We start from the raw sequence: 144179 nt of genomic DNA, 5'->3' as shown, positions 1-144179 counted from the left end.
AGAGAAATTCCGGTGACGATATTCTGCTCGATTATCAGAAAAAGACTTTAGTTATTTAGTATTATTATTAGTATTATAATCTGGTGTAATTGAGAGAGAAAAATCTCTAATTGCGTGTTCGATAGTGAGAAACTGAGTTTCCTTACTTTTTCGTGAGAGAGAGAGAGAGAGAAAGAAAGTTTAAGAGGTGAGTAATGTGATGGACGAGTCGGTCTGTTGCGAAATGCCTATTTATAAGCAAAAATTAGTATACCGCGAAAATGTTGAAACTCCGGTTTTGACCCTGGCTTCTTTATAGCAGCGTGGGGTTTTCTGGTAATTATTAGAAGAGAGTGACGAGTGCAGGGATAAGATTATGGATTAATTGGAATTAGAGTTGTATTTATTTTTTTTTTTTTATAAAAGGAAGTATTGTTTTATACTCCAAATAATTAGGATCAATCCATAAAGGAGTTTATGAACCCGTGAGTACATGTATTACTAGACTATATGCGAACCCGTGCACATAATATATTTATTAGTTTACTTCATTTGTCTTTGAAATCCATCAAATTAACTCTTCGTTGTACTAGGAACCCACCATCTACTTTGCATATACTATCTCCTTTTCATACTCGAAATAGTGTATGATAAATATTAATAATTTAAATTTGTTTAGTAATACACAAAGGGCTTAGCATGGGTGGTAAGACATCCTATTTGTGAGGTGACCGCTGCGAGAAGAAGAAGGTTCAATCCCTAGAAAACGTAATATTGACGTTTGAAGCTTAGATCTTATAATTTGTACTTAAACGTTCAGTGTAATTGATTATATGATTTATGATGTAAAATTAAATTTATTCATAAAAAAATACATTGTTTAATAAAAAGACCGAAATTTTGTCACAAATTAAATTAATTGAAACTGTATATGATAGCGTATTTTTTTAAAAGTTATCGCAAAAATATTGTGTTAAAAAGTTTTTTCGCGAAAAATAAAGTTTTTTCAATTGTAAAAAAAAATTATTTTTCTCGATGACTACATATTTTTTTAAATATTAGTTACTTTTAGTTTATATTTAACTTTATTTATTATTTACAGCTTCATGTATAAATAATATAATTATAAATAGTTGTTTACATATGGAAAAACCACCATTTTTAAACATTCGCTATTTTAATAATGTTATATTTTAAAGGAAAATTGTACAAAATAGTCATTTGAAATTTATCGATTAGCAAAATAGCCAAAGTTTCAACTTTTCAGCAAAGTAGTCAAATTTACGTTTTCAATTTTTTTTTTTTACAGTCAAGATTAAAATTTTTTACGATCATTATAAGCAATTTATCACTTTAAAAAAAATATTCTTGGCATAAAAAAAAAGGAAAATGACACAAATATGCCATGTGTGTTAGTAAAATGTCGAGTTTAACCTTTGGTTTTCAAAAAATGTCGAGTTCATACCCTCTGTTTAACTAACACGGAATGAAATAATCAAGGATTTAGAGTTGCAATTCGAACACGAATTTTATTGGGAGAAAGAGAGTTAAATGTCTTTAAAGGGTATTTTTGTCTGTTTTTTTGTCAAAATTCCATTCTTGGATATTTTACAAATAAGATATCCAGTATTGTTATTCCCTAACTTAGGAGGTCTAGATTAAGAAATTTTCCTTTTTTATTTTCACTTCTCTCACATGTTTCCACCAAGTTTGCCGACAAGAAGAGAGTCCTCGTCTTCTCTATCATTGAGAACTAGTCTTTGTCGTTTGAAACAGTATCGATCGACGGCATTTCCAATGAAGAATTCTCTATTTCTCTTTCTTTTACTCTTCTCTTTATTATATAGTCTTTTTTGTTTGAAACAATTTGATCGATCGCATCTCCAGCGGAGAATTCTCCATTCCTCTTTCTTTTGCTCTTCTCTTTATTATATTTAAGTAATCTTGATTTATATATAGTATTCTTACCACTGGATTTTTGAATAGTGTTGTTTTCAGTTCCATGTTTGAGACATTAACCTCGAATTTGAGATATGATTTATTTTTTTCGTGTGGATTGCATCTTAATAAAGTTCACATTAAGGCAATCTGCAACAAGTGAAAATATGCTAGTAAATCAAAGTTCTTGTTCTAATACGTTAATTTGTTCGTAATCAGCTTTTCGTCTTTTTTGAGTCATTTTTTATTTTTTGTTAAGTTTAATAAATTGAAATTTTTTTATTTAAGTTATCCTTTCATAAATGAAAATATATGTAATATGAATTTACCAATAAGTTGGAAAAATATTTAAATCCTTTTATATTGACTAAAATTTCTATATTTATAATTAAGTCAGTAGTTCAATAACCTACTATCTTTAAAAAAAAATAGCCAAAGTTTCATTTTGTTAAGAAAATAGCTCACCAGACCAAAGTAAATTAAATTAACAGTTTTACTAAGAAAACAGTTCACCAGACCGAGGTAATAAAATAAAAATTTGGCTAAAATCTTAAAAGAAGTTAAGGGATTGGTTAGTTTCATTTATTTAATTTAATTTATTTCGATCTGATGGACTATTTTCTTATTAAAAGGAAACTTTGACTAGACTATTAAAAGAAATTAGAGAATTATCTAGTTGCAACAAATTTAAAAGTAACTTAAATTTGTTTATAAATAGCTTAATAGTTTATATAATATAATTATGTAATCCAATTTGCATTTGAAAAGCGATGAAACTTTTAAATTTTGTAGAGTTGATGGTCATAAATGGTTAATATTTTATATTATGAGAATAGTCAAGCCGTTATAAAACAGAATCGTGTAAAAAAAAAGTCGTGTAAATTGAGTCTTTGAAGACTATTTGATCACTAATTTCTTAACCAAAGCCAATTTGTTCATGCCATGTAATATATATACGTTATTTGGATATCTATCCGCAGTTTTTCCGAATAAAATAAAGGTCGTCTAACTTTATCCCTAAAAAACATATATAAGTGAAGCCTCCAACAAGGAAATTAAACTTCTAAAAAATAAAAAATAAAAAAAGGAAATTAAGAGCAAACATTGGTTTTTTTTTTTTCTTTCTTTCTTTCATATATGCAGGCATCAATTTACATGAGGCTCGGGAGGATCACGTGACTCATTCAATTTTTTATTTATTTATAATTTGGGGCAATTGTAAGTTATTTTTACAAAAATTTACACTAACTGAGATTTTTTTTTTCACCTCTTGAATTTTGTTTTTCAAATTTACCCCCTTTGATTAACTTTTTTTTGGCTCCGTCGCTGCATACATGTCTTACATACTTAAAAAAATATTATATAATAATAGTTTGAGATCTTCTATTAAAAATTGGAATACAAATATCAAAGTCCTGAACACAAATAAAGAGGCGTTTATCCAAAATTATTATCGAATCATAGAGCATCGTGTGTACTCTTGGCACGTGTAACACAATAAAACACACTAAGTCTTAATAATTTTAAAGTTAAACCAGCAATCAATGGGATGAAAAAATTCTATAGGGTTCTGCTGTCTAAGATCCAAAGACCAAAGCCGTCTATTGAAAAGATAACTATTATGAACATGAGTCAATCATTTGAAAGAACGTTGTAACTATTAGAGTGATTACCGTGTGAGGTGTGTGAGGTAGATAGGTGAGATTCTAGTTCTGAGGGTGGTAGAATAACTTGGTAAAAGTAAAAGAGCTTAATTTACAAGAAAAACAATTAATATGGATCACAAACACAATTAGTTAAAACAAAAATTTATATATATCAATCTTTTAAAGTAACACGTATCACCAACGAAAACCTCTCAATTCAAATATTATATATTTCATCCTCAATGCACTTCTCCGACCGAGATTTACACTCATAGAGAAGAAAACATCACTTAGATATAAGATTCTTATATAAATAATGAAACTTAAAACCGCACATATCAAATACTGAGTCGTACAAAAACTCTGAATCCGGATTCTTGAAAATTATAAGAAAAAACGAAAAATGAGAAAAAAAAAATAAAAAAAACTTTTCTACGTCACTTAAGAGATTCCACACGAGGACTTGCCGGAAGAGTAAATCCACATTAACTTCCCTCGGGTCGAGGAACACCGCTAGTTGATGACTTGTGCGTCTTGAATAGGCGGCGAAAAAAAAAACAAAAGAAACAAAATAATCCTAAGAGTGAAGAGGGATTTTTATTTATTTATAGAGATTATGAAATATGCACAGTTCGGTCTGGTCTTCGTATTGTAGTAAACCGGTTTTAATGATTTGAAAAAAATTGAGACCAAACAACATAAAATAAGATTAAAAATCAATTAATTGAGTAACTAAACTACCAAAATTTGAAGATTTGTTAAATAGTCCGTCTTTTGTAAATTTTAAATAAATAGTCATTATGGTGATGTGGCATTGTTTGAACATTTTTTGCATTCCATTTATGCCTTTTGAGTTTGATGGTTGTTTACAATTATTACAGAATATTTACAATTATTAATGTTTTTTTGATTTTGCTAATAAAATCTCGTGGCTATTTACATAAAATTTACAAAAAGTTGGCTATATATTAAAACTTGAGTTTTCATATAACTATATATCTAGAGAGCCCTAAAAAATAAATCGGACTTTACAGGTTTAGACCATATCCGACTTGGTCTAGGTGAAATAAATTTTATTAAAAAAGTATATCTAAAATAAATGAATTGTTAATAAGTATTAATACAAGCATATTAAAAATTCATATACTACTCAAACAATGTATTACTCTCAAACTTTGTAAAAAATAAATGATAAATAAAAGAGTTAATAGCAGAAAAAATACTTAATATTTTCCAAAAATGATACTTATATACATAATATTACGTTTTAGTTGCACCATAGGTACCTATACCATTAAGTTGGATGGAAAATCAAAACAGTCTCAGATTTAATGAAAAATTAATATTTATTTTAAAACTAATTAAATATTAATTATATAATTTTATAATTCAAAAAAATTCAAACGAAAAAATATCTCGCATCATTAATATACAAAATTTATTAATTTTTTTATTGAAAATAATTAAAAATTAATTATATCATTTTAGAATACAATATTTTTAATATTTTTTCTTAAAACTAATGAAACGTTTAACTATATCATTTTATAATAAAAAATTAATAATAATTTTTCTTAAAAAAATCAAACATTAATCATAATTATTTTTACCGCTATTAACTATAAATAAAATCTCAATCTATTAATCTCAAATACCTTAAGGCTTAAGTTACATAAAAAGTAGAAATAAAAATATTTTAGAACTGGTGCAGTCTTGTCTAAATCAAAGTCCAGTGTTTGAAACCAAAGCAAACTATTTATAATGAGCTAAAAACCATACTCAATTGGAAAAATTGTTTTTTTTTTATTTGACCAATGGTTTAATAAATTTGATGGCCATGTCCTATTTAAGATTCTTTGATTTTTTTTACAAAAAATTAGGAAAATATCAAACTTTAACGTTTGATATTGCTAAATAGTCAACGTTTCGTAAATCTGAGATAAATAGCCATAAATGATAACGTGACTTAATATATAACAGTGACTATTTACATAAATTTACGTTTGTAAATATATGAAAATATTTATTTATCTAAGATTTACCAAACGTTGACTATTTAGCAATATCAAACGTTTAAGTTGACTATTTTCCTAATGAACTATTTTTATTATACCCTTAGCTTAAATATACCTCCGAGGAAAAAAAATTATAATGTATGAAAACGAAATTAATTTTTATATACTTCATTATCAGCCATTTTGATGTAATATATTTTAGGACGAAGATTTAAATCACCCTCAAATGATTATAAAAACAATTTTATTTGGAAGCGAACATGTGATTCTCTCTCTCCTAAATTCTAACTGCCACGCTCTCTTAAAAAAATTAAGATTTGGGCTTTCTTTACGCTATTTTTATAATTTAATCATTTGACTTTTATTAATATATTTTCATTCTTCGAGGAGTCTTTTATAGTAAAAAAAAATGATTATAAAAACGAAAGAAGTTTGAAAACAAAAAACAAAAACAAAATTGCTGAAGATACGAAAGCAATCAAAGCAAATTTAGATATTGGACCATGAAATCCAACCAGATGATAAAACAGTGGAATTGAGGTGATTAATCAAAATCATATGTGCCCATTGAATCTCAACTAAAATAAATGTGGACTAGCTTTTTCACTGTTTTTTTTTTTTTTTTTTTCTGTTTTTTGGTTTGGTTCTTTGAAGCTCACGAAGAGCTAGTATTTTGTAAGTGATTGCTATTTTTTCATTATCATCACTATTATTGAAGTGTGACCTAGCTACCTTATCATTGCTTTGATATCCAAATGTCAACATATAGCTTTTTGAAGTCCCATCATGGTATTGGGAATTCGTCATTAATTAAGCGACCTTGCTTAATATATATATATATATATATATATATATATATATATATATATATGTGTGTGTGTGTGTGAATGGGGTAATCTGAATCTATTTTTGTCAATTTTATAATATATATATATATATAAATAAAAGCAAAAACAAAAACTTTTGTCTATACATAATATATATGTATGTGTGTGTGGCGGGTAATCTGAATCTATTTTTGTCCATTTAAAATATATAAAATAAAATAAAAACTTTCGTCTCATACGTGTCGCTCCAAGTGTAGGGCTTGAAACTTGAATCTCAAACTAAGGGACTCGTGTCATTCTTGGAAGACTTAAGGGTAGTTTTGGTATATATATGCCTAAGATTCAATGGAGCGGAATATTCATAGAGTTTACTTTTACATAGTCAAAGATCAAATTGGCATTTATTTCCCTATATTAATATTAGTGGGAAAATAAAAAGAATTGCAAGAAATCCGTGCTGTGCTGTCTTCAAAAGCTGGATTTTATCATATATCCAGCTGTTAAAATAAACATAAGAAATTACTTTATGTCTATGTATTTATGTTGTATCTTTTGATTTATTAAAGTTAGAAATATCGTAATCAACGGATATATTGTATTTTTCAGCTACGGATAAACTGCTTATGACGTAAGCATACCGACTAATGATTAAGTAATTCAATGATACGTAATTATTAATTTATGAGAAATTACCTCAATTATCATTATTTGATAAATTTTTTCCAATTTCTCACCAAAAATTTAATTTGGCCAAAATTATTACTACGACACTTGTACAAATACAATTTTACCATCAACATGTCAATAATATATATCGATTGTAAACAGTTATATCAACAAACAGATAATCAAAAACTCACAGATATCAACAATGAGTGTCAATAGTTGACACCATGTTGAGAGTAAAACTATATTTGTATAAGTGGTTTACTAGTATTTTTGGTCAAATTAAATTTTTAGTGAAAAATTAGAAAAAACTGATCAAATTGTGGCAGTTGAGACAATCTCTTTATTGCTGAAAAGATAATTATTAATTTATTACCGAGAATGAGAATAAGGAAAAAAAATTATGGAGAGATAAATCATGACACGTATACATTTTAAAACATATATATATATATATATATATATATATATATACTATATGGTAGTTCTGTATTTCTAAATATGTGTTTCGATAAGTGATCTACCTCTCGATAAACCATCATTCAACTAGGTATCTATTTTAGAAGATACTTTTGAAAGATACTTTTTTTTATATAAAAAATAATCCGTGCCAGAAATTAATTGATTCAAATTAACTAAACATGTACATCTTCCTGCTCAAAATAATAATAATAATAATAATAATAATAATAATAATAATGCAAGAAATCCGTGCTGTCTCCACAAAGTTGGCTTTACTTACCCTTATTTAGATGATAAATTATTCGTTCTTCTCTTTGAAAAGTATAAATAATGTACTCATGAATCAGAATCACCCAATTGTACAATGTACATAAAATGGTATAATTTTACATTGGATTCGGATTCAAATTATTTGAATACATCAAATAAGAATCTTTCGTAGGCTCTCAATGAGATGAGAGGATATATATATTATATTTAAAGGGATAAATAAATATAATGTGTGTCACTGGCACGTCTTCCTTTCGTATTTTTAATGTCAAACTTACGTGGGTGTATTATGTATAACATTATCTAGAGGAAAAATAAATGAATTTCTGGACGTACAATTAAGACAAATATTCCCTTCAAATCTAGCAGAAATTACAATAGATACAGAAAATTTACATAAATAATGGAAAAGACCTGATACACTGTATTTATTAGTGACATCCTCATTTTTTTTTTCCTCTTTGGCAGATTTGTCTCTTTTTCTCAAACCTTAGGCACTGAGACTTTTCCTTCCTATGGGTGAGTATTATATAAGTATTGATAATATATATATATATATATATATATATATATATATGCACGGTTCACATACTCTAATTGTACACGTTAAAGTGTAAAATATAAAAAATGTTGACATATTGAAAATTAATAACAGCTTAACGGCCGGGTATATTATATAAATTCCCTGATAATGTCTATTTTCAAATTAAGATAAACATGCTGATTTTATATGACTAATATTAACACCTAATATTAAGAACCTAATTTTATATGACTAATAATTAATTGACATTTCTATATTGATATAATAAAACAATGGGCACAGTATTAAATTTAGAAAATTTGATGACCACTGCTGCAAATAATATTATTTGCATAGAAAAAAAAGAGTCAATTATGCATATACTCATATTTACAGTTCTACATTGTTATATAGCCGACGTGTCATAAACGTTGGGTAAATAGTCATATACATGTATCTACGCGTGTAAATTAACGTAAATATCTTACTCTTATATTTCAATGAAATAGCAAACCAAGAATATTACGTCATTTTTATAGTTATTTATCTAAGATTTACGAAACGTTTGTCATATAACAATTCCAAATGTTTTAATTTGCTAATTACTTAATTTTTTTTTTTTTGTAGTAAAAAAAAGGAATATCTTGTTATTTTCATAAAACTTGAAAGAGAATCTTTTCGCCAAAAGAAAAACAGGTGATTAATAATTTGTCATGTCGATAAACTCCACATAATTTATTATCAAAATAATGTAGAAAACATAAGGAGAATGGAGTAATTTTTGTATTTACTTTTTTAGGATACCCGTCAGAAATATATATTCTTCAAAAACTATTCATAGTACATGCATATTTGGAAAATGGACGCGGATGTCCATTTTTTTTTTCAGCGGTAGGATATTCATAGTACATGCTTATTCGGTTTATATACTATAAAACTTGCGTGCCAAGTCAGTTTTTAAAAGAAAAAAATTAATAGAATCAGGAGGATCACTGATCCAAGTATTAGAAATAGAAGAAGAGAAAAGCCATTAGTTCTTGCTAACAAAACTCTTGCACATTAGATCTTGAGTCTTTAAACAATATTAGTATATGTTTTTTAAAAAAATCAAATAAATATCCCAATTGATTTGTTTTATCAACCTCTAATTTCCTAAAAAAGAAAACCCTCTAATGGTTCTCGGCATTGACCGTAGGGAAAGAAAATAAAAATAATGGACCACAATCCATATCTCTTACCCTACATTTTCTTCTCTTAAATTCTATCTTATCTCTCTTGCCAAACTATTTGATTTCAAATTTATATATATATATATATAGAGAGAATTAATGACGGCATAAATACTTAATATTTTTATAAACATACACTTAAATACATATTTGTTTTTTTTTTCAGAAAAAAATACCTAATAGTAAATTTATGTTACACCATTAAATAAAATCAATTAAGTTTGACAAAAATACAAAGTGTGAGAATCGAGTTTTTCTCTGTCTTACATATATAGAATTTCTTGTATGTTTTACAATTTTGGAAGCTTCGAGTTCATTTTAAATTAATTTAATTTTTTCGAACGAGTATTTCAGTGAAGTCTCGAGAATATTGAAGAGTCTCGACCATGATTATAATTTTCGACATGCCTTACAAAAACACTTGTAATAAATTAAATAGAGTGAGGAAATTTCTCGATTAATATTCGATGTCACTCTCCATTTATTGGGATATGAAATATTGAGGTTTGAAAAGAAATTACCTATTTGCAACAAGGGAAAAGTAGTTGTGGGGGAAATAAAAAAAAAAAAAGAAAAAAAAAAGAAAAGAGAAATGAGGGACTCTTGGTGAAATATATTCAAGCTTATCCATAGGGTAGCATAATCATTCCTCATCTCCTTCATTCGGTTCATATCACCGATTGTGTAAGAAAAAGAAAACGCTAGAGAGAGAGAGAGAGAGAGAGAGAGAGAGAGAGAGAGAGAGAGAACGAGAAGTAGAGAAACAAGGAAGAGAAAATCCGAGAGAGAGAGAGAGTGACAGAGGTTCTATACCTCGCCGGATTTGTATATGTTGTTGGCTCGGCGTGATTTCATGGAGAAGAGGATTGAGAACGCCGGAATTCGTTTTCTTCACGAGGTGAACTAAGTGACTTCCTTCAGTTTAATATCGATCGGAAGGAGAAAATGTTACATTAGCTAGAATAAAAATTGACCTCTCAAGGCACGAGCTTATTTGGAGTGAGCCTAAATGAATTAGAATCTAATTTTAAGATTCTCTAAAAAAATAAGTATATATTTATTTGCAATACAATTTAAATTTCTATAGTACAATGTGGTGTGCACAAGCCACAACGTAAGATCTGATTATTGTTACATGTCACTTGTGGAATGCATGTTTATGTCCTGAGGACATTAGTATAAATTGTACAGATGTGTTACGTACTAACATTGACTTCGTGGCTAACTTAGTTATGACGTGAAATAGTTATTGACACTCTGAATATCGAGTTAGACAACGTGACATGATCGAGACACGAAAATGTTAATTCAGTTGGGCAGATGGGACAGTGAGATTGTGGATTCAGTTAGACCGAAATCGTGAACGTATGGATTCAATTGTGCATATTGAGAGTATGTGGTGGACTACAAAAATGAAGGGACTGCGGATCCCATTGTTGATTGTTGTGAAGGGACTGCGGATCTCGTTACTATTGATTGGTGGGATTACTGTGGATTCCACAGTTGCCAACTGATACGAAGGGATTGCGGACCTCGATGCTTTTTATTGATGGGAATGGAATGAGGATCTCAATGTTGTATATTGATGGGAAGGGAATGAGGATCCCATTGTTATTGATAGTTGTGAGAAGCGACCGCGAATATCTTATTGTTGATGGATATGACGAGATTGATGATCTCACTCGAGTGCTCGATATGGACCATAGGATGAGACTGCGGATCTCATTCCTATTGAAGCTATGCCGATAGTTATATACAATATAGATCCAAATCTATGTGGATAGTAGACACTCACCGAAAAAATACAAATCAGAGTTGAGAATTATATCATGTAATGTCGACTATAAGTCGTAATGATTGAATATGTATCTATTAAATATACTCTATTTTGAATAATGACGTAATGCCATATCCCATGACGTACTCGATCTATGCCTCCGTGAGAGTGAGATTTTCTGTCGTCGACGATCTCCGATATGGTCGCCACAGCTTGGAATCGTCGACGTCGACGATGAATCGAGGTCGGAGAGAGGGATTCCTAGGGCTAGGGCTAGGCGGTCTCTAAATCGCCGTCGTAGATCGGAGGTTGGCTGTGACGACCCGACTTTTCGGACCGTCTTACTTATCTTACGTTTTAAAAACTTAAGAAAATTTGAGGTAAATTTTTTTTTAAAACATAACTTAAAATATAAAATTTGAAAACTCATGACCTAAAAATAAATTTTCATTTAAAACTTGATGAACGAAAACAACCAAAAATTCGAAGTTGCATAATCGAAAATTAAAACCCAAAGATATCATTGTAAATAAATACCATAAATAACGTCGTAACCTTTAACAGAATTGAAACATAACTTAAACCATGAAAAATAAAACCTTGGGTTTGGATTATTGAAAAACTGAAAGTAAAGCGGAAGTCTTTTATTTTCGAAAATGGCAACCATAACCCAACCCTCTCGCTATCGCCGCCGCTGATCCACCCTCCTCACTTGCTCATAGGTTGTTTACCTACAACACGGACGGATATACATAGGTGAGCTAACGCTCAGCGAGAATAAATATACTCACAAAACAAAAGCAATAAATATGCATAGTCAGTTATTAGTATTTCACTTGCTAAATAGTGACACATGATATCAAAAAGTAAAGTCTGACATATTTTTATTCGGGGTCCCCTAAAGTAGTCGTACCAATTTCAGTGTACACTTTGGTAACGAACTATAGGGCTGCAACCTCCCATAGAACGTCTCATCTATCTGATAAACTTGTGAGGAAATTCTCTAGGCGAGCCCTTGATTCGGCTCGAGAAGATCCTCTTGTTACCTCATTGGATCGAGGCGGTACGACCCTCTTATTTACTTGTTAAACTTATTACTTGATTACGTCAAATGCAAGAACAACATAATTTATTGACATACTTGATAACATGCTTAGAATAAGAACATATTGTAGATAACATGCATAATTGAATCATAACACACCACAAACACATGAAACATAACATATCACACATATCAACAAAAACAACATATAAAGTCGCATAACATAACTAAAACAGATTGCATAGTCACAAATTTTTATTTTCGAACAAATCCGTGTTATAGTGAGATTATTCTCACCTTCGCTTCGAAAATCACGACCGTTGGTCGAGGACGGCTCGGGAAAACTAAACGGGTCGGAAAAACTATGCGGCTCGGAACCTAATCGATGGGAAAAAAATTATTAAGTTACTGTTGAAAAGTTCTAAACACAACTCAGGTTCTGGAAATTGTCAAAAACGACTTTCAAAGTGAAATTACCAAAATACCCTTGGCTATTAGGGTTTCGGTGAAAAATTAAAACTCTGAGTAAACTTCTGTAAAAATTCCAGTACGTATAAAACATAATTTGGATCGCTTTTTGTAAAGGCATCACGGCCAAAATAATTTTTTAACTATTTATTAAAAATAAAAGAAGTGCAAAAATCTAACTTTAAAATTTTTGTCAAAAACTGTATGCGCACCGTTTTGAAAATAATCAGAAAATATTATGTATTTAATAAAACTATTTTTCGATTAAATGTTTAGATAGAAGACATTTAAACCTAACTTTTCCAAAAAGAATCAATGCAAAACCAAATTTGTTGTATCCACTGTAAGCGTTTAAAGTATGAAAATCGGGAATAGGTCTCAGGTCTGTGCGCTGATTTGAAAATAATCAGAAAATATTCTGTATTTCATAAAAATATTTTTCGATTAAAGATTTAGATAGAAGAGACAAAAACCTAACTTTTCCAAAAAGAATAAACGCAGAAATATACTTTTTGAACGTTTTAAAAAACCGTTTTCAAAGAATCCGAACCAGAGAGAAAGAAAGCATACCTAATTAGATATACGAATTTTCAAACCAAGAGAGGGATGGGAAAGGGAGAGCAGAGAAGAAACGTTAAAAAAAGAGGAGGGGATGTTTAAATATGGCTTAACTAAACCCTAAAAGCCCAAACCTAATCCTACTTATTTTCTTAATATATTAATTATTATTATTATTATTATTATTATATATATATATATATCTATATTTATATGCACGTGTATAACCTAATAAATATCTAATCCTAATACTATATATACTTTGTATTACGTGTATAACCTAATATGTATTAGGTTACTATATATATATATATATATATATATATATATATATATAAAATATATATATATATATATATATTAATTATAGGTACAAACTTTAACTTTACTTCATAAACATAATATATATATATATATATATATATATATATATAAAATATATGTTAAGTATGTATATTTATACCCACATAATTTATTTATAATATATAACTTTTATATATAAATATATATATCCATATTTTATAATCTAAAGAATATAGTAAAAATTCAAAAACACTCTAAAGCACACATAAAAAAAAAAAAAAAAAAAAAAAAAAAAAAAAACCCTTCAAAAACTACCACATAAATAAATCATTCACTACTACTTTATAAAATAAATAAAAAATAAAAAATAAAAAACTAACGTAACTCGAACACAAAAATTTTAGCTTTATAATTAATCTAAAAAAAATTGGGATTTCACATTGGCGTTGTTTGTCATCACCACCGCCATCACTGTCTTCTTCTTCTTCTTCTTCTGTTTTCGTTTTTTAGTGTTTTTGTTATAGAATACCGGATTAAAATATTTGAAAGTAAGATTAAATATTTTGACACATTGTTGTCTTCTCGTTGCAGATGACTAGACTTCATTTGTTGTTTGTTTTAGAGAGAGATTCAAACTTAATTTTTAGTTAAGTTTTTTTTTTTCTGCTAAATGGATTAAATTTTTTAATGGCACGATTAAAATTTTTAAAATCATGTATATTGACCGAAATTATGTAACTTGTTTGTGCGTTTTGAAACTGGATGAGCAAAATTGAAGGCATGATTAAACTTTTGAAAATTTGTTGACTAGTTTTGACGATGGAATTAGTTTTGAAACTATTTGGTAAAGAAGAGTGGATTAAAATTTTGGACACCTAGATTAAATGTTTTGAAATCTTGGAAAAACGGGTTCATCACACAAACATTAATGATATATTAGTATTTTTACACTATATAAGCTGCTAGAATATCTACCTTATGAAACTTTGGCTATTTTGCGAAACACTTGCTTTGAATTAGCTATTTCGCACAAAAAATCCAATTTTTATAATTAAAACTCTTTTGGCTTTTATCAATTTATATGTATATATATATATATATATATGTGTGTGTGTGTGTGTGTGTGTGTGTGTGTGTGTGTGTGTGTGTGTGTGTGTGTGTGTGTGTGTGTGTGTGTGTGTGTGTGTGTGTGTGTGTGTGTGTGTGTGTGTGTGAAGAGTCCTTTTATATATATAAAAAAACGGCAGTAGCCACTGTTATGCCGTCTTTTTCTTATGGTAAAAACGACGCCTCAATTGCAAAAACGACGTTACAATATAAAAGGACAATTTAATCAAATGCTAAAAATATGCATGACTAAAAACAAGCGACAAGCGAATTTTCAACAAGCAACAAGCGACAAGCGAATTTTCAACAAGCGACAAGCGACAAGCGAATTTTCAACAAGCGGCATGTTTTCCCTATAAATAGCTCACTCACACAAGTCAAAATTCAATTCACAACTGAGAATCCTCTGAACTTTCAGTTTTTCTCTTAACCCCAGAATTCTCTCAGCCAAATACTCTCCCAACTTCAAAATTATCCCGGATCATAAACAAAGACCGAGAGCCACCTCTTAACGGGAGGAAGAAAAACAAAAATCCAAGAATCCACTCACATAGCAAACACACTCGCCCTGAACTACGTCATGACCTGATCCCGCAAAGCGAGTACGTAGGCAGCTCACGAAGAGCACGGTCACGCCCCCTGCTCGACCTCCAGCCAGGTTCGACCTCCGGGCGAGCTCGACCTCCAAGCAGGCTCGACCTCAGGCGAGCTCGACCTCCAAGCAGGCTCGATCTCCAGGCCAGGCTCGACCTCCAGCCGGGGTCGACCTCCGGACCAGGCTCGACCTCCAGGCGAGCTCGATCCCCCAGGCGAGCTCGACCTCCAGGCAGGCTCGACCTCCAGCCAGGCTCGACCTCCAGGCCAGGCTCGACCTCCAGGTGAGCTCGACCCCCAGGCGAGCTCGACCCCCAGGCGAGCTCGACCTCCAGGCAGGCTCGACCTTCAGCTGGGGTCGACCTCCAGACCAGGTTCGACCACCAGGCGAGCTCGACCCCCCAGGCGAGCTCGACCTCCAGGCAGGCTCGACCTCCAGCCAGGGTCGACCTCCAGGCCAGGCTCGACCTCCAGGCGAGCTCGACCCCCCATGCGAGCTCGACCTCCAGGCAGGCTCGACCTCCAGCCAGGGTCGACCTCCAGGCGAGCTCGACCTCCAGGCGAGCTCGACCTCCAGCCAGGGTCGACCTCCAGGCCAGGTTCAACCCCCGGGCGAGCTCGACCTCCAGGCGAGCTCGACATCCAGGCAGACTCGACCTCCAGGCCAAGTTCGACCTCCAGGAGGAAGTCCAATCCAAAAAGATTTCAAGAGAACAAAAACATCTCAAAACTCTCAAACCTCCCAAAATTCCCAAAAGCTCTCAAAACACCAAAATAAACCGTAAAGAACGTGAAGAACACGAAGAACGTGAAGAACACGAAGGCCGACTATTGGCGAAGTGACGAGGAACCGGAAACCACTTTCTGGTGAGACAAAGACGACGATAATAGAAGAACGTCACCACTCCTAACCTACGTGCGGTCACAGGGTCCGACCCTAGATCGAACCACAGACGGTTCTGAATGTTAATCCAAAAAACGCGATTAACAGCCACTAGTAAACATTGATTTTATAAAATCAGTCAATGTTTGATTAATTTTGTAATCTAACTATTAATGAAAATAAACAATTCAATAAGTACTACCATATGGTTACTAGCCCATATTTTCAAAGTACTTTAGTACGAAAACGAATTAAAATGGAGTTTAGTTAATAGAACCAATCAATTAATTACCAATGATAAATCAACACTAAACGATATCCCATATTTCGTGCCATGAATTTTAATTTCTTTATTTTAGCAAACAAGTTCTCTCTCTCACATATTTTTTTTCAAATCAACATATTAAAAAAAAACTTAAATCTCCTACCCTATTTTGCCTATTTATCACGATTCATAATCGTTAATTTTGTAACATTGGTCAATTAAATAAAGAACAAACATGAATATATGTACAACACAAATATATATACAGCAGACTGTAAAAAATGATTAATTTGAGTATATCTGAGAAACGAACTGATAACAAAATTAACTACATTATTATAAATATATGCTCAAATATACATGATTTGGTTAAATAGAATGATGATTTTGGCATTGCTAGAACGCATGTGAATCTAAAATAATCAACATAAAAGATCAAATTCTGACATATTAACCGGAATAAATTAGAGAAAAACCAACTTATGAAATGGGAAATAAAACTGAACTAGATAAAAGGAAGTAGAAAAGACAAATCAAATAAAAGGAAGAAAAAAAGTGGAATCACAATTAGTTGTGGATACGCACAAAAATTATTTTTGGTACTCTAATAAATTAGCCATTTTGAAATATTGTAATTGCAATATAGCCAACGTTTCAAATGCTTTAATAAACTAGCCATTGCCTTTTATTAACTTACCAAAACACCATTTGCCACCTATTTCTTTTTGTTTCTTTAAAAAAAGGGAAAATATCAAGAGTATCACTCGTGTTTAATCGAAATGCGATATATGTCCCTTCGATTTCTAGAAATATCATACGTATCCCTTCAGTTTAATATAAATGACATATACCTCCCCTAAAAAAATATTATATTACAAATATCACCTTTTTCGTTTATTTTTTTACAAATAAATAATTTGAACTCCCCAAAATACCCTTAATAGAATAAATATTTATTTACTATTTTATAAAAAAAAAATCAAAATCTCTCTTCATAAAAAAAATCCTTAAATTTTTATAAAGAAATTTTTTAATTTAATTTTTTTGTATATAGAATAGAAAATAAAAAAAAAATATTTCATTAAGGGTATTTTGGGGAGTTCAAATTTTTTTTTATGTATAAAATAAACGAAAATGGTGATATTGTTGGAATCGATCTAGGGTTTAAGAAAAAGTTTAACGCTTCGTTAAGCGGCGGAATTTTAAAAATTTTCTTTTTAAGTAAAACTAGTTTTTACTAACCTAGACAAGAGCATGTACATGTAAATAAAAACTAATATGAGCTATTAAAGTTACTAACCTTTCTTGAAGCTTGAACCTTGTAGAAGCTTTTGGAAAGTTGCAACGCTCGTCTCCCCTCGCAGCACGTCTCTCTTTTCTTTCCTCGGCACCTCGAGCAACCACGAAAGTTTCTATCACTAAATCACTCGAAAAGAAGGAATCAGTGAGTGGGCACTTTTAAACACTACGACTTAAGAACGAGTCTCGAAGTCGCAGAGCTAAACACTAGGTCGAGTGAGGACCTAGGTGCCAAGACAAGAAAAAATCGAAAATAAACTAGAGAGAGAGAGAGAGGATTTCGGCCACAAGTTCTAGAGAGAGAGTCTCTCAAATCTCTTAAACTTGGATGAATGAATTGTGAGGAAATGAGGCTCCTATTTATAGGAGAGGTCTCACCTTCAATAAGGTAGTTTCCTCTTCTATAGAATATCACATATTCATGAGCAATTTCCTCTTTTTTTTCCCTTTGAGATACTCGGCCAAGCTAGGGCTTCTAGAAGCCTTGATTTGTTTCCTATTTTGTTCAAGGCTTGCCTTGTCTCTCAATGTGGCCGATTCCCTTGTGCATCCTTATGCAAATTTGTTTCCTCTTTTTCTTTTGGCAAGTATCTAAATACATTTATGCACAAAATAAACTCTCCTATTTCTCTATTAGGGTAGGCGCCCAAGTCTCTCTAGAAGGAGCTTCTAGAAGCTTCTTCATTTGTTCATGACAACATGAGAAAGACCCATTAAGAATTTTCAATAAAATTCTCATGAAACGAAATTAATTCACAAGGCCCAATGATCAAGTCATGGCCGAGTGAAACATGTCACAAAATGACCTTGTCAAAAAATTTATTGACATTCATTTCATCCTTTGTCTCAAAAGACAAAAATACCCTTTTAACTATTTTCGTTCTTGTTTTGGCTTAGCTTCCAGTTTAACTATTCATATCGATGTGATTCGTGACAGTGACCTCATGGACCCAAATGAACAAAGCTTTAGCTAAACACTTGGACTCAAAAGTTCACAAACCTTTTCCAAGTTTAGCTTAATGCCAACTGACTCCACTAAAGAGCTGACACTGAAAATCTCTCGGTTCAAATGAATTTATTTTCTACTCAAGAATTCGACCTAATTATGATGAGCGGATCCACTGAATGTTATCTATGTTTACCCTTCATGAATGTCATCAGCTAGTCGGGATTTACTAAATTACCATTTTACCCTTCTAGCTGTTATTTCCTCAACTCCTTTGTCGCTTGTGAATAAGTTAGAAACAATGTATTGACGAGGAGCTAACAAGTCACATTGTTTCATCCAAAAGAGTCAGGACTCAATTTGGACACTGGCCAGTTCATTTATTCACACTCCAAGGAACAAAGCATGAGGTGACATACATTGCATTTCAGCAATCTTGTACATGAATTCCATATCTATGAGAACTTCACAAAGTTACTCATGACAGACTCACAACTTAGTACTTCACCAATAGGCCTTGTTCGGAATCACATAGTGAGTCCGAACTTTGACTTTCTCAAATGAGAATACTAAGGTGTGAAATGGCATGTCTCATTTCAGGATTAAGGTAAGCATGATGCAATTCATACATAGTGACTTCGAGACATAAGAGATTAAATGGTTTGTTCTTATCTTGTCTCTAGAAGTGCACTGGTCAATTCAGTACCTTCGGAAGATACCTAGAAGAACTATAGAGTTCCTAACTCTCAATGCCTCATAACCAGACATCATAGATTCTTCTAACAATCATACTGAGGTCAATAGTCCTTTGACCCTAAGATTGCGAATATATCGTTTTAAGCAAACTACGAAGAGTTTGTTCATGCAAATCTACATTTGTCTCTTCGTAAGTTGTTAAGTTTGTTTATGGACTAAAAGACTATGGTTTTATCATAAAGCTTCAGACAAGGAAGATTGAATGAACGTTTCAACTTTATTAATGAATGAATAGGCAATTACAAGCAAGAGTCTTCATGAGACTTTATTACATCAAATGTTCAAAATAAAGACTACAACTCTTCTTGTGGGCACCATTGACAACAGATATTTGTAATACAACATTTTTAGGGGAAGTATATGTCATTTATATTAAACAGTGATGTGTATGATATTTCTAGAAATCGAATAGATAAATCTCGCATTTCGATTAAACACATGGGATACTGTTGATATTTTCCCTTAAAAAAACAAAAAACGGTAATTTTGAAAAAAAAAATCCTTCAAATCAGGTAATGGCTTACCTAAAAAAAGGAAATAAATTAATTAAATTGAGGAAAAAAAATTAAAAAATAACTGCGAAGAAAATCCAATTATGAAATATAGACCATTAATTAACGAAAATTTAAAGCAATTTACGACAATTAACGAAAATTTACACCATAGAAACTAGCAAACCATAAACGTTAACCATGAGAAATCATTAACCAAATTATGCATCATAGAAACTGACAGACCATTAACGTTAATTAATGAAAATTTGCAAGAATTAACTGTACAAGCTTCAACAATATGGGAAATCATGAAAAAAACGTTGATTTTTTAAAATAATTACAACACGTCGCCGCCGTCTCGACTTCACCGCCTGGAGACCCGTAGATCTATGCCCCCTAGAGCGCCGCTCTCCAGAACGGTGTTCGTCGGCGCCAAACGAGCACCGTCCTCCAAAAGTCATGGCGAGAGTTCGCGCAGATCTGGCCGCGTCCGAGATAGAGATAGCGAGAAAGGTGTTGGCGGCGGCGAGGCTACGATGCTGCCATAGCCGATATTTGGTCGTGCGGCGTTGTCCTCTTCGTTCTCATGCCCCCAACGTGATGGCCATCCCATTGTATGCGCTAGAACTGTGTTTTTTTACGACTTTAGAGAGAGAGAGAGAGAGAGTGCATACAGATATGGGTTAATAACTAACTGCTACAATAAAGGAATGAAATAAAGTAATTTTTAATAAATAATTAACATTTTAAATCTCAAACGCTGATTTTATTGCAACTGTATATAATTTTAGAAATGGTATATATGAAATTTTAACCCATTATTTTAATTGCCACTTCATCTGTTTGGCTAATTTTCTAAAACTCTCCAAACGTGGGCTAAATCTCAAATTTTGAGTTTAAAGTGGCCTAATTAGTTACAAAATTCATTTGTTTATTGAATCATCTGATGATTTTGTGTTAAAGGAAGACGATGAGATACCGTTAACAAAAAAAAAAAAACGTATGCAACAAGAGAAGTGGGAGGGTGTGGGACCGCTATTTTAGTAAACACTAAACCAGAACTATGGAGGAATGAAAAAACGGTTCAATGATCTATGGTAAAAGTAAGTGATTGTTGAAAATTAGGATGAATCATTATGTTTTTTTTTTTAAATTGCATGAGATTTTCATTAGAAATTGGACAAAACACCTATAAATACAAAAGAATAGCATCTTAGTATAAGGAGCACCACAAATCTGAGTCGCAGTGAATTGAACAGTAAGTTTCGATAATCGCACATTTTGTACATGCTTCTGACAAAACAAAGAACAACAAACACAATAAAAATGGAGCATACACATGGGTCTTTCCCAATACCCATGATGGTTTATGGATAGATCCAATCAATCTCGGTCCGATGACCACGAAAAAGATTATTCTTCAGCCTTCATAGATCAAAATGTAATAGAAAGTCCACAACGGGATAGTGATCGATGCCTAATCCGTCTCCAATACAAGAAAAACATATCAATAAAATAAAAAAGTTCACAAACATTCTAAAGCTAAAAATAACTAAAATAAATTCTAAACTCCCCACCACTCTGCATTGCCGTTGCCAAGGAGACACGCCTCACCCTTGTCGCCGAGGAGACACCCCAACCACTTGCTCATAAATCTGTGTCCACAAGCCTCCAACAATACTAAACCACGCAAACCAAACCCGCCAGATCACTTCCCGAAGGGGCTCCGACTTCTTGCAATAAGAGTTCAGGTGAACCGGAGCAAGGCGGAACGAGAAAAGACCTAGGGGTATCGGAGAAGTCAAGGTCGGTGAAAACGATGAAGCTCTTGGCTGCGATTTAGATCTGAGCAGCGAGGCTAAAACTGTCGGAGATTGTCCACAGTGGTCGTCACCAAACGACGTCATAGGCTAAAAAATTTGAGACACCTTTGTCTCTGTGGGACTGTGGTTTCCTGAAATGCCAAAATGATTCGCAGAAGACTTTCTTTCTACATTGGCTCTTTTCGCGTATATGGGTAAAGAAACCCTAGATCGACTTCCAGAGGTGTTGACTTCTATAAAAGTTAAACGCGTTACACTTAGTAGTCTCGACGCATTCATCATTCTTTTAGGTTCGTAGACGTGCGCGATCGGCAGACTGAGAAACTTATTGTTTGATGTGTGTGATGTAATTCTATAAAATTCAAATATTTGACTGTTAGAGAGTTGATTGAGTTTTGTGATTTCGTAATTGAGTTTTTCACGAGCGTTGGCATCTTAGATTCAGGGGGAGCTTCATTTGAAATTCACGAGTAGTAATAAAAAAAAGGCATTGAGATGTGGTTTGTTCATATAAGTCCATTGATGTACTATTGACTACTTATTGATATAATGAATTTTCTTTCCACTGGGCACACTGTCTTCCAGAGTAGCTGTCATTGCATCGAGCTGGGTTATCATTTTTTGTGTCTTTTATATTGACGATTTGTATTTTATTTTATTCATCTATTACATCGGAACAGATTGTCGCATACATTGACTCTATATTGTGTCCATCGTCTTGTGTCTTATTGAACATAATTTCAATACGAAAGTTTAATCAAATTTGTCTCGTAAACATATTTGGCTAATATAAATAATTAAAACGTTAGTTGTTATTTTATAATTTTAAAGTTTCAAGTGGCTTAATTCTTTTAATTTTTCTATTAAAAAACTATACTTTTGTAAAAATATATAATTATTTTCTCGAAATATATATATATATATATATATATATATATATATTATAAATGTATATATTAACTTGTAGCATTTACAATGGTGAAAGTTGCAATTACTTGGGGTTTTTTTATATTTTTTTTTTCTCGCATTACAGAAGCCTAAACATTAAATTCGTCTTAACTCACAATATGTAGTTGTGGATTTTTTTAATTTTATTTAATCTTTATAATTGAATCATGTTACTGGACCTACAAACAATGCTTTTTTAATTGTCTTATTGTATGCAATAAACTGGAACATCAATAAGAGATGCTAGATAGGATTTTTAAGAACTTTCGCTTGACTAATAAGCATATAAAATAGGATTTCGCCGACCAATAGTACATTAACTAATATTTTAATAACTTCTTACAACCCTAATATTGTATTAAGAGGAGACCGTATCCGGGGGAATGAATCTAGACGAGGTTTAGTAGCTAGATACTTAAATTTGGTTTATGACTGAGCAATTGTTTACATTTTAAAAATAATTATGGCTTGATCATGTGATATATATATTGCCAAGTTACTATAACACGTATATGCTTGCGTTCGAGTGTCATAACTCACAAACATACGACTAATTATTGTTTTTTATTCTATTATTAGTGCTGTGCTGAGCTGTTTCTTTTTCTTCTCCAAAAAATCAAGTACAAGAATAATGTATAGAATTGCAAGGCTTTCAAATATTTTATCGCTATCTTTTTAGTCATAATTATGAACAAATAATATATTATGAAATCGTTACATTTTAATCATAAATATGAAGAATTAATAAATGATACAATATTACCTATGTATTGTTGTGGAAGTAATTGTTTAAATAGTTGCGCTGAAAATATAAAAACTGAAAGTTTTCATTAATTTTTATAAAATAACTACCTAGATTATATATTGAATCTAAAAATACTCAAGGAATGTTTAATAATTTTAAATTTATAGATTATTATTTTACTTCAATGATACTTTTTACCGTTAGAAATATTTTTTTTATAATTGTAAATATGTATCGAATTTCATTCAATAACTATTTTTGTTTTGAAAAGACCAAAGTGTTGTTACAAAATCAATAAATTAGGGACTATATACTCGGATTTTTTTTTTGGAAGAATATATATAAAAAACACAAAGCTTCAAAGATTATTTGTGTAAAGAAAAACCGTTTGCAAATTATCGTTGCATGCATTAGCGAAGGCAGGGCTAGGAATTGCGGTCAAGGGAACAAATTTGAAAAAAAAAAAATCTGTGGTCATTTATGAAAAATCATATACTATTGGGGGGAAATATTAATACAGATTTAGAATAAAAGTTATAATTTTCAAAAACTAAATGACACATATACCCTTTGATCCTTAACTTCGCCGGCGGTGAGCACTAATCCTCCATTTTATGAAAAGTGTATATATGCATCACTCTCAAATTTCAATAGTACTGTTCTCTTTAACTAAAACTTCAATAAAATATTAGTTAAGATTTTTAGAATTCTCACATTACAAGTTAGTTATCCACATTCCACACCAAACTTCTATAAACTAGGACGCTTTCCAATTACTATATATAACACTTTATGAATAACAAGTTATCAGTTTGAATTTTGATTTCTTGAATTATGTTTCTCTACACTGAGTAAAATCTCTGCGTACAACGTCTTTTGTTTAGACTATATGGCCAATAAACCAAAATGATACTTTATATATAGAATTTTTTTTTTTTTTTTTTTTTCAATAGTCGGTGAAACTTCTCATGAAGTAGACGTTATAATGCATGTGAGCAATCCGAGATACATTACATAAAGTTATTTTGCTAAAGATTTCTTCAAATCCAAGTAAATAAATACAACTTAAAAAAACTAGATTCTTTCATCCAATAAGCAAAGGTGTCCCTCTCGCAAATTATAATAAAGTTAAGAGAATTGTTCTGTAGATTCGTAAGGATTATTCTCATATTGACTCATGCATAATAATTTCATGTAGTATTTTTCTATATAATTAAAATAAATAAACTACTCCTGAATTTACTCAGCGTATTAGTAACTAGCTAGGATCAGGCTGCCTATATATATATATATATATATATATATATATATATATATATATATATATAAAATAGTAATTTCAAAACATTTTCATATGTGAGGTCTAAGATTTCGATCCTTGTAATCCTCATTTTCACATACATAATGATAATTTATAAGTTGAATGTCATGAAACATAGGTTAGTTTAATGTTTTACTCAGCTTTATTTTTATTGATATAAACTATAATGAATAAACCAATTACTAACATAAGGAGATTTTTGGTGGTGCACAGATGGAGAAAATGATTGAGATGTCGGATATGCCACATCTCTGATTTATGAGTAAATCGATTGCAGCACGAAAATATCGGTAGGTGAAATTAAAGACATGCAACTAATATCGATGGATGAAATACTTACTGCCCGATTGTCATAGATCGACGAGTATTAAAAAAAAAAAAAATAAACACGTAAGAATTATGAAAATTTTCCATTGTAAATCTAAAAAAAAATAAATAATAATAATAATAATAATAAATAAATCAAAGAATAATGAAATTGTTCATTTGTACATCTAAGCTTTGGTTTTTGGTTGCATTATTATTAGACCACACGAGAAGCAAAACAAAGGAACAATTCCATAATTCTTTCAGACCGTTTATAATAGTTTTAGACCATCAAACCATTTTAAATCGAATTGCTTATGATCATACCATTTTAAACCTATATTATATTTTTCATAAATATTAATCGGTTTGGTATGATTTTTTACAGTTTTAGTATTAACTGGTCTGTTCACAATTACAAACTAGATCGGACTGGGGAACTTAAATTATAAACCGTCTAAAATCGGACTATTAATCTAAAAACCAATAATGATTTACAGTTTTATTAATACCAAAACGGTCCTTCATGTGATCTTAACAAATAAAAACATAATATATCAGACTTTACAGCTAGTTCGTCGGGTAAAGAATTCTGCTAACAAAGTAATAAGATTTTAGTTTAAAAAAAAAAAAAAAGTAATAAGATTTTATTTATTTATTTATCAAACTCCTCCATGTCATTAAACTCGTAAATACCGTGGTTCATTACGTGTTCACTATTTATAAAGTAATATAGGTATACCGTATCATATCCAAACATAATATAGATTGATGCTAAGATAACTCTTTAGCTAAAAATATTCGTCGCTGTACTAAAAGTCTTAAAATTCTAGTTAGGATGGATAAGGGTGTGTCATATCCAATATAAAAAATTATCTTGGTTGAAGTAGATATGTGGTTGATAAGAGACTGAGTGTTATAATCCTTTCGTAATTAAGCTAAAAAAAATTATTTTTATTGTTAATCATGTGATGATTTAATTTAAAAGATTAGTTGTTTGATCGATCAATCAAGAATGATCATATGACGCGCGTGTGCGTATGATAACATGCCATGTAAATTTTTTAATACACGATTGTTAGTTTGTTACTATTTAGTATTTTTACATGAATTGTATATAAAAAATAAAAAAAAAATAATAAAAAAAGTCAAGTGCTTCAATCATTTGTGTATACTGTATTCTACAGACTATAATGCACAAATCATCAATCAGGATTCCTATGACGTTAACAGAGTATCTTTTATTTATTATTTTTTTTTTTGTTGAAATTGAAATATGAAATGTAATGGGAAGAATATGCGAGTATCTTTGAGTGCTTCAACGAATAAATACACAAAATCTAATTATTTCTGTACCAAATTAAAACGTGACACATCATTGTACCACCTCGAAAAAATTATCATGAAATCATTACTTAACGGAAATTATTTTGGGCGGTAGAGTAGTCTTTTGCAAGGTTCGACTTTCCGGGGAAACCGGCCGGAATCCGGCCGGAATTCGCCGAACCGGAGGTCCCCGGGAGGGAATTCGAAGAAACCGGTGCCGTTCGGGAATTCCGGCCAGATTTCGGGAATTCCGGCCAAATTCCGGGAATTCCGTTGTTTTAGGTGTGCGTCCCGCCGGATTCTTCTTAGCTCAAGCCAATTTTTCTCAGATTTCGGGGAAACCGAGAGGTATCATCCGAGGGTTTCGTTTTTTAGGGTTTTTTCAATTTTTTCATAATTTTGTGTCTTAAACTTAGAATATGATGATGGATTGATATGACTTGATGATTATTATGATGATATTGTTGAATTTGAATTAATTTCGAGATTATTTGATTATTGTGATGGTGATGGTGTTGAAATGTTGAATTAATCTTCATTAGATTATGAATTGGTGATGAGAGGTTGGCTAGAGCCGTCGACCGGTTCTTCATTCACGAGTGACGAGACACTCAAGACACTCCACGTATAATTAATTACTAAGTAGTGTGTTTTATATTTTGTCGTACATGTGTTTATTTAAACTATGAGAAGTGTGTTTATTTAATAACTCAATTTTTGTTTGGTTTGGTATGTTAGAAGTTTGAACTATATGTGAAATGTGTTTGTTTAAGAACTCATTTATGTTTGATATGTTTGAAGATTGAACCTATGAAAATAATGTTTGTAATTTCAAAATATTTTCCTGGATACCCCTCGGTTTCCCCCATTTTTGCCGGTTTCCTCTCCGGTAAACGGTTTTCTGCCGGTATCGGTTTTCTTTTTCTTTCCTGAATTCCCCCCGGTTTTCCCGACGGTAAGCGGTTTCCCCTCAAAACTGAAGTCCCGGTACGAAAACGGTAACGGTAAGTCGATCCTTGGTCTTTTGGGACGGAACCGCGAGCAGAGCTAATGTATATATATACATATTTTAGAGAAGTTATAAATAAATATATAATAATGCAGATTTATTAATTATCTTAATTGTAAAAAAAAAAAAAACCATTTAAAAAACAAAAGAAAAATATGATAATTAGTTTGGTCTAATGATAATCTCACACATATCTCATCTAAGAAGTCTTGAGTTCAAGCCACATGAAATACAGAAATGCATGTCTCTTAAGAATTTATCTTAAATTATATAAGTTTGACCTATAGTGTTACCTATATTTACACTGCTAAGATATCATGTAATTTTGGTCACTAATGCCACTTCTCAATAAAAAAAAGCCTTATTAAAAAAATATAAATAAAATTAAAACCTAGAGCAATATTCAGGATAATAATAAAAAAAAAACTTTTTAGAAGAAGATGTAATTATCATATACCAAAAAAAAAAAAAAAAATCCTACCCGCTCTCTTTTCTCCCGAAAAAATTTCCACGGTTCAAAATTTTTAGCCGTCACTTTTGGAGCACGAGACTTTGGTGGTATTCACTACGACAAAATACGTTTTCCGGTGCGACGAATGCCGCACCCAATGCTCACAATGTCGCACCTAAAAGTTTATTAGGTGCGACATTAGGTGCGACAGCGTCGCACCGGATAACCCGTCGCAGAAGGTATTGAGTGCGACATGTCGCACCTAATAAGTACCCCTTTAGGTGCGACTTACCGCACCTAATGCCCAAGTTATTTTCCTGCCAAATTTTATAAAATTGGCGGGTAAATTCATATCGGGTGCGACAGTGTCGCACCTAATGCCGTTACCGCCATGATATTCGGTGCGACATTGTCACACCGAATATGTTTTTTAAATAAAAAAAATACAAAATTCAAAAAGTAAATTAAAATTCATTTAAAATTAAATAAAAATTAATTAACAAAATTCTAAATGAATTAGAAATAATATTCTGAAAATAGAATTCTTAATTAAAAATACAAATTCTTTCCAAAAAAAGAGAAAAAAATGAATTCCTAATTTTTTTTCCTACAAAACTTATCGATAGTAGAATTTCCTCTACCGAATAAGTTGCCAGAACTTCGAGAACCGCTTCCGCGTCCTCGTCCACCGCTGCCTGACGCGCTGCCGCTCGTTCCGCCGCTTCCGTAAGGACGGTCTCGCAAGTAATCCATAGAACCAGGCGTAGAACCCGGCGTGGAACCTGGCGTCTGCTGATCCGTCCCACCTGGTTGCGATGCAGGCGGAGGTTGAGGAGTCGTGGGAGGCTGGTTGTGCTGCTGGCTGAGGAAGGCGATCTGTTGCCGCATCACTTGCAGCTCGACTTGTTGGGCATCCATCTGAGCTCGCATCTCGGCAACCAATGGATCGGTCTGAGATGACGAACTTGACGAGCCTCCATCTAGCGTTTGGGCAACACCCAACGATGACCTTGGGATCGAAGGCCCTAAACCGACTTCCCAGTCTCTTGGGAGATCACGACGTTTTGCTCCTCCGCTTGCCGCAAAATATCTATCGTCTGGGCGGTGACTTGATCCTTCAAAATAAAACCACAAAAACTTATTAGATAAGAAGAAATAAAGTAATTAAATATAGTAAATAAAAAAATTAACTTACGTATTGCGTCTTCGCGAAGTCCGTCGTCCACGATCCCTTAGCGTCATGGTGTTTTTGTGACCATATCGCTAAAGCCGAGCCTATACTCCCATCTTCCCTTCGCTGTAATTTTTCAACATTAAAATATGAATCACATGTATATTGCATATTAATATTAAGAGACTTACGTTCCTCGAGCGATGACCAAAAAAACTAAGCGACCCTTGTCTCGCCTTCGTCTTCTTCATCTTCGAATTTTCCCGGTTGCGGAGAGATTTCGCCTGCAAGACATAAATTCGTTAAGTTTAATTTTAAGAAATTCGAATAACCATCGGAAGTTCAACTCATACCTTATGCTCCGGCGAGTCGAACGTCTCTATTGCTTTCAACCAGGCTTCCTTGTTGTAGCCTTCGGGAGTTTCATTTTTAGCGAGATCCTTACTCCCGCAAAATGTCTTGAAGAAGAGCTGCGACAACCTCGACTTCTGGCCACGGCGCATCCTCTTCGCATCGCGAATGATAGCCATATCAATCTCGTTGCGAATAGGATCTGCAGGCACAAGCTCGCCACTCTCGGGATGTTCATAAACGAAGTTATACTCGTTATGAATCGAGTTCATAAGAGCCGCCACACTCTGCGCAGGCACATGATTCCAGTCTGGGAGGTCGACTGGAATGGTACTCTTGATCAGGTTTCCTAATCGGTTTTGGAACGTTCCGATCAACGGATTTTGCTCCCTGACGTCTTGGTAGAACGCATGCGCAGTTTGATCGTAGCGAACTGTGTTCGCTCCAGGCGTCTCAATGTTGCACGTAAGGCAAGCAAGATACCCTTGGCCACTCCATCCCGACAAATACGATCGAGCCGGAAAGTCGTTTATCGTCCATAGAAGCGCGGCACGCAACTGAAACACTTCATCGTTCGCCCCGTCTCGCACTTGGAATCCATTATCCCACAATTCTTTCAGCTCTTCAACTAGTGGTTCTAAAAACACGTCCATGTCTTTTCCAGGTGAGCTCGGTCCAGGTATCAAAAGCGTTAGCAGCAAATACTCTTTTTTCATGCACAACCAAGGTGGCAAGTTGTACGCAGTTAGTACCACGGGCCACATACTATACGCTAGACTCATTTCCCCAAACGGGTTGAACCCATCAGAAGCTAGTCCCAGACGTACGTTACCAGACTCTGCAGCGAAATTTGGGTATCTCTCATCTAGATTCTTCCACGTCGAACCATCTGCAGGATGTCGCAAAACGCCTTCCTCTTTGACGCGATCTCGTTCATGCCACTGCATCTCAAGCGACGTGTATCGAGAAGCGTACAATCGCTTCAATCGATCTTTCAAGGGAAAGTATCGTAGTATCTTTTGTGATACATTCTTCCCGGTTGGCTTCCATCTGCTCTCATTGCAAATTGGGCACACTTCAGCTTTCTCGAGATCTTTTCGAAATAACACACAATTGTTGATGCACGCGTCGATCATATCGTATCCCATGCCGAAACGCTTCAGCTTCGCCTTTGCCTCGTAGTGTTTTTTCGGAATTCGGTTACCAATTGGGTGAGACTTCCTCAAGAGCTGCAACAATTCTATAAACGACTTGTTCGTCCAATGGTTCGTGACTTTGATGTGCATCAACGAAACCAAGAACGACAAAGACGAAAACTCTTTGCACCCAGGGTACAATCCTGCTTCCAACTCAGCGAACAAATCTTCCACTTGCTCATCTGCACGCACTTCACTCTGAGTCGGATCCGTAAAATCGTCGAAGTCCTCGTGATCCATTATATCATGGAGAGCATCGTGCAATCCACCGACTCCTCTTTGGTTAGTCTCACTGGCATCTTCTACCATTCGACGTTCGCCGTGATGATACCATTCGGTGTATCCCGGGGTAAACCCCTTGTTCAAAAGGTGATTCTTTACGACCCCGATGTCCAGACATCTCACGTTATTGCAAGACTTACAAGGACAACGATAATGACCGTTTTCGTTCAGGAGTTTGCTTGCAACGCGGATAAACTCGTTAACCCCTGTTTTATATTGCAAACTCAACCGATTGTTCTCGGTAATCCAGTCCCTACTTGGATTTGACATTCTTCTGAATGAGACGGGAAATTGGGAGATAAAAATGAATCGTTAGAATTCATTTTGTAAGAGTGAATTATTGACATTGAGAGGTAAAACTGAGAGGTAAAATTGAGAGTGAATATTTGAAATTTAAAGTGAATTGTTATGAAATTGAGAGTGATAAATTGTTAGGAAATTGAGAGTGACTCGATAACATTTGAAAGATTCGAGATCGAATTAGTGAGAGTGAAAGAGAAATTGTGAAAAATATATATTAATTTGAAAAAATGGTTAGAATTCGTTATATTACATATAGTTATTATTCTACCGAAAAATCGGCAGAGTTTCCCCTAAAATATTGACTAACCAAAATCTGCAATTAAAAAAAAAACACATATATATGTTGTCAATGGTGCCCACAAGAAGAGTTGTAATCTTTATATTGTACATTCGATGTAATAAAGTCTCATGAAGACTCTTGCTTGTAATTGCTTATTCGTTAATAAAAAGTTGAAACGTTCATTCAATATTCCTTGTCTGAAGCTTTATGATAAAACCTTAGTCTTTTAGTCCATAAACAAACTTAACAACTTACGAAGAGACAAATGTAGATTTGCATGAACAAACTCTTCATAGTTTGCTTAAAACGATATATTCGCAATCTTAGGGTCAAAGGACTATTGCCCTCAGTACGATTGTTAGAAGAATCTATGATGTCTAGTTATGAGGCATTGAGAGTTGGAGACTCTATAGTTCTTCTAGGTATCTTCCGAAGGTACTGAATTGACCAGTGCACTTCTAGAGACAAAATAAGAACAAACCATTTAACCTCTTATGTCTCGAAGTCACTATGTATGAATTGCATCATGCTTACCTTAATCCTGAAATGAGACATGTCATTTCACACCTTAGTATTCTCATTTGAGAAAGTCAGAGTTCGGACTCACTATGTGATTCCGAACAGGGCCTATTGGTGAAGTACTAAGTTGTGAGTATGTCATGAGTAACTTTGTGAAGTTCTCATAGATATGGAATTCATGTACAAGATTGCTGAAATGCAATGTATGTCACCTCATGCTTTGTTCCTTGGAGTGTGAATAAATGAACTGGCCAGTGTCCAAATTGAGTCCCGACTCTTTTGGATGAAACAATGTGACTTGTTAGCTCCTCGTCAATACATTGTTTCTAACTTATTCACAAGCAACAAAGGAGTTGAGGAAATAACAGCTAGAAGGGTAAAATGGTAATTTAGTAAATCCCGACTAGCTGATGACATTCATGAAGGGTAAACATATATAATATTCAGTGGATCCGCTCATCATAATTAGGTCGAATTCTTGAGTAGAAAATTAATTCATTTGAACCGAGAGATTTTCAGTGTCAACTCTTTAGTGGAGTCAGTTGGCATTAAGCTAAACTTGGAAAAGGTTTGTGAACTTTTGAGTCCAAGTGTTTAGCTCAAGCTTTGTTCATTTGGGTCCATGAGGTCACTGTCACGAATCACATAGATAGGAATAGTTAAACTGGAAGCTAAGTCAAAACAAGAACGAAAATTATCAAAAGGGTATTTTTGTCTTTTGAGACATATGATGAAATGAATGTCAATAAATTTTTTGACAAGTTCATTTGATGACTTAATGTCACTCGGCCATAACTTGATTATTGGGCCTCGTGAATTAATTTCATTTCATAAGAATTTTATTGAAAATTCTTAATGGGCTTTTCTCATGTTGTCATGAACAAATGAAGAAGCTTCTAGAAGCTCCTTCTAGATGAGGATATGCGCCCAAATACCCAAGGAAAAGAGAGTTTATTTTGTGCATAAATGTATTTAGATACTTGCCAAAAGAAAAAGAGGAAACAAATTTGCATATGCATGCATAAGGGAATCGGCCATGTTGAGAGAAAAGGCAAGCCATGAACAAAATTGGAAACAAATCAAGGCTTCTAGAAGCCTTGTGTTGGCCGAGTGTCTCAAAGGGAAAAAGAGGAAATTGGCTCATGAATATGTGATATTCTATAGAAGAGGAAACTACCTTATTGAATGTGAGACCTCTCCTATAAATAGGAGCCTCATTTCCTCACAATTCATTCATCCAAGTTTAAGAGATTTGAGAGACTCTCTCTCTAGAACTTGTGGCCGAAAATCCTCTCTCTCTCTCTAGTTTATTTTCGATTTTTCTTATTTTGGCACCTAGGTCCTCACTCGACCTAGTGTTTAGCTCTGCGACTTCAAGACTCGTTCTTAAGTCGTAGTGTTTAAAAGTGCCCACTCACTAATTCCTTTATTTCGAGTGATTTAGTGATAGAAACTTTCATGGTTGCTCGAGGTGCCGAGGAAAGAAAGAGAGACGTGCTGCGATGGGAGACGAGCGTTGCAAACTTTCCAAAAGCTTCTTCAAGGTTCAAGCTTCAAGAAAGGTTAGTAAACTTCTAGCTCATATTAGTTTTTAATTACATGTACTTGCTCTTTGTCTAGGTTAGTAAAAACTGTTTTTACTTGAAAAGAAATTTTTTAAATTTCCGCCGCTTCCCGAAGCGTTTAATCTTTTTCTTAAACCCTAGATCAATTCCAACAATATAACCAACCAGGTCTATCCTATTAACATACTAATTACTAAACCGAGCCTTTGTGGCTCGGTCGCAATAAATTTTCAATAATTACATTAAATGTAACATGTTACTAATCATTTTAAAATATATTAGTAATTAATCTAACTACATATGATACTAATTAACTAATTAACAGACGAATATCCATTTCAATATTCCAATTCAACTTTCTAATTTCAACATATAACAATTTAACTCAACATTCCACTTTCAACATTTATTCATTTTAATTTCAACCATTTAACTCAATATTCTAATTTAAACATATATCCATTTTAAATTCAATTTCAATACTAATTAATTAATTAACTAAACATATTACTATTTTCATATATATTACTAATTAATTTCAATCCATTTCAAAATTACTAATTAACTAAACATTTATCCACTTCAAACACATAATTTCAATCCATTTCTAATCTAACATATTACTATTTTTCATATATATTACTAATTAATTTCAATCCATTTCAAAATTACTAATTAACTAAACATTTATCCATTTCAAACACATAATTTCAATCCATTTCTAATCTAACCTTTTCCGAGGCAACGACGAGGCGACGAGCTAAACGCGAGGCCGGGGCTGAGCCAAGAGAGGGTCGGGGGCTATTTGGGCGGCAGCGGGTGGGCCGAGGGCTGTTAGGGTGGCAGCGGGTACGGAGGGAGGACCGGGCTGAGTCGAGGGATGGTCACGGGCGGCGGGGGACGACCGGGCTGAGCCGAGGTGGTCACGGGCGGTGGGGGACGACCTGCAGGTCGGAGAAAGACAGAAATAAGAGAGAGAGAGAGAGAGAGAGAGAGAGAGACGTACGTCACGGTGCCGGGGAGGTCACGGGTGGGGCGGGGAGGTCACGGGCGGCGGGGGACACCGGGCTGAGCCGAGGTGGTCACGGTGCCGGGGAGGTCACGGGCGGCGCGGGGAGGTCACGGGCGGCACGGGGAGGTCACGGCCGGCGGGGAGATCACGGGCGGCGCGGGGAGGTCACGGGCGGCGGGGGACACCGGGCTGAGCCGAGGTGGTCACGGGCGGTGCGGGGGACGACCTGCAAGCCGGAGAGACAGAGAATAAGAGAGAGAGAGAGATAGATAGAGAGAGAGAGAGAGACGTACCTTGGAGGAGGACGACGAAGGGGTCACGGTGGCGGGGAGGTCACGGCGGAGGAAGAAGAATGCGCGTCGGAGAGAGAGAGAGAGGCGGTTTGGGCGAAGAAGAAGACGCTCGGGTATTTAACATACCCTAAAACTATTAGGTGCGACACTGTCGCACCTAATATGACTATCAGGTGCGACATTGTCGCACCTAATGTGAAATTCCAGAACCAAAAATATTCGGGGGGAATTTCTGACCGTTTTAAATTTTTAAACACATTAGGTGCGACATTGTCGCATCTAATGGTATTAGGTGCGACATTTGTCGCACCCAATAGTATCAGGTGCGGCATTATCATATTGGGTGCGACAGAGTCGCACCGGATAGCACTAATCATCAGCGAAATTTTTAGTCGCTTGGAGGATTATCTGGTGCGACATGTCGCACCTAATATGTGCTTAGGTGCGACATGTCGCACCTAATACCTTTCCGCACCTAATATGTTAATTTGTAGTAGTAATTAACTATCAAAGGTTCTCGTAATGGGAGAAAGATTTGTTTTTCCCCCTTCTATGTGTCTTCATCTATTTTGTCAAATTTTTTGTCATATGGATTATTAACTCTTTGCGGCCATTGTTCGGAGCTTAGAGTCTTCGTCATCCCATCTACTATGAGCCCGCCTCCATCATGCATATCAATATCGATCGGGCGTCTCCATCAAGGATTTGGTTTTTATTGGTTTCAATTTTCTCTAGTTTTTATGTTTCAATAATCTATACATGAATATGATTTTTGTACCACTGCATGTTTGATCATAGTGATTATAAATTTCATTCTTTAGATGTTAAACTTAAATTTGAGATATTATTATTATTATTTTTTTGGCGGGGATCTCTGTCAGACAAAGTCTCCTAAAACGCAATCGACAATAGGTGGTAATTTTTGTTACTTAAAAAGACTAGTAAATCACTATTATTGTTGTATTTTGAATGTGTTTGTTTGTGATTCATCTTTCATCTTCATTTTAAAGAGTTTTGAACTGAACTTAATTTTTGTAATTTAATGTTTTTTTTTCCGTTAACAATACATTTTCTTGTGAGGAGCCTCTTAAAAAAATTAGAGGGCGATTATTCTTAGAGAGCACACCTTTGACGTATATGTTATACCACCTCACTCATTTAAAGATTATGGAAGTTTCTAGGCTAATTGAGGTGGGGTTCTATTGAAGTTTTTGTTGGTTTTTAGCATATTAAAGTCAATGGGAGCTAGCAAATCAATGGAGGTCGTCATGCTTAGGTGAACATCAACTTAAGTTGCTCACTATATAGTGGGTAATTTAAAGTTTCATAATCATAAGGCAATGCTGCTTATAGATGAAACAGATGTTCAACAAATAACCTAAAATATTTCAAAGTTAAAATAAAAAGATTAAAATAATGTTATTGTGGACAACTTTATAATAAAATTTTAAGTATTATATTAATATAATTGTCTATGAGAAGATATGTAGTAAAAAAAAAAATTGTGATATGTTTTAGTTGAGCAACTAGTTGCTCTAAAGGCTCACCATGCCGCAAAACTTTGCGCTGTGCACTCAAACCTACTGCGAACCTATGATATTGTGGCCTTTTCGCGCAAGTCCACACTCGAACCTAGCGCCGTGCACAGGGCTCCGGAGCTAGAGTCTAAACTTACGTGGGGTTAAAGTGATTTTTTTAGGATGGGAGGATTAATTTGTAAATTTTCGAAGTAAAAATATGAGAAAAATTAAATTTTGGTAAAAAAATGTAAAAAGTTAAATTTGATTGCCTTCGTCCCTGGCTTACACATGCTGCACCATGATGTAGCCATGGACTCAAGGTCTGCACCATGTTGCAAGACATTTTGCCGAATAGATTTACCATAAAAAACAAGCCAACAAACAACATTTTTCTTATTCCATAAAAACATATAGTTATTTTGTGATTGTTATCATTTCAATTAATCTATTTATGTATATCCGCTCTTTTTTTTTTTTTTTTTTTGAAAGGCTATCCGCTGTCAATATAATCTGTATCTTCCATTACTTATTGAACAAACCGGACACTCCGATTTAAAAAATAAAAATAAAAATAAAAACCCTGAACGAACCGGACACAAACAAAAGTTTGATCCCCGTGACTAAAAATTTGAAAGCTTATCACTATTCGTAGTGATTCTCACGTAAGCCACTGTTATAGCTTTGTCATATTTATGTATGACAAAAAATGATTACTATTTCTTGACTTTTTGACAGAAGTAGAGATCAAAATATGTTCATATGAAGCAATATCAGTTTTTTTTTTTATCATTATATTCTAGATTATTTTGCTAAAATAGGAGGACCTCCATTATGGCTAATGAAGCAGTGTTATGTTTAATGAGTCTAAAATATAATATCTATCGCCTAATAATTCAGTAAGTTTTTGTAATAAAAAAAACTTTTAGTATCTAGTTGAAATGAAAATGTATATGATTATCTTGATGGAATTTCTGTAAAATGTTTAGGTAGTATAATATAGTATTTATGTGCATCATATGATATCTCTCTAAGTACTTTTTCCCCCTTTTAATTTTGTTGATCATTATATAGAGATTTTTAATTTGTTTAGAAACAAAAAAAATACCAAAACAAAAGAATTATTTAATCATTTATTTAAGCATTTTATTTGTCTGTAATATTTTATTTGAGATCTAGGTTGATGTAAATATATTCTGAATCCCGTTTGGAATACTTGTTACTGTAGTATATTTGAACAAAATAAATAAATAAATTGGCATTTAGATTGATTACACCATACATTTTTCACTATATTTTTCCAATGAAAATTTTGAAACCGTCGTGAGAAACTGAGTATTGCAAGGCAGTTACATAACCTTCATGCACTACGTACTATAATAAATAACCAAAAACATTAACTCCTTTCTATATATAAAAAAAAGTTTCCATAGTACTATTAATTTATATCTTCTTTTTTAAATGCTTGGTTCAGAATATAATAATAAACGTAACTCATTGTGATCAATATAAATCTAAAAACGTGTGAATATTTTACAATGCAATTTGCATGGGGACTATATTTTTATATAATCTATTGAATTATAAAGTTTGGTATGTGCAAACAAATACATGGGGTTTTGTGAAATGATTTCTTAACGAGCTGTATGTTATTTACTGTAATTTATTTTTAGTAATATACTTGTTACCTGTTTCTTTCTTGCGATTCGTTTTAATAAATACCCACGTAGTGTATGATTAAATAATAATAATATATGTTTGCATGGTCTTTATAATATTAGTCAACAACAGTATATATATGTTTGGTGAGAATTAAATTAGATATCGTCCTTTCAAAACATACTTCATTTTTTTTAAAATGAACTTGCCCTTTCGAATCACGACTCTATATTTTTAACTAGAGTATTATACAACCAGATACTAGGAACGTGCGAGCTGGTAAAGTAAAGCCGTAAAGAAAAACGATAACCATGCAGTTGATAATTTAATTACCTAATTTAACTAACTAGCTACATTTAACATCATGTATTAGAGAAATGTTACTGCTCTCAACTCTTGAAATTACATATATAGATCACAAATTGTTGTTCATAAGATACTATATAAGTGCCTATCTATTTAGATAGCCTTTCAGTGTTCGTGGCTCATTTGCATTCAAAGGTCATCAACTTATATATATATATGAGAGAGAGAAATTGTATATCTATTTGTATTTATCGTCGGATATGGATTCTTCTTTATGACTTTATTAAGACTATATACATATTTCAACAAGTTTATGATGTTCAGTCAAATAGTTTTTATTTTATTTTATGTGCTTCCTGGTCTGTTTGTTTTAGTTTAAAATAATATATTTTTTTACGTTAAAGTTTTTTTTTAGAATATTTTTTATGTTAAAGTTAAACGAGTATAGACAAGGGTGAAATACGTATTCCAAACTTCCTAGAAAAATACACTGATTTAGACGTATATATTTGAGATATATAAATATAAATAAGATTAGAATTTTCATTAAGAATATGGTGTCCGGACACCAATATATTTGTAAGATAAATCATATAGATATAAATATACAAGATCTATCCTCAAAAAAAAAAAAAAATACAAGATCTAAGTGTTGTGTGTCACTGAAAGTAGGGTCTAATTCCCGTTACTGTTTCTTTCTTTAATGCCCGACAAAATCATATATACTTGGGAGCAATATTAAAAAGGCAACGTCTATTTCCTTGAACCCCTCTTCGCACCAACACAATTGACTTCACTCGCAAATACTCATCCACACATATTTTGATCGTCACTCCCGTTATTCTTTGTTATTATTAATAATAATCATTAGTCCTTTTATTTTCTGGCTCTCTCCGAGTAAGAACACATCAGAATATGAGGCCAGAATCTGAAGCACGTATTCATGGTACTCAGATATTCATATAGTACCATTACTGTATATCCCTGCTGTGTTTTGATTTTGTCTGTCTACAAAATAATTGTCAACTATAGGACTGTGTGTACATCCCGATTTAGAAAATATATAATAATTCAGTGAACCTTGCTAGTTCCGAGTTTGCAATGATATATGTTTATTTCGATTTTTGAATTCTTTGTAGTAATGATATATGTATGTGACTATATATCTTTTTACAGTACTGTTCCATTTGTTTGCCTTGTCATCATGACCGACATATACACAGTGGATTGCGTTATTAGCAATATTATTAAACCCTAATAAGACACAAACATTAGATCTTTTGTGCCGAATATTGCTTTACGTGTGATTTTTTAATTCCAAATGTAGGTTCCCACATATTAAAGTCGGTAATATTATAGTTCTTTTTCTCTAGTTTTATTAATTTCTTGGCAGGGTTCGCATATACATACACATATATACCTATACATATTACACGCTGGAACGAGATAGAGAGAGAGAGAGAGAGAGAGAGAGAGAGAGACCAGGCGCAATCTCGCGTTCACAATATGTCTGGTAAAAGTCGATAATAATTTTGAAACTGTGCAGATATGTCTACACACACATTTGACGATAGTTGATTAAACAGTTTAACTTATAGTGATAGCTCAGAATTTCAATATACAAATTAAATTCAATAAAGAAAAAACTTTTGTAATTAGTTAAATGAGTATTATCTTCAACTAAAATTATAGTTTAATTATTTAAATATTAAAGAAAGAGTTCCCGCTCATGCATCTGTAATAAAACGCATGCGTCTTGTTTGACTTTGAGCTATTTTCTTAATTTTAAAAATTTTGACTAAAATTTTAACGTAAGAGACTTAAATTAATGAACTATATGTCTAACTCTCTCTTTCAATGAATTACCTCAAATTATATCATTAGAATAAAGAATGTCTTGACTCAATATATACATAATAATCTATTATTAATAAATCCGGAAAAAAAAAATTCCGAAAATGTTGTTAGTGATAAGATTTATACAAGTAGAATGCATAATCTGGGGAAAAAACAACTTTGATCAAATAAGAAGAGGGATTTTAAGTCCGCTTAAAAAAATTTAAAATTTTTAGGTGCAACATGTCACACCGATACCACTTAAAATGAGCGAAATTTTTGGTTTTCTGGAAGGTTATCCGGTGCGACATGTCGCACCCAATATCTATTTGCACCGGATAATGAAATTTGTAGTAGTGTGATTACATGCAGGATTATCAATTATTGGACATGGAGGTAGAATAAATAAAGAGTGATGGATTTGTATTTATATAATCTTGAATCTAAACTAATTCCAAAAGGAACCGAAAAAAGTATTAAAAAAAAGTAAAAAGTAGTAATGAGAAAATAAGAAACTCGAAAGACTCACAAGTTGTGGTAACAATAATATCTTAGAAAAAAAAGAATTATAGCAGGAAAAAGTGACAAACCACATTCATGTGTTATTTCAGTAGAGAGAAGCTAAAAAGAAATTCTACTAAAGGCTAAAGTAAAAATGGGTTATTCTAATTTATTATTGCAGTGCTGAGTTCACTCTATATTTTATTATAATATTATAATTGTTCATAAATATTGTAGAAATTTAGAGAGGAAAAATTGACTAATGACTTTCTATTTATATATAGAATGCATAAAAATTACACCTATGCATGAGATACAAAGTCATAAATGTGACACATTCTCACCTGCTTACATAGGACATACAAAATTAACGAATACATATATATATATATATATATATATATATATATATTCTTACGTTGAAGATATTCTCATAACAGATGCTGGTTTCAAGGTAGTGAGGGGATGAGATAGGAATTTTTGTGATGAGCTCGCTGCTGAGATATGTTACGAGCTGACCACAGCGAGCTCGAGCTCAATGTTGACTTTCTACATGATTGATTAGTAGATTTTGAACAGATCAAGTTTGTTATATAGTTCGTAGAAGCTCGTTCATTGGAGAGGTACGATGAAGATGTCGGCCACTTGCTGTCAAGTTTGGACTTGTTGCATTTCGATTTTCATCGACACAATCTTCTCGTTGATAAAATGGAGATCGACCTAAATGTGTTTAGATTGATCACGATGAACAAGATGTTTGAACATACTTAATGCTACTTGATTGTCACACTGTATTTTGATGGGACTATTGAGCTCGATGGGTAGGTCGTCTAGCAATCTCTTCAGTCACATTCCTTCACAAATTATGTTAGAAGGGGACCTTGATTTGTCCTCAGCACTGTTATGTGCTACCATGGTCTGATTTTTGCTTGCCAAGTCACTAGATTTTCCCATGTTGGATATTATCGTGATTCACTTGGGCGAAAAATAGAAGTCTAAACAATTTAGATTCTACGAAATTACAAACACATCTAGTTTTAAAATATTGATTACGATGAGCATCTAATAAAAAAAACAACCATAGATCAATCATCAAGCAGTTTAGACTATTTTGAGGTTCCACGTCGTCCGACATTTCTTCAGACGAGTTATTCACGTTCTTCACGTTTTTCGTGTTCCTCGTGTTCTTCATAAGGGATTACCACCAAGTCTTTCAAGCCGTACTTCGGATGCACGAGGAGAAAGATACGGGCCAACTCTATTGCCTCATAATAATTCCAATGATGTGCCAAAATAATTTTCTCTCTTTTTTGTGAAGGACACGAAATTTCTTAATAGATAAGAGATATAATTCGTCAACCCTTGCTTCCAATATTAATTGGTCAAATTTCTATATAAAACCTTACCCTTATTTATAGTTTTTCAGCTAACTATAGGATACCAAATATTCACTTTCTGGTTTTATTTGATATAATTGTATTGATAGATTATATATAGGATATGTTATTCCAACTATAGAATAATATAGAACTGCTCGTAAATATTCGAATAGATAATATAATATCATATAATCTTTTAGTCAAAGAATATCCAAGATATTATTTATTTCATTTATAATAATCCATGATCTTAAATGGTTTTATTTCATTTACCACTAAGAGAATATCCAAGATATTATTTATTTCACTTATAATAAATCATGATCATAAATGGTTTTATTTCATTTACCACTTCATAGTGTAAACGTGCACGCAGTCTAATAATTTTGAAGCCAACTATCAGGTGAGCGAACATTAACTCTTTTTTTACGAGAGCCGGATTTCACTTTTGATATCTCATTTCCTTCGCTTACTACACCCTAGTCTCAAAAAACATAAGTATTTAAGCATATTTGTTATTGTAAACGAATGAATAAAAAACCGAGTATAACCTGAAATTCAAGAACACCTCGGGATTAAGGTTGATCCACACTGTGCCCATCATTCTGATTGCAATAGATGTCGTCATAACGGTTACTTAAACATCGCAATTAATCGCAGTATGTTCAAGTCATTTACACACCCATTTACTAGCAAACTGCATGTTTGATTTCGGATCTAGTTATCAAGGCATAGATTAATCGCAGACTAGTTTAAACGCTCCAACAGTGACTTACACTTCCATATGTAGTGTAGATATAATCTTCGTTAATGCAGGGAGTCAAGGGTTTGATGAATGTTTATAAATTATACATAAAATAATACTTATAATCATATAGTAAAAATAAATATTTATTTTTAAATCAGAAAATAAGCATTAATGTTTAATACACACACTTTTATTATGAAACAATCATATAACTCAAGAGATATGAGCACATACTTTGATGTTGGTACAGATTGCACCCAATCTGCCGTTAGGATTTATTTCGTCACTTCGCCCAAACGTTGTTGGGTTTAGTTCGTCAGTTCGCCCAAGCAAATGTTCGGTTTACTTCGTCAAACCCTTCTCTCCAGGAAAACAAAATAAAATAGCGAAAAAAGGACACAAAGATTTATAGTGGTTCACTTTCAATGAGAAAGCTACATCCACTTTGCCGCTGCAAAACTATAAACCCAAATTGGGAAAGTTTACAAGTACAAGTGTTTCTTGTTATAGGTACAAAGGAATACAACACATAGCATCCTTTATATATACTAAGGAATTGAGCAAAGTTACTATCCCTAACCGATGTGGGACTTTTTCCAATTCCTCAATAGGCTCCACTACTAACAATCTCTCACTTGGAGACTATCCTCATCACGCGTCTCCATCTTGCAGCGGCGACTCAACTCATCAGACGAGGAGTCCAACTGAGGTCGAGCACAACCTCAGTTTGTCATACGGCACAGACTTAGTAAACATGTCGGCAGGATTCTGACTCCCTGCCATCTTCTCAAGCACCAATATATCGTCTTCCAATGGCGACCTGATGAAGTTGTATCTCAGCTGTATATGCTTTGTTCTCGCATGATACATTGGATTCTTTGCCAAATGAATGGCGCTCTGGCTGTCAATGTACACCACAGTCCCTTCATGGTCTTGATCCAGCTCGCCCAGAAAAGTCTGTAGCCATATCATCTCCTTTGTGGCCTCGGTGATGGCCACATACTCCGCCTCGCAGCTCGACAAGGCAACGATCTTCTGCAACCTCGACACCCAACTGATAGCCATCCCTCCGAATGTGTAGACATAACCAGTCGTGCTCTTTCTGCTGTCGACGTCACCCCCATTGTCAGCATCGACGTAACCTTGGAGTCCCAGTTCGGACTTCCTGAATACTAGCACCGAGGTCGAGCTGCCTCTCAGATATCGGAGGATCTACTTCACAGCCTCCTAATGCTCTCTCCCCGGGTTACTCATAAACCTGCTCACAACTCCCACTGCATGAGCAATGTCCGGCCTCGTGCATACCATTGCGTACATCAAACTTCCGATGGCCGAAGCATAGGGGATTTTGTCCATGTACACCAGTTCGTCCTCTGTTACTGGCGATTGTTGTTTGGACAATTTGAAGTGGCTGGCCAGCGGCGAGCTGACCGACCTCGCGTCCTCCATGTTGAAGCGTTGGAGCACCTTCTTCACGTACTCCTCCTGTGAGAGCTCGATGCTCTCTCTCGTCCTCTTGATCCTCATCCCGAGAATCTGCTTCGCGGCTCCTAGATCCTTCATCGCGAACTCTTCGGACAATCTCTTCTTCAGCTCGTCGATCTCGTGTAGGTTGGCACCTACGATCAGCATGTCATCGACGTAGAGCAGAAGAATCACATAGGAGTCTTCAAGTCTCTTGAAGTAGCAGCAGTGGTCGACTTCACATCTGCCGAATTCAGCTCGCTTCATGAAGTTGTCAAACTTCTTGTACCACTACCGTGGGGCTTGTTTCAGCCCGTAGAGACTCTTCTGGAGCTTGCACACGAGCTCCTCTCTTCCTTTCACTTTGAAGCCTTCGGGCTGCCTCATATAGATATCTTCGTCGAGATCACCGTGAAGAAATGTCGTCTTCACATCCATCTATTTCAGATGTAGATTTTCCTTGGCAACCAATCCCAGCACGGTTCTGATCATCACGAGCTTGACGACCGGAGAGAAGATTTCTGTGAAATCAATTCCCTCTTTCTGCTGGAAACCTTTCACCACCAGCCTCGCCTTGAACCGTTGGCTTCCATTGCTCTCCTTCTTTATCCGGTACACCCACTTGTTGTGCAGTGCTTTCTTCCCAGCTGGTAACTTCGCCAGCTCCCAAGTATGATTCGTGATCAATGAATCCATCTCGTCCTTCATGGCGAGCTCCCACTTGATCGAGGTGTCGACCTCTATAGCCTCTACATAGCACTCCGGCTCTCCTTTGTCGGTAAGGAGGATGTAGTTGAGAGACGGGGAAAACGTGTGTACTGGTTTTCTGACTCTTGACGATCTCCGCAGCTCGGTGATCGAAGTCCGCTGATTCACCTCGAGCTCAGTGTTATCAGCTTCTTCTTCGATCTCGTGACCGTTATCAGCTCGGCCCGATCTCACCTCGGTTGTCGAAGTGTCTTCTTCTTCGATCTCGTGACCGCCATCAGCTCGGCCCGATCTCACCTCGGTCATCGAAGTGTCTTCTTCTTTCAGCTCGGTCCTCGAGAAGTCTTTCAGGTCGATCATTGACTTCTCGCCCTCAGGAGCTTTCTTCGTCGAGCTCCCATTCAGCTCGTCCTGGTACATCATCTGCTTGTTGAAGACAACATTCCTGCTTCGGACTATCTTTCTCCGTGGGCATCCCAGAAACGATAGCCGAGCTTAGTGTCACCATAACCAATGAAATAACACTTTTTAGATTTCGGATCGAGCTTACTTCGAACGGATTCATCAATATGAACATATGATAAACAACCAAACACTTTCAGATAAGAAATGTTTACTTTCTTCCCATTCCACGCTTCTTCTGGAATTCTGAAATTCAAAGGAACGCTCGGTCCTCGGTTTATCAAGAAGGCTGCCGTGTTGATTACATCGGCCCAAAATGTCTTGGGCAGGCCGGAGTGAATCCGCATACTCCGAGCTCGTTCATTCAGCGTGCGATTCATTCGCTCTGCTACTCCGTTCTGTTGGGGAGTTCCTGGGATCGTTCTCATCATCTTGATCCCATTATCAGCACAATACTGCTTAAAATCTGAGTCAACGTACTCCCCTCCATTCTCGGACTTCAAGCACTTCAATTTTGAGCTCGTCTCCAGCTCGATCATTTCCTTCCACCTTTTGAAGGTAGCGAACACGTCAGATTTATTCTTCAGAAAATAAACCCATAAATTCCTCGTGGAATCGTCTATGAATGTCACATAGTAGCGAGATCCTCCAAGTGAAGGCCTTCACTGGAGCTGGTCCCCATACGTCGGTATGTACCAGCTCGAGTTTCTCTGCCTTCAGCTCTCTGCTCGTATTCGAGAAGCTAACTCGCTTCTGCTTCCCGAGAATGCAACTCTCGCACTGGTGATGTTCCACCGTCTTCAGCTCCGGGATCATGCCGTCTTTCACCAGCATCTTCATCCCTTTCTCGCTCATGTGTCCGAGCCTGCGGTGCCACAGCTCGGTCCTCGCGGTGTTGTCGACCACGGCCACCATGTCTCTGCAGCTCGACGTCATGTAGAGCGTGCCTGTCTTCTGTCCACGAGCTACCATCATAGCTCCCTTCGAGACTTTCCACGAGTTATTCCCGAACGTCGTGGTGTAACCTTCATCATCGAGCTGACCCATCAAGATTAGGTTCCTCATCAACTTCGGCACGTGTCTGAATTTGTTGATCTTCCATACTTGCCCGTTTCCCATCTTCAGCCTGACATCGCCGACACCAGCAATGTCTAGAGGCTCGCCATCAGCCACGTAGACCTTCCCGTGATTTCCAGCGACATACTTCTCCAAAATGTCACTATTGGGCGTAGTGTGGAAAGACGATCCTGAGTCGAGCACCCAAGAGTCAATCGAACTGTCCACCGTTAGCAGTAACGCATCTGCTAAATCTTCAGTGACAGCATGAGCACCGCCTTTCTCCTTGGCTGGCTTCTTGCAATACTTCCTGATGTGGCCGGACTCGCCACAATTCCAGCACGCAAAGGATCACCCCGACCTAGACTGACCTCGCTCACTCCGTGATTTCGACCTGTCATTCCCTCGGTTCTGATTCCAGTTGTGGCTTCTTCCCATGTTCTCCACATTCAAGGCCGAACTCGTCGAGACCTCGGCAGAATCAATCCTTCGCACCTCTTCGGCAAGGATGCGATCTCGAACGTCGTTAAACTTTAACTTCGCACTTCCAACCGAGTTGCTGACCGCGGCCCTCATCGGCTCCCAGCTGTTTGGTAAGGAAGCGAACAGGATTAAAGCTCACACTTCGTCGTTGAACTCGATCTCAACCAATGACAGTTGGTTGACGATGGTGTTGAACTCGTTCACGTGAGTGGCTACCCCGGCTCCTTCATCCATCTTCAAGTGGAAGAGCCTCTTCATCAGAAACACTTTGTTGTTTGCCGAGGATTTCTCGTACATGTCTGTCAGGACCTTCATCATTCCTACCATGGTCTTCTCCTTCGCCACGTTGTGAGCTACGTTCTTCGACAGCGTCAGTCGAATAACTCCCAAAACCTGCCTGTCGAGGAGATTCCACCCTGCCTCGCCCATCTTCTCTAGTTTCTCGCTCAGCGGTTGATGAAGCTTTCTTCCGTACAGATAATCCTCGATCTGCATTCTCTAGAATGCATAGTCCGACCCGTCGAACTTCCCGATCCCGTGCACCGTGCCTTCTTCGCCTCCTATTGTTTTCTACGTCGCTTCTTCTCCACAAGCCGCACTCCGTTTCAATAAGAAACTTTAAACCTAGAAGCTCTGATACCAGTTGTTAGGATTTATTTCGTCACTTCGCCCAAACGTTGTTGGGTTTAGTTCGTCAGTTCGCCCAAGAAAATGTTGGGTTTACTTCGTCAAACCCTTCTCTCCAGGAAAACAAAATAAAATAACGAAAAAAGGACACAAAGATTTATATTGGTTCACTTTCAATGAGAAAGCTACATCCAATTTGCCGCTGCAAAACTATAAACCCAAATTGGGAAAGTTTACAAGTACAAGTGTTTCTTGTTATAGGTACAAAGGAATACAACACATAGCATCCTTTATATATACTAAGAAATTGAGCAAAGTTACTATCCCTAACCGATGTGGGACTTTTTCCAATTCCTCAATAGGCTCCACTACTAACATCTGCACCAGTGAACCTTTGATTAATTTCTCGGATTTGTCATTTATGAAATAGAAAATATTAACTCGGAGCTACTTTGAGGTAGGTATTTAAGAATCCTATTGACTTCATCCATAAGCATCTCTAATGGATTTTTCATGAACCGGCTAATCAAGCTCATTGAAAACCTATATTCAGATGAGTGTGAGCGAGGTAATAAGTTTTCCAACCAGTTGCCGATATCTTGAGAGTTTGATGTTTGGATCTATTTTTTAGATCAAGCAACTTACATTCCAAAGAAGTATCTCAATTTTCTAAGGTCTTTGACTTCAAATTCTAAGGATAGGATCTTCATTAACTTTCTATTTTTTCGAGGCCATCTCTAGTGATGACAATATCATCTATGTAAACATTCAAATTGGTGTATCTTTCATTAGTTAAGAGTTTGAAAAATAGAATATGATCTGCTTAGCTTTGTGTATACTGCCAAAGCTTAAGTACTGTATACTTCTAAAATTAGGGTCAATATGATTGTTTGAGTCCATAAAGTGACTTATTAAGCTTGTATATTTTATTGGAGGACCTCTTCATTGTGGAAGCGTAAGGAAATTTGCATGTAAACTTCTTCTTTGAATTTACCATTAAGGAATGTGTTCGTCACATCAAGTTGAAAAATTTGCAACTCGAGTTTAGCAGCTAAAGAGAATAAAACACGTAAGGTGTTGACCTCTGACATGGGGAGAAAATTTCTTGATTTTAAACTCCATAAGGCTGAGTGTATCCTTTGGTTATGAGCTAAGTTTTCAATCTCTCTAATATTTCATCAAGGTTGTGTTTGATAGTAAACATCCATCAGCATCCAAAAATTTGTTTTCCTTAAGGTAGTTTGGTGAGTTCTCATGTGTCGTTCTTCTCGAGTGCTCAAATTTCTTCATGTTTAACAACTTGCCATTTTGGCATCCAAAGAGCTTCATGTACAAAATTAGTGACTTCATTTGATCTAGTTTGGACACCTGAGAAAGATGCATACGGTGCCTTTGGGTTCAATTTTTTCTTGATTGTAGAAATGAACTAAGACAAAACAATCAAACACTTTAGGAAGCAGTGTCGAGATGATGTGTAAAAAATACTAGAGCTGATGTTTGGAACTTTAGGACCCAAGATGGAATCAAGTTAATAATGTAATTTTCAATGAGAACGACCTCATGCCAGTAGTAAGGTGACACATGTAAGGTGAACATAAGTGCTCGGGAAATTTCAAGGAGATTTTATTTGTTTCTCTTGGCTATTCCAGTTTGTTGAAGTGTGTTTACACATGAGCTTGTATGACTGATGCCTCGAGATCTAAAGTAAGTACTGGGCTCTGAGTTTAAATGAACTATATCATTTTGGGCGTAAATAGCTTGAATTAAGGTTGAGAATTGGGTTTCAATCATAATATGAAATTTCTTTACGAGGTCATCTGTTTTGGACTTTTGTTTCATGAGATAGATTCAGTTAAGTCTTTTGTAGTTATCCTCAAATAGGAGAAACCAATAAGCTTTGGTTATATTTGCTACCTTGGATTGCCCCCAAATATCACTATGAATCATAGTAAATGGTTTATGATGGTGTGGTTTAGGTGTATGAGCTACGAGTATGTTTAGCAAGTTACCACATCTTGCACTGAATAGATTTGACATCTTCATTAGTGTGATGGGAGATGTGTTTAAGATACACAAAATATAGTTGTCCTAAACGACAATGACGAAACATGATTTCTTTAGGTGAGGTGAAAGATGGACTAGTAAGAGTAAGGAGTCTAAGCCAATTAATAGGTGGAGGATGAATATATTTAAGGATATATAGCCTGACATTACCAATCGATTTTCTTGAATCCTAGTCCTGTGTTACACAAGCATGAGCATCAAATATAGTAAGAGAACGTAAATCTTTATCAATCTTGTGTACAAATTATAAAGTACAATGAAGATGTGGGATGCATAGCACATAATCAAGCTTTAAGTTCTCAGTTACTATTGTAGTTCCTATGCAAATGACTTTGGATCGTAATCCTGAAATTATATTGATAATGATTATTTAGAAATTATAAACCATGTGTAGGATCTATAATTTTGTGTAAAAATAAATAATTACTTTGAAATAACAAATTCCTATAGTTTTGTTATAATTATATGACTCCTTTGCCGATCTTTGACCATCCTATAATTTTTAATTTATGCCTTTTTAAATAGAAGAATAAATCTCGTTTTTACCCCTTGGACTCGTACCTTCGTTACATTTTGCCCTCTCTACTCGAACATTTTGCAAAACTCAACTCAAAACTCAAACACGTGTTACGAGGCCCCACTTCCGTCATTATTTGAACGTTAAGTTTCACGTTTTGATGACGTGGCAAAAAGTATAAGAGTATTTTATATTATTCTAAATACTTTTAAATATTTCTATTATTCTCTCTCTCTCTCTCTCTCTCTCTCTCTCTCTCTCTCTCTCTCTCTCTCTCTCCTTTCTTCTTCTTCTTTTCTTCTCTGCATTTTTTCTTTCCTGGTTCACAGCTCATCTTTGGAACCACCACTTGCACTCTCAGTATACAACGAGTAAGCTTTGATTATCAATTTGTCCACCTCGAGGCTGAACGGAATTTTCCGGTCAATCAGTTTCCGCTCAGGGAAAGCCCCTGAAGGAAAGGCAATTCGCCCAATCCTAATGGGATCGTCCCCGAAGCGAATTGTCTTCGAGAGCGAGCTGCGTGAGCCGTTTCAAGGCCGAGAGAGACCCGGGGATCGTCCCCGAGATTCGCTTCATTCCGGTGATCATCAAGACTTCCAAGTAAGGCAAGTTTCCGATGGAAGAGGAAATAGTACCTCTCATGTAGAGCTCTCGGCTCTTCTCGAGCCTCTGGAGCTGAAAAACCGTGACTCGACCGGCCTCGTTGCATTGGATTCCTTCCCAGCCTCCGTCGCAACAGTCTGTTCCGATCCACGTGGAGAGACTCTCCGTCGTGTCCTCGGAAATCTTGGCCTTTAATCCCAGAAGAGCAGACCTGTCTGAGTCCGAGCAGATCATCGGGGTTTGAGCCAACGAAGCGGCTGAGAGTGAGAGAAGCAGAGAAAGAACCGTTGCCCGTTTCACTGCTTTCATTTTTCGGATGTGGGTTTTTGGTCGGAGCTTGGGATCTGAGAGCTCGGGATCCGTGGGAAGCTCGCCGAGGCACTCGTTTGGGAACTCTCCGACGCACCATCGCCGCCACGCTCCGGCGAGGAATTTCAATTCTCCGACCGCCAATGTCATGATCACCACCAATTGGGAGACTTTCGATGCCGCTCCAGCCGCCAATAATCATAACCTGTTCAGGTCCAACCCAGATTTAGTTGGGACCTCCTTCGAGCTTTTTCTTTGGGTTGATTCTTATTTTTATTTTTTTAGGTATAAATACTAGTCTTTGTGTTTTACACTGCACTATGAATGTGTGTGTTTGTGGGTATGTGTTTTGGGTTTGTCTCCTGTTGGTTTGCTTCGTTTTTTTATTTTGAATATGATGATTCTTTTCTGTATTTAGCACCAAACAAGAAGAAGAAAAAAAAATAATGTTATTAGTCCCTTTGTTTTTTTTTTGTTCGGCGGGATTGGATTTTGCAGAGAAGAAAAGAAGAAGAAAGGAGAGAGAGAAAGAGAGAGAGATAAAATAATAGAAATATTTAATTATTTAAATATCTGATAACTATATTTAAATATTAAAAGTATTTAGAATAATAGAAAATACTTTTATATCCTTTAAAATTTTGCCACGTCATCAAAACGTGAAAATTAACGTCCAAATACTGACGGAAGTGGGGCCTTGTAACACGTGTTTGAGTTGTAAGTTGAGTTTTGCAAAATTTTCGAGTACATGGGGTGAAATGTAACTTAGGTACGAGTCCAGGGGTAAAAATGAGATTTATTCTAAATAGAAAAAATTATACAGAAATACTGTTTGAAACTATTTTTTCTTTTTAAAACTTGGGGCCTTGTTAAAATCTTCCCGATCCTTTAATAGTTACCCCGGGTACACGCAGATATGCTGGGCCATTAAACATTGTTCATACAAGAGCTAATACCAAAACATAGCAAGATTGCTTGCAGCCTCGTTTATATTACGGGGACAAAACACAAACTTGTTTGAGTCAAGCTGAATACAACAATTAAAAATGTCACTGAAAATGAAACCAATGGAAGTTTAAGAGCTGTGACAGAGGAAAAAGTCGATGGCGCGTTTAAGTTTTAAGTCAACGTTGAAGAAAATGAAACCATTTGAACTAATTGATTAGCAAAACAGTCGGAAGTCTTAAGTTTTTAGCTAAAAAGTTATGTTGTATATAAGCAATTTATCACTCTAAAAAAAATTAATGACAAGGTAAAAAAAAATACACATTTTTATGATTTGTTGACATCTCAGTAATGTTAGACAAATTTAAGCTATTTTTAAAAATAAATTATTTATAAGCTTCAACAGATTAAAATCGAAAATTTATAATGCTTAACAATTGTCTGATAAAATTCCAAACTTTATAAACTCCTCCTGGCTGGAGATTTTATTAATTTCAATCACTAAAACTGAGATATTCCACATTTTCATCATGTTGTTTCTTCTTGCCAAACAAATAAATAATGCTATTGGTCAATTTCTTCTGATTTTCTCCACTCCCGGGGATAATGTGATGGAACATATGTCATGTGATTTATTTCTAATTTTCAAGCTGGCTATATGAAGCACCCACGTGAAATCCCATAACTAGCAAATATCATTTTTTTTTTTTCTTTTCTTCTCTTTGAAAGAAACGTTTGTATCTCCTATTATCAACATGATTAAGAAAATAAGGCATATAGATGATAGGACAGAGCGTGATTAAAGCTGTGGTGTTACAATGCACACACGATGTGAAAGAAGTGGTAGCGCATATCCTAAGCACATAACATGCTCGTATAAATGGTTTGATCTTTTTTTTTTTTTTTTTTTTATGGCCTTAATGATCTGATCATTAGGCACCACATAAGTTGGGCTAATATTGTTTGACCCCTTTTTTTTAGATATTTCCCTATATAAGTTTATTAAGGATTATATTTGTTTTGGCGTTATTATATTTTCCTGTCTTAATTTTTAGGGTAATTTAGCAAAATAGTCAAATCAAACCTTTAACATTGCTAAATAGTCAAGGTTTTGTAAATACTAAGTAAATAGCCAGATATCATTTAAGACACTTCTACATTTACTAAAAAGCTCAGGCATTTCCCGCCCATAAGCACACGGTTTACATAATAAAAAAAAAAGAAAAAAAAAAGAGGTAACGTGTAAACGAGAATCAAGGAAGTAATAAATGCAAATTAATTACCGATTATCTCTCCACCAATATTCAATCTGCCATTAAGAAAAAAATCTCTGTTAATGTATCTTGATGCGTAGTAAAATGTAATCATGTTTCAATGTTAATGTATGGGAAAAACCATTGTGAATGCGTTTAGAATTTTGGGTGTTTGGATGTTAGAATGAAAAAATAGGTGTTGACATATTTTGCAGTAAATCTGAGTAAATATTGAGCAGTTTAAATTTTTGTCGTGTGTAAATCTTTATTTACACATATTTACACCGAGTATGTCAATCCTTGGATTTTACAACAATGTATGGTTGTTAATATCTGTAGTAAATGTGTGTAAATATTAAGTACTATTATATTTGGTTATTTGGAAGTGTTTATTTACGCATATTTACTGCATAAGTTGTCATAACCTTAACTTATTTACATATATTTAAATAATAAACGATACAATATATTTCTGGCCGAAAATATCATAAATAATCTATAAAAAGAAACAAATACATTACAACTTCCACGTCCATTTAGTTCCTAAAATAAAGGGAATCATAAATTGACTAAATCATGTTCACACTTATATCAGGAAAACAATTCAAAAAATTTCGGGGAAAAATTTAAACCGAAAATTCAAATATGTAATTCAAAATTCAAACGCACATGGGCAATTTTCGGAAATAAAAAAACATATTATTGGGCCACGTCATCGGCATGACTATTTACTTAGTATTTACAAAACATTGGCTAAATAGCAAATCATAAGGTTTGATTTGGCTATTTTGCTAATTTTTTGTAATTTTTATGTTATTTTTTCTTATTGAAAGATAAGTTTGCTTGTTAATGGAAGATGGCGTGTAAATAATAATTATAATAATAATAATAATAATAATAACAAAAAATTAGGAAAATAGTCAATTTAAACGTTTGATATTGTTAAATAACCAACGTTTAGTAAATCTTAAGTAAATAACCACTTTCAAACGTAAATATTAAGTAAATAGTCAAATTTTGGTATATGAAAGTGGTTATTTACCTAAAATTTACGCCTAAAAATAGATATTTATCTAAGATTTAACAAGCGTTGACTATGTAGCAACGTCGAACGTTTAAATTACCTATTTTTCTAATGGACCAAAATAATAATAATGTGTAAAATCAACATATTCAAACAAAATATCTACTGCATAGTGAGGGAAATGGCCAGAATCTCATGTTTTTTCCTACCAAAATTAACCTAACTCATGAGTCATGACTAGGACATTTTTATTAGTAAAAACATAAAATTTCTTTTTGACCCTTGTGTTTTATTATTTTTATCTTTTCCTCCTCACACCTCTCTTCCCAGTATCTTTCTCTCTCTCTCTCTAATTTCTCTTCATCCATTCGAGATCATTGTCGCCGCTTGCCGTACATTTCCCGCTTCACCCAGTATCTTTATATTAATCGCTGTTTATGAGATCGATGCAATTTTTTTTCCCTTATCATGTGTTTAGATTTTGAATCTTCTTGCAAAGAGTACACTCAATAGATACTTAAATTGTGAAAGCAGGCTCTTTTAATCAAAGATTTGAATCTCAAACCCGTTAGTAGTGTCTTAGTCATTTGTCCACATCAGTGAAAGTTAGCTATTACATGACTCATTAATGATTAAGGGGCTAGACACGGGCTTTAGGACTTGCAGCCTCATACTGGATTGGCCCATCAAGTGTTTTTTAGTTGGTTGCGAAAAATATTGGGAAATTACACAAACCTAAATATATTTAATATCTCAAAGTTTTAAGCCTTCCGTAAATACCTTGTTGCTTTTAGTTTTTAAACAATATTTCACTTTTTTTTAAGCGAAGTTCTAAACAATAAAAGCTAAAACTAGAAAATAAGTTCAATAAAACGGTAAACAAGAAAATGAATTAAAAAAAAATGTTAGTATTTGAGGTTTTAATTTTGAGAACAAAAGGTACCAGAGATTATTTCCACGCAATATATATAAAGAAATTATAGTTATTAAACATAATACCTCTTTAATTTTACTAGTTAGAAAACTATTCACAAGATTATAAATTTACTTGTTCATAAATTTCATAAAATAAGTGTAATACTGCATGAAATTTTGTTTTTGAGTTAATAACCAGTTCGATTTTTATGGCTTTATTTTTAACATGAATTTGTAGCAACTAGTCATTCCACTGACTCATTTTAATATTCTAAAGAGTTAACGGAGGTCTCTATTTATAGAGCTCATGGGGAGTTGGAGTGCTCCGCTGATTTTGGGGGCACGTCATTGTTGAATGAGTCCTCTCTTCTCAGCTCGTGACACGTATGTGGCACGATCCAAAATTGACGAAGCAGTTGAGAGTAGATGGAGCTCGTTTAAACATTTTTTGGTGACGAGCTGAACTAGAGATTCTAGGTGGAGCTCGTTGAAACAATTTTTTGGTGACGAGCTGAACTGGAGAACTAAGCTGGTGACCGAAGCAGGAGAACTATGCTGACGAGCTAAGAGAGATGAGCTGAAGGGCTCAACTCATCGTATTCTTCATGATAAGCTAAACCAAAAATGGCTTAGCTACATGTCGTAGATTGTATCTCATTATCATTTTTTTGGGCCTGAATTCGTACTTTAAAAAACGTATACCTTGATGGAGAATGAAGTCCAACATCAACAATATCCGGCGGTGCCGAGTCACCCTAAAGAGCTCGTCGGAGAAAACTGCCAGGTGGCGGGAAAAATGGTGTTCGGTGTTGAGGGATTGACTTGCAAGGCTTGTGCCGGATCGGTGCATAAAGATGTTAAGGGGCTTCCTGGAATAAAAGAAGCCGCCGTGGATATCTTGAATAACAAGACACTTATTCTTTATTTCCCCAACTATGTCAATGTAAGTCTTCTTTGTTTATTTTAGCATAAATAATTGATGCATATGTTAAGACTAACTCATTTTTTTTAACTATATGCTTATCATGTGAGATTAGTAATCGACCGAGTTCATACTTTTTTTTGGTAGACACCAAAAAAATGAACTAAAAGAAATCATTAAAAATTGTATTATAATAAGTTTAAAGATATATCCTTTTCTTTTTTTTTAGTAGGGGCACTATCGACCAAGATTATATGATATATTAGCAGTGCAAAGCGCAGGTAGCACTATCGGTCAAGATTACATAGTAGGTGGCACTATTGGCCAAGATTACATACTTATTAGAATAAATTCTAAGGGGGCATGCATTTCTGCATCCCATGAGAGCATGAACCCATGACCTCTCCGTCGAGGTGAGTGTGGGATTACCGCTAGACCAAGCTAGCTACCACTTAAAGATATATCATTATAATAACTAAAGAAAGCATTATCCATTTTTCGAAGGGGCGTCTGAATAACAGTTATGAGTCCATTAAGATTTCGAATATACCCACCAAGATCAATACCGTCGAGACGCCGCCGAAGACCTCGAGCATACATGATCTATCTATAGCCTCTCAAAACCGTGTGAATGCACATTTGAGATCCACCATACGTGGAGTCAAAGACCAACACCTCATCATGGCTGAATCAATCTCTCTCACACAATGTCACACGGCCAAGTCTTCATTCCTTGAAACAAGGAAATGAACCAATGAGATTAAAGCACACATTATATCACTTAAGTACTGTTGAAGATTCTTTTTGTGGTTGGTCTTCAACATCAAGAAGCAAGCACACGGGAAGAAGTTCACCAAGAGTTGAAGATCACTTGTTGATGGTCCAAAATGGTTAGTCTCGGATTTAATGTTTACATATGCAACATGTTTAGGTTTCATGAAAATGGTTTTATAAAATAAAGAAAGATTTTTTTTTCCCACTTTATTTTATAAGTTAACAGCTTTCCAAAACCATAAATCTAGTTTCCAACAGATGCCTTCTTCTTCTTCTTGTTCTTGTTCTTCTCTCCCTCTCTCTCGAACATGTCTTCTGATACCTCCAACCTCATTGCTATCATCAGCCGAGGCTAGTGTTCTGTCGTCGAAGCCCTAATCGGTGACGACATAAGTGGGAATGGATTTTGGGCTTTAAGGATTTGTAGGTAAGAATGGATTTTGGGTTTTAAGGATTTGAATGTGAGAATTGATTTTGGCTTTATGGGGTTAGAAATGAAAACAAAACCATAGAGCGCTGGCCATGGTGTCGATGATAGCGGAGACGCATCAGAGAAAATCAGACTGGAGCTTAACGGGAATTGTGGGAGACGGAGAAGTGGAGGTGGCGATGGAGCTTTGTCTAAGGAGAGATGATTAAGAGAAGAAAAGATAAATGACAATATGGCAATAAAGAAGTAAAAACAAATTATAAATATATTCATGTTTATTTTCCTTGTATCTTTTCCTTTTGTGTTGTGATATTGGATTGGTACGATATTGTCATCCGAAAGAGCTTGATCTATGTTCTTTTCTTTATGTGCATTTTGTGCACAAATTGAGTTATTATCTGTATTTGGTGTTAATGTTAGCGTTATTGATAGATTTTTTTCAATCCAAGTCTTTATTGCTCCGTTGATCTTTACGGTCTAATATTATATTTGCGGGATTTATACTCATGATCTAGTAGATGGCTCCGAGCCCTTTTCCTAAAAAAAAAAAAAAAAAAATACACAAAACAAAAGAAACACTCACCGATGACGGAATGAGAAAGCTAAGTACAAAAATGGACCGAAAGAACTAATATAGCTTGAAAAACAACCCGAGAAAACGCTTCAACAAACTAAATAACAATATTTACTAAATGAACACAAATAAAATTTAATTAAAAATAACAAAAATACAATAACCTAGAGCATCATGGGGAGCAAATGATACCTTTGACCAGCGATGACCGATGAAAAACGCCATTAATAAACGGTGTAAACGACACGATCTCACGAATGCAATTTCTTTTTACTTTTTCTTCATATTTTTCATCCACTTTTTTATTCTTTGTTGGTTGGTGTTGTTGAGCTGCTAAGCATATATCAAACAAAATTCAATGTTTTCATACACTTTTTCTCGATCAGCCGAAAGTTAAATTTTCATTTAAAAAAAAAATCACTTAAATAAGAACGCCAAGAAATCTCGAATAAAAAAAAAAAGTTTAGCTTAGCCATGCCATGATTATCGAAGGCAACAAATCTCGTGCCAGCCGACCAAAACTCATTCCTTATTCCCTATACGAATTAATTAAAGAACAGTCCAAAAATAATTAAACTTCATTAATATTAACAAAAAAAGTCATTACACGACACATGTGTAGCAAATGTACAGTCCAAAAGACTTTTTTCTAAACGTGACCAAAAAAGACGGGCAATGATTTTCACCAGTGAGTTTAGTAAAAAAAAAAAAAACACGTCACGTCACAGAAAGTAAAACTAAGTAAGAAAAAGTTCATTTAACTTCCTTCGAGACCGTAATAATACTAATTTTATACCGTGTGTAAGATCAGTGACAAAATGTTCATTACCATACGAGTAATTTAAAAATTTGTTTTCTTTTGACGAGTGTAGAGAAAGAAAGAGAATATGGAGAGAAAAGAAGAAGAAGGAGAAGAAAGAAGAGGAGCTGAAAAACTGGGAGAAAAGTTGAGGAGAGGGATTTTAGTGGGGAAAAGATGTGGGCCCACAACTCCAGTGAGGCAATCACTTTTCTCTCTCTCCTCTCACTCTCGTCACTCCATAATTACTGAAGAAGACCCTGCTTTTATAGCTCTCGCTCTCAACGGCGATTTTCACTCCGTCGTTTCCGTTAGAAAGCTCGGAGCGTCTCTCTGGGAGCTCTTCAGCTACTTTCCGATGCACCGTCAAGTTAACGGCGATCCTCCTCCGCCGAGGCCGAGACACGTCATCGTCGGCGATGCTCAGAACCACCGACATCAGAGAGATAAAGGCGTTGTTGACCTTTCTCGTCACTTTCTCGCTGATAATACCTCTCTCACTTCTGATCCTGATCAGGTTTTTTTTTTTTTTTTTTTTTTGCTGCTTTCTGAGGTGCTTTAGGTCTGCTAGGCTAAGCGATTTATGGCCTCTCTGTTGCTTAACCTTGTTCGAGCTTATTGTCTAGCTGTGGAATTGATCCCCATGGTTAGGGTTTTGTGTTGGCTAGTTCTTGTTCATGACATTATGATATAGAGTTTTAGACGCTAGTCTCTCTCTCTCTCTCTCAATGTGATTCTGATTAGGTAATTTTGAGTGTGTTGTTCGTTGATTTAGTTTTGCAGAGATTAGGCTATTAGGTTAAGCGATTTTGTATCTTTCTCGTTAGGTGTGAAAACATTGCTGCTTTACCTTGTTTGAGCTCAGTGGCTAGTTGCGGAATCCGTGTAGCTTCAGAAATATACAGGATCACCTTGGTTAGGGATTTGCTTTTGGTTTTTCTTGTTCATGACCGTATGATATCGAGTTAGAAATGCTAATTGAGTCTCTCTGTCGGTGTGAACGTGATCTAGTAATTTTGAGTTGTCTTCCTTGTTGATTTACAGAGCTTAGCCTATTAGGTTAAGCGAAATAGTCTCACTATGTGTGTAAAATACACTGTCCCTTTACCTTGGAACTCAGTGGCTAGTTGTGGATTTGGTGTAAGCTTTATGAAATGTACAAGATCACCATGGTTAGGGATTTGTGTTTGCTTGGGCTTGTGCTTGTTTCATGACGTATACCGAATTCTAATCACTAGTCAAGTCGATTAGGAAAGTTAAATTTCAAACGGAATCGGTATCAAAACTAGGAGATCAGCCCATGGGTTAACACAAACCAAATCAAGTATATTGTTTCTTCATTGACTTATTAGAAAGTAACAAGAGAAAAAGATGTTACAATCGTATATTTTTTTCTTCGATCATAATACCAGCCGGCCAGTGCCAGCAGTCTGAGGAGACATCTTGTGGCATCGCTGATGCAACGCCATCGGACGGCTGAGAGGAGAGATCAGACTCACCAGCCTGTTTCCCCTGCAAGCTGTGGAAGCTCGATGGAGGTAAAAAAAAAAATTACTAACTATCCGTATTGCCGTCCGATCATCATCGTCTAATTCGATCGATGGTCTCAATATTTCAGATGACTCCGACGAGCTCTTTCGACTTCCGGGGAAGGGTCGGCGAGTCTCAGTATAACTTGAAGACCTCGACGGAGCTGATAAAGGTGCTGAACAGGATCTGGAGCCTCGAGGAACAGCACGCCTCGAACATGTCGCTTATCAAGGCGATGAAGAACGAGCTCGACCACTCCCGGGCCAAGGTGAAGGAGCTTCTCCGCGAACGGCAATCGGACCGGCGAGAGATCGACGGCTTGGCGAAGCGGGTCGCGGAGGAAAAGGCGGCGAGGAAGAGCAAAGAACAGTCGGTCCGGGACGAGCTCGAGGACGAGAGGAGGCTGAGGAAGCGGTCCGAGAGCCTCCACCGGAAGCTCGCCCGGGAGCTTTCCGAGGCCAAGTCGAGCCTCTCCGGCGCCGTGAACGAGCTCGAGAGAGAGAGGGAGTCGAGGAAGTTGCTAGAGGGACTCTGCGACGAGTTCGCCACCGGGATCAAGGACTACGAGCAAGAGGTTCATTTCTTGAGGCAAAAGTCCGGCGACGGGGTCGCCGGCGGCGGCGGCGACCGCTCCCGGCTGATCCTCCACGTGTCGGAGTCGTGGCTCGACGAGCGAATCCAGTCCGAGAACGGCTCGGTCGTCGACAGACTGAGGGTCGAGATCGAGACGTTCCTTCAGGCGAAAGCGAAACAAGCCCGGAAACTACCGGCGAGGGAACGGAGAAACTCGATGGAGTCCGTTCCTCTGAACGAAACCCTGAGCGCTCCGCGCGACCCGGATCACAACATCGACGGTGAAGAGGACGAGGACGCGGACTCGTTGGGAAGCGGGTCCCACTGCTTCGAGCTCGAGCAGCCCGGGAAGGACCGAACCCCGTCGAGCAGCTTGCAGGTCAAGTTCGAGGAGAAGATGGCCCGAGCCGCCTCGGCCGAGCCGGTCGAAGAAGAGACGACGATCGAGAGCCTCGTGAGAGGCGGGTCCCACGCGGTCGTCGAGAACAAGAACGGCGAGGCTTCGTGCAGCAACGACGGGTTCGGGTGGAGGAACCGGCCGAGCCCAGTCCGGCAGTGGATGGTGTCGAAGCCCGAGCCCGAGTCTTCGGGCCCGAAAGTGGGTTCGGCTGTGAGGGACAACACTTTGAAGGCCAAGCTCATGGAAGCGAGGTCGAAAGGCGGTCGGAGATCGCGGCTGAGAGGGTCCAGAGCGATTTGACGGGTCTTTACACGGCGCAGCATTTCGGGTTTTTCTTCTTTCTTCTTGTGAATATTGTCATTTATTTATATATATATATATATATATCTGTTGCTGTTTCTGGTGTAACTTTCCATATACAATATTCCATAGTTCACAGCCCCTTCATGCTCTGTAATGTTTTGGAGTCTCAAGTTTGTATATCTATGTAACGCTGTTTTATAGTCGCATATAATAGGGATTCTTTAAGAATTTTGTAGATGTCATGTTGAATGGAACTTTTGTCTTTCCAGCGCGTCACCGAATGAAACGCCGCGGCATTCCGATGAGGAGTTGTTGGGATACGTTTTCCGTCCTTTGGTTGTGTAAAAAAAAAATTTTATTACTAAAGGATGTCAGCTAAAAAAAATCATCTGAAATCCAAAATTCTGGTAGAATTCCAGCATATATATATAATTTTGTAATCGGTGTTATATTTATGTTGGCATTTTCGTTGACGTCCGACATTTTTGGTACAATAGAATTATCGACTAATAATCAGCCATCAAGATTTTAATATTTGCCTGGTATAAGTGAATGATATAATACATGTATTTTAGCTCATGAACAACGCTTGGTTTAGCGGGTTATATATTCATTCTAAGAGAGGTGAATAAACATGTTGTTCGTTTAATATTAACAAATAATCCATATTAATATGGAGATGTACCTGAAGTTATTACCTGTGGTCCTAATAGGAGATTCAGTGCTTCAAAATTTGAAAATGGTTCTTTTCAGTGGTCCGAAGTCCGAATTCGACCACGAGAAAGAAAGAACTAATAGATGTGAACGTGACATGACATGAGATTGCGTGAGGGTCCTTTTTTATTTTATTTGAGATTGATTTTTTTTTAAGTCAAGCAAAAAAAAAAAAAATAGTCTGAAGTCTGAACGACACAAAAACATTGACCAACAGTTTAAACATTGACCAACATTGACTTAAGTCTCTCCTAAAATATTTATATGCTGTGAAGTTTTGTGTTTCAGAATTTCAGTGTCCAATAGTATAAGTATTCTTAAAGAATGATATACAAAACAAATAAATAAAAACTAACCTTTTTTAAGGTACAAAAGTCTTTTAACTCAGATATTTCTAGTAATGAACATTTATCCCTTGTAGATTTTTGTAATGGGATTGTTTTTTTCGAAATATAAGGTTGTGTTTGGTAGTTAACTCAAAAAGTTTTTGTTTTCTGTTTTCTAATTTTTGTAATTGTACTGAAAAACTGTTTTGTAGTTGTTTTCAAAAAGCTGTTTGGTACAGTTTTCATTTTTGTTTTTGAGAAAGTGAAAAAACTGAAAAAAGTGTTTGGTATAGTTTTCATTTTTGTTTTTGAAAGAATGAAAAGGGAAGATGAGGAGAAAGATGAGAGAAGAGAAGAATTTTTTTTTCAAAAACACATTCTATTTTTTTTCAGTTTTCTTTATTTTTTTCCAAAACAACTTCAAAATTTTTTGAAATTTTTTTCCAAAAACTTAAACCAAACATGTTTTCAATTTTTTCAACTCAAAAACAATTTCAATTTTTTCAACTCAAAAACTAAAAAATTGTTTTTGAGAGGAATACCAAACATGACAAGTTTTTTAAGAGCAGATACAGATGTAAACTGAAAGTAAAAAAAATGGGAGGTGGCTTAAAAGGAGAACTTAAATTAAAGATCATGAACGAATTTGTTATGTGCAATATATCAAAACTAAAAACTTGATATGTTTTTTTTGGACAAAATTATCCATCCAAACACTTTTTCTAATTTCTCTATCTCTCTAATTATCTCATTTCTCCTCCACGCGGAAAACAAGCAAGATTTTGTTCTCTTCTACATAATTTAAGATTTTTAATGGAATAATTTTAATCTTATATTTTCCTGCATCATATATATTATCTTTCTAATGCCTCTTTATCTTTAAACATGAAGTATCAGAGCAAGCAAGAAGTTATGACTATATTACAAAATCCTCTATCGACTGTAATGAAAGCTCGGATGACTGTAGTCACTTCCAAAATGACTGCATTAAGAGTTATTCTGATGACCTCTAACAATCTCTTATGATTTACGATGATCTTTGGTGATTGTTAAGCCGTTTTTTGGATTAACACTTACGGACACGTGACGTGAGCGGACTTGGCCACGTGTCTTCGAATCTGTGAGATTAGTAATGGAATATTCCTCTTATCAAGTGAAGAACATGACAATTGATTTATCAAATTCTTGGACACTCTTGTAGAGGGAATATAATTTGGCTTGGAACCTTGGGTTTAGAGAGAGAATACGTTTTTCTTCTCCCACGCTAGAGAGAATGGAAGTAGATTGTTACTCTTTTTTGTGTGAAATTGTGTGTGTGAAGTGGCTTTGATTCTCTTTGTTCTTGATTTCGGTCTCAAATGTGTTTTTAGAGAGAGAAACAGCTGAGTAGAGAATTCGGTGTATTCTAGTTAGAGAGAGAAAAAGTCAGCCCTTGATAAGTGTTAGTCTCGGGTATTTATAGTGAGGTGGTGAGAGTTAGGGCATGAGTACGACAGGAGTAAAGGGGTACGGGCGAGGCCCACTTTTACGAAATGGAAATAGAGGTTCGGGCGAGGCCTCTTTTACGAGATGGGATCGGGCGATGCCTCTTTTACGAGATGGGATCGGGCGAGGCCTCTTTTACGAGATGGGATCGGGGGGTCGGGCGAGGCCTCTTTTACGAAATAGAAATAGAGGTTCGGGCGAGTCCTCTTTTACGAAATGGAAATAGAGGTTCGGGCGAGTCCTCTTTTACGAAATGGAAATAGAGGTTCGGGCGAGTCCTCTTTTACGAAATGGAAATAGAGGTTCGGGCGAGTCCTCTTTTACGAAATGGAAATAGAGGTTCGGGCGAGTCCTCTTTTACGAAATGGAAAAAGAGGTTCGGGCGAGGCCTCTTTTACGAAATGAAAACGAGGTGTTCGGGCGAGGCCTCTTTTACGAAATGGGATCGGGCGAGGCCTCTTTTACGAAATGGGATCGGGCGAGGCCTCTTTTATCGAAATGGGATCGAGCGAGGCCTCTTTTATCGAAATGGGATCGAGCGAGGCCTCTTTTACGAGATGGGATCGGGGGGTCGGGCGAGGCCTCTTTTACGAAATGGAAATAGAGGTTCGGGCGAGTCCTCTTTTACTAAATGGAAATAGAGGTTCGGGCGAGTCCTCTTTTACGAAATGGAAATATAGGTTCGGGCGAGTCCTCTTTTACGAAATGAAAATAGAGGTTCGGGCGAGTCCTCTTTTACGAAATGGAAATGGGGGGTCGGACGAGGCCCCCTTTGCGAAATGAGAATGGGGGGTCGGGCGAGGCCCCCTTTGCGAAATGGGAAGGGGGGTCGGGCGAGGCCCCCTTTGCGAAATGAGAATGGGGGGTCGGGAGGCCCAATTTACGAAATGAGAATGGAGGGTCGATCCAGCCTGGATACTTCGGGGTCGGTCCGGCCTGGGTGTTTCGAGATCGATCCAGCGTGGACGCTTCGGGGACGATCCGGCTTGGATGTTTCGAGATCGACCCAACCTGGGTACTTCGAGATTGGCCCAGCCTGGGTACTTCGACATCGATCCCGCCTGGTAGCTTCGGGATCGACCCAGCCTGGTTACTTCGAGATCGACCCAGCCTGGTACTTCGAGATTGACCCAGCCTGAATGCTTCGGGCGAGCCCCACTTGTCGAGACGGGAGCGGGTTGCTTCGAGCGGGCCGTTTGTCGAGGCGGAAGTGGTTTGCTTCGAGCGAGCCACTTGTCGAGGCGGAAGCGGGGTGCTTCGAGCGAGCCGTTTGTCGAGACGGGAACGGGGTGCTTCGAGCGAGCCGTTTGTCGAGGCGGAAGCGGGTTGCTTCGAGCGAGCCGTTTGTCGAGGCGGAAGCGGGTTGCTTCGAGCGAGCCGCTTGTCGAGACGGGAGCGGGGTGGTATGAGCGAGCCGCTTGTCGGGATGGAAGCGGATTGCTTCAAGCGAGCCCCGCTTGTTGAGATGAGAGGGGGTTGCTTCATGCCCTTCTGTCAAGTCTTCGAGTTTTCCGCTTTGTTTCTTGGACTGGGCTCGATGTGCTTCTTGTTTTTGGGTTGGGCTTTCATGTTTTTTTGGACATGGAAAAATCTCGCATAACAGTGATCTCCGACGAACAAATACATAATTATTATTTTGTTCATTTTTAATTCTATCGTTGAAGAAAATATTAAATTTCATTGGAGCTAATCGGGAATAATCAAAAGTCACTAGAATTAATCAAAATTATAGGCGATAACGACTCGTTTGGGAAACAACGACTACAAACGGAGTTGCTATTACTAATTCTGATGAAATCCAAAAACTCATTGGAAGGTATCGGACTTAATCAGATTTAATCAAATTTAAGGGCAACAACGACTTTTTTTTGCAGTCGATGTAGTTTAGTGGAGTCGTTGCCTTTAATTGTCATTAATTTTAATAAATTTAAATAATTTTGATTAATTCCGATTAATTAGGTCAATAGCCCAATAGCTCAATATTTTTTCAAAAAATATTTCAAGTTTCATTTTATTAGGGAAATAGTTCATCAAGACGAAGTTAATTAAATTAACGATCAATTCATTAATTAATTGAACAGTTAATAAAACTAACTTCGGTCTGATGGGTTATTTTCATAATAAAATGAAACTCGACAGAATAATTACTTTAATTAACTTCGGTCTGATGAACTATTTCCTTAACAAAATGAAACTTTAGGCAGATCCTTAAAAAGATATAAATAATTGACTAATTGCAATAAATACTTGTTTTCGATAATAAAGTTAAAAATGATTAAAAAAAAAAAAAAAAAATTATTAAGTATTCGGCGGAGATCATTATCGGAAATCATAGGAGATCGTGATAGAGAAGTGAGAAAAAGTAATTAGAGGGTGCATTTTTCGTCTATAAACGTGACAAAAGTCGAGTTTTGATACACTATACATGACAATTTAATTCATCATTATTAACAGGTAAAAATAAAGTTTCTGTTTAGATTTTAGTAGTAGTAACTAGCAAGTAACTATCTGAGTTTTAATTGTGATATAATTAGCGTTATACATGTATTTCCTGATTCAATTAAATGAAAAAACTAATTGTGATATAACTAGCAAGTAACTATCTGAGTTTCATTAATAAATGAAAGATTAGGTTCTCTCTCTCTGAATTTTATCTTTTTCTTGCGCTCCATCTCTTCACTAATTTGTGTCAGATAAAAAGAAGGCCTATTTTTGTACGATTCGTCATATCATAGCTGTACATAAGCGCTATTTTCACTTGTTTGTTTGTCTCTGTGTTATTGGGTTATAGATACATGCTTACTAATGAGAAACGGTCTTTTCAAAAAAAAAAAAAAAAAAAGAGAAACGGACAAAAAGTAATAAACACTGTTTTTTGCTCTGTTTTTTTTTTTTTTTTTTAATACATAGTGTTGTTACGTAATTTGTTGGCTGTATTTTTTAGAGCAAGGTGTTTGGAAAGATGTCGGTCATCATGTTTCTATTTCCGTCAAGCATCCTTTTTGTGTGATATTCGTGTGAGGATGGGTAAGAAAACCCAAGATACACTTCCAGGCCTGCACAACTGCTATAAAAGCCATGCGCTTCCCCCTTAGCAGCCTCGACGCTTTTGATAAAAACACTTAGAACTCTTAGACGTGCAAGACCGGCGGATTGAGAGGCTTTGTGTTTTGTTAAGAGCGGTGTATTCTCTCCAGCACTATTCCCAAAAGATTGAGTGTTTGAGCGATTTGGGTTTTGTGTCTACGTGATTGAAGACTCACGTGCGTTTGAAAATTGAAGATTTCCGAGCATAGGCGGTTGCTCGAAAAGTGGAATTGAGGAGGATCTCAAATTCAGGAGAGTCCCTAGTCTAGGTATTCACTTGTGGTAATAGTTACTAGGGCCTTGAAATGAAATGTTCATCTCTTATATTTGATGATAATAATGTTTTGAATAGTTTTAAGTATACATTACATCATCAACTATATTAAACATGATAAAATACCAGTAGATTCAATCCTAAAATAATTCAACAATGAAAGTGGTATTTTATTATCTTATGAATCTATGTTAGTTTCCATTTTTTTTTCAATTTGAAATTTTTCTAATTTACGGCTAGGATTATTGAGGTATCTAATCTCATTTGCTCTCCTACTTTCATCTCTCAAAGTCAATATCGATCCAAAAAAGTGCTTTTACCGTTGATGTTCTTTACAATCTTTAAACATTTCACCGCAAGTGAACGCAAAGAGCAACTATATTAACGAGACACGTAAAGATATCCTACATATGAAAGAGAACGAGAAATAACATGTATTTAAGGTTATGAATCATGTGTTATTTATCTCATTGTCAATTAATTTTGACATCGAAGAAATGACACTGAATACTTTTTAAACTTGGTCCCTCAAATTTCTTATATATTTAGTTTCATAAATAGCTCCTTTTTCACACCGTTTTTTTATTGTTACTATTTTATTTTACCTTTTTATGATTATATTTAACAAGGGGATGCGGGTCTGATCAGCGGGGTAGAGGTTCGTGATGATGGGAGGAGAGAGAGAGAGAGAAATCATGTCCCCATACAATAAAAAAAAACATGGTAATTTTATTTTAATAATTCAATTTTACATCATATCAATATGATCAATTACATTGAACATTTAAGCACAAATTACAAGATCTAATATTCAAACGTCAATATTGCATTTCCTATGGATTAAACTCTCGTTCTCTCGCCAGAGGTCACTTCACATGCAGGAGGTCTTGTCATTCAAGCCAAGCACTTGGAGGTAAAAAAAAAAACATGATAACTTCACCACTTAAAATTTAAGTGACTAAATTAAAGCGACAAATAATTTGCGTCATCTATTTAGACAATTTGACATTCTTCGACTTTGGAGTCGGCTATAAAATTACAAAAATAAAAAATTATTTATGGCCAGGGTCAATATATGGCTAATACCATGATTTGTCGCAGTGAATCGTAACAATATGTCTGCTATCTATGATGGAGTAAAAACTTATCATATAGTGATTTCTTATTCTAAATCATTCAATTATGATAGAGAAAATATCTGAGATGAAAAAACAAAGCAGAAATACGTCGTATAAGTACATTCAATTTCAACCAACAGTACTGTTACTATGTATTACATTGGTAAATAAAAGTACATAAATTACTTCATTTATACATTGCGCAGATAAATTTGGAGGCAGAATGGAAATGGCAAATAAATGAAAGAATCATCGAGTATTTGAGATCAAGACTCATGCTTACTAAAACTCAACTTAAAACCATATCAGTACAGATCAAAGCAACGAAACCTAATAAAACAAGATGAGTTGAGCTTCAAAATATTATGAAACAAACAATTGTAATATTAGCTACAATAGGACAAAATAAAGCCTATGTGAATATTATCGAGAAAGATTTTGCTTCATCTTTAGAGATGCCAATGTACAAGGCCTTTAATTAAGAAATAGAATACACAGTTATACTAATTAAACTCTATAGGCCTTTTCCAAATGGCTAGGAACATCTAGGACCCAGAGAATAAAGGTAAATCTAACTTTACAAGCAACACACTACTTTGGAGTTTATTAATTAAGTTTTCTTGTGAAAATTCCATCGTCAAATCCCAAATTTTTAACCGTTGTGAGAAATGCGCCTGGGAAAATATATTACCCACATGATTAGACAACAAATATATGATATCGTATATGTTCCTTAAAGATGTTGCAAAGCTATCGTGCCATGAAAAAAAAAAGCCTATCTAGGTAGATTTTTTTAGTATTAAATATTCATATATTAAATAATCAATAATATCTGATATTTAAACTCGAAATGCAAATAAGTTAAACTTTATATAGAAAACTTTCTTCCATTTCAAGTTTAAACCCTCCACCTTTTAAACACCTTACATATATTGCCACCTAAGTCATCAAAATTCTACCTTGGTAGATTCGACAAGAGAAATTCTCTTTAATTATGTAGATTCATAGTGTTTCAAATTGCAAACTTGACTCGGTATTTTTTCAATTAAAAATAGACATAACTTTGTAATTTGTGTTGGGCTAGCAACCCAAGTCCCACATCGAAAGAGTAGGCAAGAATTGTCTTGGATATAAGAGTCACACCAACTCCATTAGTATGAGACCTTTTGAGAAGGTGCCCAAAGACAAAACCGTGCGGGCTTGGGGCTAAAGCCGGACAATATCATACTAATATGGAGTTATGGTGAGTTGGCAGCCCAACACGGTGGAGAACGGGGGCCCTACAAGTGGTATCAGAGCTGAGCACTGGGAGTTTGAGCTGTGTTTGCGATGTGGAAGGAGAAGCTCTCAATGTGATGACCTCGCGATGGGAGTGTCTTGTGTCGAAAGTCTTCCTGACAATGATGATAGTCAGGCGGCGTGTCCCGTTGGTGACAAACAGCGATACAAGATGATTTCGCTAGAGGGAAGGCCACACGTATGTGGTTCTTGGTTTGATGGGAAGATTGTTGGGGTAGCAACCCAAATCTCACATCGAAAGAGTAGGCAAGAATTGTTTTGAATATAAGAGTCACACCAACTCCATTAGTATGAAGTCTTTTGGGAAAGTGCCCAGAGCCAAAATCGTGCCGGTTTGGGCCTAAAGTCGGACAATATCATACTAATATGGAGTTATGGTGAGCTGGTAGTCCAACACGGTGGAGGACGGGATCCTACAATTTGGACATACATTGAAGTAAAAATAGAATTTTTTTTTTCGAAGGAGTAAAAAATAGAGTTGAGCATTAAAAATAAATTATATATATTAAAGTTAAAAGTACTTTTGCGCAAAATACATATAATGAAATTCTCTTTGAAGATACATAAAATTTGAGAAAAAAGAGAGCCTTTATCCAAATTTAGCATGGTAAATATGATAATTAATTACCTAGCAGATTGAAAACAAAGAGAGAATGATGAAGACAGAAACCCTATTGGTGTCGAGAAAAAAATTGTGGTAGAGAACAACATGTTTGGTTGAGAGTTGAGACTTTGTCTTTATTATTCCAGAGATTCGTTTTTGGGAAAGAACTAGGTCAGGTGTGTGTGTGTGTGTGTGTGTGACAGGTTATTAATTATTACACTTTGGTTTCTGAGGGAAATCACTATATCACACTGTGTATACAATGAAATGTACAACTTTTTAATTTCACATCATTGGATCCAACGTATGCTGATAATAACAAAATTAATAATAAAAACAACCAGTTCAACTTTGGCCCCAGGTTACAAAGATTTTTCTTTCCTACCCTATGGTTTTAGTAGGAAAGGGAAATCTTTTAACTGGTGCCAAAGTTGAACTAATTATTATTATTATTAATAATTTATATGCATCAATATCAGTAATTATTTGTGGCTACATCTGTTAGGGCTCATTGGAATATAAGATAATTATTGACCAAGATACAAATCTTTGAATAAAAATGTTAAAAGCTAGTCCAGATTCCTGAAAGTTTTTCTTTATTTTGTTAAATATTTATTAGTCCTTTGCTGTGTTGCTACTTGCCATTAAAACTAAAGCTGTTCAACCACGGATAACATATATAAGATATTATCGATAATAATGTGACTATGTATATATATACATATGCAAACACAGGCACAGCATTATTGGTTTTTCTTAATTACATCCCATATCTACTACGATGAACTTCAAAAAAGAAAAGACAATACAAGCACGAAAGGTTACAGCATCCAAAAAAAAAAAATATATGATCAGACTAATTAAACCCCCGGTATAGAATAGATTAATTAAATGAAAACTGATGAACCCGAAAAATATAAAGAAGCTATATATATAATCCTATTCCAGTTTATAAATTAGATTTCTTCTTACAACTCTAAAAACCTTTTAGTTCCATTAACTTAATTGGAAGGAAAAAAAAAAGCACTTATATTTTGTTATATTCCCAAAAACGCTTCTCACTGTCGTTGAGTACCCCTGACGAAGGGTATTTCCGTAACTTCCCATGGAGACATGGATAGTCTAGGAACTTGTTGCAGGTGAGATAGAGCAAGACCCAAGAACACAGCATAAGAATTGTTGATCTCTGAGCTTTCTCTTCCTCAATCTTCACAAAACCCTAACTGTGTTCCTGAAAAAAAAAATTAATAATAATAATTGACACAAAACAATCATGCCCAAGAAGAACTTCCAATTTCAAATCAACCCTAGATGAGTTAAGAATTGAGATCACATGCATATATGTTTGCAAAAAAAAAAAAAAATACCAGAAATAGAACATGTGAGAGATCCTAGCTCAAACACTAATTAAACTAAATACATGTATATATATACACAGATAAATATAAGGATGTATATATATGTATGTATGTGTGTGTGTGAATATTAAAAGGGAGCTCCCTTCAGTCCAAGTACAGGAAGCTTAAGATTCAACTTGTCTCCTGCTTCATTCACTCATTTACTGCGTTGACTTTTCGTCTTACGCAGTATTTGGATGAATGAGTCAACAGCTAATTGAACCCTAACGATTCCCATGAGTGGACCGAAGAAAGCTCCCTTCTAGCTATCAGTTCTTGCTACTTATTGTAAATACATCTCAATTTAATCATAGAAATATTATTTATATGTGAGATGAAAACAAGATCAGGATTCATGAGAAAGAAAGAAAGAGAGATAGAAAATATGTTTGGAGACTTTGGATATTATAGAGAAGACAATCGACCTCATCGTCTATCTCTCTCTCTCTCTCTCTCTCTCTCTTTTCTTCCTTTTCTTGTAGTATTACTAGTATCTCTAGTAGCTAGGTTAGGTCATGGATGGATCTGAGAGTCGGAAGAGTGGGCTTTATATATAATGTCACTTACTATTCTTATATATAAGGTAATTAGGTAACTAGGTATATATCATATTTATGTTTTGAGATTGATATTTAATCATTTGATATATAGTCACATCAACGTATTTATATGTTTAAATTAACGTAAATATTCAACTTTTTTTTTATTTTAATGAAAAAGAAACCAAAATATCACGTTATGTTTGTCGTTAATTATCAAATGTTAGTTATATAGCAATCTCAAACATTCAACTAGTTACTTAAATTTTTGTATACATAACCATGTATATATATAAATAGAATTAATTGCGATTAATATAAGAGTTATTAGTATGAAGGATTATTGATTAATTAAATTGATAATTATATTAAAGTTATTCATATTCTCGGCATTTGGCATTTTTTGGTGGCGCCATGTGCAACATTTACACCAATGGGTTGCATCCTAAAATGCTCACACTTGCTTTCAATTTTCTTTGTATTTAATTTTACTTTTTATATTCAGTTTGGTCCACGTGTAGAATAATATATAGCAAGAGTAATTCGCTTTTCTTGATGCTGTTGGTTCAGTGGTCGTTTCTCTAATTGAATTTTGAGTAAAGGTTTGTAACGTCACAATGAAGATTTGAAAATTATCAATTAAAATTCAGCGCCATTTAAAATAAAAAAAATTTTGCTTGAAAACTATAACACATAAATACGAAGTACCAAAAAAAAAAATTAGGATAATAGCTAGCTAAGTTAGATATGTCTAAATAACAATAAAAGATTAGTGACAACTGAATGCCACTATTGATGACAAGGTTGCCACTAAACAATATTAGCAATGACTAATCACCACTAACGAGTTTTAGAGGCGACTAATTGCCACTAATCATACTAGTTGCGATGACGATTATTGCCAAATGACCTTTAGCGGTGACTGATATAGTTTTAGCAGTGGATAACTTTCGCGAAAGTCTGTTAAAGGTCATAAATGTTGCGTACAAAGTTATTTTAATTGAATATTTTTTAGGCTGAAAGAATTGATCAACGGGGATTAACTTGATCTTTGGCATAGTTTAGGTTTGTGATTTGCACAAAACCTTGACCATTAAATAATCTTGTTATGGCTAAGGTCCATGCCTCATTTAGGGGGGGAAAAAAAGATTTACGACAAATAGCAACAAATACAAGAGCTAATAGTTTAACAAAGGGTGCGATTACATTTTCACTACTTTTAGGTAGATTTGACGAAGCGAATCAGATTGATTGTCGTCGTTTTCTGATTAGCAATAATATCGAAAGAGATCACATCATAAGTCATATGCAACTTAATCATAGAAGTAGTGTGAGGGCGAAAAAATAGAAACAAAAAACTTATTCATTCACACAACTTTTGTTGTCTATTAAATTTTACAGTGTTATAGTTTAAATTGTATTAATTAGCTTCATGCCGAATTTGCGTTTTATAATAAAAGTAAGAATATTATACTTCCATTGCTGATTATAATTTATTATTATAAAAATGTAATTGTTACTTTTTTCTGTAACTACTACTGATTTAACTTTTTCAGTGGGTAGGAAACAAATATTGATAACATACATTTCGATTTCGAGAACATCATATATATATATATATATATATATATATATAATTATAAAAAATTGGAACAAATGTGTATTCAATTTGAAATATTTTTCGTTCTTTGTATTATATTCTTCTTCAAAACATTAAAACGCGACTGAAATTTTAAAGCCTATTTTACATGTTTATAAAGGTTTATAGTGGTTAATTTTGGTAAATAACATGTAAAATATTATAATTTAATATAATATTGAATTCAACAAATTTGAATATTGCAATTTAAAGTATAATAAATTCAACAAATTTTTTTTTTTCTATATATTGAATTCAACAAATTATAATTTAATATAATTATAAAAAATTGGAACAAATGTGTATTCAATTTGAAATATTTTTCGTTCTTTGTATTATATTCTTCTTCAAAACATTAAAACGCGACTGAAATTTTGAAGCCTATTTTACATGTTTATAAAGGTTTATAGTGGTTAATTTTGGTAAATAACATGTAAAATATTATAATTTAATTTGCGTTTTATAATAAAGTAAGAATATTATACTTCCATTGTTGATTATAGTTTATTATTATAAAAATTTAATTGTTACTTTTTTCTGTAACTACTACTGATTTAACTTTTTCAGTGGGTAGGAAACAAATATTGATAACATACATTCGATTTCGAGAACCAACTCAAATTGAAGCAAAAAAGACTTAGAAGACGAATTTTGGAGCTCATCGTGCCGCGACACAAATTCCTCGCGCCGCGATCTTCTTTCGGCTTTTGACGGAACTTCTCCAGCAGACCTCATCACGCCGCGACCTTCACTTCTCGCGCCGCGACCTCCTCCAGAAGAAACTCTCGTGGCACGACCTCCATTCTGTGCGGTACACGTGTCTTCGATTTTGACGTAACTACTTTCCGTTTTTGAAGAATTTGGGCCAAATCAACTAAACCAAAAGCTCATTTGAGCTCCGAAAATCAGCATAGTTCATATAAAAACCATTCATGTAACCTAGAAACATACATTTTCTTTTATTTTCAATTTTTTTATTGCTTTTAGGTTGTTTTTGAGAACTTTGCTAAGAGAGAGAGCGTTTTTTGTTGGAATTGACAACTGCGGCGAATCACTTGAACTCACAGCCATTGTTTCTCCTTCTTCCTTTACTTTTATTTTATTGTTATCTCGCAAATCTTGTTGAACATCGTTTGAATTTCAATATGAATTTCTTTTTGCTTTCCATGCTCATCATGTTGCTTTTAATTATTTTGTTTTGCGTTTTGATTATTATGGGTTCCATTAGCGCCTAGATTCTTATGCAGTTACGATGTAGCTAAGGTTGATAATGGAAAAGGGGTTTTGTTAGGTTAGATTATGCTTGTTTGCTCCATCTATTAAATTTCTTGTCAAGAATCATGCTTAATGTTATCTAGTGTTTGATCACCATTAGAACTGTTGTCTAGGATTGTTTATTACTCGAGAGAGAATCGATAATCATGTTTTTATTCATGGCTTCATAGTTGATCCTAGTTAGAAACTCTAGAAACTTTATGCAATTTATGTAATCTTTTGAACTCTTGTTTTATTGCATGTGATTGTTTTAATATGATTAGAAGCCGAGATGATAATAATCCGTCAATTGCATAAGTTTGATAGATCACTTGAGAGAGGCTAGTGAATAATTTTGATAGAATGAGATTAACGTTTATAGGAGTAGATATGTTGTTCGAACCCGAAACCCCCGACCTAGTTAGCCCCAGTAAAGTCATGACCCTTACGTTCTCGTATTTAATTCTCTGTTTTAATTTTGTTTACTTTACTCTTGTTACAAACATATTCTCAATTTTACTTGGATTTAATTAGCATCAAGTTTTAGGAAATCGTTCTTTCTCTAGTTTATGTGAGTACGATACTCGAATTTACATTCTATATTTATTTGAGTGACACACGTACACTTGCGTGCGCGGATTATTTCGCAAAATACATATTATATATGTATATATATATGTATGAACATGAGTACAAGAAATAAGGCTTTGCTGAGCCACTAAGCGACTGAATTTATAAAATAAAAGATGAATATATATGACCAAGTCTGAATTATGTTTTTTCTTATAAACACATTATTATATGCATCCCATAAGCCAGCAAGTACAGTTTGAGCATTGTGTAGAACACCAAAACTGATCATGTACAAAGCAAATCTACAATTCGTTAATCCATTTGCTGATGAAAAGACTAATCAAAGAGGATTGCTTTTGGAATATTGTAGAGTGTATCACGACGCAAGTGCTTATACTTTATATGACATACGCACCAAAAATCGGGTGGAATCAATATGATCTGATTTCTGAAATGCGATTTTAATGATATATATATATATATATATATATATATATATATATATATATATATATATATATATATAGACACACACACACACACACACATATACGAGAACATCAATTAATTTGTCTGGATTTTTAATTATTGATTTTTTGCTGAATTTGCATGGAACGCCTAAATGACAATGCACATGACAAGCTTAATATAAGTTTCGAGCAAAAAAAAAAAAAGAAGAGCTTAATATAAGATGACATCATAAGTTACATTTCATTAAAAGTTGATTTGAATAAAGTTAGTATCAAGATCTCATATATAATTATGAGAAAATAACACACACACATATACATATATATATATATATATATATATATATATATTATGTTTTAGTGAAATATCGAATTTAACTTCTAAAAAAGTTCATACTCCATGTTTAACTAAAGTGATGAAATTATACCATGAAATAGACAACAGTGCCACGAATCTTATTTTTATTGAATTTTTATTGACTTTTAATTGACGTTAACTATAATATTTATATGTAAACACCAATTATCTTTATTCATTCGTGCAATATATGTAATTTATTTAAAAACTAAAAAATAAACAACAGTCTATTAATCGTGAAAAACACAAAAAAATACAAAGGGATAAAAATCGACAGTTGATAATCATCCAAATCACAAATTTGAACAGAGAATCAATGATTCAAAGATGCAATTCGAACACGAAATGAAATCATCTCTTGAGAGATATAAATTTTATTATTAAATTTCAATTTAAGGCTATTTGTATTTCAAAATTGAGAATTTTGAAGTTATGGTACTGATTTAGATTTAATTCGATTTTTTTTAAGTAAGAGTTAATCAGTAAAGGGGAGATTTATGACATTGTTATCAATTTCATGATATAATTTTATCATTTTAGTTCAACAGAAAATATGAATTAGATATTTTGAAAACCAAAGATAAATTCGACATTCCACTAAAACAAGTTAAATATATGTGTTATTTTCCCTATAATTATTCATTCAAATCACTTCAGTTTCTTATCACCTTTGTCTACTTTTTAAATTTGTGTGTGCTTCCCAAAGGAATTGTTTGAATCTTGGATGTCGTCCTAGTAAATTAGTTTTTAAACTCAATAAATAAACCAAACCGAATTAAAAAAAATAAATAAATAAAAAAACAGCTGAGTCATTGTTTTATTGTATTAGAAAAATATCTGAAATTATTGTCTGGCCTCAAATTCACGAGCTTTCACTGCGGATTTCTAGTTAATCCCCCTCTTTTTGTTGGTTGAGTTAAAGCTTTAATTCTTATAACTTAGAGAATAAATGTCTAACAGAACTTACTATTAACCGTGCTATAATGTACTGTAATGAAAACTATATATATAACATATATTGCAAACAAGGGTTGAGTTATCAGGATAATCGGTGATTTCCGCGCAATTTAACGCAACTAGTCGAATTCTAACGTTAAAAATGCATAAAACCGTGAAATACCAAAAAATGGGAATAGATTTAATTACTACTAATATTGTAGCGATAAACCAATATTATTGATGATAAATCTGACGGTGCCAAAAAACCAGTCCAACCTAATAAAAAATTTGAGAGTGACAATGTGACTCAATGGCCAATCGAAATAGAACAAAACGATGATGGCAAATTGAGAAGAAAAAAATAAAATATGATAGAAAAATACATAAAACAATTTGATCACATCAGATTCTGAGACACTTTGCTGAAATCAGTGTCTTATCAACACAAAAAAGCCTGCCGAGATATAAGAAATTGGTACTACAGTACTGCCTTTCTGGCCTTTGAAATATCTTTCTTTCTTTCTTCTCTTCACAGTTAACACAAGAAAACAATACAATAAAATACAAGACACCATTTAATTTCATTTCAATTTTCAACTCAATTTGTCCCATCAATCTTTTTTTTTTTCTCCTCCATTTCTCTCTCATCTGTGATCTGTCCAATGCATCTAATGCTCTTTATTGCATAATTCAATAATCTTTAGCTATTATTTTGATCGGAAAAGCTAAGGCTTCTGTGATCTCTCTTTATCTTCCATCTCTTGCCCATTTCTTTCGTTTCATATTTTATGGGCTGATAGAAAATAATGGATCACTAACATGTCTACATCCGTGTAATAGCTGATAGAAATATTCTAAAATAAAAATAAAAATAAAAATAAAAATTTAATTAAATATCAACAACACCAAGTTATATATTTTTATTTTGAAAGTGTAATAAAAAATTTGAATATTGCAATTTAAAGTATAATAAATTCAACAAATTTTTTTTCTATATATTGAATTCAACAAATTATAATTTAATATAATTATAAAAAATTGGAACAAATGTGTATTCAATTTGAAATATTTTTCGTTCTTTGTATTATATTCTTCTTCAAAACATTAAAACGCGACTGAAATTCTGAAGCCTATTTTACATGTTTATAAAGGTTTATAGTGGTTAATTTTGGTAAATAACCAATATTTTGTATCTCATTGTAAATAATAAGTAATTTTCGTAAGCACTCGATGTTAAAATTGGTGAATAATAGTTTATAAATGTATGTATTTGTAATTATTTAAAAAAAATTGAATATACTACTTTTATGTATAAAAAAACATAACTGAATTAATATTTTAATATCGTAATTCATTTCAGAAAATAACTTCCTCAAATAAGTGTAAAGGGTTCCAAGCAATTTTATGAAACAACTAATCCCTTTGTAAATAATAATACAAACAACAAACTAAAATTATGCTAATATTTAAAAAGTCAAAGATATTACTATGCATATATAATGTCCTGGGAGGCAAAGATGGCAATTTAGAAGATTTCTCCATCATTTAACCCAGGTGCAGTCATACACCCCAGATCGAACCATGTGCGGCTTTAAATATCGATCTATTTTTCAGCATTAACATAAACTTTTTAATAGTTGAGATGTAATATTAATTTTAATTTGTACGCACTTTTCTTATTAGGAAAAATATGAACTTTGTCATAGAAACAAATTTGAGGTTATAAGAGCTTCTCCAATGCATAGCTCTAACTCTATAAATAGAGTTAAACTTCTCAAATGGTAAAAACTCTATAACTATATAACTTTATATTAGGTGTAACTTTTACACTAAATTTGTTGTAATACTGTTTATTTGGAGTAAAAATTACACAAAATTATGTTTAAGCATTATTTTAATCTAATTAATTCCAAATCCATAATTAAAAGTACATATTTTTAGTTAATCCAATTAATCAATATATTTTCAAATGTTTGGAGCTTTATTCATAATCCAAATTAATTTATTTAATGTCATTTAAATTAAAGCTGATAATAAAAAAAAAGTTTATAGATATCAAACTAAATTACACCAATAATTAATAATAATAATAATAATAACAATAATTTATAGATATAAAAAAAAAAATAAACTGATAATTAAAATATACTACTACAAATACTATTACTACAAAAGTTTTAACATTACAAGAAAATATTGCTACAAAGATAAAGTTTTTTTTAATAGTATATTATTTATTCCCTAAATATGTTGTATTATCCATGCAATGAAGTTTATTAATTTTTTATTTTTATCAATTTTATTTTTTTATTTTTAAATAATGATTTATACTATGTGTTACACATAATTAATAAATAAAATACAATTACATTTTTATATATGTAATTAGACATAACTAAATAACTAATGAAATTAAGACACTTAATCTAAAAGCATCTTGGATTATAAAGCCTAATTAAAAACCTTATTATTAAAATATTCATTTTAGTGTAAGATATAATGTAAAAACCATTGGAGCAAAAAAAACATAATAAAAAAAAATATATATCGGTGTAAAAGTTACATTATATTTGGTAAAAATCCCACTTTGCAACTTCCATCAAAGCTTATCAATAGATAAATACATTTTTATCAAGTTTAAATTCCTCTAGGAAAACTTAGAGAGGCATCTTGACCTTGGTAAGGTCGATAATCTTGCCAAATTCGCGGTCGAGAATCATAATCTGACAATGACTAAACACCCATACGTACCTTACCATTTATTCATTAATGTTTACATTTTCTCAAGCCTTTGCTAATAGAGAATTTTGGATCCTATGATCTGCTTGATTAACTCAACTAACTCCTAGATGTTATGTAAGTTAGATAACCTCACCAAAATCAGGATCATGATCAAGGTCGGTCCGAGGCTTAAACTACTTAAGCAATGACCTGAGGCCTCAAAAATTTTGGGAAATTTGCGTCAATGTCACAAATTCGTCGGGTTTTTGCATTTGTGTCACAAAGTTGTCAAAATTGCATTTGTGTCACGTATTTACATTCGTGTCATATGTGCAAATTTCAAATTACTCTCTCTAATCATTTAATATTTTTATTAGTTACTCCATGTCTTCTGAATTTTTACAATACCTCATTAAAAATCACTTCATCTTTCGCTAAAACTTTCTAAAATTTTTGCGTGTGACTTATTTGCAATTGGATTGCCAATTTGTGACATAAGATGCAAATACCACAAAAATTTTGTGGAACAAAGGCCCATAAAAATGTCTCAAATTTTAGAGAAAAAACCTCAAATTTTTGTAAAATAAGCTATCATGTCCAACGTCCATTTTTTTTTAATATATATTTAAAAAGCCCTAATTTTTTTTTCTTGCCTAAGAGCACATAATATTGCACATTATTCATAAGTGTTCGACCTTGCTCTAGCCTTAATATAGAATTTTGGATCCTATCTATGATCCGTTTGATTGACTATCCTCCTAGATTTTAGAAAATTTTCTGAATTTGTGGTCACGTCTTAAAATGTGGATCCCGGGATTGTAGTTGGTTTATAAATGTACAACTATCCTCGCCTCAGCTTTATAAAAGGACACCTAAAAAATAATGCAAAGATAAGTCGCAAAATTCTAATCCCCAGAGTTCTTTAAATCTTAGTTTGCTTTATGCTTCTCACTTCTACTTTCTTTTAGTGAACCTAAATAAAACTCTTTTGATACCGTATGTCTACTATTTAAATTCCATTAACTGGTGAATATGATGAGTACTGAGTACATGTATATTATTATTATTATATTATTATTAATAACTCAACTTTGTTCTTAATAGTTGCTCTTAATATATAAGTTTTAGGAAAGATACTGAAAAAATGAAGGATTGGGGTTGTCAGTTATTATCTTAATGGACACTTTGGCAATTAAAAAAACAGATATTTTAGCATCCATAATTTTATTCTTCATGCCGGGGATCAGCACTAAAGAGGAAATTTGTTAATATCGATAGTATTGTTTATACATAAGCTGATTAAAAAGGGACATAATTTTGATTTTTTTTCTTTACTATACATAGCCCTTTTGATAAAATTGGTCATTGATGAATAAAAAAGTACATTTCTTTTATGAATTTATGTCCATAATTTTTTTTTTTAAATATCAAGTAGATTTACATATTATAAATGAAAAAAGATTCGGCTAAAAAGGTGTTTAAATCAAGAGTTAACAAACTCTAAACCTTGAGATTCATCAATATATTCTTGTACTTTGAAGTAGTGATGGAACTTGGAAGCAATTACAAGACGAGCATACATTTCTTTTTCATGAGCTGTTAAATCAGAATCAACGAATTTGTGGAGATATTAATTAGTACATGGTTTCAAGAACTTTGAACTTCGACATTTCATTTTTTTTGGTATAGCTTCTCCGTATTTGTTTATAAAACCACGTAGCATTTAACAAAAAAAAAATCAGTAAATAATAATAATAATAACTAAATAAATAAATATTGCATGGTGGTGGATTATACTCTTGGAAGGTTGTCGAAGAGAACATCATAATAATAATTCCCATTAACAACCGACACTCTTATCTTACCCAGAACATATTATATTACCTTCTGTTTGACTATTCAGATATTCAAATAAATCTCTTAACTTGGCTATTAGTAAAAATAGCCTCCATTAACGGCCATTGGATTGGTTGATGTATCGCATACAACATACCTTACATTTTCTCCCATAACATTTTTTTTTTTTTTTAACTTTTTCACCTTTACAGAGAAAGAACGGTCATAGAGTCACATAAGAAGCAAAGTGAAGAGCTTAGTGTATGTATACAAATTATATATATCCGATGATCACGGCCTCTTGATGATCAGCTCGGCTCTGAGATGCAAGACTCCATTGATGAAGCAAGGGCTGTCTTCGGACATGAACTCCGTCCAAGGCAAGCTGAACAAGTTTCTGTACCCGACGGCCTTTCCTCCGGTGAAGGTATAGTTCCCTTTGTACTTGCTATCGTAGCCCTCTTTGTCGATCGAGCGGGCCGCGAACTCGTAGTCCACGGCGAAGGTGATCGAGCCCTTTTCTTGCATCCCAAGGAAGAGCCCGAAGCAGTGGAACGCGCTCTGCTGGTCCATGTTGCAGTGGGCCGAGAGGAAAAAGCCCTGCCCGCCGAGGTGAAAGGCCTGAGAGTAGACCCGGCCCGACGGGAAAAGGGCGGCGCAGTCTTCCCGTTTGAGGTCCAAGTAGACGATGCACTGCTGTTTCGGGAGCTCGAATTCCATGACCTTGATGGGTCGGTACTTGTAGGCTCTCTCGACGAAGCGGTGGAACGACGAGCGCTTGGCCTCGGCCGCGAGGGTCCTCTGCCGGTACGGGGCCTCGGCCTTGAAGAAGAGCGCCTCGAGGACGAGCTTCGACGCGGCCTCGGGCTCGAAGTCGTGGCACGACAGGACTTTCTTCAGCTTTCGGCAAGTCATGTAAGGGAACCGGATGTGGCAGCCGAGCCGCGTGCCCAGGATTTCTCGCCGGTCTTCGAGTTTCGGGTAGTGGGTCCGGACCCACTTCAGGATTAGGTCGTACACGGCGTCCTCGGACGCCACCTGGAGATCGTCGCTGGACACGATCGCCTCGAAGCCAGCGAGAGGAAGTTTAAACACCTCTTCATGGAACCTGAAATTACATTTGAAAACTGAATTTTAACCCTCTATTTTTTTTTTCTTCCTTTTTTAAACACTGGAAACACTAATTGATAGGAGACTAGAACCCATGAACTATTGGGTGAAATTTAACTCTCTTGAATTCAAAACCTCTTAAGAAAACATCATTTGGCTAAAACAAAACAAAAACTAACTTGTTTAGGTCTTTGTAGCGAGCAGCGAGGAACTGTTTTGCTGCATCGGTGAGAGGCTGTACCGCATCACCCAACAGAAAGGCAGAAGGAAGATCCAAATATAGCAGTGCGGACTCACAAGTCATGGGCAATTTCCGCAATAATGTGATGCAATATCTCATGCACGATGCAACCTCGAATTTGTCAGCCGCCATTAGCACATCTAGCAAACCCGGCTCCGTTTTTATGGACAATGTGTTGCTATACATGAAATTCAGAAGTTCCATGAAAGCTGCTTCTTCTGATTTACATTAAAAAAAAATGGGGGGAAATCTTGGTTAAATTATGCAAAAAAAAAAGGGAAAGTGGGGGAAAAAAAAGGAGCTATGTCATATATTTAGTGATTACCACATGCATGAATCCGCAAAGTTACTTGTCGCTGATCTGACTCCATCATCCCATTTGAAAATAGCTATTGAGGCATGAAAAATTAAATGAATGAAACTATCCGGCTAACGGAAACAAAATGTAACGGAAGTCACTACGTGGAAGACCTTAAACCTTGTAAAAAAATGGACTTTTTGCTGCCAAAATTGGAGAGCTGATATGCAGAGTTTTGACTTCAACATCTTTTGGATGGTCTCGGGCCCATGAAAAATCACCTCGATGAGCAGGGTCAAAACCTGAAATGATACCATGCCGATCTCGTAATTCATAGACAACCAAGAGCATTTCGAAACAAAAGTGTGAGATGAACGGAAAAGAAAAACTAACTATGTAGTAATTGATATACGTAAACCTGAAGAAAAGGAGACACGCAACAAAAGAAAAAAGTTCTAAAACCATTGAGCTTCCAAACACCACAATGAAATTTGCAATTATCACAACAAATTTCTAAATGATAAGAAGTATGAAAAACATACCAGGCGGACATGTCAATAACTCTTCAACCATTGCCACAGGTTCTTCACTGTCCGCACCATCTGTATCTCCGACATGACAGCTCACAATCTCCTCCTCGTGATCATCAAGAACATCAACAACTGAGGCACACAATCAATAACACCCCATTTTATGTAAAGTTGATATTTTATTAACTATAGCAACCAAAAGAAACATATTTCTGCTAATTTTATTTCTACATGGAACAGAAAAATAATTGACAGACAAGTATTGGAAACAAGAGAAACACGATGGAAGGTTTTTAAAAAAAAGGACTGCACAACGCATTACTGATCTTGGCCATCGATGTTCACTTTACCTCCGGCTTTTATACTTTCATAATCCTTTACTACTACAAATCGATAAAATTTGTTGATTAAAATGACTAAACCAATAAGCGTCATAGAATCCAGAAAACGAATCTCGCAATTTCGTTTCGAAATCAAATCAATAGCAGTTCAAACACCATAAGGACAGACCTAACATTCCCATTCTCATTTCATTTCATTGTTTTCGATCCCTGGAGTCCTGAGGGAACGAAGTTTAGAGCCTTAAGATTCCATATAAAAAATTTCATTTTCCATATCCTCGTTAGCTCCGACTCAACTTCGGATCTTTAAGATCAGAAAATCGACATCCATCTAGGGTTTAGCCACATAATTAACAAAAATGAAATACAACCAACTTTATAAAATCAAATCGTTGAGCAAAATGAAACAGAATTTGACAAAGCACACAAAATACGAAGAAATACCGTTCTCTTTCTTAATATCTTCTCTCCGCCGCTTCCGATTCCGAGCCCAATCGGCGATGGTGGAGCAATCCTCGCCGTCTGATTTCGTTTCCAGCGAATCTTGGACGATCTCGATTCTCAGCAAGCGATCGGAGAAATTGACGTCGTTGAAGGCGAAGGCGAAGTTGGAATCGGAGCTTCGATCCGCCGGCGAATCGGGTTCCATGGTCAGCCTCGGATCAAAGAGGGTTGAGTCTGGTTCGATCGACTTCAGCATAAACCCTAGCTCTCTCTCTCTCTCTCGATCGATCGGTCTCAAATCCCCAAACCTAAAAATAAATATAAATCATTTATTAAGCAACAACTATCTATCATTTCTAGGGCCTCTCACGATTCATGCAATTCTTGCAATTTGTTCGCTTGGTGAGTTTTATTTATTTATTTTACTTTTTATAAATATTTTCAAATTTACTTTAGTACTTCCCCTAAAAAAAAAGCAAGCATAGTAGGATAGGACTATTTTTAAAATAATAATTAAAAAATACATTTTGCTATATTCTTTTATAACATGTATAAAAAAAATTGAATATTTTTCCGGAATTATCCGTTACTTCTTGGGCTTCATGTATGATCTAGACCGTTGGCTCAACTTTAGGACATTTAATAAATATATAAATGAAAGTAAAAATATCAGGCCTTACAAAGTATGGATAGAATTTACTCAAAAAAAAAAAAAAGTATGGATAGAATGAAATATCATTAGGTCCGTTGAAAAAGAATATAAGGATATAGCGCCTTACAGTAAAACTATATATGCGTATATATCTACTTGTAGAAATTGGATCAACTACCACTCTTTTATAAATAAAAAAAATAAATAAAAAATTACAATTTCTCACTAAAAGCTTAATTTGACAAAAAATATTACTAAGTTACTTGTACAAATACAATTTTATTCTCAACAAATAATGTCAACAATTTATGTCAATTGTAGACATATGTGTCAAGAATAGATGTCGATTGTTGACATCTATATCAATAAACAGATAACTCAAAACTCAAAGATGTCAATAATATATGTCAATTATTGATATGATGTTAAGAGTAAAATTATATTTGTACATGTGACTTACTAGTATTTTTGGTCAAATTAAATTTTTTGTAAGAAATTAGAAATTGTTTATTAAATGATGGTAGTTGAGACAATTTCTCTATCTAAAATATATTTATATAGCTTAAAACAAGGAATACTTGAAACTACCAGTTGGTCAAATACACCAATAGATTCACTCGTTTTAACTTTTAGTCACTGATTTAGTGGTTTGGTTTAATTTGTGATATAAATCATATACTACGTCTTTTGTGATAAACTTTGAGATAATCAAATATTTGGTAAAAGTAAAACCAACCGCGTTTCTTGCTAAGATTAAACCATTCAGTCAACTAAAATCCAAGTTTACACCCAACTGCTTAGTTGAAATGTATTCCAAATTTAGATAAATATCGTTGATTTACAAGTCAATGACATTAAAAATTTCTAACAAAAATTATAAATTAATTTTAGGTCAATTTTAATATAGTAAACTTGGATATATATATATATATATATATATATATATATATATATATTATTGTTTTTTTGGTAATATCTTGACCCTCTTAAATAAAATGAGGCTAATATTTGCCAAAATAATCACCAACATTAACAGGTAAAAGTCCGATTTGAATTTGTTTAATAAGCCTCAAACTCTCATTTTAGGATACGATTATGGCTCATTTTATCGAGGAAAAATATTGTATGTTTCCCTAGAGTTTAATCGCAATGCACCATTTATTCTTTTAATTTCTAAAAATATCAAGACACACATTTAGCATCACTATTATTAGCCTATTAACTATGTAATATGTGAGTATAGGTATAGAACTATTTATAAATTTTTCATTATCTAATCTATTAACTGAAGAGGGCCAATTAAAACCTCTTCCAATGGGTCTCGTTGAGTTACACTGGGCCTTGAATCTTTTTTGGAAGGATTTCCACACATAAGGGCATCTCCAATGAGAATGCTCATTTTGAGGATTTTCAAACTTTAAAATGAGAGTTTAAAAGCCATTTACTCCAATGGAGACCCTCATTTTGAGGATCTTCAAATCTAATATATATATATATATATATATATATATATATATATATATATATATATATATATATATATTGCATATTATCCCCTAATATTTAATAATATTGAACATTTTTATACCTTCATATTTATATTACATATAACACTGTTATACATTATGTTTTTTTATTCATCCACTAGTAAATATATCAAAGTATTAAATTAAAGAGTTTTGTAACTGACTAAGCCAATTCAAACCTAAGAATTTCATTCTGTCATACGTTTCAAATTTTTTTGATTTATTGCCATTCTGCTTATGTGGCAAATTGTTTATACCATTTTTACCCTTATTAATTAGTTAATATAATTTATTTTCGAAATTAATAAAATGTAATTTATTATTCAAAATCCATAATTATTAGGATCTCAGTTATCTCTCTATCTCTCTCTCTCTATTTTTCATGTTCACACACACACACTCTCTCTCTCTCTCTCTCTCTCTCGTCACATTTTTTTTAGCCATGAACAAATGTCAAAATCATAAAAACCGCAGTTAATAATCGTTAATAACTATTAATAGGTTTTTGCTTTAACTAATAGTCGGTAATAACTGTTAATAGGTTTCTACCAGAAACCTATTAACAGTTATTACCGACTATTAACTGCGAGATGCTGTTTTTTTTAACCTCTGCTATGGCTAAAAATGTAACAAAGAGAGAGAGAGAGAGTATTTAGGTATAAATAAATTATTTTCGTTTAAATTTTTTTTTTTGGTAAAGAATTAGGGGAAAAAATAAGGGTAATTATGTCTTATTGCATCAAAGATTGGCTAATTACCAAATATTACTAAAACGTTGGCTATTTCACAATTCTAAGTTTTAAAAAGGCTAATAAGCTAGAGCGCCCTAAATTAAAAGGTTTTAATTGTAATTTATTTGTCTTTATGTACCAAAATATAAAATATTTTATTAAATTTTAGAAATGATGTATATTTTAACAATTTATACAAAATAAAATACTAAAGTATACTTAGACAACAATTTAAAGGTGTGAACAGTGGACCCTCAAATTTGAGGGTCCACTGTTCAAACCCTCAAAATGAAGGTTTGAGAGTCCAAAATAATGAGGTCCTTAGACCCTCAAAATGTAAAGGCTCCTATTGGAGATTATCTAAGCCCACTTAAACAAATGAAGGCCGGATAAAGGAAGGAGTTGCGTAGTCAAAAAGCAATGCTGAAAACTCGCTCGGATATAGGAAGCACGATTGCGACTACAAGAAAGGAATAGGTGGAGTGGATCGAAGAGTGGAAGCAGTAGCAGCTACATATTGTAATATTAGTATAATTTAATAATAAATTATTTAAAAATAAAAAATATGTAATAATAAAAATTGAAAAATGAATACATTTCATTACATAAATTGTAATATCTAGAGAATAAATTATACACTACTAAAAAAACATAATTATGAAAATTATATATTATGAATTAAGTTAACTACTATAAAAAAAAATGCTATAAAAAATCAGCATACTAAATTATTTAAGCTATATTGAATGAAATAATAATATCTAAACAATTAAAAATATTAATTAAAGTTAGATTAACTAAAATATGTGTTTTTAATTATGAATTAATTAAATTAACATAATGCTTAAAATATGCATTTTTTTTGTTATTGCCTCGTCTTCTCCCGGACCCGTTCATCTCCCGCTCTCTTCGATTTTTTTGGTTTTATCGTTTTCATGCAAAGTAAATATGTGTTTATTCTGATTTTCTATTGGTATTTGTGCTGGAGAATGTGAACTTCCATAGTTGCACCAACAAATTGTCCACTCTGTGGAGTTCCACATCTCAGATTCTAACCATTCCTTTCCTGTGGAAGCTATTCCCATATTCCCAAATATTGACCCGCAATGGTGGTTATTTGTAACTGATACATGTTTATATGATTTAGGCTGTGGACCTTGCTGCGACTACAATATTCTTGCTGGAGGAACTTCCTTCTATGAAGCCTTCAGATGGAGAAACTAAAGACAGTATATGATTTTTATAGTATTTCTTATTTGATTATCAAAAGGAATACTATTATTCCATCATTTCTCTTGATGAGTATAACTTTGGTCCTGATTTCTTTGTCATCTATACTTACTTTTTTTTTTTTTTTTCAGAGTTTTGCTTGTAATGCAGATTGACGATGAAATAGCTACTGGTGATCATACTGTAGATATGGTTTTGAATCCTTCGTTCGTTGAAGAAGCAGATTTGTGATGCTATAGATTCACGCTTTTTTCTGCTGTTGGCACGTTAACAAGTAATTTTACCGTCTTGCCACTCTGCTGCTCATTTTTTTTTAGGGTTTTTGGTTCAAATAATCCCTAACCTTTTATGATAGTGGCATTTAGTCCTTAAACTCTTTTTTGAAGCATTTTGGTCCCTAATCTATTGACTTTGTAGCATTTTGGTCCTTTCTCAAATTTTTTTTATTCTATGAAATTATGTACTTTATAAACTTAAAACATGTTTATATACTAAATTAAATTGTTACTTTTACAAAATAAATTTATTACATCATATTTTGATCCTTAAAGCACTAAAAGAATTATACAATATTAGATTTTTATAGCATTATATGTTACTTTTTTAAACTTTTTAAAATTATAAACAAGTTATTTTACTTTGTAAATATGTTTTAAGTTGATTTGGTGTTAAATTTTATAAAAAATGTTATCACTTTTTTTTTAAAAAGAGGATCAAAATGTTACAAAATCAATAGGTTAAGGACCAAAATGCTTCAAAAAAAAGTTTAGGGACCAAAACGCCACTATCATAAAAGGTTGGGGACTATTTGTGCCAAAATTTCTTTTTTTTAAGTCCCTTATGTGTGAAACTTCAACTCTGTGACCAGTTTTCTCTTTTTTGTTGTTCAGGTATATGTTTATGGTAGTTGATAATGAGGAATTCTATGATTAAGAGAAGCCCCTTTTGCAGGAGGATATAGACTGGTAGGTTTAATGTAATGAGCTACGGTTTAGCCGAAAAAAAAAAAAAAAAAAAAAATTGTAGAAATTTATGGTTTCGTGTGGAGTGCAGAGATGGTAAACCGCATATTGATGGATAAAGAAAAGATCAATCAACGGCACGGTTGCTAATTTTGCTTCCCACATGTTTACAAACCTACAAAGATTCCATTTTTTTTTTTTTATTGTTTTCCAGCTAATGATAATATACGTTCACTGATTAAATAAATTGAAATCATATATAGTTCAAACTTTTGCTGTTCGCTTTGTTCTGACAAAAAGTCAAAGTGAACTGCTGAGGAAAGATGGCCTATGGGTTCTCTCATCATGGACCATTTTTCTTGTTAGCATGCTCATCTTTATATAAAGCACATATAATAATAATATTTGAAAGGCAACAGAAACGTATATAATAATACACTTTAAAGTGGAGAAAAAGAGATCAAATTTAGGTCTCTTTACTCATCACCATGTTGCTTTTTCCATGACTGAAACTATGAAGATCTGAGGCAATATATTGCTGTGTTCCTGTCAAAACAGAGCAATCCAATTCAACAAAATGGGCATCATCTATTTCCTCTGCTTCACAACTCTTCTCTTTCCCTTTTCAAACTCCGATTCTCTAGAAGCTTCGCTACGGGATTTCGCCTTAAAGACGATTGTCAAAAACCGGTCTCACACAGGCATTCTCTACAACGCTTCACTCTCCGGCGTAGAAGTCTCGGCTTTGAAGATTCGAAGCAGCGGTCTGTGGAAGAGAGGAGCGAAACTCGGCCGATTGAGCATAACACCGAGAACGACCTCTTTGCCTTACACGAGAAGGCTCGCTTTGGTCTTCTACGGTGACTCGAGCAATCTGTCTTCACAGTACTACACTGTCCAAGGCTACGATTTGGTCGCTCGAGTGGTCGGTTTCGCTGCCTTCGACGCCGAGAGTCTCACCAGCGTCGCTCTGAGCACTGCAGCGGGCGATCCCATCTCGATTCGGTTTCCCGATCTGAATCTCGCAGAGAGCCTGAGATCTGCAGCGAGGTGTGTGGCTTTCGCAGCGAACGGGACGAGTTACCTGAGCGAAATGGGGTCGCCGGGGTTTTGCCATTGGAGAGAGGAAGGGCGTTTCTCAGTGGCTGTGAAGAGGAAGAAGAAAATGAAGCAGAGGCTGTTGTGGAGTTGGTGGCTGAGCGGGATCGTTCTAGTGTTCGGCGGGTTGGTTTTGCTGGGTTTCGCAGGGCTGGTTTTTGCGGGGCTTTTGAAGAGGAACAAGATTCAGATCATGGAAAGGCAAGCCGGGGATGATTTGGTGCTCTCAAGCAGGTGGGTCGGCCCGAGCAAAATGCCTTCTGCTTCGGGGACCAGAACTTTGCCTTCGCTCGAGAATGGGTGTTTTGTATGAAAGGTTTTTCTTCCAATACGATTTCTTTCTTCTCTAGTCTTTTTAGGACATATGTTTCTTTATGGGTCACTTCTATGAACTAATTTTCAGCTTAGTCCCTCTAATAGCAAAACTACATACATATTTAAATTCTAATCTCGCTATCAGTCGAGACACACACGCATATCAAACAAACTAAGAGATCCACAGAAGGCATGCACATTTTATTAAGAAAAAACCCGAAACATACAAAGAAAACTCTCAGACACAGTTGGTGTTTTAAAAATCGTAATAACAATCGATGAGACCATCAGATACAAAAATCCCCTCCTCTCAAGCTAATGCTATGCCCTAAAATATTATTAAACAAAAAAAATGAAAAGAGAGAGCTCACACTCAGTTGAATTTCCCCGCGCCGGCGCTGCGAGCGAGCTTGGTCCACTCGGTGTGGAACGACCCGGGCTGGTCGACCCTCTCGTAGGTGTGGGCCCCGAAGAGGTCTCGCTGGGCTTGGACCAAGTTCGCCGGAAGCCGGGCCCGCCTGTAGGTGTCGAAGTACGAGAGGCTCGCGCACATCCCGGGAGTGCTGATCCCGGCCGAGACCGCGAGCCCGACGACTCTACGCCACGCTGCTTGACGCTGAACCATCTCGGTCGCGAAATCGGGATCGACGATGAGATTGGGCAAGTTCACATTTCTCTGGTAGGCCTGTTTGATCCGGTCCAGAAACACGGCCCGAATGATACACCCGCCTTTCCAGATCCGTGCCATCTCGCCCAAGTTGATTCCCCATCCTTTTTGTGCACTTTTCGCCCTCAGCAGATTCATCCCCTGCGCGTAAAGATGTCATTTTTAATTAGGCTCACTTGTTCTCATACTTGATAGGCTCTCAATTGCGGTGAGTTTTCAGAAACCAAAGATACGGCATCAATCATGGCTCCATAATCATATTTTCATTTCTTGTTTGTGATAATTAGATACATTCTCGAATAAGATACCGTATTAATGAAAGACATCAACAATGCGAGAAATATCAAGAGAAAGACTCGACGCTATGATAAGATACAGATAACAAATAGTATTGAAATCATTCTCTTAACTTGAAATAAGCGATATTTTATAGAGAAATAAGTTTTTTTAAGGTCTTTTTGGGGATTTAGTATTCTTTATGACAATTTGAAGGTTTAAAAGATCTGTACCTGAGCGTAGGAGCAGATCTTTGAGGCGTACAGTGCTTGTCGGACATCGTCAATGAGCCTCTTCTTGTCGACTGAGTTTACGGTATTGCTCTTCATTCCAGCTTCACTGAGAATCCTCTCGGCGTCTTCTCTCTCCTCCTTCAGGCCGCTGAGGTACCGACAGTCCAGAGAGGCGGCGATCGTCGGAGCTGCGATGGAAAGCTCGGCAGCCTCCTGAACCGTCCACTTTCCGGTGCCTTTCATCCCCGTCTTGTCTAAGATCTTGTCCACGAGCTCTCCTCCGGCGAGATCGTCCTTCACCTTGAAGATATCGGCGGTAATCTCGACTAGGAAACTCTCGAGCTCGCCACGGTTCCACTCGGAGAAGATCTCCGCGATCTCGGAGTTCGACAGACCTCCGACGTTTTTCAAGACGTCGTAGGCTTCGGAGATCAACTGCATATCGCCGTACTCGATTCCGTTGTGAACCATCTTGACGAAGTTTCCGGCGCCGCCTTCGCCGACGTAGGTCACGCACGGACCGTCCTCGGTCTGCGCCGCCACTTTGCGGAGGATATGTCGGACGTCGTCGTACGCCTGCCGAGATCCGCCGGGCATGAGAGACGGTCCGTTCCTCGCTCCTTCCTCTCCGCCGGAGACTCCCATGCCTAGGTAGAGCAAGCCTCGGTTCTCAGCCTCGGCGATTCGGCGCTCGGTGTTCTCGTACCACTCGTTGCCTCCGTCGATGATGGCGTCGCCGGGCTCCATGTGGTCCGCCAGGGCGGCGATGGTCTGGTCCACGGCGGCGCCGGCCTTGACGAGGATGACGACGGAGCGAGGACGGCGGAGAGAGAGGACGAAATCTCGGGGAGTGTAGTGGCCGGAGAGAGGGAGATTTCCCTCGGCCTTGGCACGCTCCACCGTGTCGTCGACTTTCGAGGCGGAGCGATTGTAGACGGAGATCGGGAATCCTTTCTCGGCGATGTTTAGGGCTAGGTTTTGGCCCATCACGGCGAGTCCGGCGAGGCCGATTTGAGACATCGCGGCGGTTTCCATGGCGGATTCTAGGGTTTCGTGGATTGAATGAGAAAAAGAGAGAGGCGTGAATGACTAGGCAATGTAAAGAGTGTCTGTATGTGTTGTGTATGTAATGGTTTTTTTTTTATAATGAAAATCAAAGCTGTTGGCTTTTGGGTTGGGAATTGGAGAACGACGGACTCGTCGAGGGACTGAAGGGACAGTCTCAATCGTACGCCCAATGAATGTTGATTTTTTTTTTTTTTTTTTTTTTTTTTTTTAATGTTACTAGCTTACTTAAAAATTATATTTTTTTCAATTGTTTTTTTTTTCTTATTTCAGATGAATTTTACATTTTCAAGATCAAATATGTTCATTAAAAAAAAAATGATAAAATATGTCGGAAACTTTGTTGTTTATGCAATTTCTATACAATAAAAAAAAAAATACAAAATTCTTGGATAAGAGAAGAGAATATTGGTAAGAATATGATCAAAATTATTTCACAAAGTTAGTCTTTTTTTTTTTTCTCTCTGTACTGTACAATAAAAATCATGTGCTAAAATTTCACCTACATAAAGTTGAAAGAGGGCTATGTCGTTTTAGGGTTTCACTGTCGTATCAAAGTCGTGTTTGTCATCTTCAAAAATCAAACTAGTTCTACTACGCATACAACGAACCAAGACACATAGTTGAAATCTACTTGAAATATAAAATTTAAATAAAGCTTTTCAATTGGATAGGACAAATAAAACAATTGGTTATTTATAATCTACTTCTTATATAGAATAATATCGTTCCTTCGAAGGGAAGATTGATTATTTATAATCCACATTCAGAAAATTATCACATCTTTAGATGAAAATCTCCTTACATCGCCACACAAGTAAAGAACTGAGACGTAATAAACTAATACTAGTAGCTTCTTATATATTGTCGTTTTAATGATATTGTTGTCGTTTATTCTTAATCGCTAGAAATCACCACCGTTATTCGAATTTGAAGCTCTAGACCAATACTCTTTGACAAGCTTCCCAAAAAGCGACCCTTCGTCTCTCATCAACTTACTTGGCTCATCAAACTCCATCAATTTTCCTGCCAAAAATATCCCATTATTCTATACCGTTTACTTGGCGGGAAAGTAACATGAAAAAACAAAAATTAAACAAATCGATTTCAAATCACTGAGAAAGCAATTTTTTTTTTTTTTTTTTACTGACCATCACTAATGGCAAGAACTTTATCGCAGTCCATGACGGTGGGGATTCTATGAGCAACGGTGATGACTGTGCAATCGGCGAAATCAGTCCTTATGGTGTGTTGAAGAATGGCGTCGGTGGCGTTATCCATGGAAGCCGTGGCTTCGTCGAGGACGAGGATTCGACTTCGCTTCAGAAGAGCTCGGCCGAGGCAAAAGAGCTGTCTTTGTCCCATGCTCCAATTTGTTCCTTCCTCAACAACTACACAAACAACATTCCTCTATTACTTTCGGATCTATATAACAGAGTTTTGACTCTATTTGTTTCGCTTCCTTTTTCCTTACCTAGGGAGTCAAGGCCTTGTTGTTTCTGTTGAATGGCCTCTCTTAACTGACACTTCTCAAGAACCTTTTGGGACATGATCATTAAAAGAAGAAAAAATACATATTGATTAGTTCTAGTGATTAGCGTCTTGAAATCATATCAAAATACCAATCTTTCTTAGACAGGAAAGTACTATGAGTGATGTTATGCCATAAAACAGAAAAGCATTATCATGAAACAGAAAAACCAAAATATAATCATGCGGGATTGTTTGGTAGTTAACTCAAAAAGTTTTTGTTTTCTATTTTCTAATTTTTGTAGTTATACCGAAAAATTATTTTGCAGTTGTTTTCAAAAAACTGTTTGGTACAGTTTTCATTTTTGTTTTTGAGAAATTGAAAAAACTGAAAAAAGTGTTTGGTACAGTTTTCATTTTTGTTTTTGAAAAAATGTAAAAGAGAAGATGAGGAGAAGGAGGAGAGAAGAGAATAATTTTTTTTTCCAAAAACACCTTTTATTTGTTTTTAGTTTTCTTTTTACTCTTTTACAAAACAATTTCAAAAGTTTTTAAAAAAAATTTCCAAAAATTTTACCAAACACAATTTTCACTTTTTGTTTCCTATTTTTTTTAACTCAAAAACACTTTTTGAGTTGATTACCAAACAGGACCGCAGTAGCTCTTTTCGCTGGTTTTAGTGTTAAGCCTCTTGAATCATGTAAAGTACCAATCTTTCTTAAACAGAAAAGCATTAACAATTGGTCATTTTGCTAAAAGATTAAAACTTTGGGTATTTACTAATCAATTAGCTTCAACTGAGTATATTGTACAATTTTTTCTTAGGTCTTTTGGGCTGATTTTAGTGTTTAGTCTCTTGAATCATATCAAAGTACCAATCTTTTAAGACATTATCATGAACAAAAGAAAAAAAAAACTACGCATTTGTTCTTTTGGCTGGTTTTAGCTTATAGTAAGGAAGATATTTTTGTACCTCCCATATTTCATGATCAGAGTGTTGAGAGAGAGGGTCCAGATTGAATCTGACGGAGCCTTTGAAGAGTGTCGGGTCTTGCGGTATGATCCCGAAACGAGACCTCAAATCGTGGAGGCCGATCGAGCAAATGTCGAGGCCGTCGACTATGATCTTCCCTTCTGTGGGCTCCACCAAACGGAACAAGACGCTGATGAGAGTCGTCTTTCCGCTTCCTGTACGGCCCACGATCCCGACCTTTTGACCTCCTTCTATTGTCAAGCTCAGCCCATGAAGAACAAATGGAGAATTTGGTCTATACCTCACCTAAAAATGAAAGTTTTGAATATATATATACGCGGTAAGTTTTGAAGAATAAAAAAATAAGAAATACTTTCCATCCGCGCAGTTAAACCTGGGCTTATAGAATGGATGGAACGATTCCATTTTGTTCCGGAAGAAAAAAAATTCCAAAATTTTGTTCCATTCCGTTTTTTCATTTCTCAATATTTTTTTTTTTAATATTCTTAGGCATACTTCGGGATTTGAATAAAGAAACACGAAACGAAATTTGACTAGAATTTTGGTCAAAATGAAAGTTAACACTCCGAGCAACGATGCCCCTTATATAGGGCCATTTGATGTCATGTTACCAAACTTGTTTCGGCCTAGGATTTTGGATAAATAAGAATTATTAATAGCGCAAAGCTTCACCAAAACCTAATCTCTTTTTATTTTTTTGAGACATTAAGTTATTAGCTTGAGGCTACCACATTGATATAATATATACGTCTAGGGACAATTCGAAATAATCATCGTACACAATAAAACTATAATTCCCTAATTAATTAAACCAAATTTGTAATGATAGAAATGGTGAAATTTGTTATAACTAGCTAAGTTTGTCATTCTTATCGGGGGAATAGCCCAAGTTTCATTTTATTAAGCAAATAGCTCATATATTCGGCTCAGACCATAATGCCCTCACTTCCTTCGCGAAGATGTTGATTTAATTAACGTACTGGAGTGAGTTAGGTTAATCAATTAACTTGTTGGTTGAATATTAGCTTAGGTTCTGATTTTTTTGTGAGTAAAGTTAATTTACTAAATGATTAAATTAGGAATTAGGTTAATTAATTGAATGCTTTGAATATCAATCGACTTAAGTTCTTATTTTTGTAAATTATTTGTGAATTTCAAATCCTTCACGAATCAGTTAATTAATTAACCTAACTCACTCCAGTACGTTAATTAAATTAACCTATTCGCGAATTTACAGTGAATCAACAAAATCATAGATTTTTCTTTCTCTTTTTCTTTTTCTGCGGCGAGGATTCGTCGAGGCCTCCGTCGAACTGGTTCGACTCAAGGCGGAGAGTCAGCAGCCTCGGGAGACGAGCGAGCTCGGTTGCCGAAATATTGCCGGTGAAACGGTTATGCGAGAAATCCAGTCTTTGGACTCGCCGGAGCTTCGAGATCCCGGAGCACGAGGGCATGGCGGCGGCGGACCGTCGTCGGAGAGGTTTGGAGCGGTGGTGAGAGAGAAGGAGTTAGGGTTAAGGGGGGTTGTGAATGATAGGGGTAGTTTAAGTAGTCTATTAAAGTTGGGTTATTTACTTAATAAAATTAAATATGGGCTAGTCCCTGATATTATTGAGTCAATTTGGCTTTTCTTCAAAATAGCCCGATGGAAATGTAGAATTTAAAACTCTAATTGCATAATTAAAAAAAAAAAAAAACCCTAATTTCATAATTAAAAACCCTAGCTAACTTAATACCTAACATGTCAATCAGTGCTAAAACAAATTACCCTTTTGGTCACTTTTAAGAAGAAGAAAGAAAGAAAAAAGGTACTAGTGTCATTCACCTTTAAATTGTGTATCTCAACTTTCCCAAAAACAGGCCAGTCTTGTGAAGGTCTATTTCCTTGAACCACTTCCAAGGCTTCACTAGGAATGTGCATGTACTGCTCAACTCTCTCAACTGATACCACACTATTCGCTAACGCGCATTGGAACTGAACATAAACCACTATGAACAAGTTCAGCGAGAGACCATACGAAAACGCTATCCCAATGAAACCTGTGCCCCGAAAAAGATCAAACACATATATAAGCTCACTTCTGTACGTAGACATGTCAAAAATGAGAGAAAGAGAAACACTACAATCTGACTCACCGGAGTCAGAAGAGTCGAAGGAGTAGAGAGTTATGGCGAGAGCCGAGGCGGAGAGAACAACGGCGCACATTGTCTCGAGCCGTTGGATCAGCCACTCGCTCGCTGAGAAGTTGTGGAAAAACGCGCTCGCGTTCTCGTCGATGAGCTCCAAGTAGTTTGAGAAGAGCCTGCGTTCTTCTCCGAACGCTCTTATGGTCGTCGCTCCGGCGATCGACTCGGCGAGGCTGCTCGTCATGAGAGAGTTCGTCGTGCCGTTTATTCGCATCAACTCTTTTGCTGATGCCAAGTAATAGTTCTTTTTTTTTACAAGAGCGAAAATTCAATATCAGAACTACAATTGTTTGTAATATTCAACAAATATTGATTTTGCAAACTAGTCAACATATAGTTAATTTTGCAACAGAGCTATAAACGAGTTAATAAGCATCACAATACTCTTAGCCCACGTTTTAAAAATCTCTCTCCCCTTTATTTCTTTCCAAATAATCATATTAAAAGTTAGGAGAAATTGTGACAATAATATTCAATGTTTGGTCAAAATACTACTTATATACTCAAAGTTTTTTTTTTCTTTGGCAAAAATACCACATGTTACGTTATAGTGGGTCCGTTACTACTCGGACCATTAAGTTCAAACAGAAATTTTAATGGCATAGTATTTACGTGCAACTAAATTTGAAACTTTAAGTATTTTTGCCCAAGAAATAAAAAAGAACGAGTATATAAGTAGTATTTTGTCTAAACATTGAGTATTTTTGCCATCATTTCCCCTAAAAGTTAAGTGAAACGGAGTTCATTTTATTTATTTATACAAACAAATAATGGTTAATTTTGGTAAATAACGAACATTATAAAGGACCATGGCAAATAATGTCACGCATAAATTTTGGTTAATTTGCTAAATATTTAAAAACGTTAGCTAGTTTGCAATTCTAATACTTCAAGTGGCTTACCTGTAAGACTATAGTCGCAAAAATCATTGGCACGATCACGAAAAGGACCGGCCAAGTAAGGTAAGCCAGTACTCCTAGAATGGTGTAGCTGCTCAAACCAGTCCCAAAGGAAACAATGAATTTTAAGTGAATGTCAAGGTCAATGATATTCATGTCCAAAGATACCTATCAATTACAAACAAACAAAAAAAATGCTAGTTATAGTTGTGATCTAGATGAAATAAATAAATAAAAGCTTTGTTATTAGTTTCTACGCACCCGGCTAAGTATTCGTCCAACGGGCGTTGAGTCGTAGAACGACATTGGAGCTCGGAAGAGCGAGTTTGCGAGCTTCGAGAAGAAAGATCTCGAAGCTTGGACCCCTAAAGCCGTAGCGGAAAAACCCCTCAAGATCAGAGCCAGTGTCATGACACACGTGATCGCCGAGTAAATCGTGTACAATGCTATTTTCGACGAACTAGGGTCTCTGAGTTTTGTGGCGAATGTGTAGAATTGAAGCAGCTGACAAACTAGGAAGACGATGTAGAAGAAGTTCGCCAACGAGAAAAAGAAGAACCCGTTTCCTTGCCTCAAGTATTGGAAGTAAGGCTTAAAACCGGTGTCTCCGAGCTCTCTCTCCTCTTGCTTGATCAGCTGGTCTCCCGAGAACTCTTCTCGAGCTTCGTCCTCGGCTGCGATTTTTACAATCTCGCCCTTGGACGGTTGGCATTTTTTTGAAGAGGATTCGTCGTCGGTGATGAGTGTCTCGGGAGATGAGCTCGTGGCTCGGTGGGCATTGACAAGGCTTCGAAACTCTTGCGAAGATGTAATGAGATCTTCGTAAGTCGACGCTTTCAAAATCTCTCCGCCGGACATCAACTACAAAACAAGGGAAACCGGACCAATTAGCTAAAAATTTCAATTATTGTACACAAAAATAAAATATTAATAATAGAAGACATGTATTGTATATTTGTTTACCAAAATAGAATCGAAACATGGAAGGAAGTCAACTTGGTGTGTCACAAGCAAGACAGTCTTGCTTGACAAAGCTCCCATGACATATTCCTGATGAGTAATAAACAGAGTATAAACGCATCTTATTAAAAAAAAAAGTAGTGTAATTATTCATAAATCATTTATTTAGGATTATTGTGATGAGAACCTTCCATAGTCTCCGATAGATAGAATGATTACTCCGTCGTCGGGCCTTGGGCCACGTGAGTGACAAAAGGGCCGAGTTTAATTTATTGCATTAGGATTTTTATTTTTTCGCATTAGGAATATACGTAATTAATTTTAATTACGAATTTATTTAATTAAATGCATTATTTGGAAAGTAGGATTCATATTAATAGGATAGTAGGATTGGTTGTAAGTGAAACTTACCTATAAATAAGTCTCTTTTCATTAATAAAAAAATCATCTTTAAACCAAAATTAACTTAATCTCTCAAAAAAGGAGAGATTGAGTTTGTGAAGGATTAAAGTCTTTTGTTAACGAAGTTCTCTTTAATTACGGCTCCCGTTACGAGAGCTAGATCCCGGGTTGTATTATATTACTAATTAACTACTGATTATTATAAGATCTCCCAACCCAGAAACACTTCTTTTCCTCAGTATCTCATAATTCTGAGAGATGTAATTTTCCCTACAACAAAAAAAAAAAACAAAAAATTGGCTACGTAAGCCACCTAAATTATAGGAATTATAAATTAGCCAACCTTTGATAAATACTTTGTAAATAGTCAACTTACATATGTGGCAGCCTATTAACGACATTTTTTACATGTTTGGCTGGATTAAATAGTATTTTATTAATCTGTTAATAAGTTAACTCGGTTATTTACAAAAAATTAACGAAAGGTGGGCTATATCACAATTCACTATAACCGTATAACCGTGTGGCTATATAACTTAATAACCAAAAAAAAGGGAGGGCTATAGTGTCTTACATTGAATAGACTTGTTGCAGTGTGAGCGTCGACGGCGCTGAAAGGGTCGTCCAAAAGGTAAATATCGGCGTCTTGATAGAGCGCTCGGGCGAGTTGAATTCGTTGCTTTTGTCCTCCACTCAAATTCACGCCTCGCTCGCCGATCTCGGTCAGATCTCCGAACGGAAGCGAGTCGATATCTTTCACCAACGAGCACTTCTCGAGAGTTTCCCGGTACTTCTCTGAGTCCATCGTTGACCCAAACAAGATATTGGCTTTAATCGTACCCGTTTGAATCCATGCGGATTGAGAAACATAGGCTATTTTCCCGCGAACTTGAACCTAGAAAGATTGCAAAACAAGTGATATTTTTTTTTCGAAAAAAAAAAAATTGGGTAGAAAGTGTAGTGCAAATAGTCCATGAACTACTATTTGAGTGGAATTTTTATCCCTAAAGTAATTTTTCGAGCAGATGATTCTCAAACTATTTTTTTCTTAGCGATTTTTTTTTTATGTAACTGCAACGCCTAAACAGCTGAAACCATATTTAAAATTAAGCTGATTAACTTATTAAATTTAATCAAATAAATGGTGTTTTAGCTAAATAGTGAACTGAAACTAATGAATTCGCAAAATAGTCGAAGTTTGTCTAAAAGTAGTAATATTGAAAAATTTACAAAAATGTGCATATATCAACTGTCAACCACTTATAAAATAAAATGCAAACATAAAATTGTGTTGGGATCTTGCATAATAGTTCAAGGACCATATTAGCCGAAAAGATAAAGAAAAAAAAAATGGTTACTTACAATGCCATTGACATGTGGAACTTCTCCTAGAATTGCAGCCAAAAGGGTCGATTTACCGGATCCAACTTCTCCGCAAATCGCCAACTTTTCCCCAGAACGAGCCGTCAATCCAATGCTCCGTAACGTGGCGTTCGGAGAATCTTTGTCCCACGAGATCTCAGAAGATTCTATAAAGACAGACCGACCAATAAGCTCTTCATCTTTGACAGTACAAGGAATAATAGCTTCCCTCGTGTGTCGATTGTCCAACTCGGGCGCTTCGAGGAACTTCTTGATGCGATCGAGCGAAACCTTTGCTTCAACAAAAGCACCGAAAACATCGGGGAACGCCCTAATCGGCTCTTGAATAATCCTCAGAGTCGCCAGAAACGTGAAGGTCTTTATCGCGCTGAGCTCGGTCCCGAGGAAGTGACAAGTCCAGAAGCTGACCACCCCCACGAGCAACGGCGAAGTCCAGAACAAGACGATGTAGTTGTTCCTCTGCAAAATCCGGTCGAAAAGCCACCGAAGCTCTTCGTTCCTCAGCCTCTCCACCGCGCCCTTGAAGTGGTTCTCCCACGAGTAGAGCTTCAAGACCTTCATGTTCGCGAGGGCCTCGGAGAGGCTCTTGAGCCTCGAGCCCTGGGCCGCCGAGAACCCCTTGTAGTACTTGATCTGCAGCTTCGCCAGCGGAGAGCTCACGAGGAGAGTCAGAACGAGCGCAAGAAGAGCCGAAACGGTGGCTAGACCGACGCAGAAGTAGATAACTTGCAGCGCAAGAAAAAGTTGGAGGCTAGTCGACCAGATTTGGTGGAGCCAGAATGGAAACTCGCCTATTCGATAAGCGTCGACGGCGACGTAGTTCACGATATCTCCCGGAGAATGAATCGATTTCGCGGCGTTCGAGAGCTTGAGCTGTTTCTGATATATTGCAGCCGAGAGAAGAGACCTCGCTCGGAGGCCTACGAGCCGCGCTCGGAAGTACCATTGTCTCTCCGATAACGACTCCAAAATCTTGAACGCGAAGAGCGCGATCGTCAATGCGTAGCCCTCGATTTTCGACCTGGATTTTCCTTCCACGAAGCCCATAAAAAGGGCGAGGAAGATCGGGTTACAAGCCATGGTGAGAACTTTGATCAGCGCGAAGACCCCCGATATCAAAATAGGCCTCCGGTGGCAGAGGAAGATCGCGGACAAGATCGAACGGTTTTTCCCAAATTGCTCGGCGAAATTCGAGTGCAACGTCTCCGCTCGATCCTCGACGCGGAGCCGCGGGACGTCTCTCTCTTCGAGGATCTTCGAATTCGCTTTCTTCATCAGCGGGTTCAGCCACCAAAACGATGCGTCGCTCAAGAAACCGCTCTCGGAAAAAGGAGTGACATCGTTATCATATTCTCCGCCTCGCAATGGCGTATAGAAACTGGTTTCTTGTTTTGTTGATTCGTAAAATGAGCTCAAGATCAAGAGAATTCCTCCAATGACACACAGAGAATCTAAAACCGTCTCTACGCATACGGATCCGTTGACTCTTGCTTTGACTATCGACGAGGAGCAGAGAAAGGCGCCGAAAAAGAGGAAAAAAATCGAAAACGCTTTCGCCGTGGAAGTACGCGAAAAGCATAGCTTTCTTAGGGTTATGCTTAGGCTCACGAGGAACCAAGCCGAGCCGTGGATCAGCGGAGCTAGCCATCTATAAAGCGGAGAAATAGTGCCTTGGGCTATAATCCATGTTCCATAACCCAAGTAGGTCAAAGCCAAAAGGCCGTTGAAACCAGCCGAGAGTAGTGAAACTAGCGAGCAAGAAGAAAGGGAAAATCTTGGAGGTTTCTTGAGTGACACGCAATTAACTATGGAGTATAAGAAGAAAGTGAAAAAGAGTAGAAGATCAACCGAAACCACGAGAATTCGATTCGCGCACGAATCTGCGTCGATGAAAGCCGAAAAACCGGAAATGCATTTCTCTCTTGAACACAACAGAGATTGATCACAGAACAGAGTTGAAACCGTCATGTTCATTGTTGAACCATGAAAAAAAAATATCTGAAAATAATAAATAAATAAGACTTGGTTAACTATTGCTCTGAGAAAGCTTTGACTGAGCAAATCAATGAAATACCACAAGTGCTTCAATCTAGAATAACTAAAAATAAATAAAATATTTGAAAAACAAAAGAATTCTACTGTGTTTATATTATGTTCTGAAAAGAAACATATAAAGAAGAGAAACAAAAAGCACAAACCGTGATGAAGAAGAATGAAAAGTGCAGCGAAAGCTTGGTGTTGATATGCTTATTAGCTTCTTCTTCACTTTTAGTGGCTCGCTCGTAGATATTTGGTTGAACCTTGATCGTTATATAATTTGATTGGCCAGTCAATGTATCATAAACACTTATATACCTAGCTTATTAATATATCTGACCTCAAATAATAAAGAAACATAATAATTATATCTACCCCTACTCGAGTTGTTGAATTTGGATCTAGATCTAATAATTGTCCTGGAATTAATTCTTATTTTAAATTTAAAGGTATATATGTGCTGTCGTTGTTTCCAATTATTCATGCGTTGACCGTCTATTTAAAAAAAATTCAGCACGTGATTATTTAAACAAAAAATTAGGTAAATAGCAATTAAAAAGTTTGAAATTGCTATATAACCAACATTTTGTAATTCATAAGTAAATAACCATAAAGATGATGTGGTCTAATAAATGAAATTAACTATTAACTTAAGATTTACGTAAATATATGAAAGTGATTATTTATTTAAAATTTATGAAAGTTGACTATCTATTTACCTAATAGACTCTTATTTAAAGAACGTCGTCCTAATAATGTAACAGCCTGTTTTTATTTCTGTAATAAAATTGAGTTCTTGAAAAAAAAAAAAAGGAGAACCCTCAATAATGATGATCAATCCATGTTTGTAGTATTCTCATCTCCTTGATTTTATTAGGTAAGTGCATATCCTTTTTTTAGCCGTATATCAGAAAATCTTGAAACATCTACATGTGTAGTATTTTTTATGTTTATATTTGACTTTCAAGGACAACACAGAGAATCATCCATAAATCGTGTACATATAAAATATTTAGTGGTTAGGTGAACAGGTAAAAATATAGCAGAAAATAACATTAAAGATGTATAATAATTGTAGGTTAAAATAGATGTTGTACCAAAAGAAAATTTTATATTATTTCTATACGCATCATAATATTTGATATTAACTATATCAATTTTTTTTTTCCCTTAGAGAACAAAAACACATGTATTTAAAAAAAAAAAAAAAAAAAAAAAAAAAAAAAAAAAAAAACAGATCTTTTCTATAGGTAGGTGTTGCCTATCAATAATATCATTGGATTAATATGCATTCTCAAGTAGTTCATGGCATTCATTGAAATAACTAGCATTGAATGGCAATACCTCTGACAATTGTTAAGGTTGACTAGATATCTTATATCGTCCAAACGTGAATCGTTGATGGTCGTCTCACACCGATCTACAAGTTTTTTTTTTTGTCTGCGATTCATGTTTTCTTTAAAAATTCGATCTATATTGCATAATTTTAGAGAAAACTTTGAAAATCATCCAATTCAATATAAATCTCACACTATTCATAAGAAATTTGTTTGCATTGGTCAGAGGTTAACTGGCTAAACTGAATTTTCGTCTATAACAAAAAAAAAATTACCTGTATCAAAAATTTATATTCATTCGAATTAGACTAATGGAGGCGAACTGATTTTTCAGTTGTTTAGTATAGAGAAACGATATATAAACACTACATGAAATATCTTATAATTGAATGAAAGAGTAATTTTTTTTTTAATATACCTAAGTTGAATAAATGAGTTGACTAGGTCTCCCAAAAGCATAATCACTGCTCTTGATATTGCAATAATAAACTCTCATGTTATAATCGTTGAATTTCCGAATTTCACGACTTTTTTTCTTTCTTACTAACCAGAAAAATGACTGGTTAAAATGAATTTCAGCCAAAATTTCGATTAATTTGATCTTTGGTAAAATAAATAAAATAAAAAAGGCAAAACTTATATTAAAAGTTCATTTCAAATACGAAAAAGAAAGAAGCTAAAAAGCATAACAAAAGATGAATATTTTGATACGAATAAAAAAAAATTGAAGAATAGGGTTTAAAACAAATGAAAACCAAAACCAAAGTTCTTTAATTAGTGTCCTATTAGTTATTTCGAAGTTCAAAAACTGTGGAAACGTTACAATAAAATTTCCTCCTAGTGTCATTTTTCCTACTATGTTATAGTCTTACATCGTCGAAGCAAAATTTTTTGACAAAATAAATGCCATCAATAAATATGAGCAAAACAAGTAAGAGAAAACAAACATTCTCCCAAACTTCTTAAATAACACCCTTATTTATTTCTACTTATTTTTTCTTCTTCTAAGCTAAACCCAAACAAAAAAACACCAAAAATTGCAAGTATATATATGTGTGTGTGTGTGTATACGAGAATATCGACCGATCAATCAACAGTCGATCCGGACCGCCCCGCTCTCGGACGACACGAATTTCGGCTTCCGAACGACGACTTCGAGGGAGTGAATGACGTCGCCGACCCTAATGTCGTTCCATCCTCGGATCACGACGCCGCACTCGTTCCCGGTGGGGACCGATTCGACCTCGGATTTCTCTCTCTTGAGGGACCCGCACGGGGACTCGACGAGGACGTCTCCGCTGCGGAGGAGCCTCATCGTCGACCGGCTCGCCAGCTGGCCTCTGACGACCCGGCACCCGGCGATCTTGGTGTACCCTCCCTGGGACTTGCTCTTGTTCACTTCGAACAGAGCGATGACCTCAGCTTCTCCGGCCACGACGATCTCCGGCGTCCCCGGAGCTCTTTCCACGATCAGGTTTCCGACGTCTTCTAGGAGGTGGTATATCACCCGGTGCTGAAATATCTGAGGGATGATCGGAAAAAAAAAATAGAATGCATGTTAAATGCCTAAGTTTAATGGGTTTTTTTAGTAGAATTTGACAATTAAAAGGATTTTTTTTTTTTTAAATAAGGATAATATTCAAGTTTCACTTGTTAAGTGGTTGGGTGCACTAAACTAACATTATTTTGCTAAAATCATTGTCATTTGTCTTATTGAATAAGAGAATAAAAAGAAAGACAATATTTTTTTTTTTGACATGGGAGTAGCAAATCCTAGTCTTAGCAATAAATAAATTTCACACTTGTTAAGTGGCTAGTGCACTAAACTAAAGATTATTTTGCTAAAATCATTGTCATTTCTCTTACAATATAGGAGGAGGATAAAATTAAGACAATTATTTTTTTATTTTTTATTTTTTGGCATGAGAGTATCAAATCTTAGTCTCTGGAAAATAAATAAATATAAAAAAGAGAGAAGCTAGTCAATACCTTCACACCGGCTTTAGAGGCTTCCAAACTCAAGGAATTCGACGGGCTTTTTATGTTGAACCCGACGATGCAAGCACTGCACGCTTGCGCCAATTCCAAATCGCTCTGAGAAATGGGTCCGACTCCGACGTGTACCACATTCACAAATAGCTGCAAAAAGAAGGGGGGAAAAAAAACATTCATAACTAATTAAAAAAAAAAAAAAAAAAAATCACTCTCAAAAGCCCATACCTGCGGATTATTCAGAGTCTTCAAAGCATCGGTAACAGCCTGTACGGTCCCCTGAACGTCCCCTTTGACGATCACCGCGAGCTCGACCCGTTTCACCGCGTCCTCCGACGCGGCCGCCGCCAAATCCGAAACACCCTCCAACTCCTCGGCCCTCCTCATGATCCTCTCGCTCTCGAACTTCTGTTTCCTCGCCGAGCTCAGCATCTTCGCTCGCTCCTCCGACTCGACCACCGTGATCTCGTCCCCGGCCATGGGAAGCCCTTTCAGGCCCTCGATCTCGACCGGCATCGCCGGCGTCGCCTTCGCGGCCGCCTTCCCGGCCGCGTCCCTGATGGCCCTGATCTTCCCCCACTCGCAGCCCACGACGATGTGCTGACCGGAGACCAGAGTCCCGGCTCGGACTATCGCGGTCACCAACGGCCCTCTTCCGCGGTCCAACCGGGCCTCGACCACGTAGGCCTGAGCGATCCCGTCCACGCGGGCCCTCAGGTCCATCATCTCCGCTTGGAGGAGCAGAGACTCCTCGAGAACATCCAGCCCCGTCTTTGCCAGAGCAGAGACGTAAACCACCTGGACGTAAATAATTTTTCAGGTTAATTTGCTAAATAGCCAAGCTTTTGTAAATTTCGAGTAAATAGCCATCACAGTGATGTGGCATTGTTTGGACGTCTTTAGCATTCTATTTATGCCCATTGGAGTCTAATGGTTATTTACAATTGTTAACGAATATTTACAAGTATTATTGTCTTTTTGGCTTTGTTAATAAAATCTCGTGGCTATTTACTTAAAATTTACCAAAGGTTTGCTATATGACAAAACTTGAGTTTTCTTATGGCTATACATCTAGAGAGCCTTTTTTCATTCAATTGAATTAAATTATGCTCATTAACCGTTCGGTTTAAAAATTTCTGAGATTCATTTTCTTCATAGAAAATAGGAGGTAGAACAAAGATTTCTTTTTCGATTCAACCATGGAGTTGAATACCGCATTCATAAACTATTCTTAATCCAATCTATAGGATTTTCGATTCATAAACTATTCTTTATCCAATCTATAGGATTTTCGATTCAATAGAAAGGTTCAGTTAATTTTAACCATAAAAAAATGGGTTAAAAATTAAACCTTTATTGGTTCTACCTCTTATTTTCTATGAAGAAAATGAATCTCAGAATTTTTGAAACCGAACGGTTAATGAATACTTCATTCATAAACTTTTGTTCATCCAATATACAATAGAAAGGTTCAGTTAAGTCTAACCACAAAAACCAGTTAAAAATTAACCGAAATCAATTTACTCCAGTTTAATTTTCGGTATAAAAGAAAAGAAAAGAAAAAAAAGGATATAATTTAAACAAAGTTGGCATCTTTACCTGGACGTCGCCGCCCATGTCCTCGAGCAACAAACCCTCGGAGGCGAGCTGAATCTTGACCCTCTCGGGGTCAGCGGCGGGCTTGTCGCACTTGTTGATGGCGACGACGATGGGGACGTTGGCGGACTTGGCGTGGGCGATGGCCTCCAGCGTCTGGGGCATGACGCCGTCGTCGGCGGCCACCACGAGGACGACGATGTCTGTCACAGCGGCCCCGCGGGCCCGCATGGCGCTGAAGGCCGCGTGGCCGGGCGTGTCGAGGAACGTGATGGACGCTCCCGAGGGCATCGCCACCACGAACGCCCCGAGGTGTTGGGTGATCCCGCCGGCCTCTCTGGCGGCCACTGACGTCTGGCGAAGGGCGTCGAGGAGAGAGGTCTTCCCGTGGTCGACGTGGCCCATCACCGTCACCACCGGCGGGCGCGGGATTACTTCCGTGCCCTCGTTCGAGTGAAGCCTCCGTATTTTGACACCCACTTCCTGAAAATGAAAATTATAATTAACCAATTTCAAACTTTGATTTTAAGAAACTAGCCAACGTTTCGTTTATTTTAGTATATTAGCCATTTACCGTCATTTGCCAAAATTAATGTACGGAAATGCTAGGGACAATCATGTAAAATATTATTTGATTAATGAGGTTACGTCATCAAGTGTGGCTAGGGACAATCATGTAAAATATTATTGCAAATCTAACGTTTCAAGTGGCCTAGTCCTTACAAGTGTACATACCTTTTTCATGTATATGTTAAATTCAATAGAGAATCATTAGTATTTTTATAAGAAACGGAATAATGGATAGATATTTCAAGGACAGAGAAACGGGGCAAAAGCACCGCCAACACAACAACAAATCATAAGCCCCGTGAAGTCTTAAATCCAATAAAAATGCTTCTAATCTTTGTTTCATGTGCATAGGTACTTTGCTAGCATCAGTTCATGGAACCAAAAAAACTCGGCCCTTGTCATTCACAGTTTTCTCGATTCTACATCTTAGGGAGGATGCAAAATTACATTGGAATAATGGAGAGATATTTGAAGGACAGAAATGGGGTAAAATCACCACCACAACAGAAAATCATAAGCCCAATGAAGTCTTAAATCAGATTTAAAAAAATGATCCTAGTCTTTTTATCCTATAAGTAGGTACTATGCTAGCTTCAGTTCACGTAACTAAAAACTCGTTTTACTTCGAGTTATTTTGTAAAATTATGTAATCAGGTGCAATCACAATATGGTAACAAAATAATGCTGTTGGACATGGGATTTTCCTTCTTTTTTTAAAAAAATGCAGTAAATTAGTAAATTAGACCTTGTCGAAGATAGGTGTTTGTTGATATCCACAAGTTGATGAGACGCAGCTCTTAGAGCATTATTATAAAAGAAAATTAGTCTTTAATGGAGTGATATTCGTTACTCCTAAATTTGTTTTCAAATTCTGATAAAATTCTCCATTGAAACGAAAACATATATATAAATATATATGCATACACTAAATTTTATGTATATCATATTTAGTATGAAAATAGAGCTTATCATTATTAGTGCAGATACTGACCACTCATTCAAAGTTTGAAAATGTTAGCCCGTAGTCGGGATAACAATCAATGCATATAAAAGAGGGAATTACCATTGCTACGATTTCCAAAACGTCGGAGCTGAGAGGATCGAACTCGGACCCAACTGGTTCCCCGACGCTCGCGAGCGTGTTTTGCAGCGTGGATATCGGCTGCCCGGCGCGTTTGGAAAGCTCGGAAAGTGTCATGCCCTCGAAAATGTCTACCGTCTTACTTTGTCGAGACGCGATGATGGGCTTTGACTTTTGTTGAGGCTCGAGCGAAACAGTCGGCCTTTGGAGCCGTGGAGGCACGTATGGTTGTATTCCGTGCGGACGTTCCTTTCTCAAATATTTTCCTTTCGGTTGGTTACTATTCTTCACACTACCCCCAGAAACCCTCGGTTGCTGATAACACCTGACGAGTAAAATTTTCCACCGTCAATATAAGCTTGTATTATTATATATGTACATGAAGCCTATACACACACATGGAAAATGGCCTTCTAATTTGATTGGCTTCTTTAATTCTTTTTCGTTTTACTGATATATGGGAGACCAATTATGTGCTCTTTGACCAAACATGAACTCCCAGCAAAATTCAAACATGGATTCTTCCACCATAACTTAGATTTTATCGAGTAAGCAGACAATGTTCTACATGCCAATAATCCTTGTAAGAAAATGCATCTTATGACGGAGAGAAAGAAAAGACATGTTTATTATGTAAGAAAAGAGAGAATCATATTTTATTGTCTATTGTTTGATATTGAAAGGAAATTTGGATTGATGGTCATTTATTTATGCATTAATTACTTTTTCACTCTGTGTGTAATTCAAAAACCAACTCGTCCTCGACGAATATCCCCCATTATTAATTAATAATATTTCTCTGCTTCTTTAAAAAAAATATATATATATATATTGTATTAATTTATGAAGGCAAAATGGTCATTCAACATTTTTTTTTTTACAGAAGATTCATTTATTTCCTTCGTACAATCCCTCCATGTTTGGAGAGAAATGTTGGGCCTCCTATAGTTTTTTTCGCTCCGCCTTCTTTTCCTTCGTATTTCCTATGCTGCCAAATGTATGGATTTTCCTTCTTTTTTTTTTTAGATTCTCCCCACTCCTGTTTCCTCTTCTCCACAAACTAAGTGTAAATTATATTCCTCCACTTCAGACTCCTCAAACTGTTCATCAGCATGCTAGCAAATATAAACCACTATGATATTGTGACTCGAACTCCCAGCCCTAAAAAATTACAAGGTACTTGTTACCGAGTTAAGCTCTCTTGTCTTAGAATCTGGGGACTGGGATTACGATAACCTCCTAAACTTAATAGATAGTTAACTTTTATCCTACGGAATTGGCTTGAATATTTTTTTTGTTTTCAAGGCACATATAAATGAATTTGAACTGGATATACAACTTACCGGAACTGGACTTCTTTTGGTGAAACTTCCCAGTATTTCGAGCCATGCAATGTGGAGACTAAGGAGGTCTCTGGATAAAAAAAAATATTCCGAGTCGCAAACAATTATAATCTTCTAACACATAATTTATTACAAAGCCAATAACCAACTAGGGGTAAGAAAAAAAAATCCCAAAAAAAATCTAATGTTTAAGGCTCAAAATCTCGTACCTGATATGCCTCCGAGTAAAGACGAAAGCGATGAAGTAATCGATCCATCTCGACGTTTGGTGGTGATAAGAGCTCTGCCTAATCCCTGAGGAAAAAGAAGGAATCGGCATTCAAGCTTAAACAGTTTTTTATCACATGAAGCTGTGAACTATCATATCCTTATTCGGTATTCAGCGAAAGAGAATCAATCAAACAGAGACTAAAGAGCTTACCTTTCTCTCAAGAGCCCTCCAAGCCATTCATAAGCGTACCGAAACCTGGAATTAGGGCGTACGATTGCAGAGGGAGAAGGAAGAAAAAAAAAAGTGAGAAACTTGGAATCGTATAACTACAAAGCCCCAATTCAGCTGCGACAAAAGTTATAGATGATAAAAAAAAAAAAAAAAAAAAAAAAAAAAAAAATCAATACAGGACTAATGAGTAATCATTGCGCGAAGAAAGTGGTTCATAGGCGTGTAATAATCTGATTGCAAAGCAATTTCAGGCTCTGAAACGGCACAGCCAGAGAGAGAGAAGCTCGTGGTAGCAGAAGACTCACCTCCAAATAAATTAAGCGGCAAGCTTCGTAGAAACGGCCGTTCGGTTGCTGACGTGGCACTTTCGGAGTCGGCGGTGGTGGCGGCGATGAGCGGGGACGAGGCGGTGGCGAAGCTCTACGTTCTGCTGCAGATCGACTGCACTTCGCGTTTGAAGGAGAGTCCGAAGGGAAGGTTTGGGAGTTGTAATATTATGGGAAAAATGATATTTTTGTCCCTCGACTTTGTCACAAGTAACAAATTGGTCCATGAACAAAAAATTCTGCAGTTTTACCTTTTCATCATTATAATTGTATCATATTTGATCCTTATGTTACTGATATCGCCAAAATAAACGAGATTCGATCGTGTATTTATCATGTGTTGAAAAATAATGCTGTATTGATTATAACATGAGAGATTGATTCGAGAGAGATTAATTACTTACCGATGGTGGCGACAACGGTTTCATGAAAGCCAAACCGCCTCAGAAACACTACCGAATGGATTCGAATGTTGCGAATTCACGTTATTACCAATATATTTTTTTATTTTTTCCAACACGGTAGATACACGATCGAATTTCGTTTATTTTGGCGATATAAGTAACATAAGGACCAAATATGATACAATTACAATGACGAAGGGGTAAAACTGCAGATTTTTTTGTTCAGAGACCAATTTATTACTGGTGACAAAGTTGAGGGGCCAAAAATATCATTTTTCCTAATATTATATATATATATATATATATATATATATATATATATAATATCTCAAATAATTAACTTAAAACTTAATACTATCCAAGTATATTAAGCATAAAATACATCAATTCAATATATATTCTAAAATACATCAATTCAAATAAAACTAATACATTAAAAAAAATTAAACCTACTGCAATTAACCATACTACTACATAGATAATTAAAATAAAAATAACAAAGATATTAAAAAAAAAAATTAAATCAGTCACAATCAAGCCACAATACTACTACATAAACAATTGAAATAAAAATAACAAAGACATAAAAAAAAATGGAAAAACTTAAAGACACCCTTTCATAATTTCATGCTACTCGGACTTATATGAAGAAAAAAAATATTTCATGGGTTTTTTTTACATAAAAGACATATAAATTTGGTGATATGAAAAAAATAATTATAATTCTAAAAAAAATTAAAGTGGGAAAGAATATACCCAAAATATTTTTTAAGCAGATATAAAATATTGATGAGTTGGAGCTGTAAAACAATATTCTCTGATGTAAAAGATATATTTTGGATCAAAAATTTGCATCCGCATCGGAGATGCTCTCAAAAGGAAGATGTCAAAGCAGTTGTGCCAATTGTTGAGGATCAGATGATGAAGGATTATAAGAGTATGATGAGCAAGCATTTCCGACTTTGTGTTGAGCAAAATATTATCGATCTCATTTGGTGAGCAAGCCAAGCCTTACTTGTGTTGAAGAGTATGGCGAGCAAAGTCTCATTGTCTTTGGTATAGCGCTTAAATCTTCCCAACTTTGAACTTAAAAGAAGAAGACATGTCATACATAATAAGTTGAAACTCGAGCGACCAAGAAACACATCATAGTGTCACGTTTGAGTGAATGACAATGTCTCGATCAATAAGAACAAGACCGGGCTTTTGTTTCTTACACTTGGGGATCTCAAACTTTTCGAGATCACTGAGAACGTAATAAATAGTTTCGAGTATCAATTAGTGTAATCCATGTTTCGCACAAACACGGTTACACGGTCAGTGAGAAAACACCAAGCTAATTAAATTTCTATTAATCATTAAGATTCATAAACTATCATCTTTCCAGGTTAAAGAAAGAGAAAGCATGCAATACGTTCATTACACCTATGCTAAATCCAAACCATGATGATATCATGGAGGCAATGCATTCATGTTGAAAATGAATTAGAGGCAAATATACCATGGATTATATGCTAAAAGACTTTGCTCCAGCCGAATTATCTCGAGTCCACGAAGACGAGGACGAAGATGAAGAGGAAGAACCTCCCATGGATTTGCATCCTCGGGAAAAAAAATACATGTGAAACGGCTGTGAATATGTTTCAAAAATTTATTACCGAAGAGGCCGTCAAGATGTGTAGTAGTTGCGACTTTCGCATCAAATCTTCCCTCGTGTCACCAACACTTGGTCTATAAATCATTGCTAAATATACTATGCTAATTGATCATAGTCATTCGAATAATAGAAAGGAGACACAGGAGAATGGGTTTGAGTCCAAAACTAAAGTAACGTCGAGAAAATCCTTCGAAACATAAATGCTGAAAACGAATGATCAAATTGCAATCAACCCAAAAAATATGTAAAAGAATTCATTAAATTTTTTATTTATATCATGATTATTACGAATTGACTTACTCTATATCGCAGAGACGAGGAAAGCCAAAGCAAACATACAGCTCCCAGGGCATAGAGTTATTCATGAGTCGAGAAAAATCGGAATAGCACAAAAAGGCAAAACAAGCAGTTTTAAATTACATCTCACGGTCGTCCAGAGTCTCCAGACCATGACCAAGTTTTAAGAAACAGTAATAATTATATCTTCAAGCGACTCGCAATACAATCTCATCTTCCCTTATGCAACAACCAGACCGAAGAGCCTCTTCCTGATCTGCAATACATATCGATAAAGAAAAAAATTTAAATCCAAGACTATCGTTTCCGATACCTATCCCGATTTTGCAACAAAGCTTAAGAATCAAATCTAGTCACATTATTGCAATTACGTTCCATGGCTAAAATCCTACATCGTTGATATTTTTAGACCTCCTAGTTAGAAGTATATAACAGAAATCAGCATTGGATTAAGTTGTTAAGATATAGTAAGACACGAAGCTAAGACAAATCATTTATGAGAGAAAAGTTAGCACTTGGTTACCTCTGGAAGCTTTTTACGGAAGACCACATCCAAGCGTGCATCGAGGGAGTTCTCACACACAATCTTCCCATCTCGTGAAGCCAACACCACACCTCCAGAACTACACGGTATCGAGAAACAAATATCATAACATGTTTAGCGGCGATGCTAGATTATCAAATTAACTCAACACATTGTTATGGCCGTGATACGGGTTACTCGTAGGACTTTAGATACTAGAGAATATTATAATAAGTAAATTAGTAGGTTAAATTAGCGACTATAAAATAAGATGGACTATTAGAGAAGAGCATCATGAAAATCATACGAGAGACTCTTATTAGGAGCTCGTATTTCCTTCAGTTATATTTTTCATTAGCACAAATATACCAGTTCGAATCAGTTACGACATCATTGAATGATATAAAAAAAAAAAAGCACAATAAGTGACTCATAGATCAGAATACGTTGGAATTACCAGGAAAGAGCGTGAATGTTCTTCTCACTCGGTGCAGGTGGGAGATAAACTTTAGTGTCAACGAGAATCTCAGGCGGACTAATGTTCGTTTTCTCAGCATATTCCTCCGCAGCTGATTCCAGCACAGACTCGACCAAGCCTAGGTCAGCTTCACGGCAACGCAACAGCACAGCGGGTTCCTTTAGCCTGACCAAACTCTGCATCGACAAACCGGAATATCTCAGAACGAAAATAACCAAAATTGTGTGTTAGTAAAGTGTAGACTGAGGAATCAATTTAGCCCCACTGACCTGAACAATAAGGTCTCTGATAAGATGTTTGTAGTGGTTGTGAAGGCTCAGATGGTGATGGCTCACATTCAGAAGCTCCTTGGCTGCCGAGTCCTTCATGGCATTGACCACATCGTCTTGAGCTTGGAGAACCTTGATTCGCGAAGCGTTGAGTTGCATGGAATATTCACTGCAATATAGATGGTATTGTTCATAATTATGAGCGGAAGAAGAAGAAGAAGAAGAAGAAGAAAATGTTTGAGAAAATACATAAAGCATTCATCTTTATCGTAGTGTATCCATGTTTACTAAACCTGCTAGGGATTTTCACTGATCAGTAACTAAATCTACAATGTAACCCTGCCACGGTTGAATGACTAAACAAAACCCTTGAAATCATTGATTTTCGTCATTGATCAACTCTGTATTACGGATCAGATCTTCCAGTGGCGAGTTTCACAAAATTCGATGTCAGACCATACTAGTGTCCAAAAATCCCTACGAAAAAAATACAGGTAGACAAAAATTAAACTCACATCTTCCTCCGAACATCGACTTGCTTCTCCTTCCTCTCATACTCTTGCCGGATCTTCTTTTTCTCGGCTTCGACTAGCTGCAATTTCTCGATGTTGAACTCCTATAAAAACAAAAATCCACCAATCAAAAAAATTCACATTCAGTCGCGATCGAATTCCAAAAAGGTCAATTCGAAAAACTCAATTCCCACTACACTGAATCCGAACGAATACAGTCCACAAAGATCATTGAAAAAACAGTAATTGAGACTGACTTCTTCGGCGGAGACGGAGATCTCGTTGGCTTTTTCCTCGGCTTCCTGGCGGATGAACCGGACCATCTGCTGGATCTGCTTCGACACATCTGCGTCGTTCATTTTCGGACGATTTGATTGAGATTCGAAAGTTCGAAGATCGGAGATTGAGATGATGCGTGAGAGAGAGAGAGAGAGAGATGATTTCAGAGCCAAACAGATAGGAAGGGTTTATAACGAAACTTCCTCAGGCCCCAAAACGATTTATTATTGGGAGAACGATCACAATATTTTTTTTTTTTCCTGTTTTAATTTGTAATTTTATGAGGAAAACGACGCAATGGATAATGGATTAATTATGAAATTGCAACGTGAATTCCCATTTCTGTCATAACTATTTTACCACTAGCCCCCTAATAATTTGGTCTGACCTTATTAACTTTTGTTATTATATAAAACAAGCCGAATATCTCGCGGTTGTTACGGAATAATTAATATATTTTAGTCTGAATGAATAAATATGTAAAAATATGTCCAAAAAAATTTAGGTTTGAAAAAAATATATTTAAAATTTTTTGGAGATATTTTTATTTTTCTGATAAAAAAAATTCGAACGACTGAACACTACTTGTATTAGGGTGGTCCAATTTCTTTTTTTCTTTAAAAAAATAAAGTTTTTCAAAAGAAAAAAAAAACACAAAACACTATTCATTCAACAGCGCGAGTATACAATTTTCTTATACTTTATATATATAATAATAATGTGGGCAAAACTACACAAAAGATATATTATAAGCCCAGTAGCGAGTTGATTTCGATACATAATTAGCACATAATTAAAATTTAACTAAAATTGTTGTTCCCTAAAATATTGACATCTTATTACATCATATAGTAAAAGTTTCACGAGTGATGTTGATTGACAAAGTCAATCTATTATTAATTACAAGGTCGATGACAACTTGATCATAAAATGCATCGAAGTCTCTATATGAGTCAGCCTGATTGTATAGCCTCTTTCGAATGAATTAACAATGAAATATAATCTTAATAATATCAACACATACAATATAATTATCAGACAATTAAAATAAATTAATCAAATATTAACTCAACGTTTATTGTAGGGGTCGAATTTGACCTCTCCACTAGAAATATCCAGTTGAGCCCAAGCCCAAGAGCATGCTTGATAATCTTGAGTTCAGCTCGGCACATGCCTACTTTTGCTGAAGGATTTCGTTACAACCTACGAGCTCAACTCTTCACCAAGACTAAGTCCAAGCTCTCCACGTAATCAATCTGGAAAAAACGGTCTTCGCCTGACTTTATCCTCATCTCAGCTCAAGTCAACACACGTGTAGCTCCTCCAAGTTCTCCAATTCGACAACGTGTATTCAGGATCGACGACGAAGATGAACAGACTTCTGGTGACGAGAACTCCAGGCCTACGATGAATGTCTATCTTCTCCAGGATATTGATACGCCATTCTTCTCAAGCGTCGTAGTATCGAGATTAGAAGCTTGAAAGACCCAATCTTTGAAGCTAAGACCTTCCATATCACCGCTGCTCCAAGGTGCGAGGAAGATACACCCTCATTCGTGTCATCGCATTCAACTCCCCATACTTGTCCTCCATGTTCACACTTTCAGTCAGGTCCACTAATGAATTAACCTCGTCCTTGTCCATCAAAATATGACACCAGACTCCTCACTGAACCACCCAAAAAAACCCGTTAGACTGACAAAGTCTTAACTTGTTGACCATCACTCTTCCTAGGAAAAACGACAAAAGTCAGGAAGAAACTACAGATAATAGGAGTCAGATAAGATTCATAAAGGAGTAAAAGAAAAGTCTTTAGAAGAATGATCGTCAGATAACATTTGTTTATTGGACGTGTAAATATGTTGTGTGCACAACTAATAGGAGATTTTTACAAAAATGTAATTAGTTATTTCAGTAATATATTATTAAAGTACATTAAGCAACTGCATCAACGCATAAATAGCTAGTGTCTTAAAATTGATTAATGTGTTATTTAAATTAAATTTTGTATGAAATTAATAATAGTAAAAAAAAATGTTGCTAAAAAATAATAATAAGACGAGTAACTCATAAATTATTTTCTATATTTATAATTATTTGTAATCAATTTTTATTTTTTTAAAGTTTTATAATTTTTTTTGCGCAGTATTTACCATCTAAGTTTTTGATTTTTATTGATATATCTTTTTTTTATGAGCCCTTTATATATATATATATATATATATAAAAAAAAATGGAACACTCCTAATTGACGTGCAAGTTGCAACGTGGAGGGTCAAAGTATAAATAGTCACAATTTAAGATCTGATGTGCAAAATATTTGTTTGATGTGTCAGTGGTAGAAGTATGACATGTGGATGGAAAAACAGTAATAATTATTTCTCACCTTCTTAATTGGATTATAATATATAAATCGTCATTACTGAATACCAACTAATAGCATTAATGAGGATGATACACAAATTGAGTATATTTTTTTAAGACATATAAGCGTGTGTCTGTTTTTTTTAAGACCTCAAAGAACGAAAAAGTTTAAAATGCAAATTGACATACAAGCAAAGGTACTATTTATCTAACAAACTCTAAGCCATCTCTTCTGTGATATGGAATTAATACTTGAAAAAGACTAGTAAGACGCCGAATTCAATGTACGCATTAGCGGAAAAAAAAAAGAACACCGAGTTCAATATATAAATTTCAAATTTCTATTTTGTACATTTTCTGAATTTTATATTAAATTTATTTATTAGATTTTTTTTAAATAACTTAATAGCTTAATTTCTTTTAATTTATTTATCATATCTCACTTCTCATTCTTATTCTTGGACTACCTTTTTTGTATATTTTCTATTATGCCCATAGTGTTCCATTTCGAAAAACAAAACTAAACACGAATTTTAGGAATATTAGAACTCCATTATGACCTTACCGGAAATTATGATTATAGATGGCCCATAGTGTTCCATTTCGAAAAATATCAAAATTTCATCCAAATATCAAAGTTTAATGAAGTCTAAAATAAAAAATAAAAAAAATTAAAGAACAAACATCGAGAAAATGATTGCGTCAAACTTAAAAAAATTATTATTGCTCTAAAATTACTATCGCTATTTATGAAATTATGTTTTAAAAAAGCGCTATTATAGGGAATGTCTACTGGAAAAAATAAAACTGGTAGACGAGGTCTAGCGGGCCGGGTTCACGCTATCAGCCATAATGCCAGAACAATGTTTCGCTAACCCGAGTTCTATTTTCACAAACTTTATATTCAATTACATCACGACACGTGTAAGTAGGTGAGGTACTGTTCGAAACAAAGAATATTAGCCAATCAGGTTATCACAGTTTCACGGCCTCCTTTTTTTTTCTTTTCGCTCCTTCACCGACCTCGTGTCCATCACAAACCCACTCGCGCGAGTCATCGAAAGCCCAAAACGTCGTCACTCGCGCCGGCGCGTGAGCTATCGACCTCTCTCATCTTCTCTTCTCCGTCGCGAGGTTAATCAATTCCTGTCATCCGTAGAAATCTATCCTCTTGTTGGCATGAAAATTCCGACCCGAGGAGCGACTAAGGGTTAGGGTTTCTGAGCTCTTTGAATTGGTTTTGCTGGACCACGGACTGTTCAGGTGCGTTTTGCTACGTAATCGATCTGCTTTCGATTTAATTTTTTAGGAATTTAATACGTTTAGAGATCAATTTATAGCCGAAATTTCGGGAGAGAAAAAAAATAAACTTTGGCGTGATTTTTCGTACGGAAATGAAGTTATTAACCAGGAAGAAGATCTTTTAGATACGTGAAATTCAGGTGATTAGTTTCTATTCGATAATTTTTCGGTTTAATCCAAACTCATTAACAAGATGATCTCTTAAACGTGTCTCTGCTGTGTTTATACTTTATATTTCATAGGAGTTAAATGTTCGATGAAAATCAACTAAAGGTTTGACTAATCGCTGCGAGTTGAACTCAATTATCGAAACCATCCATTTCTTGGATTTATTAAAAATTACTTTATTTTAAATTTTTTTTTTACTTCAGCTCTGTTCATCAATTGCTAATAGAACTAATTAACCAAGTAATTAGAACTCTGAGGAGCAATATATGATCAAAGGAGTATCACCGTTCTCTGGTGATCAGTTGGAGAGAAAATGGAGCGAGGGTCGGCGAAGAGGAAGAAAAGGCTAAAGGGTTCCGATGAACCTTCAGTGCCGGTCAGAGAGGATAGTCTGTCACAAAGGTATGTTCTACTTATATTTCTAGAACTCGGAATATACCTCTTCAAAAATTTTGAGCTTTTTATTCATATACGTCTTGATGTGCGCAGATTGGATCGCAGTACAGACGAATTGGCTGATGAAAGCCCCGGAGACACTAGTGTATGATCGGAGTTTCGTTTTTTTAAATGAATTTAATAATTGCGCAATGTTATTTATCATGAAGATTAAGTGGCTTTTGGGTTTCCTCTTTGCAGGCTAACAAAGCGGAAAGGCAATACGGGGTTGAGAGCAACCAAACCAGGGGTAAGGAGAAATTTAATCTCAGTTTATAATTGGGTTTAGTTTAGCATTTTCATATAGAAGATTATTGATAAAGAACCTTTGAAATTCATTTGCGAGAGAAATGGGTATCCGAGAGCCGCAACAATCCCAACAATTTTATTTCTTACCTTGAAGAACTAATTATTCATATAGTTGTCCAGAGGCGTATCGATAATTTCCTGGAGTATGATCCGTTCAATTTTTAAAAACGATAAATAAGTTGAGTGAATGTGGAGCAGAAATCCATATTAATGTGCTTCTGGTCCTAATTAGCGATTGCTGAATTGTAGGCCCGATTTTTGTGGGATCAGATTATGGTGCAGCGAAAGTCATCTCATCGGGCGAAGGGCATACCATGCCACTTGGGAATTTTTCCGGTTATATCGAAGCCCCGTGTGAGAGCGCTGGAAATAATCCATCTTGTGTTGTTCCTTCAGGGGCAGGATTGTCTTTCGGTGTCTCGGCTATGGTACAACACTTCATAACCTTTTAGCATTTTCTGTTTTTTGTTGTTTTTTCTTAAGCAAGTTAAGAACTTTATTGACATTGGATGACTCTTGAATCACAATAGCTTTGAGATTTGATGAACAGAAACATGACTTTTAGGGAATCCCTTTTTTTTAATTTTTTATTTTATTTTTTAGGATGAAAGGCAGTTGAAACGGGAGAGAAGGAAACAGGCCAACCGAGAATCGGCAAGGAAGTCTCGATTGAGGAAACAGTACGAGTACGAGGAACTGATGAAGAATTGGGACTCCTTGAAAGCAGAGAACTCGGCGCTCAAATCCGAAATGGAACGACTAAATTCCGAGTCCGAAAAAGTTCGGCGCGAAAATGCCGACTTGATGGTACGTCCCTCGTTAATGTTTTGAGCATTTAACACAATAAATTCCTTTCTTATGAACGGAACAAAAATGTAATAGCAATACGTCCTAACGATTAAGTCGATATAATCTCTCTTTTGTGTATTTTAATTTTAATTTAATTTTGTTAACCCTTTCAAACTTGCAGGAGAGGGTGGAAAAGGCCGAGGCAGCACGAAATGGAAGGACGGTTTCGACCAGAACGAGCGAACCCGAGAAATCACAGGACATGTCCAGTAATTTAGGTCAGAATGAGCAAGAAAATAGTAATTCAGAAGCCAAGCTTCATCAATTGTTGGAAATGGAATCTAGGGGTGACTCAGTCGTAGCGTGATTTTCTGTGCTTCTGTTCTCTTTTTGTTAGGTTTACCGTATCGAGTGGAAAATTGGTATCTGAAGAAAAAAGCTTTGAAGTTCCTTAATTTGAACTTAGGAGTGTTAATTATATACACAGTTCCTTTTGTAGGGATAACATGATTGTCTTTAGGCTAGCGCATATTTTGAAAAAATAGTTTATGTTGTGTATTGTGTTTGGTTTGTGAGGTTTCTTAGATACTATGCCCAAAATATTTTTGGGAAATTATTTCTTATATCATATTTAAAGTTGTGCCTTTCACACCATAGATCTACCTCTTGCTGACTATCTCGCCAAGTCTGAATCTTTCAGCTCTGTGATGGGATCATAATCCAATTTGTGTATCAGCCCCCACAATATCAGTTTTAAATTTTAATTAGTGTCATTCCAAAAATATTGACTTTTAAATATCATGAACAACCCTATTTCTAAATGAAATGTAAAAAAAACTAAACACCGTAAACATGAAATAAAATAACCGCGTAGACAGCCGGTATTTATACGATTTAGTTTTTTTGGGTTCATATTTGTGGTATAATTTTTTAGAAATCGGTATGGCCGGTAATTTCTTTTCGGGATTACCAAATATCAATACGAGACTTTAGATTAAAAAAATGCGCCATCTTTCTCAAAAGTGGGTCAAATATTTGGATCTAAAAATGTCATTGCTTACTGTTTTCTCTCTTTCGGAATCTGTATGCTTTTGAAGCAGTCCAAGAACTTCCTAGTTTGACTTCAAAGAAATTTAATTTTGTACTTATTTTCGCAATGAGATTCATGTAATGTATCTATTTTAATTTTTGAAGCATAAAAAGAGTGACAGTACTTCAAGCTCTGTCCCATGGAACGATTATTCACTCTTTAGCGTTTTACACGTTGTTATGAGAATCAAATAATGTATATTGCTTCAATTCAACTGGTGTGACAAGATTCCATTGAATCCTACACTTATTCTGCTCATCTTTATAGAATATTTCAATGGTTTAATGAGGCCCGGAACTATGTGGAACAACGTTATCGAGTTTTTTTTTTCAACAAAGAAATATTACATTTTGGTGATAATGAGGATAAAATAAAGTGCCTTAATGACATATATAAATATAGGAATGTGAGTTAAAAAAAATAATTTGAAAACGGAATATGAGTAAATACATGAACTGAAGTCTTAAAATTATTATTAGTATTATTATTATTATTATTATTATTATTATTATATATAATTATATATGTATGAACAAATCATGAAATTTGACTGAGAGAGTAACATGAACCAACTACTACTACTTATTTAATATCTCCCTAAAAAAAAATAAAGTTCGTTATTCTGTTATCAGGTGTCATCGTCACATCTAGAGTATCGTTATTCCTCGTCAGAAGTAGACACAAAAACATCAACCCCATTTAGATAAAAAAAAAAAAAAAAACGATAACAACCCTATAATGGGATCCCCATTACTATTATAATAATTATAATAATAATAATAATAATACTAAGCATTATTATTGTTTTGTAAATGAGAAGGCAATTAATTAACCCAATGAGAAAACACATTTGTCCTTGTATTATTTTGTGAACTTTGCCAAGTCCTATATATATACACAACACACACGTCTTTTTTTTCGCTCTTTTTTCTTCTTCTCTTTTTTAAAACTTCATTTGCGTACCAATTACAAATAACAAATTAATTATAGAACCATCACATTTACTCATCTGTGTTCAAGCAATCGTTCGGTTCAACGATACTGGCATTTGTGTAATTAATCGCAAATGCGTAGGCGTATTGTTTTGTATATTAAAAAAGTCGTTCGAGTTTTGTTGCTGAGTCAGCATTTTGGCGGTGAAATACAGTTAGTTAAGTTGGTTCGTCGCTGTGGATTTCTGGTTTCGCTTCACGAGATAATCAAATCAGAGCTTTTTTTTTTTATTTCCTTTCTCTCTTTCTCAAATCACAAGAAACTTCTTCAAAAAGCCAGTTTTTTTTTTTTTCTCTTTCACAGAGATCAGAGATTTTCGATTCAATTTCATGTATGTTTTTCTCGAGAACTCAGCGGAACAAAAATGTACTATCGATCTCTTTCGAGTTCTAGCGTTCGTCGCCTGAAACCGTCGACGTCATCTTCTTCTCCGTCGTCGTCGCCGTCGTCTCCGACGTCTCCATCGTCGCCGAGTGGTTCTTCGGTGGAGGTCGTGAAGGACAGGCATGGCGTCGATCAAGCTCTCATCAGGAATCAAAAAGGATATTCTGTTCGAGTCAGTACCACTAACTATCGCGATTTTCCTTTTTTCCTTTTCTTTTCTTTTCTTTCAGTAATAATTTGTTTTCTTGTGATCCTTTTGAATTTCTCTGTTCGTTTCAATTGTCGAAAATTGAATCGCATTTCTTTATTTTACAATTTAATTTTTTCTATTTTTCAGGTGAGTTTGTACGGAGCTCAAGTTCTTTCATGGATGACTGACCGTGGAGAAGAACTCTTGTTTACCAGTAGCAAGGTAATTAAACATATTTAATTAGAAAGAAATAACAAAAAGAGAACTTTTGACTCGTATAACTTTTTTTTTTCAATTTTCCGAACTTCCTTTGTAAATATTATAGCCAATGATCAATTAAATTATATTTATTACTTAATTCTGTCTTATTGCGACTTGGAATTTCCGAAATTTGGTTTTGGTTTGACCTTTTTTTCCTGAATTTTTTTTTCAATGTCAAATTCTCCGCAGGCAACTTTCAAGCCACCAAAGGCATATAGAGGAGGTATCCCAATTTGTTTCCCACAGGTAAATTAATATGAACATTTTTTTTTTCTTAGCTTTTGTAATGTTAAAATTTAGATCATACACTGATGATAATTAAATAGGAGGTATTAATTATTCAAGATTGTAATCTTTAGGTGTTAGAATAATAATAATAAAAAAATTCTATTTGATACATGTAACAATACTATTTTGTTAAAGAAAGCGATTCAGGGATTAAAATGTTCATGGAATTTATATTTTTCTTTCAAAAAACAACCTAATAAATTAACAAGAATGAGAATTCTTATAGTTTGGAAACCGTGGAACTCTGGAGCAACATGGATTTGCTCGGAACAATATTTGGTCCCTCGAAACGAACCCTCCGCCATTGCCGGCCTCCGAGACCGTCGGAAAAACGTACATCGATTTCCTTCTCAAACCCTCGGACGAAGACCTCAAGATCTGGCCACATGTGTACGTTAAATCCTGTTTCTTGTACGCCAAGCAATCTTCTTTATTTCATTTATTTAAATTAATTTTTAAATTTTTTTTTTTTGGGCAGTTTCGAGTTCCGTTTGAGAGTGGCATTAGGACCGGACGGGCATTTGCACTTGATATCCCGAATCAGGAACGTCGACACGAAGCCTTTCAGCTTCTCGTTCGCCTTTCACACTTACTTGGCTGTCTCTGATATTGGGTTTGTTTTGAGTTCTTATCACTTGTTAATTTTTCATTTATTGAGATAATATTTGTTCATGATATTTATGGAAATTGTAGTACTATTTTTTCTTTTGTGACAGGGAAGTGAGGATTGAAGGCTTGGAAACTTATGACTACTTAGACAACCTTCGTCAAAGAGAGCGCTTCACCGATCAAGGAAACTCCTTAACCTTCGAATCCGAGGTGAATAAAAATAATTAATTAATATATAAGGATGTGTAAGAAAATCGAAAACACCATCAATTTTTGTCGTATGACTTTTTTTTTTTTTTTTTTTCCGTAATTTGGTATGGTCCGGTTTCAAATATAAAATTTGACCGGTTCTAAAATTTTGTATTTTGTTGATCCACGTTCCATATCTTTTTATTATTCTTGTGTTTTTCTTTTAATGTTTTCCCAATTTTTTTTTTATAGACAAATCGAATTTATGTGGAGACTCCAAATTTTTAATTTTCTTTCTGCTTTTAATTAAAAATAAAATAGTTTATATGTAAGGTGTGCAAGAAAATTGAAAACGCGCTCGATTTTTAAAATACGGGTTTATTTATTCCTAATATGGTATGGCCCGGTTTCAAATATTAAATTTGACCGATTCTATATAAAAAAAAAAAATGTATCTTGTCAAAACTAGTTAAAAAGCAACCCGCACACCAAATCGTTTTATTATTCTTGTGTTTAGTTTTTAATTGTTTTTCCCATTCAATTTTTTGTTTTTTTTTGGTAGACGGATCGAATTTATGTGGAGACTCCGAATTTGGTGGCGATTCTGGATCACGAGAGGAGGCGGACGTACTACATACGCAAGGAGGGACTTCCTGATTTCGGTTGGAATAAATTAGTAGTGCTTTAAATATATGGAATATGATCAATAAATGTGTATATATATAAATATTTCTGATTTATGGTGTGTGCGATGTAAAAAAAAAAAAAAAAAACAGTGGTTTGGAACCCGTGGGACAAGAAATCGAAAGCCATACCTGATTTCGGGGACGAAGATTATAAGAAGACTTTGTGCGTGGACGGGTCGGCAATAGAGACTCCGATAGTCGTGAAGCCAAATGAGGAATGGACCGGAAAAATCGAGCTCTTCCTCGCCTACAGAAGCTAATAATAATATCTGAATCTGAGTACATATTTTTTACTAGAAAAAAAAAGGGAATGTATTTTTTGGGCAATATTCTCTCCACAACTGTATAGAGTTGAAATAGATAGTAGAAACTCAAGTATATGCTGATTCATGGAATGGATTACAGGAATTATACTGTTCTTCAGAATATATTTTTTTGATTTGTTTTGATGACGGAGATTCGTAAAGAGAGTGCCGTTGGTTTTTCTTTCTTTTGTTATTATGTTCACTAATGTTTTTGGATCCAATTCTTTAATGTTCATTACAGTATAGTGAGTGGAAATATAAAATAAATATAAAAGAAATTTGGCGCGGAAGCTACTCTTATAATATTTTTTCTGATTTGTTTTGATGACGGAGATTCGTAAAGAGTGCCGTTGGTTTTTCTTTCTTTTGTTAAAAGTTCACTAATGTTTTTGGACCCAATTCATTAATGTTCATTACAGTATAGTCAGTGGAAATATAACAAATAAAAATATAAAAGCAATTTGGCGCGAAAGCTACTCTTTTATATCAGAGCCAGGTTTCGATCCTGGGACCTGTGGGTTATGGGCCCACCACGCTTCCGCTGCGCCACTCTGATTTGGTGATACATAAGCTGAATAAATATATATGTAATGGATGGACTATAATTTTCAACTATTTTTTCATAGAAAATGAAATCCACTCATTAATTACACATTCTCCTTCTTACTTTCTCTCTTATATTTTTTTTTCTCTTCTATTTTTCCATCCAAAACAACAAGAAAAAACTATGAGAGATTCTATTTTTCTATGTTTAAGTTTTCATGTATGGGAATAGGATCTCTGCGATATTAAAGTCATACTTGCAAAAATAGATGGCGCAGAAATTGAGAACTACATTCAAGTTCTTAAGGTATATATTTTTCTTATTTGGAGTTTGGGAAAATGATGTTTGGTTCGAATGCATTGTATGTATAGAAGGGTCTTATAATGCGGAGTCGTAAAGCCGTTGAGAAGGGTTCCATGTGGCATATCGGGAGTTGACCAACCGTTGCACTAATCTTCAAATGAATTTAGACATGTACAAGAAATGAATTGTATGCGGCTCAAGAAATGAATTTAGAGGTGTACAAGAAATGAATCGTATCAAAACAGATATTGAATAGAGAATATCAAGCATACTTGGACGTTGGCCACAGCCTTTGAGAGACTCAGTAGAAGCCTTGGTCGACGCAAAGTGTAATTAGATGACGGCAAAGTGCAACGCCGTATGCTTAATAAGACACCAAGATGGATCAATTGTTTCAATCCCATTGCCTCATTATTGCAGCAACCTCGCATTGCAAAAACTAGGGTCATCCTTCACGATATCAAATCCGAAACCGGTCAAAAAATCATACCGTCTAATAGTCTAAGTAAATTACAACTGACCATATCAAATAAGAGAAAAAGCTAGATTCGGTCAAATTGATTAAAACTGTCAGATACGTTACAAATCATTTTAGACTATAATGTTTTGGATTGTTAGACTATTTTAAACTAGATTTTTTGGGATTAGACAGTTTTATACATATTTTTATTATATTTTTCGTGAATACTAGTTGGTATGGTTAAATATAGGGTCCATTAGGAAAATAGCCAACTTATATAATACTTGGAAGTTATTTAGCTTGTAAATAAGAGGGAAATGGTATAAGGAAATAGAGTGAGGAAGAAATTGGAGAATACGGAACGTCCAATAAAATTGCAATTAATACAAAAATATTAGTTCGTAACACAAATCAAGTTTAGTGACCGTTTATTATTTTGGTTACAAAATCTTGCAAATGCCTAGAGATATCCCAGTTGCAGCGATGGCCACAAACAACGCCACCAATGCGGGTCTGGCAATGGGAATCTTACTTGAATAATTAAGAAAATCTTTATTTCGGGATCGGCCGATAATGATGCAAGGGCTTTGTTGATTAGAATGGAAACAAAATTAGACTTTTTAGAGAAAATTTGAATTTGCCTCCCACTTATTCAATCCAGTTAGCGAGTAGCGTAAGCGTTATTTAATTTTTTTAAAAAATTTATTTATGATTAACCGCGCCTGACCGGCCATTATTGTTTAAGAATTTGTTGTTCAAGTGATAACTTTGTTTTAGCAACTATTTTTTTTTAGTATATTTAGGAATAAATTAGTAGCATTACTGATTGCTTGGTATTTGATTAGAAAGTAGATTTAGTAAATAAAGAGGTTAAGATGTGAAAATTGCATGTATTATAGTGTGCTTTTGAAACTCATAGCAAGAATTACATGTCTAAAATTTTTACCACGAAATAATTGATTTTCATGCTATAAACGATATTTTTATTTATACACATACTTCGTTCTTAAAATAAATTGTTCATAATTTTATTTATAAGAAAAATAATACCAAAATAACTATTTACTGTTTGAAAAAAAATACAATTTTTAAATAATTTTAAAAAATTGCTATTTTAAAAATCTTATGCTTTAAAAATAGTAATTTTTCCTTTATATTTTAGACCTTGATTGCTTACTCTCTGTTTTTTTTTTTTTTTTTTTTTAGTTTATGAAAATTGATTGTTTATCTTTGACGTAGAAAAAAGTTCTCTTTAGAAATTTCAACTCAAATTAAGATGTTAGTGTTATTGGTTGTTCAGTCATGTATAGTCTTTTGAAATATATATATATATATATATATATATATATATATATATATATATATATATATATATATATATATATTTTCCAGTCATTGCTCACGTCAATTTAAAAATAATTGAGTCACACTTAAACCTCTGTTGTCAACTATCGTTGTGAAGATTAGGAAACCATTCACAAATCCTAGCTTTTTATTTTTTATGATCTGAATAGTTGAGATTCAGGCTTTTGTTAAGCAAAAAAGACAAAATCATGACATGTACCAAGCACGTATATGTCACATACAAATCCTTTAAAACATAACATAAATCAGTCAATTGTATGTCATAATATTTGAGCAATGAGCCAAAAAAATAGTCAATTTTGTAGAAAACAGGGTAGCATTACATGACAATTGACAAGAGAGGAACCCTCTAAAGAGGCTCTCTCTTATCCAATATTCCCAATCTCAAATACTTAAATCCAACTTTGTAAATCAAGATGGTTAGACATTTGCATATGATGTGTGTAAATAGACATTTGTATTTGATGTGTGTAAATAGACATTTTCATACCTCTCTCTCTCTCACACACAATTAATTTTATTTTGTAAGTATGGAATATAGTAAAATAGACATGTCTAGTGAAAAGAAATGGCAGTTTAATCCGAAACCCGTTAACCCGTCGGGTATCCGAGCTAAACGGGCCGGGTGATACCCGCTCAAATGGGTTAACGGGTAATACCCGTTATCATTTTTAGCGGGTACGGGTCGGGTGGCGGAAATAACATACCCGACTCGTTAACCCGACCCGTAAACATTAAAAAAAGACCCTAGAATTTTGATATTACTTATACGTACTCTCACACGTATAATTTCAGCTTTTATACTACTATATAACCTATGTAGTAGTGACAATTTTTTTTCTTATAATATGTGTCAATTTTTTTTATTAAAAAAAGCAGGTTAACGGGTGCATATTTTTGGCACCCATCACCCGGCGGGTATACCCGTTACCCGCCCCGTTTAAATAGACGGGTTAACGGATATGGGCTAACGGGTATTTTTTTTGGCAGGTACGAATATGGTAATGGTGTACCCGCTAAAACCCGTACCCGTTGCCATTCTTAAATAGTACAGGTTTCTTTCTCTCGAAGTGTCACATATTTTTAACGTAGGCTTTACTCATTCTCTCACAATTGTAGAACCCTTGCTATTTTTTTTAAAAATTAAAATTTATAAACAATTGGGATTTAATTGTAACTCAAATAACATTTCAAGTTGCATTCCAAGCGTATATTTAGATGCAATGTCATTTGAATGGCTTAGTAAAGATGGAGAAAAAATGGTAACGCTTAATATTGTGATGAGATTGATCCTATATCAAAGGTGAAATGATATTCATTAATGCTCATAAACGAAGTCAATATTAACAACACATGAGTGTACATATTGATGCCATATTAAATGTGATTGTGGAAAAACTCATTTATGATACAAATATTAACAAAATACAATTTTACTTGCTTAACTTGATAATAAATATTAGAATTTTGTAGTCAAATTGACACTTTTAAGATTAAAACATTGATTCTTTTTTCAAAAGATTTTTTAGTCAACATATAACATTCATTCCAAGCCTAAATTTGCCAATGGGATATATATTTTTTTTTACCATTAAACACTATTATTTATTGACAAGTAACTTGTCAATAAATAGTCATAATTTTAGTATAATCCCTTCTCCAATACAAAATCTAGGCCTGTACACGGTCCGGTCCGGTCCAAAACCGGCCAAAAAACCGGACCGGACCGTTCAAAACGGTTCAAAAAAACTCAAACCGGACCGGACCAAAAAACTGTAAAAACCGGACCGGACCGGACCGTTTTAAATCATCTAGACCGGACCGGACCGTTTTGAACCGTTTGGACCGTTTTGAACCGTTTAGACCGGACCGGACCGGACCGTTTTGGACCGTTTTACATAATTAAAAAAAATAAAAATCATTAATTTTCCACCAAAACACAAACATATAGTCATATATGGGAGTTAAATACATGCACAAATGTCTAATTTGGCTAATTGGACATTAATTTATTTTTATTATTTTTTTATTATAAATAAACCGGTCCGGTCCGGTTTAACGGTTTTTTAAAAAAAAAAACCGGACTGGACCGGTTGCATTAAGTAAACCGGACCGGACCGGAAAAACAAAAAACCGTGTTAAACCGGACCGGCGGTCTAAAAATCACCGGTCCGGTCCACTTTACAGTTTTTACGGTTTTTTTGCGTCGCCCTAACAAAACCTAACGTATTTTTCTCTCTCTCTCTCTCTCTCTGGGGATCCATACTCCATAGTTCCATACCATTGGCCCAATGCCCATTCTTCTCCAATCTCCACCACTAAATATTAGAATTTTACTATTAGAATTGTAGGCAAAATCAAATCCCAAACACTAAAAGAGGAATAAAATCCAAGTCTCTTCAAAGCCTATGTGTATGTGCATCTGGGAAAACTACAAGTGCAAACATTCCTTCAAAGTCTGCTTTAATAATAGGGAAACTAATAGTTTTACAAATATATAAATATAATATTAAAAAAAAAACTAATTTTAATATTTGGGAAGTGGGTCATAAATCAAGTGGTACACGGTAAGCCCACATTGATTTATATTCCAGCAATGAATTGTGACCAACCAATTGGACATGGACATGGACATGAACATAGTGTTAAAGGCTTTGAGTGTATAAGCCATTAAAACCAAACTTAGTAGTTCGAGATTGGTTAGAGCTAGAAAGAGACATACATGAACATGAAACTTTATAAAATAACAAACAAGTAAAAAACATAACAACACCACACACACACACACGTTCCTTTAAATTAAGAAGATATAATACATATATTATTAATCTTCTATCATATTCATGATGGATTTCACAATTGATTGCTTATTTTTTTTTATTGTTTCAATGTGTTCAAAGTAAAGACGAGATTAAATGCCTTAAAAACGGTCAACCAATTTTTAAAAAATTATTTAAAGATAGAAGATCTAAAAGTCTACTTTTTAGATGATAAAAAAATTAGTTTTATTCTCTTATTAGTTAATTTTTTTTTAATTGGGTAAAGTTAACCTACAATGAATTTGCAAAATAATCATAATTTAACTAAATTAGTAAAATAGCCACAAATTTGTTTCAAATTAGCAAAATAGATTAGTTTTAAAAAATTCAGAAATACTAGATGTTAATAAATATTGTGACCAAATATATAAATTTATATATGTATGAATATCTTAAATATATATTTGTCAACAAATTTATTGGGATTATCAATACTTATAGATATTAACAGCTTCAAAGTTTGGATACAAACTTAGAACCTTACTTATTTTTAGTTATTTTGTAAATCCACTAGTTTTGAAAGGCTATATTGTGTTTTTTTTTTAAATATATTTTCTTAAGAGATATATCATTTTTTTTTTTAAAAAGAGGACATATATCATTGAGTTTGCCGACCAATTTCCATTGCACAGAAGCTCTTTTTTTCTTTTTTTCCTCTATGCCCTTGCTTAGTGTTTCGTAAAAATATCCAATGTATAATCCTGTCCACCATATTCTTATTTACCTACTAACCCACTTATAAGTGAATCAATCATTATCTATCTTATTACGACGTTGGATACTTATATTTGATCATTGCCAAAAAAAAAAATAAAATAAAAAAAATAATAATAATAATAATGAAGAAGAGAAGACTAGTGTCGAAGTTAATTTGCAAGAGAGTATCACGTGATTGAGGAAAAGCACTAAACAATCACATATTTTTTGTCAGGCAAATGTGCTTTAAATAATCATGTTGTTCCAGTTAAAATATAAACGAAAATTTCATGATAAATAGTGATTGAAAAAGAAAGGTGAAGGAAACATTCTACACAGCCAAAGTCCTTATCCAAGAAACGACAACAAGAGGGAGATAAACACTCAGTTATTTCCCTCCCCATCCAACCGTCAATATTAGCGCTAAGCCAATATCTCCCCATGCGATTCAACGGTCAGGATCGCATCACATCCAAAAAAAACTCTCTGGTACGTACGGTAAACGACAAAGGAGTCATAAAACGACACGCCCATATTTACGCCCACACATGCAGTGCAAGCCGTAACATTTTGCACAGTTGTCGCATTAAATTCTATGGGGTCCACTTATCCGTTCGCTTGGTGCCACGTCAATGGCTCGCCGCCCAATCACAGCACTCAAAATAAGTCTGGTTTTTATGATTTAGGTAATTACTAATATGGCGCTTCCATTTTATGTTTTTCCTACAAACACACCACAACTAATTAAGTTAACTAAACCATGACATTTGGACGAAACAAGAATTTTATACCGGAATTCGAAAATAAATGAAATTATGGCCAAAATCGGAGCAAAATTTTATTTCCGACACTATTAAGATCTTCTCAAGTTTCCGAAAAAAACTACCCTACGAAAATAATATAATTTTTCATTCTACCATTGTTCACGAATAATTAGAGAATATAATTTTTTGGTTACACTTTTGAAACTTGTGTTAGAAGAAGAAAAAGTACTTTGGTCAACCCCATTATAGTCTCTTAAGAGCAAACAGAATGAGAAAATATTGGGAGAGAATTAGAAATAGTGCATATTTAGTATTTTTCTTTATAAACAAATATTGATAAAAGCCACAAAAATTTAATTACAATAACATTCAAATGAAATTTCAAAACTCCTTAAAAAAATATGAAATTGAATCACAAATAACCACACATTTCAAATAATTGCCTTCCCCTACTGATTGTGTTTTTAGGGCAATCATCGACTAAAATTGAGATTCACGCTTATAGAAAAAAAAAAAAAAAAAAAAGCAAGGTCTCAAATCTGAATATGAGCTAAAAACTACTATGATAAAAAAATCACTAGTACAAGAGAGAGATCCATGTATAAATTATTGTTTGAAACACTAAAACAATAGTAAAAAAAAAAGCTAAAACCGAAAAAAATGGAGAAAAAACACATTCCTCGCCGTGGACATTGAATACATTTTTGTTTAATATCTACAAGACATTTATTCAACTTTCTCATACGTAGTTTGATATCAATGTTGATTTTATGTACATTTTTTTTATGTGGATATTGGTTAATAATAAGAGCTTATTAAAGCTTTAAGTTTTAGATAATTCTACTAAGCATAAGGATATATTTTTTGGACTTCAATTCAGAAAATTATCCATAAATCATAATGTTTAATTAAAGTCAATTTTTCCGAATTCAGTCATATACACAATTTATTGAAACGATACGAATTGCGAAGTATAGACTAGGCTTTGTTGATAAAACAAAAATAATGAAGAAAATGACGATAAATGTCACATGACAACATGGTTTAACTTTTACTTTATGGCCAAATGTGAAATTGAAAATCAATATAAAAAGCTGTCTGTAAAATCAGTCATTCTTATCACATTTCACCGTTCATATAATGTGTCTATTTTGTTCAAATAATTGACAAGTCAGTATTCACTATACTGAGTAGTGTGTACTATAACATTAGGTAATTATTTTTTAGGACTATCATTTTCATAAAAGTATTTATGAATTTTTAAAAGCAATATCTGATGCGAAGAAATAATCATATCCCTTCCTGAAAATGAATCATTATTTTTTTTAATATTGCATAAAATAATATTTTTATAAATAATATTCATTAATTACATCGACACCAAAAATAATATTTTTCACCACAAAATTCTTGACAAAAATATTAATGTTGTGCATTTAAAATTTTAAATATCCCAAAGCCAATAAAAATCATAAACCACCGGTCACTTTAAAAATCCCACTTCCATATTTTTCTCTCATAGTCTCATATCACCTATTTATTGACAATAACGGGAAAAAAAAATACTGTAGATTTTGTGTTTGTTGTTGTGGTTCCAACCAAGTAAAGCCACTGAGAAACCAGCCTCCCAAAGAGTACGAAAATCAACATTCAACACACACATATATATATATATATATATATATATATATATATATATATACATACATATATATGCATACACAATTCAATAACCTAATGTATCGCAAATGATTACCATTTTCAGGCACGTTCACGTTGGATTCCACTTCAAAATAACTAATCATAATTAGCGCGTTGAACGCAAACAAAATTCCCATTTTTCTTATCATTAGTAATCTGTTTTATCACTCTCACTAAAAAAAAATAAAATGCATTGTTTCTGGTCTCAGAGTGAGCGTGTTCATCGTTCGAAGTTCAAATTTGTTTGACCAGAGAATTTGAGTTTCAGATCTGAGAGAAGAAGAAAGAAAATGGGAGTGCTAAATGGTAAGTACTATGATGCTTTTCATTTGCTCAGCTTGTTGTTTTAGTACTTTTTTTTTTGTCTCTGTCTCTGTTTATAAATAAAGAAATGCTTTATCTGTGCTTTGTGTTACTTCAAGGCCAGAAAGGTTCAGAAAACAAAGAACTACGAACCAAAAAGAAGCTCTCGATTTCCGCTTTGAAGAACGCTTTGCTTTTTGCAGCTTAAAATAACACTCTTTTTGACTCTCCTTCTCAGACAAAAAAAAATATTATATAATACAAAAAATCCCATTATTTCAAAAATCCTTCAGAGCGTAGACTCCGCTTTTGTGGACATTTCTCTTGGAATCTTCAGAACTCGTTTTTTTTTTTTTTTTTTTTTTTTTTCCAGTTCCTGATTCAATTTGTTTTACCGGCAAAACTTTTCTCCATCTCTCTCTCTCTGTAACTTTTTTTTTTTGGGTTCTTATATTCAGATACAGATAAGAAAATAGAATGAAGAGAGAAAGAGCAACACAAAGAGGAAAAAGAAGAAGAAAAATCAAGACCAAGTCTCACAGAAGAAACACCTCGTTATCTTCTTAGACTAAGCTCTAGAGACATCGTTTTTATTTTTATTTTTTTAATTATTTACAATGAACGGTGTGAAGCTCTTCTTCTTCGTGTTCGTCGGCTCTCTCTATCTCCGGCGAAGCCACGGCGACCTAATCGCCGACAAGCGAGCTCTTCTCGACTTCGCGGCAAAGCTCCCTCACTATCGCTCCCTAAACTGGGACGAGAACTCTCTGATCTGCGACCACTGGACCGGAATCACCTGCAACAGCGAAAATTCCGGCGTAATCGCCGTCCGATTACCGGCCGTCGGATTCGACGGTCCTATTCCGCCGGGAACGATCGGTCGGCTCTCGGAGCTCCAGATCCTCAGCCTTAGGTCGAACAACATCAACGGTGAATTCCCCGGCGACCTCGCGAACCTGAGGAACCTCTCGTTCCTCTACCTCCAGTCGAACAATTTCTCCGGCCCGTTGCCGGTGGACTTCTCCGTCTGGAAAAACCTAACCGTCGTTAATCTCTCCGGTAACTCGTTCAACGGCTCGATTCCTCTCTCCCTCCAGAACTCGACGAATCTCGTCTCTCTAAACCTTGCTAACAATTCTCTCTCCGGTCCGATTCCGGATTTCCACCTCCCCGGCCTCCAACAGCTGGACTTCTCCAACAACCACCTCGCCGGAACCGTGCCGGAGTTCCTCCGTAGCAGGTATGAATTTACTGTTATACCGTCGTGCACAGTTTCTCTATGCTCTCAGAAATTCTGTTCAGATATTGTATTTGTACGTAGAAGTCTTAAAACAGGAATGTAGATAGAATTACATTAAAATTCAGATTATGTGAAAGTTGACTATTATCATGTAGCAACTTGAAACTAAACGCTATCTTCTTATCATGTACTAATTTTTTTTAGCAAGAATAAATCTCTATTATTAAAATTCTAATATTATTTTCACAATTTCTTAAATTTACGTTTACACAAAAATTAGTATTGTACTATTATTGTCTTGAACCATCGCCTTAATCTAATATCAGCTTTTCTTATTATCTTTCTAAAGCTTGATAATATATCAGCTTTTATTCAAAAGAATCGCCTTAATGGAATATTCTCAGGATTTTTATTTAATATCTGCAATGTATTCCTAGATATCTAAACACAGTTATATGATTCCCTAGAATAGATTTATGTTACTACTTACTAGTTACTAAACGTGGGCCCAAATTCCGGCCGCCATTGGAACAGAATATTCCGTTCCAAACGCGGCCGAAATTCCAGCCAAACCAGAAAGTTCACTATCAAAACATATTTGAAAACTAAAAAGTACTCACGTTTTCGAGAAAAAATAAAATAAATCTGAAATATATCAGGTTCCCCGATTCGGCTTTCAAAGGCAACGACAACGTAACGTTCCCGAAACTCGCTCCTCCACCGCCGCCGCAACCTCATCCCCAGACGGCCAAAAGCAAGCTCGGCGAGGCCGCGCTGCTCGGGATCATCGTGGCCGGAGGAATCCTAGCCCTGATCGCGACCGGGTTCTTACTAATCCTATACTGCTCGAGGACAAGAAAGAACGGGAATGGAACGACGACGATGATGATGTCATCGTCGTCGTCGCTCGAGAAGGGGACGAGGAAGACGAAGATGATGATGTCATCGTCGCCGGAGAAGAGGGAGGCGGGGGCGAATAGGCTGGCGTTCTTCGAGGGCGGTTCGGGTCAGGCGTTCGATTTGGAGGATCTGCTGAGGGCTTCGGCGGAGGTTCTCGGGAAAGGCACGTTCGGGACGGCGTACAAAGCGGCTTTGGAGGACGGGACGGTGGTCGTGAAGCGGCTCAAGGACGTCGGCGTCGGAAAAAGGGACTTCGAGCAGCAAATGGAGATCGTCGGAGCCATCAGAGACGAGAACGTCGTCGAGCTTCGCGCGTATTACTACTCCAAAGACGAGAAGCTCATGCTCTACGACTTTTACCCCGACGGAAGCCTCTCTGCCCTCTTGCACGGTAATTCTCGTCGTCATTTGGTCTTTACATTTTTTTTTTATGACACTAGGGTCTTATAAAAGTGACACTTGAAATTGGTCCGGATCAGGGCCGGCCCAACGTAATTTGAGGCCGTAGACAAAATTTAAGAATTAGTCCTCTTAAAAAATACATTTATAAAGAAACAGACCAATATTTACATGTCTGATCAAATTATGAGTCTTCGATACTATTAAAAGCCCTGGGGACAGATCATCGTTTCTGTAGTTTACGATGTGTGGTTTGAGTCTCTCAACATTTTTTGTTTGTTAAGCTTGAGGAATCCCGACTTTTAATGGCGCTTCTGAAATAAGTTTCCATTCGGGGCTTGTTAGTACTTCCCTTCATAGAGTCAACTAGCATTTTCGAATCACTTTTTCAATGATCCTAATTTTGAACCATATATCTCTCAAGTTTAGTCTGCTTAAAGATCATGCTCTCTAGTTCACAGTAATAATCCTCATCATTTCGTCTTGCTCATAGTTGTTGTCTTTGACGTCTCTCCGACTAAATTATGACATTCTGTCGTCTACGAAGAAATTAAATCAATAAGCTGAAAAACACGATGGCCGTGTCGCAATGAAAGCGCGTGAAATGAGATATTCAGAGGATCCGAGTTCCTCTTATTTACTTAACATGGTTAGATCATGTCTATCGAATATTTTTTATTTTTTTATTTTATTTTTATTTTTATTTATTTTTTTTTTGGTCTTAGAAAATTACACCAGAAAGTGTGTGGTTTGAATCTTTCATTGCCTCTGGATATGGAAGTCACAACCTTTTAGTTGCTTACTTTGGAGAAATCCCGTCTGAAATTTCACTTCTTTGACAGTTTCCCATGATCAATATTGCTCCTTTATATACGTATTGATTGCAAATTATTGTCATTTGGTTTATAAGCCTCTTAACAAAGAGATATAAACCCCAATTGGTGTCCCTCTTTTTTAATGGTCACAATTTCCCATCATTGATCTTTTTTTTTTAAATTTTTTTTTCAGGTAGAAGAAGAGAGGACAGAGTGGCGTTGGACTGGGAAACCCGGCTGAGAATCGCGGCGGGGGCGGCGAGAGGCATCGCGAGAATACACACGGAAAACAACAACAAGCTCGTCCACGGGAACGTGAAATCCACAAACATCTTCGTGAACCCGTCTTCGGGGTCGGGCTGCGTATCGGACGCGGGCCTGGCTGCGATCATGAGCCCGCTGGCCCATCCGGTGTCCCGCGCCGCGGGCTACCGGGCCCCGGAAGTTTCGGACACTCGAAAAGCGGGCCAGCCCTCGGACGTGTACAGCTTCGGGGTCGTCCTCCTCGAGCTTCTCACGGGGAAGTCTCCGATCCACACCACGGCCGGGGACGAAATGGTCCATCTCGTGAGGTGGGTCCACTCGGTGGTCAGGGAAGAGTGGACCGACGAGGTGTTCGACGTCGAGCTCATGAGGTACGCCAACATCGAGGAGGAGATGGTCGAGACCCTCCAGATCGCCATGTCGTGCGTCGTCAGAAGGCCCGATCAACGGCCCAGGATGGCCGATGTGGCCAACATGATCGAGAATGTCCGCCGGCCCAAACACTTGGTGGGCCCGCGTATGAACTGAGATTTTTTTTTTTATGTTTTCATTGCAGTTATCTCTTGACTGACTTGAGATCTTTTTTTTTTTTTTAATTCTTAGTTTTTGTGATGTTGTGTCTTGTGTGTGTATTGGTTTGTGGCTTTCTTGGGGGAAGAAGAAAGATAACCTATGACCTTACAATGAAATAGTGTAAAATTAGAAGAGATTCGGAGGGGAAGTTTTGAAAAAGAAGCTTCTTCCTTGCTTTTTAAATTTTTAAATTATGTTTAGTTAGAGGCAAGATGTTGCACACAACGTAAAGTCAATGTATGCGATAATTTGTTCCAATGCAATATATAGATAAATAAAAAAACAGCGCATAAAAGTAAATAACACAAAAATTGACAACTCAGTTTGGTGCAATGTCACCTACTCTGAAAGGTAGTGTGTACAGCGGAAAAGAAATTCACTAATCAATAAGTAGTCAATATTACTACCCGTGAATTACTAATCAGACTCCCCCTGAATCTGAGCTCCCTTCAATTCCACTCTCAAACACTCCTCAAGTGTTTGATAATATTTGATGTTAATGCTCATGAATCTTCAATCACGAAATCATAAAACCCAAAAGAAACTCTAACGCTTAATAAGAAGATGAATAGCGTTCAGAGTATTACACCACATCCACCAAACAATTAGTTTCCGAGCCCGCCGGTATTGCACGTCTAAAAATCCTAATTGTGTGAATGAATACGTCAAAGGACCACTAAGGGCAGAGACTTTTTTTTATAGTGGTCTACATCTCTGAAAGTCGAAAATAAAGTTTCTTTACCCATTCACTCGGAAAAAATAAATGCAAAAAGTCTTTTGCTGTCAATTTTTACGAAACATGAAACTTGCCAAATTACAATTTTGCGTACAACGATCAAGATGTCTCAATATATTTTGGAGCATGTTGCAAAACATCTTGTCGAATAAATTTGCAGTAAAAAATAAATCAACAATACACGTAACAACAAATGTAACTTAGACGAGATAAAGTGCATTTGTCTGTGGATATTTGTGTTATTTTCTATTTGCTTGTGGCAATGTTCATAAAAAAAATCATATTTTGGAGCAACCGGAGAGAGTTAAATTATGGGAAAAAGGAAAAGTTGGTTAGTCTTCCATTTCCACTTATTATTGTTCTCTCGACTGATTTGAGATTTTTCTTTTTCTTTTTTCTTCTTAGCTTTTTGGTGACGTTTTGTCTCTATTTTTTTTTTCTTAGAAGACATTTTTGGAGGGAAATTTTTTAAAACAAAGCTACTTCATATCTTTAGCTTTATTTGTCTCTTTAGATGTGAGAAAGTGCATTTGTTTCTAGATAAGCCTTATTTTGGGTGTTGCTTTCCTTTATTTATTTATTTTTTGCTTCTAAAAAATCTCATCATGGAACAGAAAACAAAAGAGGGTTACTTTTGGGAAAAGGTAAAGTTGGTTATTACTCTTCCATCTCCACGACTCCACCCATTTGACATTTTTCAAGTTTTCAAACTCATGATGAAATAGAAGAATCCGTGTTTTTAGTGATAAGATGTGGATAATATGATTAGCCTTTAGTCTAATTATCAATTTCAACTATACAGTACGTAGTAAATTTTAAATCATTTTTATTGGCAATAATCAATTAAAGGTGAATAATGCTTTTTATTGTCAACCATCATAATTAAGAAGGTTGATGATTTTTTCAGAAAAAAGAAAAAAAAGAAGTTTGATGAATATTTAATATTAATATATACTTGAATGAATATTTATGAGATTAACCATTGAACGTCAAATATTTACAAAAAAAATTATTTAATCCTTTTACAATGAACGGTCTGAAGCTCTTCGGCTTCGTGTTCGTCGGCTTTCTCTCGCTCCGACGAAGCCGTGGCGACCTAATCTCCGACAAGTGAGATCTTCTCGACTTTGCGGCGAGACTCCCTCACTATCACTTCCTAAACTTGGACGAGAACTCTCTGATCTGAGACCAATTGGTTTATTATTAGTGGATATTTGTATTATTTTCTATTTGCTTGTGGCGATGTTAAAAAAAAAATTCATATTTTTGAACGCTTAAGAGAGTTATGGAAAAAGGAAAATTTGGTTATTATTCCATTTCCAAACATTAATGTGGACTGGCAGTCATCTTGTCATTATTTATTATTATCACTTGACTGATTTTAGATTTTTATTTTTATTTATTATTATTTTTTTTTAACACAAAGCTTCTTCCTATCTTTAGCTTTATATTTATCTTCAAATGTGAGAAACTGCATGCTTCCTATTACATTATAATACTTCTCAAGAATCACATTATGCTTTTCAAAAATAACTTTATAATGCTTCTTAAAAATACATTATGCTCTTCTCAACAATCACATTATAATGCTTCTCAAAAATCACATTATGGAAGAAAAAAAATGATTTGTTCCGTTCAGTATTAGCGCTTAATTATAATTAATTTGTTCGAGTCACTTTGCTACTAGATTCCTTAACAGATTGACTATGCAACAAAGTCAGCCAGTTAGTCCCATCATAGTTCTTGAAAACAAACAAAGTACTAATAATCATATATTGAAACCCGAAACAGGAACAAGAACGTATATGATTGCAAGTTTATCAACAAAGTAAACATTAGTAATAACTAACTTTTTTAATATACCTATACACAGCTCTTGTTCTCTCCATATCTTTGGTTTCCATCTCCTTGTACAACGCGTAATATAACATACGGAATCATCAAACAACAAGTTGAATACCTAACAAAAACCGTTAATCAGTTAGGCATAGTCAATCACTTACGAAATCTAATAGCAAACAAACTCAAACAAATTATATAATTAAGTGGTAATATTGAATGGAGCTAATATTCTTTCTTTCAAATTTGTTTAGGTTTAATATTGTACTGTTTTTTTTTAATGTACTTTGTTTTGAAATATTGACATATTTTTTTTTAATATAGTTCTGTTTAGAGTTTCCAAATTGAGATTGGAATAAGCCTTCAAATGTGATTTTTTTTGGATATTTTTTTGTGTGATGCTTCAAATGTGGACAAAGCCTTCTTCGGATGCTGCTTCCTCTTTTTTTTTTTTCTTTTTTTTTTCTTTTTGTAATGCTTCTCAAAAATCACATTACAATGTTTTTATAAAATCACATCATGTTTCTAAAAACTCACATTATAATGCTTCTCAAAAATCACATTTAATGTTATTTCATATAATGTGGCTATTATCCACCGAGTTTAATTGTAATTTACTTTGTCCACCAAGTTTCTATCATACATGTTCATAAAAATATGTCCTTAAATTGACGTAGATATTTTAAGGAAAGACAATATTGATTAATATGAGATGATGGATTAAGATGTTC

General features: G+C 35.1%; 11 protein-coding genes and 1 non-coding gene across 18 annotated transcripts in view; 5 read left to right on the top strand and 7 right to left on the bottom strand.

Annotated features, from left to right (window-relative positions):
• Nucleotides 1–231, bottom strand: part of LOC149405400 (cation/H(+) antiporter 18-like) — a 7807-nt gene extending 7576 nt beyond the window's left edge. Inside the window, exon 1 of the mRNA XM_089607143.1 lies at nt 1–231. This exon is cut by the window's left edge and continues 21 nt beyond it. The gene's annotated coding sequence lies outside the window, so the exon portion shown is untranslated.
• A 58586-nt stretch (nt 232–58817) lies between these two features.
• LOC149405399 (uncharacterized protein At5g41620-like) lies at nt 58818–61851 on the top strand. Its single transcript, XM_089607141.1, has 3 exons — nt 58818–59286; nt 60182–60307; nt 60388–61851. Exons 1-3 carry the CDS (start codon nt 58858–58860, stop codon nt 61570–61572), a joined length of 1740 nt encoding a protein of 579 aa, XP_089463267.1. The 5' UTR covers nt 58818–58857; the 3' UTR covers nt 61573–61851.
• A 20425-nt stretch (nt 61852–82276) lies between these two features.
• LOC149405398 (BTB/POZ domain-containing protein POB1-like) lies at nt 82277–85597 on the bottom strand. Its single transcript, XM_089607140.1, has 6 exons — nt 85173–85597; nt 84400–84519; nt 84038–84159; nt 83885–83948; nt 83498–83777; nt 82277–83316 (listed from the first exon to the last, which is right to left on the bottom strand). The coding sequence occupies exons 1-6, from the start codon at nt 85426–85428 to the stop codon at nt 82500–82502; spliced, it is 1659 nt and encodes a 552-aa protein (XP_089463266.1). The 5' UTR covers nt 85429–85597; the 3' UTR covers nt 82277–82499.
• Nucleotides 85598–90590: 4993 nt separating this feature from the next.
• LOC149405397 (transmembrane protein, putative (DUF1191)) lies at nt 90591–91817 on the top strand. The gene has a single exon (XM_089607139.1). It carries the CDS (start codon nt 90851–90853, stop codon nt 91682–91684), a length of 834 nt encoding a protein of 277 aa, XP_089463265.1. The 5' UTR covers nt 90591–90850; the 3' UTR covers nt 91685–91817.
• A 49-nt stretch (nt 91818–91866) lies between these two features.
• LOC149405396 (6-phosphogluconate dehydrogenase, decarboxylating 3, chloroplastic-like) lies at nt 91867–94116 on the bottom strand. The gene is made up of 2 exons (XM_089607138.1): nt 92863–94116; nt 91867–92494 (listed from the first exon to the last, which is right to left on the bottom strand). Exons 1-2 carry the CDS (start codon nt 93895–93897, stop codon nt 92060–92062), a joined length of 1470 nt encoding a protein of 489 aa, XP_089463264.1. The 5' UTR covers nt 93898–94116; the 3' UTR covers nt 91867–92059.
• Nucleotides 94117–94455: 339 nt separating this feature from the next.
• On the bottom strand, nt 94456–104196 carry LOC149405395 (ABC transporter C family member 10-like). The gene is made up of 11 exons (XM_089607829.1): nt 102202–104196; nt 101414–101734; nt 100441–100527; nt 99739–100338; nt 99481–99645; nt 98528–98822; nt 98217–98431; nt 96371–96676; nt 95402–95465; nt 95079–95318; nt 94456–94953 (listed from the first exon to the last, which is right to left on the bottom strand). The coding sequence occupies exons 1-11, from the start codon at nt 104194–104196 to the stop codon at nt 94832–94834; spliced, it is 4410 nt and encodes a 1469-aa protein (XP_089463955.1). The 3' UTR covers nt 94456–94831.
• Nucleotides 104197–106354: 2158 nt separating this feature from the next.
• LOC149405394 (Translation initiation factor 2, small GTP-binding protein) lies at nt 106355–113112 on the bottom strand. The gene is made up of 9 exons (XM_089607137.1): nt 112926–113112; nt 112600–112644; nt 112388–112472; nt 112179–112248; nt 110818–111160; nt 109188–109667; nt 107817–108386; nt 107586–107735; nt 106355–107118 (listed from the first exon to the last, which is right to left on the bottom strand). Exons 2-9 carry the CDS (start codon nt 112624–112626, stop codon nt 106687–106689), a joined length of 2157 nt encoding a protein of 718 aa, XP_089463263.1. The 5' UTR covers nt 112627–112644; nt 112926–113112; the 3' UTR covers nt 106355–106686.
• A 2136-nt stretch (nt 113113–115248) lies between these two features.
• Nucleotides 115249–117618, bottom strand: LOC149405393 (V-type proton ATPase subunit E3-like). The gene is made up of 6 exons (XM_089607136.1): nt 117344–117618; nt 117090–117190; nt 116575–116743; nt 116285–116481; nt 115828–115927; nt 115249–115560 (listed from the first exon to the last, which is right to left on the bottom strand). Exons 1-6 carry the CDS (start codon nt 117443–117445, stop codon nt 115525–115527), a joined length of 705 nt encoding a protein of 234 aa, XP_089463262.1. The 5' UTR covers nt 117446–117618; the 3' UTR covers nt 115249–115524.
• A 3102-nt stretch (nt 117619–120720) lies between these two features.
• LOC149405392 (G-box-binding factor 3-like) lies at nt 120721–123381 on the top strand. Of its 3 annotated transcripts, none has more exons than XM_089607150.1 (7): nt 120721–120992; nt 121448–121601; nt 121689–121740; nt 121836–121884; nt 122193–122371; nt 122547–122750; nt 122914–123381. In XM_089607150.1, exons 2-7 carry the CDS (start codon nt 121513–121515, stop codon nt 123097–123099), a joined length of 759 nt encoding a protein of 252 aa, XP_089463276.1. In that variant the 5' UTR covers nt 120721–120992; nt 121448–121512; the 3' UTR covers nt 123100–123381. The 3 variants fall into 3 exon arrangements, with proteins under 3 accessions (XP_089463276.1, XP_089463277.1, XP_089463275.1); XM_089607151.1 differs by having other exon boundaries at nt 120722–120992; nt 121426–121601; XM_089607149.1 differs by having other exon boundaries at nt 120722–120992; nt 121403–121601.
• Nucleotides 123382–125179: 1798 nt separating this feature from the next.
• On the top strand, nt 125180–127823 carry LOC149405391 (putative glucose-6-phosphate 1-epimerase). The gene is made up of 8 exons (XM_089607828.1): nt 125180–125371; nt 125537–125611; nt 125840–125896; nt 126165–126328; nt 126417–126551; nt 126655–126757; nt 127299–127398; nt 127513–127823. The coding sequence occupies exons 1-8, from the start codon at nt 125180–125182 to the stop codon at nt 127680–127682; spliced, it is 996 nt and encodes a 331-aa protein (XP_089463954.1). The 3' UTR covers nt 127683–127823.
• A 388-nt stretch (nt 127824–128211) lies between these two features.
• On the bottom strand, nt 128212–128283 carry TRNAM-CAU (transfer RNA methionine (anticodon CAU)). The gene has a single exon. It is a non-coding gene; the product is annotated as a tRNA-Met (tRNA).
• Nucleotides 128284–136206: 7923 nt separating this feature from the next.
• On the top strand, nt 136207–141131 carry LOC149405389 (Leucine-rich repeat protein kinase family protein). 5 transcript variants are annotated; one of them, XM_089607134.1, is made up of 6 exons: nt 136213–136312; nt 136444–136488; nt 136589–136685; nt 137147–137922; nt 138582–139213; nt 140230–141131. In XM_089607134.1, exons 4-6 carry the CDS (start codon nt 137300–137302, stop codon nt 140826–140828), a joined length of 1854 nt encoding a protein of 617 aa, XP_089463260.1. In that variant the 5' UTR covers nt 136213–136312; nt 136444–136488; nt 136589–136685; nt 137147–137299; the 3' UTR covers nt 140829–141131. The 5 variants fall into 5 exon arrangements, with proteins under 5 accessions (XP_089463257.1, XP_089463260.1, XP_089463256.1 ...); XM_089607130.1 differs by having other exon boundaries at nt 136214–136312; nt 137141–137922; XM_089607131.1 differs by lacking the exon at nt 136444–136488 and having other exon boundaries at nt 136207–136312; nt 137141–137922.
• Nucleotides 141132–144179: the final 3048 nt, after the last annotated feature.

The sequence above is a fragment of the Urtica dioica genome, chromosome 2, assembly GCF_054948205.1.
Source record: "Urtica dioica subsp. dioica isolate 48M chromosome 2, U.dioica_male_clone48M_v1_H2, whole genome shotgun sequence".
Taxonomy (NCBI): Eukaryota; Viridiplantae; Streptophyta; class Magnoliopsida; order Rosales; family Urticaceae; genus Urtica; species Urtica dioica.
The sequence above is the reverse complement of the archived record's forward strand: the minus strand, read 5'-3'. Positions and strand labels throughout refer to the sequence as shown.

Excerpts from the sequence above, each read along its gene's own strand:
- LOC149405399 (XM_089607141.1), top strand. The coding sequence starts at position 58,858 with ATGGAGAGAAAAGAAGAAGAAGGAGAAGAAAGAAGAGGAGCTGAAAAA. Across the intron at positions 59,287-60,181 it reads TCACTTCTGATCCTGATCAG|CCGGCCAGTGCCAGCAGTCT; the intron begins GTTTTTTTTTTT and ends TCATAATACCAG. Across the intron at positions 60,308-60,387 it reads GCTGTGGAAGCTCGATGGAG|ATGACTCCGACGAGCTCTTT; the intron begins GTAAAAAAAAAA and ends TCAATATTTCAG.
- LOC149405398 (XM_089607140.1), bottom strand. The coding sequence starts at position 85,428 with ATGCTGAAGTCGATCGAACCAGACTCAACCCTCTTTGATCCGAGGCTG. Across the intron at positions 84,520-85,172 it reads AGATATTAAGAAAGAGAACG|TTGTTGATGTTCTTGATGAT; the intron begins GTATTTCTTCGT and ends TGTGTGCCTCAG. Across the intron at positions 83,317-83,497 it reads CGCTACAAAGACCTAAACAA|GTTCCATGAAGAGGTGTTTA; the intron begins GTTAGTTTTTGT and ends ATGTAATTTCAG.
- LOC149405397 (XM_089607139.1), top strand. The coding sequence starts at position 90,851 with ATGGGCATCATCTATTTCCTCTGCTTCACAACTCTTCTCTTTCCCTTT.
- LOC149405396 (XM_089607138.1), bottom strand. The coding sequence starts at position 93,897 with ATGGAAACCGCCGCGATGTCTCAAATCGGCCTCGCCGGACTCGCCGTG. Across the intron at positions 92,495-92,862 it reads AGATCTGCTCCTACGCTCAG|GGGATGAATCTGCTGAGGGC; the intron begins GTACAGATCTTT and ends CTTTACGCGCAG.
- LOC149405395 (XM_089607829.1), bottom strand. The coding sequence starts at position 104,196 with ATGAACATGACGGTTTCAACTCTGTTCTGTGATCAATCTCTGTTGTGT. Across the intron at positions 98,823-99,480 it reads TTGCGACTATAGTCTTACAG|AACTATTACTTGGCATCAGC; the intron begins GTAAGCCACTTG and ends GTAAAAAAAAAG. Across the intron at positions 96,677-98,216 it reads TTGAGATACACAATTTAAAG|GTGAGGTATAGACCAAATTC; the intron begins GTGAATGACACT and ends TTTCATTTTTAG.
- LOC149405394 (XM_089607137.1), bottom strand. The coding sequence starts at position 112,626 with ATGGCTTGGAGGGCTCTTGAGAGAAAG. Across the intron at positions 108,387-109,187 it reads ACATGGGCGGCGACGTCCAG|GTGGTTTACGTCTCTGCTCT; the intron begins GTAAAGATGCCA and ends ATTTACGTCCAG. Across the intron at positions 107,736-107,816 it reads AGACTCTGAATAATCCGCAG|CTATTTGTGAATGTGGTACA; the intron begins GTATGGGCTTTT and ends TTCTTTTTGCAG.
- LOC149405393 (XM_089607136.1), bottom strand. The coding sequence starts at position 117,445 with ATGAACGACGCAGATGTGTCGAAGCAGATCCAGCAGATGGTCCGGTTC. Across the intron at positions 116,482-116,574 it reads TCAGAGACCTTATTGTTCAG|AGTTTGGTCAGGCTAAAGGA; the intron begins GTCAGTGGGGCT and ends TTGTCGATGCAG. Across the intron at positions 115,928-116,284 it reads AACATTCACGCTCTTTCCTG|TTCTGGAGGTGTGGTGTTGG; the intron begins GTAATTCCAACG and ends GATACCGTGTAG.
- LOC149405392 (XM_089607150.1), top strand. The coding sequence starts at position 121,513 with ATGGAGCGAGGGTCGGCGAAGAGGAAGAAAAGGCTAAAGGGTTCCGAT. Across the intron at positions 121,885-122,192 it reads TGAGAGCAACCAAACCAGGG|GCCCGATTTTTGTGGGATCA; the intron begins GTAAGGAGAAAT and ends GCTGAATTGTAG. Across the intron at positions 122,372-122,546 it reads CTTTCGGTGTCTCGGCTATG|GATGAAAGGCAGTTGAAACG; the intron begins GTACAACACTTC and ends TTTATTTTTTAG.
- LOC149405391 (XM_089607828.1), top strand. The coding sequence starts at position 125,180 with ATGTACTATCGATCTCTTTCGAGTTCTAGCGTTCGTCGCCTGAAACCG. Across the intron at positions 125,897-126,164 it reads TCCCAATTTGTTTCCCACAG|TTTGGAAACCGTGGAACTCT; the intron begins GTAAATTAATAT and ends GAATTCTTATAG. Across the intron at positions 126,552-126,654 it reads TTGGCTGTCTCTGATATTGG|GGAAGTGAGGATTGAAGGCT; the intron begins GTTTGTTTTGAG and ends CTTTTGTGACAG.
- LOC149405389 (XM_089607131.1), top strand. The coding sequence starts at position 137,300 with ATGAACGGTGTGAAGCTCTTCTTCTTCGTGTTCGTCGGCTCTCTCTAT. Across the intron at positions 137,923-138,581 it reads CCGGAGTTCCTCCGTAGCAG|GTTCCCCGATTCGGCTTTCA; the intron begins GTATGAATTTAC and ends GAAATATATCAG. Across the intron at positions 139,214-140,229 it reads CCTCTCTGCCCTCTTGCACG|GTAGAAGAAGAGAGGACAGA; the intron begins GTAATTCTCGTC and ends TTTTTTTTTCAG.